We start from the raw sequence: 109,467 nt of genomic DNA, 5'->3' as shown, positions 1-109,467 counted from the left end.
TCTCCCCTAGTCCTTCTTTTCATTAAACTAGACATACCCAGTTCCTGCAACTGTTCTTCATATGTTTTAGTCTCCAGTCCCCTAGTCATGTTTATTGCTCTTCTCTGCACTCTTTCTAGAGTCTCCACATCTTTTTTGCATTGTGGCGACCAAAACTGAATGCAGTATTCCAAGTGTGGCCTTACCAAAGCATTATAAAGTGGTATTAACACTTCATGTGATCTTGATTCTATCCCTCTGTTTAGGTAGCCTAGAACTGTGTTGGCTTTTTTGGCAGCTGCTGCACATTGCTGGCTCATATTTAAATGGTTGTCCACTTGAACTCCAAGATGCCTCTCACAGTTACTACTATTGAGCAAGGTACCACCTATACTGTATCTGTGCATTTCGTTTTTCTTGCCTAAATGTAGAACCTTACTCTTTTCACCATTGAATTTCATTTTGTTAGATAGAGCCCAATGTTCAAGTTTGTCAAGATCCTTCTGTATCTTAAGCCTGTCTTCTGGAGTGTTGGCTATTCCTGCCAGCTTGGTGTCATCTGCAAATTTGATGAGTTCCCCATTTATTCCCTCATCCAAATCATTGATGAAGATGTTGAAGAGTACTGGGCCTAAAACAGAGCCTTGGGGTACTTCACTGCATACTTCCCTCCATGTAGATACAGTTCCATTGAGGACTACACCTTGAGTGCAGTTGGTCAGCCAGTTACGAATCCATCTGGTGATGATGCTGTCTAACCAAATTCAACATGCGGTCTCGATACTCCGAGACCGCCATTGATACTTTTGCCGCTGGATGGTCCATTGGGACCTAAACCATTCTGCAGAGACAGTGATCAGGAAGACGAAGCCTTGCTGGTCTCAGGAACATTGCAAAGTCCCTGATTGACCCAAGGGAAGCGCTTCAAGCCAGCGGTAAACAGGCAGCCTCCAGGCTGGTGAAGTCAGGATGGCTCCGGAAGGAAGGAAGTGAAAAGAGAAAGTGAGTCCATCTGGTGATGTATTTTTTCTATTTTGGGAAAGACTGCCCAAAGAAATTTTTCTTTAAAGCCAAATTAGATCCTTAAGCAAAAGAATTAAGCAGCGAAATTAACTTATATTGGATTGCTTTGGAAAGCTTTTTTTTCTACTGCCTACTGCCACCGGTAGCCTCCCATCATCCAGTGCGATCCCATAGAGTTGGCCTCCTCAGGGTGCCGTCGGCCAGACAGTGTCGGCTAGTGACCCCCAGGGGAAGAGCCTTCTCTGTGGGAGCGCCTTCCCTCTGGAATGAGCTGCCCCCGGAGCTTCGTATAATCCCTGACCTCCGGTCCTTCCGACATGCCCTAAAAAGTTGGCTTTTCCAGCAAGCCAGCCTGGCCTGAACAAAACAAAATAAATTATTGATCACTGTTAATTTTAATTCAATTTTTTTAAAAAAAATGTATTGTCAATTCTAATTGGGTTTGGGATATTCCATTTTTTTTTTAACTTTTATATTATGTGTTTCTTTTAATTGTTGTACGCTGCCCTGAGTCCTTGGGAGAAGGACTGGTAACTATACTTTGTGGATTGAAGTGCTCGCAACGTTTCTCATTTCTCCTCTTAAAGTGAACTGATTGATTTTTTTCCTTCTGCTTTTTGCTGCTTTATTTTTTGACTTTTGGATTAAAACCTTCCTTTTTATTTTAACAATTCTTCCTATTACTTATTATTAAATTTCATTAAAGAAATTTAAAGAAATTTGTTTCCTATAAGCCAGAAATAAATATTAGACAGTGAAAAGTAGCAACACTGCCCCTCGGAGGTCAGAGGCTGGAGTTTTTGAAACAACATATCTCTTCTCTTTCCTTCTTTGATCTCACTGACTTTGCAGCTGAAGGGTTTGCAACTTGTTTACAGAAACTGATAAAGAGCCAAGGGCATGAATTGTTTTCGCAGGTGCCTTTGAGAACTATTTTGGCAGGGGAGAGAAAGGGGGAAAAAACAGAACCCTTCTCCTTTGAAGAGCATAAAAGAACTTGTGTTCAAGTCAACCTAAAATAAAAAAATAAAAGAGGCCTGGAAGGCTAGCGTGGCAGTGGCTATTAGTTTTTTTTCCTTCTTCTTTTTTGGAAACATGAATCAATATTCAGATGAGGAAACCTTAAAATTCCAAAATATCTTGGCTGGAATTCAAAATCTATTGGAATGATATGGGAGAATTGAGAAGTTGGAGAGACTAGTCTTCCTCAAAGCAAAAGATGAAGGGGTTGAAGCCCAAAAATTAAAGGGGAGAATGAAGACATAGAAAATAAAGACAAGACAATAGACAAATTTATTAATGGAGCAAATGTGGGTGAAAGTGGAAAGAAGGGAATATGGAAAAGGGAATTCGACAAATTGGAGCCCTACCCCAGATTCCAAGATACAGAAGAAAAAAAAATTGGTAATGATGATGGATTGACAACCAAAGATAAGCTAATTTTAGTAATAGCTGGAGGGCAACGAGATTGCCTGAGAGATCCTTCAAGTAACAAAGTGTGGAGAGAAGTCTATAAAAACCTTATAAAGGAAATAAAAAGAAGACTGACACCACAATTGGCAAGAGAGATAAGACTGTTTTGTTACTGGAAAGATACAGGTTGACAATAAAAGTTGATAATAAAAAATTAGTTGATTTTGGTGATTAATAAGTAGGAATTTAGTAATTCTTAGATTGTTTTAGATTGTTATTAAATGTTTATTTGTTATCAAATAATTAACTATAAATAACAATAATGAAATGATAATGGATACAGCTTAATGATTGTACATATACTGGCAAACTAGTAAAAGAAATTTGGATATAAATTGCAAATTGCAATCTGGGAAACAGACCTATAAATTTTATTAACAAATTTTTATTTAGATTTTTTTATAAAGGTGTAAGATTTTTTGTGGGGGGAGGTCTGATGAGAAGAGATGGGACATAAATAGTAAATGATTTTTAGCCAATTATAATGACAGCAAGGAAATGTCAATGGATATGGTTTAATAATATATACATGCTTTGGTATTGGCAAAAGTAACTTGGATACAAATTCTAAACAGCGAGTTGGGGGAAAGGGGGGGAAAGGTTTAGAAACTTTATTAATTGTCTTTTACTTAGAAGATGTCATAAAGATGTAATGTTATTGGAGGATTTTTTGAAATAGCTAATGAATGCCATTATGTGGTTGTGTCTTTAAGTATGAATGATTTGAGGTAAAAGCATGTTCAAATAAATGTAGTCAAATGAGAATTGTGGTACATTAATTGTAAGATATACAAAGATTTTTGATTTAAAGTGTATAATCTAATATGAACTATAAGTAATGACTGTGGAAGAAATGTACGAAAGTTATCTGTAACCCATCGACACGCTTTCTACAAGATGTAATGAAGGATGATTCTTTTTTTGTGTTTTTGTTCAATTAAAATTAAAAAAAAACTTTTCAAAAAAAGTTTAGTCTGGCATGATCTGTTTTTGACAACCCATGTTTGCTTTTGGCTATTACTTTGTTTACTCCTAGGTGTTTGCTAATTCGTTGCTTGATTATCTTTTCCAGAATCTTTCTGAATAATAGAATAGGCTTACCCCTTGTCTCACCAACTGGTAGTTTCGTAGAAGGGATCCAAAACATGCCTACCCCATTGAATCTCATGTAATCAGGGGCTGGGGAGGGAATCAGAAATAGGTTCTTTTGCAAATAAGCCAACTCTGTGCCATGAAGGGCTCTATAGATGGCAGTCAGCACCCTGAATAAAGAAAAAAAAGATCCTTGTGAGAAATCTTTTCAAATATTTGAAAATTGTTGCTCTAGCCCAGGGGTAGTTAACCTTTTTATACCTACCGCCCACTTTTGTATCTCTGTTAGCAGTAAAATTTTCTGACCACCCACCGGTTCCACAGTAATGGTGATTTATAAAGTAGGGAAGTAACTTTACTTTATAAAATTTATAAAGCAGAGTTACAGCAAACACCTACCGCCCACCATGAAAGCTGGAATGCCCACTAGTGGGCGGTAGGGATCAGGTTGACTACCACTGTTCTAGCCAATCTCAGTCTTTTAGGACAGTAATATATACCAGGAGATAAAAAGAAACATGCTAGAAAAAAAAGCAGAAAGCCATTTTAGATCGCTGTCAGTAATTATGTCTGTGTAGTCACTAAGTTGAGTTCTCCTCAAAACTATGCAAGTGAAATGTTTCCTGACTGAGAAAAAATATTTTTATGAAATTTAATATTCAAAACACTATTTTTTAAAAATAACCATTCTTATATTAAGAATGACAGTAAACGGAAAACCAAAGCTCACACACTTTGGGTAGGCAAACTTCACTACTGAACATCCCTCTCTGTTTACTTGAGTCCCCATAGCAACTCTAGCTCACAGATGGGAATGTGTTTCTTAGCAACCATCCTTGGTAATTACACATAGTTCCACTTCTTTGTCTCCCTGGACTTGGCGAGGACCTGCCTGATTCATGAGAACTCCACTGGCACCTCAGTTGAGACCATGGCAGCAGAGGTGAGACACGTGTTTGTGAGGAGGGCTTAACTTTGTGCAGCTTAGAGAAAAAAAAGTAACCCCTCCCTGCCAGGCAGTTACACACAAAGGTGCCGACGCCCTATGACCTACACAAAGCCACTTGGTTTTTAGGCCCAGGTCACAACAGTAAGCCTTGCTGTGCTCTCGCTGCCAGTCCAGGCCACATGTGGCAGGCATGTGGGGCTCTCCTTGGCCACCTCTGGCAACTGATTTGGAGCCACATCTGGATGGCAACTCTGGGACATGCCTGGCATGTGTATAGCTCGTTTGTCATCATCATTGTCCTTTTCCCAGCCAGAGGTTTTGTAAACCTGGCCAGGCATCTGTATGAGCCTAAAAAGACCAGTGGCTTGTTTCAGGGTCAGAAGGGGCTTGAGGAAATTAGTCCCTTACTTGAGTACCAGACACCAGAGATGGCTAGCCCCTTCCTCCATTATGGACATGACCCTGAGGAGATTAGCCCTGTGCTCCGATACCTACAACATCCTGAAGAATTTACTGTCTTGTATCAACAACCACCAAAGTCTGAGGCAGAGATTGATACTGCAATCCAGCAGTCAGAGGAAATCAGTCCTGTGCTCCAGTATCTACAACAGCTGGAGGAAATTGGCAGCCACCTGCTTCAACGGGACAGCTGCCACATATCTTCCTGCCCAAGAATTGTCAACAAAGTGGAGACTGTGACTCAGGTGAAATACATGGGGACTGGCCAAGTCTATCTTTGCAACTTTTTCAGCGTCCTCAGGGGGAAGCAAAGAAAATATTGTACCTATAGTGCTGATTTGGAGGCAGGGAAATAAGGGAAGGTAATAAAGATCTATATTCAGCAAGGAGCTGTGAGTTAAATCATAAAAGGCCTTAGTTTTATCTTGCCAATATATCTAAGGAAGTGCAATTGAAAGTAACCAATTTCAGCACTGAAATAATGAAGGATAATTTTGTTGGTCCTGAAAATCATTCTCAACATTGCTTATGATGCAGTTATTCAGATCATGTTTAATATGTTACATTAGTTCAGTAAGCATTGTCTAAATATATAGTGTCTATGTGTGTATACACACACACACACACACACACATATATATACACACATTAATATGTATATTAAGTGAAGTGCAAGGGTAATATTCCTGTCTATTATAAAATGGACAGGATGTGGAAATGCAAACTTAATTTGCTGATCTAGTTGTCATAATTATGAAGGTAATAACTAGGCTGGGAATTGTGGTAAGTCATTTCCTGTGTAGCCAACTAAAGTGTCTTTTTTAAAATGTTTGGATTTATATGCCACTTCAATCACCAATATTATTATAGAAATCATACATGTTAGAATTGGAATTGTTGTATCATTTGATCTTGCTTGTCTGATCTTTATAATTTCTTGCTCATATCCTTCTGTAAATGGAATTCTAAATATTTGGCTGATCTATTCTTTGTAATGTGGTTAAGGTTTTTTTTAATCTATTCTATTTTTCCACCTTTCTACCTCTGTTTCTATTCCTGAATTAAAATCCTTGCTTTCTGAGTAGATTTTTATGAAACAATTATGCCACTTTATTCTTAGATGCTCCAGATAAAAATATCCTCTATTCTCTTTTCATAGTTTGTTTTAAATCTAAAATCCTTTTGTATCATGCTTAGATTATTTTTGCTATTTAGTGTAAATAGAAACTTGATTAACTTTATGCAGTGCTCCTAAAACATAAAATACAATTTTATGTAATATACAATTCTATCCTTTTTGGGACTGACAAATTGGGTGGATTGGGTATAACTTTGTAGAAATAAAAAATGAATTCTTACTCACATTTTCAAAAAATTTATAAGCAAGCTCAAGTTCTATACACATATCACTTTGAAAAAGAGGTATATGGAAAAGCTTTTTAGTCAATAGCTGAACAACTTCAGATTTCTATCACTCCTATTATGTTATGTTCTGGCTGATACTTTGAAAGATGTTTACTTTTTCATCACTCATTATTCCTCTGACTTCCTAATAATACTCGTAGTCTTTTTCAGGACAATTGGCTTATTTCTACTTCCAAATGCCAACCAACAAAACTAGTTAGCATGTAACACAATCTTGCTTGAATCTTCATGAATGCATGAAGAAATACTTGCTGTCACTAGCCCCTAATAATAACTTGCAGCTCTTACAGAACATTCCTGTAATTATTTGATCCCATCAATCTCTCTTACTCATTGCCTTTTCCTTCCAGTTCCATCAAATTTGTTAAACTTCATTGTTTTTCTAGTCCATTATCTGCTTATAGGATGATTTCTGCTTACCGATAATGACATCAGAGAGAACAATGTTTATTTGGTCCAGGATTGATTGTTTACAAATCCATAATTGGAAGACAACTATTTTCTTTAATTACTGGAGAAGGAACAAATAAATACCGTCGGCTTGATGTATTTGGAAAGAACTGGTTAGGCTGAAGAATAAGGGTGGCTACTTTTGAAACCATAGTCAATGGTTATAGGAATGGAAAGGTCAACCATTGGCCTCTTACCTGTGAAAAATGCAAGATTTGATCCTCTTTCCTCCCTTTTATTTTCACATTTACAATTCAAGATTTGTTAGCATCAATACACCAATTATAACCTATTATACATCTTCATTCTGAAAAGCTGTGGTGATGAAGTTCTGTTCCAGTGTGTAGTGGGGAAGAAGCAGGCTGAAGCTGAACAACCCAAGCAAGATGAAATTACAGTTGGTACTAAATGCAGTGGTCCTTTTGCCAATTGGTGTTAAATGCCACAAACATGTGTTTCAGCTTCAGCTCTGGTTTCAGTATTCTTCTGGCTGCAGTTTGTGTACTCTTTTGTAGTGTACTCTGCATGGGGTTACCTTTAAAGACTATGCAGCTGATAGGGGGAAGCCATTTTAATAATAAAATACCTGTGTTATGGTAGAAGTTGCAAATATGTTTCTGAGTCAAATTCCAAGACCTGGTGTTAACCAACAAAGTCTTAGATGGTTCAGTTTGCATTTATATTTCATGAATAGAATTTGCCCAAGCCACATAATCATCTAGAGGCCAGGGGCATGCTTCAGGTCCCCACTTCATGAGAGATCAAGAAGAATAAGGGCTCAGAGGGCCTCCTAAAAGACGCTTCCCAGTATTACTTACTTTCAGGTTGCTTTTGGCCTCTTGCCTCCTCCCTTTTACTCATATAAGGGTCCTGTCTTGAGGGTTCAGATACAAAGATGGGTTGCTCCTGGTTCAGCCCAGATCAGGAAACCCGGTGATAATGGCAGCGGGAGGCTCTACCCACCTGCCTAGATGCTTCTGCGCATGAGCAAATGCGTCACGCATAAGCATGCATGAGAATGCACTCAAACTGGTAGTAAAAAAATTGGCAACCCACCTCTGTTCAGATAGTAAAGGTGGTATTGGGCTACATTTTTGTCATGGTTGGATTTTTTTATAACCATAGCTTTATAATTTTAAATGAATGGAGTGATAGAGATTTTACTTGGGAGTTGAGGCATGTTTCAATTAAGATGGTTTTTTGCCTTTTGTGTTATTAGTTGTTACTACTATGCTATCAGAATTTTTATGAATGGTAGATAGATATTTATTATACCTCTTTTAACATTCAGTCCTTTTTACCCTCCTCTGAAAAATAATAAGTTTAAAATATTGGCAATGGTCATGCAGAAATATAATTGGAGCAGTTTCCTCCTTTGTCCCCAGACTCTTGACATAATGATTTGCAAAAAGGAGTCAACTTCAGAAAGCTTATCAGACTTACTTTATGACAATGTTTCCTTTAGTTCAGCATCAGTAAGCATAACGGTTATGGGATGTATTTTCAAGACCTGCCCTTCTATTCTGTTTACCTAGGACATTAAAGGAGATTTAATGCTAAAGTGTTTTTTTTTCCTTTTATTTAATCCAAAATAGAATGCATAAGGTAAAGGTTCCCCTTGCATATATGTGCTAGTCATTCCTGACTCTAGGGGGCGTTTCAAAGCCAAAGAGCCAGCTCTGTCTGAAGACATCTCCGTGGTCATGTGGCCGGCATGACTAAATGACAAAGGTGTATGGAACATAGTTACCTTCCTACCAAAGGTGGTTCCAATTTTCTACGTGCATTTTTTATGTGTTTCCGACTGCTATGTTGGCAGAAGCTGGGACAAGTCACCCTGTTACGTGGCACTAGGGATTCAAACTGCTGAACTGCTGACCTTTCTGATCGACAAGCTCAGCATCTTAACCACTGAGCCACCATGTCCCTTGCATTTAGTAATTATGTATTGCATTTAGTAATTATGCAGTATTTTATTATCCTTTCAAAAGTAGTACTATGTATTTAGTACATAGTACTACTTTTAAAAGGATAATAAAATACTGCATAATTTAATACAATACATACAATTATAAAATACAATAGTTGCATCCAAAGCTGATGTTCAAACATCTATTTAAAAAATCAGGTGATATATTCAGAGTGAATTGCAGATTTAATTGATTCTAAACATTAAATGATGATTTTACTATTTGGACTTGAACAAGGCATATAAATTCTCAGATCCTTATTTGTGCTGGAATTTACAAGTATTTCACATGTAAATAATCCATACTTTATTTCTTTTTGGCGGGGGGCGTAACAGGTGCCCATGGACACAGCCTTCGCAATGCCTGCCACTCCATATCATGTAAACAAAGTGACCTATCGTCCAACAACAGGTAGGTCATATATAATGGATGGGAAGTTTCTATTTTCTCTACTGTTTAGTGAAGACTGATATAGATTCCTAGATTCTATGAGCTATTTGCTGATGTCTGATTCATCTTTTGTGAAACTATAAGGAAAAGCAAAATACATGGCCATTATCCCAATCACTACCTCCAGAGGTACTAGATTGTAATTTTCAGAATTTCTTCCCTAGCCAAGTAGGAATTCTGAAAGTTATATTCCCATTAATCTGGAGAATGGCTGAATTCAAATTATTAGTTCAAACCTGGCAATCCATACTTTCACCAAGATTAAATGGTAATGTATGGAGAGACTCAAGACCTGAGTCCAATTTAAATGGTGACATTTTTATAAACTTTAGGCTTGATCTTGCACCTTATAATTTGATATTGCTGTAGAAGTGTGTGTTTGCTGTGCACTGCTGTCTACTGATAATGCCATCCACATGAAGATACCAATCACCATGTTGCAGGCTTGGAGGTTTTTTCTCTCATCTATGGTGCTACAATCTCCATAAATGTTTGTGCAATAGAATCTGGAATGCACCTTTAATGCCTGATAAATCTTCTTTTCATTAAAGAACAGGGGAAATGGCTATGGGAGCTGGGGGTCTGGTCAACTTCACTGCCAAAGAGATCCATAGGGTGCAGAAGGTTTAGGTTTAGGCTTCGTTTTATTTATATGCCACCCTATTCCCAGAGGGACTCGGGGCGGCTCACAAACCCAAGAGGGGAGGGAAACACAAGAACTACAAATACAAGCATTTAAAATAACCAACAGACACACAATCGAGAGGGGAAGGGAACTCATCAACCCCAGGCCTGCCGACACAGCCAAGTTTTAACGGCTTTTCGGAAAGCCTGGAGAGAGGTGAGGGTCCGAATCTCAGCGGGGAGTTCGTTCCAAAGGGCCGGCGCTGCCACAGAGAAGGCCCTCCCCCAGGTAGTAGCCAGATGGCATTGACTGGTAGATGGAACCCGGAGAAGGCCAACCCTGTGTGATCTAATGGGTCTTTGGGAGGTAATTGGCAGCAGGCAGTCTCTCAAGTACCCAGGTCCAATACCATGAAGAGCTTTATAAGAAGAAATAGCCCCACAAGAAACTAGGAGAAGCAATTGAAATTTTAATGTTCATCAATGTGGAACATTTCATTTTAGATGAACTCAAGTGCTAATATGAAAGGGGAAGAAACTCTATTGACTTTTTCAAAATCATGCATGATTTTAGAATTCCTCCATCATTTCTTGCCTTGTCCACATTTTTTTCAAGCTAAGAAATCTAAATGCTTTAGTTTTTCTTCACATAATCATTTCACTCCATCATTTCAGTCAATTAGTTCAGTTTTGTTTTAAGTACCTTTCAAAGTTCTATAATGTATTTAACAATAAATGTTAATATTATTCAAGTCTGATTTTACCAGAAATTTATATAATAACATTATACCATATTGGTGGTTTCATTATCTGTTGTTATCCAAGTAATTCCAGTTAAGGGGTTCCATGAGAGAATTTTTTTTTTCTTTTGCATTGTTTTGAAAAAATATTTTGCATAATTCATAAAAAGTGGACTGTGCAATTCCCCAAAATACATCTCTGGAAGATCCTTAATGGTTGAACATCATACACAAAGATGGAATTGTTTAAATGATTTTCTTGTTTACTACCCTATATGTCACTTAGCAGATATGCTATTGAATGCCTTTTTGGAAGAAAAAAGGACAATAAAGTTTATCCAAGCGTGGTATACTTTTCCTGCGTTATAGACTATAATTTTAATACTCTTCAGTTACTATAACAATCAATGTAACCACTTAGAAAGGAGTCAGATTGGAGAAGGTTAAAATATAAAATGATTTGGGAAAGAATATTGATTGGAGGATAGAAGTAAATATCAGAGAAGAGGTCATGACTAGCAGGCTGTAGTATCATCTGGAATTGGAGGACATGTAATATATAAAGACTTCCAATATTTTATTCTCTGTCTTCCAGAAAAGCCTGGCTATAAAAGCAAGGAGCAGGTCACATATAACAAGGCTGGGGTGCCATCCAGCAAAGGACTTTCCTCAAGGACCTCCAGTGCAAATTCTTGGGACAGCTCCAAGAATCTGGAAGGGGATAAAACAAGAGACGAATTCCTCTGCCCAACACCTCCTTCTACACAGAACTTCCCAGCAAAAAGCCACAATAAACACAACCACAATCCCAAAACTCCTGCTGGCCAATATATTCACCACGAATCACCTAAAATATGTGCTGAAAGAAAGGGGAGCTTTGACAGCAAGATTTCTCTTGAAAATCACCCAAAGGGAAGGGCTGCAAGGTCCCAAGAACATGCCAAGTCTGTCCAAGAAAAAGAAGAATCCATCAGTTTTAATTCAGATGACTCAACTGGCAAGTTACATCAATCTGTACGAACTGAGTTGCTCAGCTCCCCCACAAAAAATATAAAGTGCAGCTATGAAGACACTGAAGAAGTCAAGACTGTTTTGAATGCCAAAGACTCCTTGGCTTCAGGTATACAAAATGTTAAAGTGGAAGGGAAGTGCCTTCAGGAAAAGAAAAACAGTCGGATCCCTGCCAATATCAAAGCCAAATATGGCACCACAGTAGTGGAGAAGCTGATATCAGAGGAACAGGTAAACAAAATAATTCCGATTGAGGCTATGATCATTAATAACACTCAATGTTGGTGGTATTAGATCAGGAGTGTCAAACTCAATTTCATTGAGGGCTGCATCAGGGTTGTGTTTGACCTTGGGAGGGGGCGTGGCCAGGTGGGCATGGCCATCTCAACATCACTCATATTGGAGGCATCTGTGGTGGCCTGAGCACTCTGCCAGTGAAAACGAGCTCCTGAGCACTGTTTTTGGCTGAGGCAGCCTCCTATAACCCCCTGCCAGTGAAAATGGAGCTCGGGAGGGCTGCCTGTGGCCCATGCATGCTCCGTTTTCAGCTGCAATGGCCTTCTGCAACCCTCTGCCAATGAAAAAGAGCTCAGGGTGGAGGGCGCCTGTGGTCCTCCTGAGCTCCATTTTTGCTGGCAGAGGCACTGCAAGCTGATTCTTTGCAGTTTCCAGGGCAGCCCCCCCCCCCGGGCCAGATCTAAGCACCCCGTAGGCAGAGATCCAGCCCCCGGGCCTTGAGTTTGACCCCTGCCTTAGATATTTTGAACTTCAATTTGCATAAGCCTCAGGTGGAGAAAGCCTCAAAGAGACCATATCTTGGGTTGTCTTAAGAATAATAGCTCTACTATCACACAAGTTTATGTGGCCCATTGCTGCCATCAGATGCACAGAATACAGATAATCCTTCACTTCTAACCACAGTTGAGCCCGGAATTTATGTTACTAAATGAGAAATTTGTTAAGTGAGTTTTGTACCATTTTACAACTTTTCTTGCCAGATTTCTTAAGGGAATCACTGCAGTTGTTCAGTTAGTTAAACAGTTGTTAAGTGGATTTGGCTTCCCCATTGACTTTGCTTGTCAGCAGGTCGCAAAATATGATCCCACAACACTGGAACACTGCAACTGTCATAAACACGAACCAGTAGTCAAGAATCCGAATGTAAATCGTGTGATCCCAGGGATGGGACAACAGTTATAAATTGTGAAAAATGGTCATAAATCATTTTTTCAGTGCTGTTGTAACTTTGAACAGTCACTAAATGAACTGTTGTAAGTCGAGGAGTACCGGTATAGTGCAGGTAATGGAGTATTTATATATCTACATACAGCTGTTGGCAAGGGTGAGAAAAGAGGAGAAAATGGTGAAAAGAGAGGTAAAAGTCAGAATTAGCTATTGTCAGTTATATGCAGATATAAAGAAAGCAAGTTAAGAAAGTTAAACATGGTACAGACATTCTTGCAACTAAACAGGGTTAACATATATGTAAAATGTGTTAATCGGACAGACAATTGTGAAACATCCCATTTCCTTCTGGATCCAGACCATGCTATGTGGGAATGGCATGGTTTCTAGTCTTGTGGTTTGTAAAAAATAAATTCTCTGAACTGGAAGGGATTTGGAGCATGATTCGCCCCCTTCCACCACCACCTGACATATTTCATCCAGAAAGCTGTTCAAAACCTTCCAAATAGTTTCCCGTTTGGAAGATTTACTTTTGGAAATTGCCAGACTGGCCCATAGAACTGCATGGTACAGAAAAGTTTTGATTTACTTCTGAGGCTTTACAAGTTCAACAATCACTCATCTGAAATTAGCATAGGGTATTTGTTATGTTAGACCAGAAAGTATTTGCAGAAAAAGCAATATAGAATAGCTATATTTCTGTTCCTGTGTTTTACACATTATATGTCAGGGTTGAGTGAAGCCATTTTGAGACTTCAGTACTGACGTATTTCTTTGCAAAGCTAATTTTGAGATTCAAACGCATTACATTCTATTTATAATAATATCACTGTAGTTTGTATATTAGATAAAAATGTAGATTTTTGTTAATCTAGAGCTTAGAAATCCACTTTTAGAAACACATTCTCTAGTTAGGGCAGCCTTCCAGGTGCTTTCTAAATATGTTCCCATATTGTCCATCACCTCCAACCAACATAGATATAATGGTATCAAGCTGAGAAAAATGGCGCTAGGCTTTTTTATTTTCACCTGGAAAATTATGGTTAACTTTAGTGATGCTTATCTGAACAACATGAACAGCTTTTGATTTTATAGCTCTGTCTTTTGAGGAGACATACATTGCAAGGAATTTATGTAACTATAGTATAATGCTAAATATTAGCTGAATAATTAACCAGGGAGTTGGAAAACATAACCTCACTTTCATCAAGAGCAATATAGTTTAAAAAAATGTATATTTCTATAAGAAATGCTTTAAGAAATGTTCAGTTATATAACTGAAAAGAGAAAGACCAATGTCACATATATTTACAGTATTGATTTATATTTATTAAAACTATACCACCATTTTTTTTACAATTCACAGTCCTTTTCAACAATAAAAGCACAAAAATACACAATAAAATAGAAAGAATAAATAAATATTCAACAATCAACGAGGCAAAATGATTCAATAAAAACATATCAATTTCAAATCACAGCAATCATATTATCCCATACATATGAAGTGGTGTTTGCTCTCAAAAGCTTTCAGAGTCATTCAAATCATTCAAATTGAGCTTTAAGAGTTCGGCTTTAATAGTTTTATGGAACAATGTCTAATTCTGCAGCGGTCTAGTTTCCATGCAGTGACTATTCTATAAGGAAAGGGCCATGACAGAGAAGTACCAGCCCCAGGCATCCAGCAACCTAAATTTTCACACCGGAGATAAGATCCCCAGCTGGCTCTGGAGAAGATGGTCCTATTAGAACCAAGTCATGTAGTGCTTTAAAATAAAAGCAGTTCTGTACCTTGTACTCTAAAATCCATTGATGGTTTTTAAAAAGTGATCACAATATAGTGTAAAAGGACTGAAACATTTTGCACTAATGAGCAGTCTTCCCACATCTGGGGAGTGGAAATGGTCATTATCCTCTAGGTATGCAACTTGGAATGCAAAGTAGAGATTAAATTTCATCATATCACACACACACACACATATATATATATTCCAGGCACGGCGTGCTCTTTGCGAAGCTGGACTAATCCAAGGACAGAAAAGACTCAGTGACTGGCCATTCAAATCTCTTGAGAATCCTATGACATCTTCACCTTATGCTGATTATTATGAACTGGGTTATAATCTGAGATCCAACATTTTCCAAGGTGAGCTAGACAAATCTCAGTGCTTCCTGTTTCGGTCTTACAGGTAGTCCTCAACTTATGATCACAACTGGGACCATAATTTCCATTGTAAATAATTTTGGTCATAAATAGTCAGAACCGACTTTAAGACAATTTTTATGGTAGCTATAAAGAAAACCACATAGCAAATTGGGTGGCTGCTACGCAAATCCAACTTTCCCAATGGGTGTTTTTTGCTGGAATTTGGCAAAAAGGATGCAGGTCATGGTTATGTGACTGCAAGACACATTGCAACCAGATGTAAATGCCAAGAACCCAAATTGCAATCACCTGTGGGGGTGATACAACAGTAATAAGTGTGAGTACAGTTCATAAGTCACTTTTCTGAGGCTGTTGTAACTTTGAACCAGTGGTGGATTACGACCAGTACACCCCAGTACAGGTCTACATGTGCCTGCTGGGAGCACTGGGTACCGTTCCGCTACAGTGCACCGGAGGCCCCACCTGCCCGCTCTCCTTACCGGTATTGGAGGTTTTTGGGGCTTCCGTGCATGCACATGGAGCATATGGCACCTGTGTGACGCTCTGCTGAGCAGCTGGAGCTTCGCTGAGGCATCGCGAAGGCATCGCGGGTGGTAAGTATGCCGCATGTGCGTGTGCGGAAGCCCCAAAAACCTCAAATACCGGCAAGGAACGCGGGCAGGTGGGCGGGCACTCCGAAGCACCATACCGGAACGGTACCCAGTGCTTCCAGCAGGCACCATCAGGCACTTTGTGCGGGCACACTGGGTGCGTTCATGTGGTGGATACCCAGCCCTATTACACCGTACCGGTTGCAACGGGATCCGGAACCCACCACTGCTTTGAACAGTCATTACATGAATGGTTGCAGGTTGAGGACTGCCTGTCATTATAGCATGATTTAGTGCTGGTAATTTAAGAGACCCCTTCTTCCTTCAGAGGAATCATTTTCACAAATAAAGAGTTGTTTTGCTTTTAATTTTTCTGCTTGTGGGATAAAATTGTCATCTTCAATGTAGCCTGGGAGTTATTAACGTGGCCTCCCGCAGGCTTCTGCTTATGCCAGTCACTATCTCAGTGGAAAGGAGCAATGAGCGTTGTTATTCAAAACACTAAAGTTGCTTTTTGAGGTTGTTTGTTTTGCTTAATATGCAAATGATCATATAAAATAGCACGGTATTTCTGCCAGGAATAGATTTGAACCCAACCCCAAATTATAGTCAGTATCAGATATAAAAACCTGTCACTGTTGAAAAGTTAATTCAGTATCACTAACTTTTTCCTGTTTGTCCTCAATCTCTGTCAATTCCAGTGATTCAGGGCAAAAATTATTTTAGCAGAAGTGAACAATGTCCAAATATTCTTTCTTTAGGCGGACCATTAGAAACTAAAAGCTTGATGAAGGATTCTTATACTCCTGATGTAATCAAGAGGGCAGTACGGGATCCCAAACGTTGGCATGGAAGGAAGACTGATGATCTAGGTAAGGAAATCTAGGAACTACAAAGGATAACTAGATGGAGACATGCTTAGCTTCTCTTCCTGTCAAAGTTATGAGTAGATTATGTATACATTTTAAGTATTAGTATAATCTAAATATTTAGGTTTCATCCATTTCCTAGTTTACAAATCTCAAACTATGTGCTCAGGAACAGATTTTAAAAAGTTCATATGAATTTCGATACAGTATTCTCTTTCAGTGATCCTTACATAATTTCACTACAATGTTTACAAAAGCACTTTTGCTGTTGCTTTTTCATTGGTGGCTCTTTTCCAGCTTCTCCAAAAAGTTAAGGATGTAGAGCTCAATAATAATAATAAACACAATCCAGTCCAGCAATGATTCTGAATTAGCATAGGAATTTTGCTTAGCATCCAAAAATTATTGAATAGAAAATTCTTGAATTTGTAGCTTGTCCAATAACTTTTGATGATGATGACGACGATTATGATGATGATGGTTGTTGTTGTTGTTGTTGTTTTGTATCTCATCAGGGAGATGGTTCCAGAAAAATGCCCTCAATCTTAACCTGCAGAAAGCTTTGGAGCAAAAATTTGGGGAAAAGAACAAAGGCAGCAGATCCTAAAAAGGCATAAAAGAGGCACATGAGCCCTTGCTGAAAGTTATTTGCCTCTCCCTCGCAGTGAAATAAATCTCATTGCAGTCTCTGTCCTTCAATGTACTTCTCTATATTGATAACACTACAAATACGTTCAGTTCAGATGACTAGGGAAGCCTATTTGTCTTACTACTGACACTTTATAGATACTTGATCACACAAATCAGCATATAAAGTTTTCAAAGTACAGAATTACATCACTCTTTGCTAATTTCAAGAGGCAACCAAATGTACCGTTCATGGAACCAGTTTAAAAGTCGGTGACTCTTCATTAGTCAAGTAACAGATGAAAGCTTTGCAAAAATGTTATACCGAAGGTATAGACTTCTTTTTAATTGCTCATGAAAAAAATCATTAAAAGGATTGGATAGTTCTGGGGTGGTTGATATCCTAAATAATCAGTCCAACTGCAGACTGATATCTGCATAAGAAAGTCCAACCTTTATTGGTAGAAGGGGATATAGTATGAAAACAATGCAATAGTGCCCAAAATATTGCCTATGCAATGAGGACATTTTCCATAGTGAAGCATGTTTTTGCAGGGTAAAGTTTTTATTAACAAAATTCATTGCACAATAATTATTTATTTCTTCCCAGCAGGCATTTCCCTTCTAATAAGAGTTTGTGTTGTTGAGAATAATATGAAAGAAATCCAGTGACTGTTATATATCAAAAGCAAAGTCATATTGTCATATTTGTATCTATCTTAAAAATTCATATTTGCACTTCTTTCTCCTGAATCTTCTATGCAGTTGATTGGATGGCCTTCCCTTTTGGGCAGAAGGCCTAGTTTCCTTCTCTCTCCAACTTTGGCGGTGTATATATTTTACATCAGTTTGTTTTCTTCTGATTATGTAAAAAAATAATCCTTCCATAGCACAAAAGAGAATGGAGTTTTAGGAAGTTTTTATTGAGGAACATGTTTCAAATGTCTTGGCAGATCTGGGAGATGACCTCTAGCTTACTGTCAGCAAACTTTGTCTTCAAAGGGGATTTGGTGACTTTTTGAAAGATTTCTGGAGACTGATGGCCCACAGGTGCATCTTGACCTTTACAGTCTCCCTTGGTCTTAGAGCCAGGAAAGAAACAGTATTCACCTTCTTGATATAAGAAAACAGGACTTCTGCCTCCAACACTGAATATAAGAATGTCCTGCTTAGATTCCTCCATGGCAAAACCTAATTCATCCTTTGGCACAGAACCTGAGGTAGCAGAAAAGCTCTTAAGATAGTCACTAGATTCTTCCTGGCATTTTGCTGAGGGATCACCAATACCTTGATCCATAACTGGGAGGGTTGGTTTTGATGTATTTTGACATAACTCTGAATTTGAGAGATTTTCATTAGTTTTGGGCATGTGTGTAGAAACTGTTGCTGTATTAGCACAATGAAGCATCCTTTCCTCTGAGGCCAACTCAGATAATGGCAATAAACAACCATTTTCTTTGCTTATTGATAGATCTACTGCAGCAATGTAATCTAGTGGCAAATTTTGACAGTGGCTATTTGAGCTGGGAAGACACCCTGTAGTTTTCTCATTCTTCAACTGTCCACTTGTCTCTTGGATTTGAGTTGGTTCTTGTCTTGTAGGAAGTGACAGCTTCTCCTCCACCTGCTGATGTACATTAGACAATAAAGTATTTTCCTTTCCTTCTCCTGGCTGTTGCTGAAGGGACAAAGGCTGTAATTCCATAGACTGCAAAGATACTGGGGTTTCCTTCAGTTCTGAAGGAGTAACTTTCAAATCCTGATGAATGGTATCTGCAACTGACTTTATAGAAGAATATATGTATGGGCCATTAAAATCAAATATTTGTGTATTAGGATTAGAACAAATCTGGACAGCATGGGCTTTGTTGAGAGGCTCTGTCTTTTCTGTAGTCTGAGACCAAAGCAACAGTGGTGTTTTCTTTAACCCATCTTCAATAGCTGCTGGGCTGTCAATCAGTAATTTCCTGTAACAGGGAAGAAAGTAACCAAAGGACAATTATTATCTATATACTGTATGTACACATAAACTTGGTACACAGATGACTTACTCTCTGGAGAAAAATACTGTGGGTGTAAAACACACCTCAGGGTATATGTTCTGTTAAGATACAGCCTGTTATGCCGTACTGCCATGCTGGCTTCTACTGTACAGCATGGTGGAGTTGCCATGGTAACAACTTACTCCACAAGGGGGCTCCCTCTGGTAAGGGGGAAAATCCAACATTAGAAATTACGTTTGGTCAGGACATTTTTGCCTATAAATAAATACCTGGGTAACGCTGGGTTATCAGCTAGTCATTTATAAAAAGAGTGTCAAATAGAACACATCAAGGCTTAGATGAGAAAGAAATGGCAGGTGAGACAGAAGAAGAGAACTAAATGGTACTTTGTACAAGTAGTCCTCAACTTACAACAGTTTAGTGACTGTTCAAAGTTACAACAGCACTGAAAAAAGTGACTTATGACTATTTTTCACATTTACAACCCTTCTGGCATCCCGATGGTCACCTGATTAAAATTCAGGTGCTTGGCAATGGAATCATATTTATGATGGTTGCAGTGTCCCAGAGTCATGTGATCACTTTTTGCGATCTTCTGACAAGCAAAGTCAAGGGGGAAGCCAGGTTCACTTAACAACAGTATTATTAACTGAACAACTGCCTTGATTCACTTAACAACTGTGGCAAGAAAGGTAGTAAAATGAGGCAAAACTCACTCAACAAACATCTCACTTAGCAACAGAAATTTTGGGCTCAATTGTGGAGTACCTGTGTTTAAAACTAAATCAAAGTCTTCCAGTTTCCTAGTTTGGACTAGAATTTCCTCTCAAAACTTCCTAAGTTTGTGATGTTGCCCAGCCTTTCCAAGATCTCAAAATGATGCACAATTATCAAGAATTTTTGGGACCTCTTCCTAAAGAAATGCAAAGTTGCTTTGCTGGATGGAATCATTGCATTACTTTATAGTGTTTCTTCAGAAATCAGTTTCATGAATTTATGGTCTAATTGCTTTTTTTTTTTTTACAACTTCATAGCCTTTCTCATTGACTGAATTTAAGACCCAATCTACAGGGTTTTTTTTTTTTTTTGCTTTGTTTAAGCTCATCATTGTAATCTCTAGCTCCTCCATAAGCAAACAGCCTAATTCAGTGATGGCTAACCTTTTCGACACTGAGTGGCCAAACCAGAACATGCGTGCCGGAGTGCCAGAAACCCAAAGACCAGGTGCCCAGCTGATCTTCGGGTTTCCAGCACTCCAGTGTCTGTGAATACCGGTTGGCCGGTGCGCATGCACATGCTGGAAACTCAAAGAGCAGCTGGCGACAGCACTCATGCCATGCCCACAGAGACCTCTGGCACGTCACGGGCCTAATTCGTTCTCCTGGTTACATTTTTCTTTTAATATTTTATGCTTCTCTATAAACATTTACAACTTTTTTTTCCAAAAGGACTGCAGCTTCTATGGGTTGCTAAGTAAACTCTGAGTCTTGAAGTATTCCTTGATAGATTGGTTTCAGAGTCCAACCTGCCTGCTTGCAAGGGTAAAGTGCAAACCAGCTACCAGCTGTAGAGGGCCTGAAAAGGCTTAATTGCTAACTCTGAGTCTGCAAAACAGAGCACTCAAAACTCACTTGGTCAGAAATCTCAGCAGGCAAGAAAGTATTGACTTTTTACTGAAAAGTTACTCAATATGTGCAAATACGAAAATATAAGCCTGTCTATACTTTTCAATTTTCATTTTCACTTTTTCACAAATCTGAACACTAAAGAAAATTACTGGATTTTTTAAAAATGGTAGCAATTAGAATCCACAAAATATATGTTCTGATATGATTAAAAAGCATTTGGCCTTTCTTATACATTCCTAATATTTTGGGGTTTGCCTCTGTTGCAGATTTTTATATTCAGTAATAATTAGAACTATATTTATTGTGTGTGTCTTCTAAAAGGTAATTGAATTTTGAGGAAATACTGAGAGTATAATTCCTTCCACATACGAAGCATAGATCCTGCCTAGCATAGATTCTAGCATACATCTTGCTTAAATCCTAGTTGTTAATAGCAATAGCACTTAGACTTATATACTGCTTCATAGTGCTTTATAGCCCTATCTAAGCAGTTTACAGAGTCAGCATATTGCCCCCAACAATTAGGGTCTTCTTTTTACCAACCTCGGAAGGATGGAAGGCTGAATCAACCTTGAGTTCATCAGGATCAAACTGCTGGCATTGGGCAGAGTTAGCCTGCCATACTTGATTCTAGCCACTGCCCCAACTCTGCCCAATCACTCTTTAAATAATTGAATGTAGGCTTTCATAGATTAATCTGAGCTCTAATTTCCTCTCTTTGGACTCATGGTGTGCTGAACATTAATTAGCTCCACACCAAACACAATACTAGGGATTTCTGAGTTAATAGTTCACTTTCTTTATAGTTTTGTGAAAATGCTTTGAACTGGACTTCCAGTAGTGTGTTTCTCAGCTTTGTATACTCACTTGCCCAGTGTACTGGAATGGTGGGTTTCTTCCTTTTCTAAAGCATTGGTGTCTTCTGAATGACTTGCCAATTGCACTTTCTAAAATGAAACAAGAATAGATTGCAGCCCAATCTCGATTAAGATGCTAAAATAAAGAGATGTTCAAAAAGACCTGTACACACAACACATTTGTAATACTGCACCCAGTTTTGATCACCACAATATGAAACAGAGGTTGGGATTTTTTAAAGGTTGCAGAGAAGAGCAACTAAGATGGCTAGAGACTAAAACACATGATGAATTGCAAGAACTGGGTATGATGAAGAAAAGATTTAGTGGGTGATATGATTGCAATCGTCCAATATTTGAGGGGCTGTCACATGGAAAAGCCACCATTCTCTGAAGCACCTGAGTGCAGGAAAAGAAGTAACAGATATAAATTTATCAAAGCAAGACCCAACCTAGACTTAAGGAGAAATTTCCTGACAGAACAATTAATCAGACAGCCATTTGTTTGGAATGGTATAGGGTCTCATGTTTGAGCAGGGGGTTGGACTACAAGATCTCCAAGGTCCCTTCCAATTCTGTTATTTTGTATTCTGTTAAACTAACCATCTCAACGTGTTTTTTCATATCTAGTAGTGTCCTACAGCAGTTCTGTATCTAAAGACTTGATATTCATATGCAACTGACTTCACACACATAGAATTCTTCTCTCCCACACTGCATGGCTTCTTTAAAATTCACATAAATCTAAAACTTACCATTTTGAATAGAAAGTGGCTACAACAGCAGTTTCAAGGTAAGCAGGTTTAGGCATGCTTTTCCCTATTTCCTAGGTTGATTTATCCTTCTTACCCAGATTCCCCTGATCCGTCGTTTTACATTTTTTATAAATGAATGTTGAGGAGGAACACAATATTCAGGGATGTAAAACATGCAATTTGACTCCCCCAATTCCTAAAAAATCCTTAGTAATCCAAAAATCCAAACAGAATAAACAAACTTTTAACTAAACACTAAATTAAGAGATTATCTTTTGGGGATTTATGGGCCACCAGTTCTCCTCCTCAGCTATTTGCTGCTGCATGTTGTCTACAATACTAGAAGTTCTGCAGAAGCCAGCAATCAAAGGGTACAGACCGTAGAAAGCGAGATGATGCAACATAAACTGTGCTGATATATCATCTCCTTATTGACTTAAGTAGTTAACTGTGTTGATATTTAGGGAGGTGATTTTAAAAGATTAAAGATTAAATCTCTGGCCAAATATTACAATGTCTAAAACATAATAAAGGCTATTTGTGAAATTATAATGAAATTATATGGCAACACACAAGATTGGCCCAAATTAGGTTTAGCAATGGTGCAAAGACTCAGCCTATTTCATGGTACAATAGAATAGTGACTCTCTTCTCATCCATGCGCAAACTCCCATTGTGCAGCTTTAGGAGACAACATGTGACTTTTTTCAGTTTAGGTTTGCTTCTTTTTTTACATCAGCATATGGGTCATATGCTTATGCCTCCTAGATTTGGATTCCATAACCTTGTAGACTGAAGGACAGCAAGTGCCCTAAGAACAGTCTTTCCCAAGTTTGGCTCCCAAGGTATCATTCCCTAGCAGGGGGCTAGCCCTTGGCCAGGGTGTGATTTAACATTAAGCCTAGATTCTGTTCACCTGCTAAAGAATCTGTTGTAGATAATTTCATATTTCTTTCATTTCTTTTCTTTTTATGGCCCTATTAGTTTGGCTTAAAAGTGTATTATATTTATTTATTTGTATTTATTTAGTTTGTCGAACATGCACGAGATAGCAGGTATGTATAAACATGGACATGAGCACATGAAATGAGTACAAATAAATGGGGACAGTAGGACAGGGATGGTGGGCACGCTGGTACGCTTATGCACGCTCCCTTACAGACCTCTTAGGAATGGTGTGAGGTCCACGGTAGACAGTTTAAGGTTAAAACTATGGGGGTTAGAGGAAGTAACAACGGAGTCAGGTAGAGCATTCCAGGCATTGACCACTCTATTGCTGAAGTCATATTTTCTGCACTCGAGTTTGGATACGTTAATAAGTCATGTTTTTAGAAAAAAATCTTTCTTACCGGAAAAAAATTGGGATGAAGAAACGTCTTTGGAGGACTTGGAATGTTTGCTTCCCATTTCTTTTTCTTGCTGCAGTAAAAGCATAAATTTAATTCAGAGAATTCACCAAGATTATACCTGCTTCTGTTCAACCAGCACCAAAACCTCGCCTTTACTTTGGCAGCTGCCACACAAAGGCAATAGTGAGTGGGCAGTCAAGTCCCCACTCCATATTCACCTGATAGCCAGTTCAGCTTTTGCTGCTATTCTACTTATCTTAGGTAATTTCCTTTGGTTTAAATCTGGATGCTACAAGATATCTCCTATCATTCTTTCAAATCACCTTATTGGCTGAGCTGCTAAAATATGAATAATAAAATCCGAAGGATTTAGGACCTGCTCCAAATCCTGGAACTGATGTCAGCAGAAAAGAGTGATATGAACCAAAGAAGCAGGAGCCAGTTGCAAAATGGGAAAGGGCAATATTTGGCCTAGGCTCTAAAATTCTTAACCCCTTCAGATAGTTTCACTTCAAAATCTCAACTGAGGAACTGACTCCAGTTGATTGCACCTGTACTTTATCTGTTTCCATTTTATTGTTACCCATGACCTTTGAGGACCTCCCTCCAAAAAATGAGTAAGGATAGGACAAAGAACTGATTGAATTGGTTTGGAGGTAGAAATGGTAGACTGAAGATAATGGCAGTGGTGGGATTCAAAAAAAATTAGTACCAGTTCTGTGGGCGTGGCATGGCTTGGTGGGAATGGCTTGGTGGGAATGGCAGAGGAAGGATACTGTAGAATCTCCATTCCCTCCCCACCCCAGGGGAAGGTTACTGCAAAATCCCCAGTCCCACCCGATCACCTGGGACTCGGGAGGCAGAGAATAGATGGGGTGGGGCCAGTCAGAGGTGGTATTTACCGGTTCTCCAAACTATTCAAAATTTCCACTACCGGTTTTCCAGAACTGGTCAGAACCTGCTGAATACCACCTCTGGATGGCTCCATGAAACATGCAGTTGATGGCTGTAGCAAAGAATGAAGAGAGGTCTAGAATGTCTCCAGATAAGGAATAAAAGGGAGATTGCCCAATGTGTTCTATATATTTGCTTCATCTTGGTTCCAGATGTTTTTTTTTTTAGAACTGGGAGACAATGGGAATAGCCATCTTGCTTGCAACCACAGTTGGGCCTTTTAAAAACTCACAAAGTTCCTTTTCTACCCACTTTCAGAAATTGCTTGTTAACTAATTTGTAAGCTATTAGAGACTTTCAGATCAACATGTCTGAAAACACCATGTAAATTTGCCTTCAGTCCTTAATCATAAACTTAACATTTAAATAAAATAAAATAAACAGCAGCAAGCGACAAAAATAAGACTTTGACCACAAATATTCTCGTAAAGGATTTTAAAATAAATCTTACATGTAGCCTCCCAGCCACAGTTAAATTTTGACTGAGTTTCTCAGAGGTCTGACAACTTTTGACAGACAGGTTGAATGAAGCCAGCATTTGTTGGGAGGAGAAATTATGCAGAGAAATTGTGCAATACTAGTGGATCTGGGTTTTTTTTTAGTTTAGTGGATTGATATTTGTGAGGATGAATGGAATGAAGAAAATGATCCTGGGTGTCATGTAATAGCTTATTGCCCAAGATGTTAAATATCTACATATACAAATCGGTTATCTGGGCCAAGTGACATTGCACAAAACAAAATAGTCTTATATAAAGGTAAAGGTTTCCCTCGCACATATGTGCTAGTCATTTCCAACACTAGGGGGCAGTGCTCATCTCCGTTTCAAAACCGAGATGAAAACGCCTCTATGGTTATGTGGCTGGCATGACTAAATGCCAAAGGCGCACGGAATGCTGTTAACTTCCCACCAAAGGTGGTCGCTATTTTTCTACTTGCATTTTTACATGCTTTCTAACTGCTAGGTTGGCAGAAGCTGGGACAAGTAACGGGAGCTCACTCTGTTACGCGGGCGCTAGGGATTCGAACCATCGAACTTCCGACCATACTGATCGACAAGCTCAGTGTCTAAAATAATTCCCAGCAAAAAAAAAAAAAAGGCAAATCATGTACAAACTGATTAGAATACAGCACATTGAAAAAGGATGTGCTTTGTGTTGCTTGGAATTTTCACTGGAAAACATGTAGATAGCAGTGCACACGTATTTACTCCCATAGAGTACAGCTACTGGAACAAGGCTACAGAGAACTATTCAGACCTGAGGCCGTATAATGGAAGTAAAGTCTGCAAAAACTTCACAGCGGCTTGGGACAATTGTAGATAAAGTCAGTGAGGCAAAGAAAGCTCAGTTTAACCCAATTATGTCATGTTCAAAAAAATAATTCTATAAAAAATAGACATTACGTTGTTGAGCTAGCAGAAATTCTTAGGTTTTCTCTAAAAAAAATTGCTGGGTTCACACAAGGGGAAAGTGATGAGATAATGGCAATAGAGTAATTTTATTTGGAACCTTATACTTAGTTACAAACCAGGATCCCAAAATTCAGTCAATTGTTTACTTAGCAGATTTCTGAAACCAGCAATCCAAGGAGCCCTGAGATCTTTGGCTACATAGCAAAGCAGCTTTCATATAATGCTTGAAATTGCCTTCAAGATTTGAAACAGCTAACTCCAACCTAGTGCTTTCTAGATGCATTGTGACTACAATGCCTGGAATACCCAGCTAGAATTCTGTCACTTGTCGTCTTGGCATATCTGAATGTAACAAATTGGGGAAGGTCACCGTAAGACTTGAGTTAAGAGAGATGAACAGAGCATTCTTAGCATAGCTGCTTGCTATTGTGGGGAGGAATCTCCCATTCAATCTTCCCTTGTTCCTAAAATCCCAACCTCACAGCTATTTTCCAGGGCAAAAGGCAAGAAATTACACTTAAACAAAAGATAAAGAACTTGACAAAGAGGTGGAGATAAACATTCCTTTCACGATAGACAAAAGATCCCTTCTTCTGTGTTTCCCACCTCCAGCTGCAACTGTTAATTAAGCAAGAAGCCAGCTGATATGGCAAATAAGTGGAAAACCCACACAAAATCAGCAGGGTGCTTAACCACCAAACCTCCCTTTTGGTCATCCAGCTAATCATAGTTTCCAATGATTTCTAGTGGGTGGGCTCTGTTTCTGGGAGGAATAAAGGACAAGATAGAAAGATAATCACTCGACAGCTATAACTCTGTTAGAACCTCTTTGATTACTGTACTTCGTGTAAGCTCCGGAATCAACTATGCCTCTGCTCCAACTGACCTATCCTATGTGTTCTTCAGATGATCTGGTCTGATCTGGTCTACTTTCTTTTAACTTTCCCACCTCTGTTATGCTAAGGTGTTAAAATGTACATCAGTCATACCTTATAAGATATTTTTGGCAAACGCAGATTCCTCCCATCATCAGGATGATGCAGACCACTGTTATTAGCAATATACCCCAGAGAGGAAAACCTAAAACAGAATAGAGTATTAAAAATATCAATTAAATGAACTATTAAAGAAAGTTTTAGGAAGTAAAGAACAAAAACAACCAGATCAGACCACAGTACAGTGTGGAATTATATCTGAGTGGGCTGCCTTTGAAGATGCTTAGGAAACTATATGTCATCCAGGATACTGTTCCACTTCTACTACAACTTGACAAAGAGAAGATATCTCAAGAATTAGGCAGGAATTTTCACAGCTCTACCTCAGTGGTGGGATTCAAATAATTTAACCACCGGTTCTCTGCCCCAGTGACCGGCTGGGTAAGTGTGTCTTGGGTGGTCATGTGACTGAGTGGGCGTAGCCAACTCAGCATCACTCACATTGAGGGGCACCTCACCTCGCCCAGCCTCTCTTCGCCATGCCCAGCCATGCTGCACCTCTCCCTTCCCAGCCACTCTTGTCACGCCCAGCTACTGGCCCTGCCGCCCAACCAGATCCGTGGCCAAGTGACTGGGTCAGCAACCAAGCATCAAGGTGAGGAGTAGGTGGGAAGAAAAGGGTGAGGAGGGGCCAGGCATGGGAAGGCATGCTATTCAGCCAGTTTGCCGAACTGCACAAAAAAAGTTAGCTACCAGTTCTACCGAACCTGTGAGAAACAGCTAAATCCCACCACTGCTCCTCCTGGAGATCTCAGGGACCGAACGTGTGGCCTTTTGCATGCAATCACATAATTTGCACAGATTGTATTTATTTTTTAAATAGTTGCATAACTGCAGTTTATTTCACTGTTTTCATTATTTCTGTTCCTTAATTCAGAGCATTTATTTCTAAATTATTTAAGTACTTTTGATGAAAAGTAGTATCTAATTGATGTTTTGAAATAAATAAATAAGATTTGTGTGTGCACATGCACACACCACTCCATCGACAAAAGATCCCACTGTGATATTGTTTTGGAAAAAATAAATTAATTTGCTGCATATGTTGGTTCATCACAATCTGAGTGACTCTGGGTCACAACCTAAGCCAAATGCATGCATTATATATTATATTTTGTCTTATGACGATAACATAAACTATTTGCCAATAAAGACCAAAAGAAGATTAGTGTACATTCTTAACTTACCACTGGTGGTTTGCCAGTGAAATTCCTCACTCCATTCACTCCAATAACCTTTGTAACCAGAATCGTTTACTATTGTTCGCACCTTTGCTATGTAATTTTTGCCCAGTTCCAGGAAATTTGAAGTGAAGGTAAATTCCTTGTTTGTACTGTTCATTACTTGGGCCTGAAAGGAAGCAAAAAAAGATAAGAGGGGGGAAAATCAAATTACATGAGGGCAAACAAAAGCATAATCTGTTTGCTGTATGAAGCAATCTATTCCTTCTTACCTTTAAAGGTTTTCCAGTTTCCCAGTATGAAATCTCATATCTCTTTTTCACACCAAATTCATGACTGATCTTTTTGGAATCCCAGCGGAGGATGTACTTAGGACCATCAGTTACTGACATGGACAGGTTACAAGGTGGGTCTGGCTTGACTGGAAGAAACAAAAGAATATATCAAGAGATTAATTTAACTTTTGTAAGATTTTAACGCTCTTTCAGGCTCTAAAATACTTTACATCCTCTCTAATTCTTCCCCTCGTTAGATTTTTTCTGAATTTCACAATGAAGAGGAATATTCCTAATATTAGTAAGCTCGTCTTAAAAAAACAACAACACCTGATTCAGATGATATGCTTGTACATCTGCCTAGGTCAGATTCAAAGAATTAGTCTTTCATAACATCCCAGTATATAATGTTAACTTATCCGGGGAAGGAAACTTGCTAGGAAAACAAACTGGCAACTTTAATTCAACATTGTAAATATAAGGATAACATATAAGAATTCAAACTCAGAAAAATTAGAGTTTTACTTCCTTTCGTTTGAAAAAAATATATCAATAGCTTTGTGTTTTTTTAGCAGAAATATACAAATACTAGTAAATTCATATCGATATAAAACAAAGCAAAAGCCTTTTTGTTCAGCTGGAACAACAGTCACCAATGAAACATCCTTTGCTGCCCTCTATCATGTGCAAAAGAAACTAATTCTGAGTTTTAGACAACTTTATTAAGCTAAGTTCACCTATCTTCACTTTGCCAAGATTAAGAAATTCTGTTCTGGACAATTCCACATAACAGAGAAAGCAAGTCTCAGTGGTTTACTCTTACATGGTTAAATCTCCCATCCATACAAATGTCATTGACGGACACTTTTCTTTTAGCAATTGTTTCCTTCGTCTTTTCACTCCCAGATGTTTGTATCCATGAATATGTTATCATCCATTTGCCACATTCTCTCTTTTAATACTAACATAGACTCTTTCTTTTGTGCACCCATTGAATTATTATTGTTTTGATGCTAAAACACAAAATCAAAAACAACAGGATGCCTGCATTCCTTTATTCATTATGTTTTTATTAAAAGGTTTTGTTTTGTATTTTGTACTGTACGAAGTTAGCACCCACCCCTGTCCTAGAAGAATGAGATATCCTAGGAAATATTTAAAAAGGCAGAATGTTTCCCACTAAAAAGAGAAGTAGAAACTCAAGAGAAGCAGAAACTCAGGCACACCCATCTTTGTCAATGGGCCACTAGGGGCCTGGGTCAGTCTATTCTACATAACAAAGGTAGAATTAGCCTTCTACCCATCTCACACATGGCACCTGGGAAGAAGCAATGGTCAACCAAACTTGGACTCAAAACACAGCCTACAGAGTTGCCCCTGCATGGCTCCATGGGAGTCTGACAACCAATCAGAGTGCATTTCTTGCACAGGAATGGGAGGCCACGGGGCAGGGCCCAACAGAGGGCATAAAACCTGGGACTTTCGACATCTCAGTCCCTTTTTCTTCTTCACCCAACATCTTGAAGCATGTGATTCCCCCTTTTCTGTTCAGGAACTCAAGCCATGTGATCCTGTTCACCATTAAACCATCTTTCCAAGCAGCCTCCAAGTTTCCAGTGTCTTTTTCCCCACTTGGAACCGAACCCAGAAGGACATTTCTTCCAACAGTACTAATGACGAACATCTGACAGCCAAGGTTTATAAAAGGCTGCTACAGTTGAACCTACAAAGTGAATATGTTAAACACTGCAATGGTGACATGAGAAGCCGCCAGGTAACTTCTGAGGACAAACTTGAACATGGATTGTTCACAATCTTAATCTAGTCTCTATTTCAGACATGCCACAGTGGTTAGTTAGATGATTATTGTTTTGATTATGTCAAATCCCATCTTTATTATGGAATTCAGCGCAAAGTATGTGAGATTTTCTAATTTAGGCACTGATAAAATCCAGGGTTGTTTAATTTCACTGAAATTGTGAGATCATGTGTCTTCAGGCCATACCTAAATCCTCCTTAATCAGCAGGACATATCCTAGAGAAGATCGTAGAGTCAATCCATTTTATCTGCATGTTTGCTTTTTTAATACTCTGTATTGGTTATAATCCAAATAAGAGAATCAAGAATTACAGGAGTCAGCATATGTTTCTGTGAAATAGATAGACATTCTCTAAAGGGACTTACTGTTCAGATGCATCTTGATCTCCTTTGCTTCTTCTTTCGGTACCACACGAACAAAATATTGACTTTGCTTGTTGGGGTTGGTGACATTGATCTCACAGCTTTGCAATACATAATAAGTGGCATTATTGCTTAAAAGGGGTACTTGATGGACTTCAGAGCATTCCATCTCTCTGCGTATAAACAAAAACAACAGAGAGAACTTGTAAAAAATGTATATTAAATTTTTAAAAATCCAAAAGTAGGTCATTTGGGAAAATATTTGATTTAAAGATAGTTTCTTACTCTGATCCAGGTTTGTCTTTGTAGAAGAGTGTGAACAAGATAGAATTGCTGACTTCTTGTCTCACCTCCCAACTGCATTTGAGTCGATCAACTCCATTAAAATAACATTGAAGATTCTGGTGCACAGCATCATCTGACAGAGAAATCGGAAATATATTTATTGAACTTGTGCAAAATGTGACAACAATAAGGAGGAAGAATTTGATAAAGAGCGTTGCTAAAATGAAAATGAAGAAAAAGGTCTAGGTTTCCTCTGTCCAGCTGTGTCTAACTCTAGGGGGCAGTACTCATCTCAGTTTAGCAATAGCAGTTAGACTTATATACCGCTTCATAGGGCTTTCAGCCCTCTCTAAGCAGTTTACAGAGTCAGCATATTGTCCCCACAGTCTGTGTCCTCATTTCACCCACCTCGGAAGGATGGAAGGCTGAGTCAACCTTGAGCCGGTGAGATTTGAACCGCTGAACTGCAGATAACAGTCAGCTGAAGTGGCCTGCAGTACTGCACCCTAACCACTGCGCCACCTTGGCAGTTTCCTATCCAAGGAAGCCAACATTGTCCAAAGAGGCTTCTGTGGTCATGTGGCCATCATGACTATACACTGAAGCACCCGAAAATAACTATCCATCAATGTCAGGATTTTTTAAAGAATGTATTCAGCATAATGTATACAGTGTATATAATATGGTGAAGAAAGTCCTTACTTTTTCATAAAAACAGAATATTTTTGTCCTAGAAGACATCAATACCCTTACTAACATCAAGTCCTCATTAATGTTTTAACACCTATGAACAAATAGATGTTCCAGTCCTAGCAAACATTCAAACTAAGATGGGCTATTATGGTGTAAGTGTTGAAAAATTATCCTGTAGCAGTTGTCCCTTGATTAGGTAAAGGTTAAGGTTACCCTCACACATGTATGTGTCATTTCCAGCTCTAGGGGACGGTGCTCGTCTCCATTTCAAAGCCGAAGAGCCAGAGCTGTCCGAAGACTGATACCTTCCTACCAAAGGTGGTTCCTATTTTTCTGCTAGCATTTTTATATGCTTTCGAACTGCTAGGTTGGCAGAAGCTGGGACAAGTAACGGGAGCTCACTCTGTTACGTGGCACTAGGGTTTCAAACCACCAAACTGCTGATCTTTCTGATCGACAAGCTCAGCGTGTTAGCCACTGAGCCACCGCAAGGATAATTTGCTTTCAGGGATTTCTTTTTTTCAAAGAAGAGAAAAATTTCAATGAAATGTTCACAGGTGGGGGAATCTAGTGTTACTGCATCTAGTTAGTTACAAACTGGATAAAAGATTTGAATGGTGGTTCTTTTTCTGGCAGTCTGTACGGTTTTTGGTTTTGCACAACCAAAACCCAAGGGAAGATACTATGAGGGATCTCTTTTACAGTACAAAGAAATTCAGAGAAGTGTGTAAAAAGATGCACAATGCCAGCAATGAAATGTTTGCCAATTTCAACCATAAATTAAGCTCAAAAACAACCCCCAAACTAAGTAATCAAGTACTCTGAGAATAAGGAGGCAAAATGGAAGCCCTGAGGAAACAGTCCTTTGAGAAACAGGAAGCTTTCAACATAACATTGACACACAAGAACAAATCCACACTAGTAGCTGTTGCTGCCTAATAATTTGTACAAAGCGGAGAATCTTTTTCTTGTGGTTCTTGCATGCTCACCTCAAAGTTCAACAGGGTTGCTCACCTGGGTTACTCTGACCATTTTCTGATCTAACCTGGCCTCAGGGCTTTCTCAACATGGGCCTGTTTCAAGTGGCCAGCAATGAACATTTCCCTCTCATGGGCCCCCTCTCAGTAAGAGAAGCTTCTGTTTTGCCTCCTTATTCTCAGAACGCTTGATTATGGGTGCTGTTTCTGGTTAATAGTTCAACACAAATTTGTCAGCCAATCTATAATTGGTTGCCAAGGAACTTCATTCATATCTGAAAGCCGTCTTTTGCATTGGGCCTTCCAGCCTGCCACATTTAATGCTGTGGGAAAATGGGAAGGGGGATTATATGGAGTATGGGAGATATATAGTCAAAATAATATTCCTTTCTCAGAGAGTCAAGGATATCTTGCCCTGCACCTGGAGGGGTATGATTGGGATGGTGCCTGATTGGCCATGTGATGGACATGTGGGTGCTAGGCAGGGATGTGGACTTTCATTTGGGTGGGGAAAATCTGGAAGCTTTCAGATTCGGGTTTTCCCAGATGTGCCAATGCGACATATCTAATAAAATGGAACTTTGAGGAACTTCATGCCTCAGAGCCTTCTTTCATTGGGGGTGTTACTTGGAACCCTGATAGCTGTCCTATTCCACTATCCTATTGTCCATCTTTTTTTATCCTACAAATATTCATCCTTTCACAAAAAGAAAGAAAATGTTTTTTGTAGTTGTTTCTGTACTTCTCGGGGTTGCAAAACTCCTCTGCCAACTGATCTGATTCTAATGCAATAGCAGTTTTGCTTCAGTGCCCCTTGACAATGGAGCCAATTCCTCTCCCGTGGACAGACAAAACACCCATCAGAGTTATTTGAGAGGCAAACTTGAAGTGGCTGTTCACTATTAGTTAAAAATAACTATATATTGGAGCATTCTTCACTGACAAGCCACCAGTAATGATGTTGCCTGAACACAAAGGACCTCATCTCATTGCTGATGTGGAACTGAAGCTTTTTGGAAAATCTCTCCAATGGCCTATTGCATCTGTAGCTGGCTTTCTGTAGTCATTGTGATTTAAAAGTCACTGCTAAACTTAGCCTTGGTAAATGTCCCTAATCCACTTTTAAAGCCATCTGAACATATATAAAACTAACAACTATCCCTACTACTTGTGAGACAGAGTCCACAGATGCTTTGTGTATCATGCCCTGGAGAAGGACAGAATGAACAGCTGCATGTAATGAATAAGTACCATTTCAAGAAAAAGCTAGCTAGGGAAAGCTTTATTGATTAGAAGGGCCAGTTAGTTAAAAGAGAGGGAAAGAGAATGGGAAAGTACAAAGACAATAGTTTTATAAGTTGGTAAATTCTTCTTCCTATGCTGAAAGGTTTGAAGTTACAAAAGGTATCTTGAAACGGCCTTTCAAGATTCACTACTCACTTGGAAAATCTTAAGAGTTCATTTTGGATTAGCTCTCAGTGTAATAGAATTAATTGTTACAAACCAAAACAATAAGGAAATTATTATCAGCCATTGTCTTTCCTTGTCTAAAATAAACTGACTTGAAACTCTCTTGAAAACCAGAATGTAAAAACTTTTTTTATAAAAAGTTTTATTTTTATTTTTATTCTGTTATATAGTTACAGGTATACATTCATATAGTTATTGTTCTTTTTTTCTTTATCACTTTTACATGTTTGTTTTTCCATATAAGAAGTTAAAATATACATCCTGGGTTGCTTTTTTTACCATATCACTATTTTTTACCACCCTGTTTTTCTTTTCTTTTCCCCCTCCCTCCCTTCTCTACTTTTTTCCTTCCCCTTCTCCTTTTCCTTTTCCTACTTCCCTTACCTCTCCCCTACTCCTCTCTTCCTCTTCCCCTCTTCTCCTCTCTCCTTCTCTTTCTATCCCTTCCCTCCTTCCTCTCCTTTCCTCTTCCTTCCTTCTCTCCCCTTTCCCCTTTGAAGAAAAGGGAATAGGGAAGGATAAGTACAAAATTATAACAGGGTTTGCGGGAATACCATCCTGAAAATACACCAGTTGAAACGAGATAAACAGAACAACAGAAAAGGAAAGTTGAAAAGGATAAGTGGGGGGGAGGGGTTTAGCAACATTTACGGTATTCAACCACTTCCTTTTAGTGACAAAGTATCTGGAGTAACTCACTGCCGGTGTTACAAAAAGTAGTGACATCAGTTTCTTGCCTTAAATGTTTTTTTTTTCACATAAAGTTTTATGTTGCTTAAGTTATTACTTAAGGCTTACTCTCTTGTATGTCCATTTTTCTAGACAACTTTCTTCCCTGAAACTGTGCATTCTATTGCTGACACAGAAGCTGCTTTGAGAAGAGTCACTAAAGATGCTCATGCTGTAAAAAAATTCAAATCATAATCACCATACATTGCAGTGGGTGCCTACATTTTATCCAGCTGGTGGGGATCCTTTCCAGAAATTTAAAGCATCTGCAAACATCAAACTTTCATTTTTTTTTCCCCCCCAGTCAGTAATCACACAAAGTTCTCTTGTTTTTCAACTTACTTCCTGGTGTTTGCCAAGTAACCACTGGACTCCAGTCGCTATAACGGCCAGAAAATTCACTATCTGGACTTGGCTTGCTTCTAACCCTGGCAACATACCTGCTGCCAGGCACAAGGTTACTGTGTCGGAGACAATAATGAGACTTATTTGAGACCAATACAGAGGAAGTTTCCTAGAGAGTATAAGGAGAGAGATTGGTATGAAAATATGGGAAAAAAATAAACACATGTATGTGTTCTAGGAAAATAAACATTCTAAACTTATTTTTTATTTAATGCAATGAGTTCCTTTGCTTAAATATTGGGTATTATATAATTCAGAACAACTAATTTATCTGATGGAAAATTATGGAAAACTGTAATAATATTGGGTAGAAAGATTTATTTCTCCTCTTAACTATTTTTATGAGTGTGCTGCCCAGATTCATGTTTGCAAATGAATGGCTATAAACATTTAATAAATAAATGAACATTATTTCCCATTCTCATTATTTTTGAGAATGTGGACAAATTGGGGGGGGGGGTTTATTTCAAAAATAAAATGCTTGTATTTAAGTATACTGGGGATTTTCTATATTTATTTTATGGTTGGCTTCTTTTAAAATATAAATTGTTATGCGCTGTAGTTCATCATGACATTATTGAATGCTGATAGCTCAGTTTTAGTGGTCTAGGGTCTACAGAACTTGATTCAGGAGCCAAATACTACCTACAAGCATCAGATTGTGGCTTGTCTATATTCAAAATAAACTTTCATAAATATAGTAAGCTTCAGTATCTGATTAATCTACTCATGGAGTGAAAGTTTATTTGAGAATGTTTTAGAGTTCATGCCTGCTCATAGCCTTATCAGCTACATTATTTATTTGGCAAACTTTTAAAAGATCAATGTTCAAAGAGATTAGGGTTTCTGGGCTATCAGGAAGGGAAGGGAAGGGAAGGGAAGGGAAGGGAAGGAAGGGAGGGAGGGAGGGAGGGAGGGAGGGAGAGAGGGAGGCTCAAGGTATCATAAGATTAGGATTTGTTGGTTTATTTTTGAGATACAGTTGGATAATCCATTCTCTAAACTCCATTCAAAACTTAATTTATTTTTGATGTGGAAGACATCCACTGCTTACTTCTAGTTTCCTAATATATTGTCAACATAAACAAAACCACTGTAACTATGTGATTATAAGGATTACTATAGATACCTCCCAAATTTCCCAAGTCCTTTTATAGCTTATTTCAAAATCCAGGGGAAGGATTTCCAACAAGTGATTTCTGTTTGTTTCTCCACCTGCTTTCCACTCTAGCAGGAAATCACATTCTTCGGTGGCAGTGACATTTAATTTCTCAGGTGGCGGAAGCTGAACTAAAGAAAAAATGAGGGAAAGCCATAGGTTAATTCTTGCCCATATGAAAGTCACGTATTTACTAATACTGTCCAGAAATATAGAAGGCCAATATTATTGCCCTTAAATGGTTATATGAAAAAACAAATGTTAGTAGGAAAAACTTCTTCTCTGTAAACATAGGATGCTGTCATCAAATATCAGTTTTCTGTACATTTACAACAGTATATCAAGAATTTTATCTAACCTGATCCCACCCCCCAGGTGGGATCCAGGTGTGTTTGATTTCAGTACTAATTACAATATGACCAATAGTCATGCTTGGTGATATTTATAGGAGAGTCAATTAAATATATCTAGAAGGCATTACTTAGGGAAGGCTGCCCGACAGATTTAATGCGGTTAAAAAATATCACTGTCATAGCCAGAAAAATGAGATAAGCAGCTAGATGGAACAGTCAAAATCTTTGATTGTCAGATCATTGGTAACTTTTCTGCATGTTCCATATATATGGAGAAAGAAAAACGGTATTCTGAGTCTAACAATGCAAGCTCGGAATGCCATCTGATTCCGTGGATCAAGTGATGAAAAGAATGGGGTCAGTCTCCAACGTGATTGTAAGAAAGCATCTAGTTAAATAAAGAGGATAGTAAGATTCTCACATATACTACCAGGCCCTAGCAACCAGATCTGCATGTGAAAGGTTCAAGCTGATCTACCTATAGCAGTGGTCTCCAACCTTGGCAACTTTAAGACCTGTGGACTTCAACTCCCAGAGTTGAAGTCCACAAGTCTTAAAGTTGCCAAGGTTGGAGACCACTGACCTATAGTACAAAAAATTGCCCCAGACTGCTCACCTTCCCTTGGAGCAAACAGAAAGGTTTCATGGGAATTGGGGAGGAGGGGAAAGACAAGGAGGTCAGTTCTAGTTCTCTTGCAGCTGCACAATGACTCAAGGCTAACTACTCTCTTGATCCCCCCCCCACCCACAACAGCCCTCTTCCAAATTAGCTGTGAGTGGCATGAGGAGAGAAACCTCGCAAAGTAAGACCCAGGACCGGGCTCATTACATTGTCCTAGTTCCACTTGCATTTCCTCCAAAAGGAAGCAAGGAAACTACTCCAAATTCCATGGAATTCCTTGTCTAACCAACTCAGTTCAGATGTTGTTGTGTAGTCCCTGCCTGAACTGGTTTATCAAGGCTGCTTCGTTCGAATCTGCATCTGCTGCCAAGAACTTGAAATCTGCTATGTAAAGCCTCACCCTTCTGTTGCCTTGTCTGAGCTGCCAAATGTTGCATTTGGCTCTTACGACTTTTTATCAGGTCTCCAAAATGACCCCTGAATCTGTCCATAAAGTTCTGGTAATTGTCCATGACTGGGTTGTTTCATTCTATGATTGGCAGGGCTCACTTAGCTGCCAATTCCATTAACTAGCTTAACACAAAAGACACTTTTGTGTGCTCTATAGGGAATACTGCAGTTTGGGTTCCCCTTAGCAACTCACACTGAGCAATGAAGGTTTTTATCTTGTCTGCTTCTCCCACAAATCTCTCTGACAATCCTCTGTGGTAGCCCAGCAAAATTGGCTACGCAGCTGGAACTCCTGAGGAGTGGCTGGTGCTGCCAGCAGTGGGGCATTCTGGACTTGGTGCTCATCCAACTGAAGCGCCATGGCCACTAAGTTCCTGACCTCATCTCCATCCTCTTCTGAGGCTGTAGCAAGGAATCCATCACATTAGGAGTCAACCCAGAAACTGCTTGTCAGTCCAAGACCATCCTGGTAAACTTACTCCTTTCCTCGGGAATGAGAGGTGTGAGTCGGGAGTTTAACATCAGGCCCAAACAACCAGATCCACACATGAAAGGTTCAAGGTGACTTTCATTGTGTTCTACCTATACTAGAAGAATCTCTCCAGACTGCTCGCCTCCCCTTAGAAACAGTTAAGGTTCCATGGAGCTTAGGGGGTGGGGCAGTCCTAGGTCTCTTTTGGCTGTCCAATGACTCAAGGCTAACTCCCACCTGATCCCTCCTCCTTGCCTAGCTGGAAATTTCCCAACAATATATTGCACAACACCAAGGTAGATCTGAGAGAAGCGAGTGGAAAAGCTTTGGTCTACAATTCATCTTCTGGATAGAGCACCATTGTGCTTGGCAGTCAGTTTTAAGTATCTACACAGGTAGTCCTCAACTTACAAAAATCCACTTAATGACCATTTGAAGTTCCAACAGCACTGAAAAAAGTCATGACCATTTTTTGCACTTACAACTATTGCAGCAGCCCCATGGTCATGTGATCAAAATTCAGATGCTTGGCAACTGATTCATATTTAGGATAGTTGCAGGGTTACCTGGGGTCATATGATCCCTTTTGTGTCCTTGCTGACAAGCAATGTCAATAGGGAAGTCCGAGTCACTTTTTAACTGTATTACTAACTTCACAACTGTGGCAAGAAAGATCGTCAAATGGGACAAAACTCACTTAACAAATGTCTCACTTAGCAACAGAAATTTTGGGCTCAATGCTGGTCATAAGTTGATGACTATCTGTACCTAATTCTTGGAATATAAGATTTGGGTTCTATTTGTGATTTCTTCACCATGCAGCCTAACAACTAAGCTGGCAAGAAAAAGTCCCTTGAGTGTGATGCTTTGGTTGGTGATCATTCTGGAGTTGCAGCACTTCAAAGTGGTCACCACCCTCCAAGCCTTCCGCAAAGCCCTCAAAACCTGGCTGTTCCGACAGGCCTGAGGCTAAATAGCAATAGCAATAGCAGTAGACTTATATACCGCTTCATAGGGCTTTCAGCCCTCTCTAAGCGGTTTACAGAGAGTCAGCATATTGCCCCCAACAATCTGGGTCCTCATTTTACCCACCTCGGAAGGATGGAAGGCTGAGTCAACCCTGAGCCGGTGGGATTTGAACCGCTGAACTGCTGATCTAGCAGTAGCCTGCAGTGCTGCATTTAACCACTGCGCCACCTTGGCTCTGATGCCCCCGTCTCAAATGGTATGACTGTTGTGAGTTTTAAATTATATATTGTTATGCTTGTTTTTTAAATTTTTGTCTGTATCCCCCTTCCCCGGTTCAAGTTGTGAGCCGCCCTGAGTCCCCTTCGGGGAAAAGGGCGGCATATAAATACAATAAACTGAAACTGAACTGTCACAGAAACTACCTTTTCAGCAGCTGTTCATGATAGTCCCCTTTTTAAATTGTTTCAAATTGCTTGAGGCAGAACACTGGGTCAGATGTTCTCTACTTGATTAGAGAAAGGTGGATGCCGAATATTTTCACACGAATATGCAGATACATACTGTTCTTGAAGAGGTCAACATTCAGTTGGATTTCCAACTTCTCATCAGGTTTGAAAATGAACATATTGGTCTGGGCAGCATGGAAATAGGTATCATTCCTCCTACAGTGCCAATGTATCTCAGAGTCTATTTTTTGGCTATTGCAGATCATCTTTGTGAGGTTTCTGTAAGCAACAGAAAAAAATCAATGGTTTCTTACATTACATCACATTACATTAGCAATATGAATAATTCCAAAATTAAATTAATACCTTTATTATACTAACAAAGTTAATAAAGAAATATGCATGCTTTCAAATTCTCCAAAATTCTTTCATCAAGCCAGACAGTTTCCCTCCCTTTGAGTTGTGAGCCGCCCTGAGTCCCTTTCAGGGAAAAGGGCGGCATACAAATAAAATTAAAATCTAAAAAAAAAAAAAAATCTAAATCTAAAATGGTTGGGGTTCAGACCATGGAATAAGCAATATACCCTGTTTCCCCCAAAGTAAGACCTATCCTGAAAATAATCCATAGCATGTTTTATGCATGAGCCTAATATAAGCCCTACTCCCAAAATAGACCCTACTTAAGTGCCTGTGCAACTGGTTGCCCACCCATTCCATCTGTTTGCTCATGGTGCCATCAACATTAGGTGAGGTGTGTGGGAGGCGGAGGTGCTCAAGATGCCCCGCATCACTCCCTCAGCCAGGCTATCCAAGCCCCGACAACTGCTTCATGATTTCAGCATCGTTGTGTCACTTGGTCTCCTGCTCTGTTGTGGCCACGAGCAAGCAAAAGAAGTGGGCTGCCAGCCATGTGGGATCCTGCTGGATGGGACTGCTGGAGCCACAGCCACAAGGTGAGGCAAGTGTTGGGGTGTGGCCTGGCTGGGGGGGGGGGCTGAGGTAAGCCGGTGCGTAGCACATGAGGCAGCTCTACCCTGCCTCACAGTGGCAGCAATGGCATGCCACGCGGCCTCCTGCCCCACCACAAGGAAACAAAAGAAGTGCGTCTCCCATACATGGGGAGGGGGGGGGAATGACATCACCAAAAATAAGCCCTGGTGCTTATTTCGGAGTCCAAAAGAAAATAAGGCTGAGTCTTATTTTTGGGAAAATATGGGTAAAATAAAGAAAACAATTAAACAAGAAAACAATTATTGATGTAGAACAACCAATCTCTTACAGTTTAATTTTTGCCACTTCTAGGAAAACTGTCACAGATATTCCTGGTTTTCATATGTGAAATATTACATAACCACCCACTCCTCTTTGTCACCCTGCTTTTTTCCCCCTTCCCTGGTAGATTGAAAAACAGTTCCTCTTTTAGAGTATCAGAGGCAGAACATAATAGTTGAAACACCACTTCTTCATTTTCTGAAGGAGAACAAAAGGACAGATGGTGTCCACTTCTCCATTGTTAATGAACTATATTTTCTCATCTCCACAATAGGGAACTTCAACTTGTATTTCCTCAAACTATAAATAATAGGTGGTGAAGGAAGCATGATTACATACTCATGATCACACGTACATATTCATTGGAAAACCCACACATGTATAACTGAATCTGAATAGAATTCTCAAGCTGCTGTTGACAATGATTTCCAATCAAGTAGAGCAGGCCTGTCAAACTGGAGGCCCACGGGCTGGATATGTTACGTGCAGGCCATGGCCACCCCAGCTCCACAAGGGCAAAAAACATCACGATCTGGCCAGTGACACGATTGAGCTTGACACCCATGATGTAGAGAGAGCTAGATGAACAAGATTTCTAATCATGGAGAATGAACTAAACACAACACTTCAGGTTAGCTAAATGCTTTGATTGGACAACAATCTATCTATTCAACACAACTTTCAATACAACCACTGGTTTCACCACCACCACCCAACTTTAAACATTTTTAACTGTTGTACAGCATTCAGACATTATCTCTTCCTTGTGCAACTGGTGTCATAGCCTTTTATTTCTCTTCACCTGGTAGAGTTAGCCTATCGTGTCTTCAAGGGATCAAGGGATCAAGCCAGTGATTGGGAACAGCAAAACCTCTCATCCGAAGACTCGCTCTCTCAAGGAAATATTGGAAAGGGGAAAGTTGTTGAAGGTTTAAAATTCTTAAAATGGATTTACAATGGAAACTAAAACATTTTCTTTTTGGGATTATTAGATAAGGACATGGGGGGAAATGGAACTTTGTTTATACATACATACATACATACATACATACATACATACATACATACATACATACATACATCTGTATCTTTATCCTATCTGTGTCTCTGTCTCTATCTATATCTATCTATCTCTATATCTATCTATCTATCTATCTATCTATCTATCTATCTATCTATCTATCTATCCATCCATCCATCCATCCATCCATCCATCCATCCATCCATCCATCCATCCATCTATTGAAAGCAGCAATAATCCTATATGCTCAAAAATGGAAAGAGGTATAGATTTCTAGATTAGAATAATGGATTGAAAAGATAGTATAACTGGAGATGGCAAAGTTAACTGCATTCGTTAGGGATAAGAATCAGTGGTGGTTTCCTACTGGTTCGGACTGGTTTGGACAAACCGGTAGTGGTTTGACAGACTGGGTCGCTGGAACTGGCCTGCCACACCCCTGAACCGGTTCTCCGGGTGCCACCATAGGTGCTGCCATCTTGTTTTTCTGCATGCGCAGAACAACTTTTATTGCACTCTGCATGCCCGCCCAGAGCGCACACAAGTAAGCGCCTGCCAGAACCCACCCCTGATAAGAATGTAAATAGCTTTGTTTCCACTTGCTTCTGGACTTTCTGATTGAAAGGCAAAAAAAAATTGAAACGTTGATTTTGGGTTTTGATAACTAAGTAGGTCATGGTTATAGAAATGACTAGTGTTTACTATTTTAGATAAGTAAACATGGGATGTTATAACTGTATTATGTATCTTAATGCACCCAAAGAAATTGCTTTTTGTTTCCTTCTTTCCTTTTTCTTTCCTCAGTTTATTCACTCTTCCTCTTTCCTTTCCCCCCTTTCCATTTGTCCCATTGCCTTTATTTCTATTTGCATTTTACATTAAGAAAAAAATAGTAAAAATATGTTTTTTTTAAGAACAAAAAATGGTTCAAACATTTGTGACTCATTAGCTTAGGAGGAAAAATGATTAGGGTGGAGAATTATTGGACTCTATTAAATGATGCATGATTTAGAGAAAGTGAATAGGGATGACTAAGATTAACCAGTGAAGAGATTTAGAATAAATAAGAAAAAAAATTATACAGCACATAAATAAAATTATGGAATTCATTACCACAAAATGAGATGATAGCCAGTAATGGCTTTGAAATGGTATCAGATAAATTTGGGATAGAAAGTTCTATCAAGGGCTCTTAGTCTTAGGGGACAGCTACGTCTCACTCTCCTTCTGGAAAACACCCCAGAGACCTCTGACTAACTATTGAGAGAAAGAAAAAGGTGCATTCATGAACCCTGCCCTAATTCAGCAAGCCTGGACCTCGTGTTCTCACATACTTCTTTTGGGTAGCTACTAGAGAGATAGAAGTACTTCCTACCATCAGTTCCTTCAAAATCAATAGCACTCCTTAGTTCAAAGATGTCTCCCAATATAGATTACCCATTAAGGGGAGAGCAATGAGAAAGAAGCACTTTGCCTGAAATCAGCCTTGGAGCTTTCTTTACTTTCATCTCACTGCAGCCCAAACATTTCCCAACAATCTCTTTTTTCTGCAGCACAAACATTTCCCAACAATCTCTTTTCCTCATGGTGTTCTCTTGAATTGAATTGAATTGAATTTATTGCATTTATATGCCGCCCTTTTCCCCGAAGGGGACTCCGGGCGGCTCACAATCCAAGTCAGGGAAGGGGATACAGATAAGGGATAAAAAGACGAACAGAACAATACACAATTTAAAAGCACACAACAACCATACCATTTGAGGGGGGGGCAAAAGCTCTTTAGCCCCAGGCCTGTCGGAACAGCCAGGTTTTAAGGGCTTTGCGGAAGGCCTGGAGGGTGGTGAGGGTTTGAATCTCCACGGGGGACTCGTTCCAGAGGGTTGGAGCAGCCACAGAGAAGGCTCTCCTCCGGGTAGTCGCCAGTCGGCATTGGCCGGCGGATGGAATTCAGAGGAGGCCTAATCTGTGGGATCTAATCGGTCTATTGGAGGTAATTGGCAGCAGGCGGTCTCTCAAGTACCCAGGTCCAATACCGACTCCCAGCCCTTGCCTTCAGTCATCCTGAATTGTACCGTTTTGCAGTGCAGGTACTCCTTGACTTATGACCACAATTGAGCCCAAAATTTCTGTTGTTAAGGGAGACATTTGTTAAGCGAGTTTTGCCTCATTTTCTGACCTTTCTTGCCATAGCTGTTCAGTGAATCAATGCAGTAGTTAAGTTAGCAACAAGATTGCTGAGGGAATCCGGCTTCCCCGTTGATTTTGCTTTCAGAAGGTCGCAAAGCATGATCCATATGATCCCCGGGACACTGCAACCATCATAAATACGAGTCAATTGCCAAGCATCTGAATTTTGATCACATGACCACGGAGATGCTTCAATGGTTGTAAGGGTGGAAAAGGGTCATAAGTCACATTTCTCAGCACCATTTAGAGGTGGTATTCAGCAGGTTCTGACCAGTTGTGGAGAACCGGTAGTGGAAATTATGAGTAGTTTGGAGAACCAGTAAATACCTCTTCTGACTGGCCCCTCCCCCTTCTATTCTCTGCCTCCCAAATCCCAGTTGATCAGGAGGGAATGGGGATTTTGCAGTATCCTTCCCCTGCCATGCCCACCAAGCCATGTCATGCCCACCAAGCTACGCCCACAGAACTAGTAGTAAAAAAAAATTGAATCCCCCACTGGCGCCATTGTAACTTTGGTCACTAAAAGAACTGTTGTAAATCAAGGATTACCTGTACTGTTTCCCCTCTTACCCCAACACTGAATTTGCGATGGATTCACTGTGACACATTTTCCTCACCAATGCAACAGCCATAGCAATAGCACTTAGACTTATATATTGCTCCACAGGGCTTTACAACACTCTGTGACACTTTACAACACTTTCCAGAGAAAGGAAAAAAAATGGGAGGTGACTCTGAGGGCACAGATAAACCTCCAAGTGCTTCAACGACCCTCTAAAAGGATACAAACAACCAGCTGTCTGCAAGGAATATAAATCCTTCCATTTCCCACTATCCTGTCAGAGCTGAAGTCGCTTCTTGGATGAGAAGCAAAAAGTCTTCAAAGGAAAAACAAGAAAGTCCAGTTGACTTCTGAAAAAGCACCTTTGGGACACTCTCTGGCTCCTCATTTTACCAACCTTGGAAGGAGAGAAGGCTGAATCAACCTCGAGTCCTGTCAGGCTGTGGGCAGAGTTAGCCTGCAATACTGTGTTCTGACCACTGTGCCACCAGAGAGCTCTTTCCTCGCCATGCTGTTGATAGCATTGTGAGGTAAACCCAAGAAATAGGGTTAGATCAATAATAGATCAGCTATTATTAGTAGATATTTTCTACTAATAAGTGGTAGATATTTTCTGAGCAACTGATGACATTTAGAGAGAGAGAAACTAAACTGGGGAAATCCAACAATCCTTCTTTGAAATTTCTTGTATGTATTTTAAAAAATAGCACAGATCATTCGCCAATTTTACAGTTGTGGCAGGACAGAGGTCACCAGTGAGGGCAAAAAAGTACATATTGTCTAATATTGAGGTATGTAGCTCTTTAACTTAGCCATAAGGAAAAAAAACATAAACTGGAATAGATAAATCAATCCACCATATGATATGTCTGCATAATTCTGTATCAAAATTATTAATATTATTATTCTTCCTCCTTTGCTGCCACCTCCTCTTCCTCCTCCTCCTCCTCCTCCCTCCATATTCCTCATTTAGTATATTTAAAAAGGAATTATATTGACGTTTTTTGTTTGGGGAGAAGAAAATTTTGGCAAATTTTCCAGAGATAAACTGGAATGTATGAAATGCTTGTCCTAGTGAGTCCATTTTCCCTTTTTTAATTTCCCATCTTTCCTTTTTTTAATTCTTTCGCTTGCAGTCTGATGTCTTCTAGTCTTCTTATGCATCAATCTTCCTATAGGAAGACTACTAAGAAAAACCCTCCTAGGGGAGTTCTTTCCTCTTTCTTGGGCAAAAAATAACTTTCAGAAAGCCAAGTTGACACAGTGGTAATTTTCTAAGCATTAACCCGCAAATCTATTCCCTTTTGATGCTATCTGAAATGGCACATTTCTTTTAAAAATACATTATTTATGTTTAAATGGTACTTCTCTTAACATTTATTTTCTATTTCTTTTCTCCCAAAGTACAGAATGTTTAATTTTTTATTGTTAATTATTTACTTGAATGAATTCTTTTCTTGAAATAAGAATGACATTGGAACATTAAAAACATGTGAAGCACCAGTGGAAATACAGTTCTAACTTGCTCTTTTGCGAGTTGTATCTGTTCTGTGAGCTCCTGTCTCTTAGCATTATACCCCTCTAGAAATCCTCTTTTTGCCCCTCGTTTTCTTTTTTGTGCCCCCAAATTCTTGCAAATGAATCAGTGCTCAGCCACTCACAAATCACCCAGCTTGTGAAAAAGGTGCATCTTGACAAAGGCATTTCCCTCCCGAGGCTCAGACCAGGTGCAGTCGATTTGTGATTCATAGTCATTGGAACAGCTCAAGGTTTTCTTCAGATGGCTCTCTAAAAAGAAAAAGAGAATATTCCTAAAGACATTAAAGTGCTGTCTTGGGTTTTGCTCAGCAAGAGCAAAAGCAGCAATGACAAGAAATGGATATAAAATTTTTTTTAATGTTATTTACTTGGGCATTTAAGCACTATTAAGGAATACCAATTGCTTGTTTTTTTTTCAAGTGCACCATTTTGAGAAAGATAGTTCAGATATACACACAAACACATATACAGAAATTTTGTTTAATTTTATACCATTGTACAAAGTTTTTCCATTCTAAAATTGCCCTTTAAAATTCAAATGGAACAGAAAGAAAAATTAGAAAGACACAGGATAATATAACCAGAAAGACTGATAAGAAGAGTAAGTTGAATGTATCAAAAGGGGAAAATAAACATGTACACCCCAGAAGGAGATAAACGGCCATCACTGAGAATGCTTGCTTCTAGCTGTCCTTGCCCATATTTAAGCATGAGAAAGCATGTGGAGCAGAACCTTAGAGAATGATCTAAGTGCAGCATTCACTTTTTAGAATCCAATTCATCTCTCATATGATTAATATTTTCCAGTTGTTGGCCAAGGGCTCTGTATGAACCAATCTCTTAACTGATAGAAGATGTTCAGAATGTGAACCTTTTCTCCAGCTCTGAACATACAAATAGATTTTTTAACCAAAAAAAAAAAAGCCACCAGTGAAGTAAAAATAGTTGTTCTTCTCCAGCCTTGTGTAGCCATGAACTTTTGACAAACGTAACAGGGAGGAAGAGTTTGCATCTTTCAAATTATATGAGCTTCTTTCTTCAAAAATTGAAAAGCCAATGCCTATGTTTGGATGCATGCATGTTAACTCTCTTATTTGATTGTGACCCTAAATAATGTGATCTGGACAGGTAACTAGACATGGTTCCACCACAAAACCGCGGTAGACTAAAGCGCGCTCGACGAAAGCGTGTACGTGACGTCATCACAGCGTGACGAAAACAGCACGCTGTGAGTGGTAAACTTAAAATTAACGCATAAATCCAAACCTAACCCCCCCAAACCTAACCCTAAACCTAACCCTAAGCCTAACCCTTAACCTAACCCTAAACCTAACCCTATACCTAACCCTTAACCTAACGCTAAACCTAACGCTAACCCTTAACCTAACCCTAAACCTAACTCTAACGCTTAACGTAACCCTAAATCTAACCCTAACCCTTAACCTAACCCTAACCCTAACCCTAACTCTAAACCTAACCCTTACCTTTATATGAATCGGCTTGCTTTAAAAGCGCTTTTTAAAGCGCCCTTTTTTCTCCGCGGTCGTATTTGTCGCGCTGCTGATGACGTCAGGTATGCGCTTTAATCGGGCGCGCTTTAGTGGACCGCGGTTTTGACGGGTCACGACTGGACATAACAAGGTCACATAGACATCCCAAAAGAAGGGACACAAATTGGACAGATTACCCATTACTGTAGGCATAAATGTTACAGTAAAAGGCTTCTCACAGAGAGTGTAAATGGCAAAACAGCCCTTTGGAGAAGAGGGTGTCCCTGTACCTTGTATGATGTTTTGGGTAGGAGCTCTGCTGGGAGAAAACCAGGAAGATAAGGCTGATCGAAAATATTTTGTCCCCTGAAGCTGAGAACTTGCTTCATTCTTTTATTAGGCATGTGTTTCAATTTACTTATTGTGTTTGAATACCACTATAATCTAGACAGATTCCCAATAATTAACATTGACATACAATAATATAACTAAAACATCCATGTTATAAAGCTAGATTAAAGCTAGACCCAGATTAAATACATTACAAGAATCTTGTAATCTTGTATTTTGTAATCAAAATAACCATGTAATATAATATGGTGGACCAATACAATTTCCAATGACTGAACACAGGCAGAAGCATCTAAATTTCCATACACCCTTTGCAAGAGTTCCGTTTCAATAATTTCCCAAAAATTATAATATCAGAGGCCATTCAAATCTCTATTGGGGGGACTGTTCCAGGTCATAGGTGCTCCTACTGAGAAACTGTTTCTGAGCACCTTACTGCAGTTTTATCCATTACTTCACAGACGTGGGGAATTAGATTATATCAATTTGATTCTGAGCAAAAAAGAAAGCCCTGGAAGTATCCAGCTGTCAAACTTTGTAGGCTTTATTGAATTACATATTGAATTATATCCAGAAACCAATTGACATCCAATACAGAGCTCACAACATTGATGTAATATGCTCATAGTGAGGAGTGCCAGCTAACAAATCGGCCATCAAATTCTTCCCTAATTTAATCCCCTGGATGGTTTTCAAAGGCAGCCCTATGTAGAGGATCTTACAGTGGTCTATATAAGTAATTACAATGGAGTGAGTAGTCATCAAAGGTCTCTCTTGCTCCAAGTAGGGCTGCAACTGATAAGCCATCCAAAGCTAGACAAAAACGTTTGTGAGAGTCCACCTGCCCATCCAATAGCAGCCACAAATTTAGAAGAACCTTCAAGTTACAATCTAGCTTCTTAAAGGGCCGAGCTTCCTTATCAAGAGACAGTACTGGAATTGGCAAAGCACATCACTGCACAAAGCAACCAAGCTATTCTATTTGGATCCAGATTTAGCCTGTTTTGTCCCATTCAATTCTGGCAATTTCCAATGACAAATGTGTACACAAATGTGTAGTATCATCTGTATGCTAATGGTGCTATATCTTGAACTTCCAGATGGCATTCTAAGTACATTCATATTAATGTTGAAGATTGGTGGTTGAGGGGGGAGGGAATCTCTGTCCCATAAAACCACCATTTAAAACTACCCATTAAAGCAGGAACTCAAGCCTTTGCAGTTTGTCCAGAAGAATATTATATCCATGGTATAGTCTGCTCATTAGTCTCATCCAGATCCCAACTATTGTCATCTATTGTGGCAATTATAGTGTCAAGCCTCATGCAAGTTGAAGGGCTTGACACTATCAAGGAAGCAAGAGCTACACAGATTTCAGTAAAGTATCTTTAAGATAGGTAAGAATGTTGCAAATTATAAAAGAATCCTCCCACTTTTGTTTACAGTGTGTTAATTAAGGTGGAATTTCTCTGAATTATTTAAAACGATTTTCCCAAGTTTCTTTCTAACTCTCTAAATAGCCATTTATGAGCTAAACTGTCAACCAACTCATGCTTTTCTCTTGATAATTTACATCTACCCTCTTTCCATTCTTTTCTATATCTCCTCACTAGACAATAGTTGTTAATTCAAGGAGTGCCTCTTAAGAAAAAAGAACATTATAATCTTATTCAAATCTGGCTGGCACCATTCCTTGCTAGAGTGATGTTTTGATAATTTCCCAGCTTCAGCTTGTCACTTTCCCCAGCTCCACATAAGAGCTAAGTAGGACATGGCTCCAGCCCATAAATGGCTGAGGATGTATCAAAGAGCATCATCCATCAGAATCAGAATCCCAGCTGACATGGCAAGACATTACTTCAGTTACCACATTGACTTCCACCCACAAACAGTCGAGATTTTTGTTAATCAGTTTATCAGCAAAAAGCTACAAAAATATTTTCAGTGGATGGGCAGGAAATCCCTCTGTAATTGCCACCTCAGAAGGGAGTTGCCAACATTCTCTGGAATGTTGCTCTGAGGGACTATGATGGTGAGTCTTCTCTATTCATCCACCTTTTTTGAAACAACAATATCTCGGAGATCAGGGTACCTCAACATTGCTAGGATTCCAGAAAGCCTTTTAGATCTAACTTCCAGTGATTTATGAGGGGACACTGGTCACCATCTGTCTGACTTCAAACTGAATGAGAATCTTTCCAAGCATGAATCTCGCATAGTTCTTTATGGCAAGATTTATTAAGAAGAATTCCAGTGACTGAATTATACTGTATTTGGCATCAATTTACCCCATGTACATAATGGCTTTGTTTTTTTCTTAATGGTTTTCCCATTATCAGATAAGGACACAGTCTTTTCATTGATAATGGAGAGGCTTGCAACTGACTATTAATCTTAAGAACCTCCTGATTCTTTATCAAGGAAAAAAGATGAGAAGGAGCAAAGATGGAAGAGTAAAATGTATGAATAGAAAACCTACCTCGAGCTTCAATGATGAGAACAGTGAGGCTTAAAATCAGAACAATGCTGTAGAGCTTCATGTTCATTAAGTACTCTTTGTTGCCTGAAGAACTCACCTGTGGGCAAGATAGAACTTTTTTTTTTAACAAAGTACTATTTTTTTATAAAACGTTTTTTTATTTTAATTTTGTTACATAATAAAAAATGCTTTTGTGAACAGAATGTTGTCCAGGTTCTCCCTTTAACATTTCCACAAACACATAATTCATTCTACATTATTTCCAATTTTAGCCATATTGCTTTTCTTCTCATATTTGCCTATTTCTAGTTTTTAACATTTATAAACAATATCATTTTCCTTCTCTTTAAAAATAAACCATCTTATCATTTCTTTTCCATCTGTTTTCTATTAGTAATACGTCTTCAAATTCAATTTTTATATGGTCAGCATTCTGACATAATCACTTTACTCATTTAGAAGTATTAATATAGCTCACAGAACATCCTAATTAAAACATACTATTACTTTGTTTACAATATTTCATTTCATTCTACTAGATCATATCATTCTACTAAACTCCTATTCCTAAATTTTCTTTTCTCTTTTTCTTCTTTTTATATGTCTTATATCTTTTCTTCTGAATTTTTTCTATCACTTTTTGATAGATTGTTTGGATATTTTTCCCCCAAATTTCTCTTTCCCATTTCCCATTATTTCTCTCTTTATTTTTGGCTAATTTCTTTTTCAGATTTCGTTTTCCTTTTTCTTCTCTACTCTATTTGTGCCTCTATAAATCTCACTAGTATAGCCCCATTGAGTTTTGTTTTCCATTTCTTTTTCTACCTGAACAAGGTACTATTGAATGATTTCCTATTGCTGCTCTTTCCCCTGCTGAATATGAGATTAAAACATTCAGTGCAATTATTAATGCTCCACTTGATTAATTCCCCAAATTATTCTTTTTCATTTCGTTTGCCCACACTCCCTTGCTGCTCCTTAACAAATTACATTTTTTGCCACAAAATCACCAAGACTGGGAGATTGAGCTACCTATTTGCCAAGAAAGTTTGCCATTAGATCCATTCATTAAAAGAAAAAAAGAAAACAAAAATAAAATAAAATTTCTATGGACTCTCAAGTTCCTTTCCACTTTCCAGGGTTTCTTCAAAGATAGTTAGTCTTAAAACCTCCAACCAGATCAGCACAGATGAAAGGCAGAATCACAATTCTAAGGTTAATTATCTACCATCAGAGAGAACTGAACTGGTTTCTCTTTATATCATAGACCAGTGTCATCTTTTATAGAGAGAAACGAGAAAAGATAGAAGAGACAAAAACAGTAGACTTACCACATCTCTCCCCCAGAGAAATTCTCCATATATGTATCTTAGAATTCCAGATCAGGCCAGTTAGACATGACACTAAACCCACTAAACCCACCAGGAGGGTTGTTTATTTGTCCCACAAACCCACAAAGTTTTTAAACCATAAGATGGTTTAGTCCCTGATTCTGTGAGGCTGACCCTCAACCTCCATTAGCTGTCAGATCTCAATAAGGAACGTACTTGTGTTCACTTCCCCACCAGGAGGGTTGTTTATTTGTCCAAAACTTTGTGGGTTTTGTTATTAGAGCAAATAATAGAGTAAACTCTCTTGATTTAATATTTTTAAAATATCTCCTTTACTTTTGAATGATGACCAGAATTCCCTGGAGATGGGCAGCGAATAAATTTAAAATTATTACATTGGTCATACAGTCAGCTAAATGATTAGATTGGATTTGACCTTTTTATTCACCTCTCAGAATAACGGAGTTGGAAGGGGTCTTGGGGTTCTTCTAGTCCAACCCCCTGCTCAAACAGGAAACCCTATACTAATTCAGACAAGTGCAAAGAGACCATTAGTTGTAGTTCCACCTTAAACACAAAGCCAACTGGGTGATCTTGGACCAGTCATTCATTCTCATTCCTAGGAAGCAGGCAATGGCAAGCCACTTGTGTAATTCTGTAAAGGCTTGTCTAGGCGGTTGCCAGGAATCAACACTGACTCAAAGACATTTATGAAAACATACACAAAACATCAATAAAAGCAGTTTGTATGTATGGATATTTTCTCTCAGAGAGAAAAATTTGTTAAGGAAAACCTTTAAAAATATAACAATATTTAGTAGCAAATAATAATAAGCACTCACCTTCTCATTTACTTCTTCTCTTCTTTTTGCTGATAGTTTCAAACAATACAATTAGTAATGAAGGATTAAGGTTTTTACTCCATGTTACCACCACTGCCAATTAAAACTTTTCATAACTACAGGAATCTTCATCTATGTTCCAAAGATGAATGAAACGTGAATCGCTTAACCATACAGTTTGCATGTTGATCAGTTTCTGGTGAAGTTTCATTTGTTTCTTTCTGTTTTCCTTTTCTCAAAGTAGTTTCCTTTTTTTAAAGTAGTCTTTCAACATCTCTTTTGCTTACGGAAGAGAAACTAAATGTTTCATGTTTAAAATAATTGCATAACATTTTTTTAAAAGCATTGTATTTCATTGAACAATTTATAGCAGGGTGTCCAGCCTTTGGTCGATGGGCCACATTGCAGCTAGTCATGTGACCCCAGAAGACTTCAAAAAAAAAGTTTGTTTTTCCTACACATTATATGGCATATTTACACTATAGGGCATATTTTATAGGCAGCCCAAGATAATTCTTCTTCACTCAATGTGGCCCAGGCAAGTCAAAAGATTGGCCATGCCTGATCTAGACTCTCTATTATAATAAAAGTATAATTTTATTGGACAAAATGATTGGACAAAAATGTGATGTGATTTGCGATATTTACATAGATAACACAGATTGTATTGTTTATACCATTTCTTAATGATATCAACATTCAAGTGACAAAAGTTGCAACATTAGAGTCACTAAAATGAAATAGGTTAGAGAGATTTTGGGCAGTCCTTTTTTCACAATTGTCTATTAAAATGAGGTTTCAAAGCATATCGTTTTTTACAAAAAAAACTCCACATAGAATATCCAGTTTTTCTTTGAAGTGAAGATGTATACCCAGCTGCTATGTACATCTTCATTCAGAATCTACCAGTTTTTATCAAGTTATTAATCTAAGGTTACAATTTCAAACAACAATTCTGAGTTAAATGATAAGTTGTTTGAATCAAGATTCTTTTATTACATTTTCATTTTCCTTTATACAATCACTTAAATACTGTGCAGTTAAAAAAAAGAAGCAATAAACAACTCATAACACTTCTATCCTACATACATCCTTCCTTCTACCCCTCCAACTTTCATTTCTCCCTTCCAACAATCCCCTCTTCTACTTCCCCTCCCCCTCAGCCATTCCTTTCTCCCCTTCCCACCATCTCACCCTCCTTACATTCCCTTCTCACTCCCTCTTAATTCCCCCCTCTTCTTTCCCTCTACACCTCGCTTCGGTGTATTTCTAGTATTCATTGGTCTATTTGTTTTGTACTAAAACAAAAGAAAAATAAAAGGAAAAGAAAGAAAAAAAGAAAAAAAAAGCAACAGTATCCAAGTGCATTCATTGTTCTGAAAATTGAGTCTATACTTCCACCCTCCCCCCCACCCACCCCCTGAACCCCCCTCCCTGACCCCCTTCCGACTTCCCAGGTCCCATTCCCGGCATCGTTCTTTATCAAGCAAAGTCTGGAGTATATTGAAACCAAATAGATTAGAAGTTACAAAATAATAAAAAATAATAAAAAATAAAGAACAAAAAAGAAAAGAATAATAAAAAGAAAAAAAAGGGGGGGAACCCCCCCCCCAAGAAAGAGAAGTCAATATACTCTCTAACATTAAACTCAGCTTCTCATTATTTTTAAAATCTTAAACAATGTCTTTACCTGCTTCCGCATATAAATTCTATACCTCCCATCCTGCCTTTACCCGTGTCCGCATATATATTTTATCCTCATCCATTGCTCCTCTCATATTTACTCCACCCTCGTGTAGACTCTCCAGATAATCTTTCTTAACCTTGTATTCAAATAACAATTTATACAAAAATCAGCTTACATTCTGGATCAAGATAATCTAATTGAACTTTCACTACCCTTCCATCTACCCCACGCACCCGACTCCATTCATCCCAAACCACAATCCAAGAAAACCACAATCTCCGCTCTCCTCGCCCCAAAGAATAGATCATGCACAGTTTAAATTAAGATTCAAACAAGTCTTATATAAGTCCCATACAATATATGTCCAAATTCAGCACCGCTTCTTTCAGTCTCAATATCTCTTCATCGGTATACAGCTTTGTCATTTTATACCAGACAGGAGTCCTGAAATTTTATTCAAATTAAAAATTTAAGAAGTATTTTAAAGGCATAGCTGGATCTTTATTCTTTACTCTTCTGCCCTTCCGGAAAGGGAAAGCAACACCCTCCGCCTTGTAGCCACGTGTCCCGCTGCTTATCTTCTCCTTCTCCTTGTCTTTCTCCAAGTCCGGGTGAATCAGGAAGTCCCGCCTTCAGAGTTTTGTAGTAAAAATCTCGGGCTTCGCAAACAGAATTGAGACGATATTTTTGGTTCTCAAATGTGACTGTGATACCAGATGGCACTTCCCATTTATATTGTATCTGAGAATCTCTGAGTTTTTCAGTTAAGAAAGTGTAGTCTCTCCTTGCTCTTAATATTTGAGATGGTATTTCTTTAAAAACAATCAAGTCCTGTCCATCGATTCGCAGCCTGTTATTGTAGAACTTCTGTATTATCGCATTTCTGGATTCTCTTGTGGTGAAATATATAATTATATCCCTCGGAAGCTGTCGTTGTTTTGCTACACACGAGTTCTGGCGATAAATTTTTTGAATCTGCCAATCAAAGTTAAATCCCGGACTTCCCACCGAACGTCTGAAAGCTTCAAAAAAGGTCTGTTTCAAATTCTCCTGTTCCTTTTCACGCAATCCTCTGACTCTTATTGCAAATGCAGTCTTATTGTAATTTATCATAACGAGTTGTTTTTGAGCATTTTCAACTTCCTGTTGTAACGTTTGAATTTTAGATGTCAAATTAGAATTAGTTTTTTCCAAAAGTTCCAATTTGTCCTCCATTTCAGAAACATAGCCTGTCATAACAGTCATAACTCTGATCGTATCTTCCCTTGTTTGAGCAATCTTGGCGTCCAGTTTATCATATAAGTCCGATAAAAGTTGTTTAATTTCCTGTCTGAACTCTTTAAGGGTTTCAAAAAGAAATTCTTGCGTTAAGAGATCTCCAGTAGAGGGCGTGGGAGGCAAGGGCAGCGATTTTGTAACAATTTCTTGAGATGTATTATTAAGGAAACACTTAGACTGCTTCGATTTGGGAGCCATTATAAAAAACGCACAAACAAACAAAGTCTCTGCTCCCCTCGGTTTTAAATGGGATACTATTTATAGACTTTTAACAGTTAATAAGGAGAAGTCTTCAGGAGAATAGAACTGATTGAGTGTGTCATATATCAAACGCAGAAGCTATAAAATCGCCATCTTGTAACGCAGCTAGATAAGAAAGCCTTTTACAAAATTGAAGCTGGTATTTTGAATAGTAATAAGAAAAAATTTTACAACTTCAAGTTAATATTTGGTTTTGAAGCCATTTCAAAATTTATCTGCCTGCAGTTAATAAAACTCTATTGCCTGAATATGCAGCTTTAAGTAAAGAGGCTGAGTTCTCCTTTTATTTTGAAGTTAAGGCTTGGCAAAACTTTCAGTGAGTAAACATTGTAACAAGACCGTTCAGCAGATTCATCACCATTTAACTTCCAGATAAGCAAAGTTAATGAAGGAGTAACATTCTTGTAGAAATAAAGCTAATTAAAAAGCTTCTGCTGGCCTATTGTGAAACCAAAATATATGATAAGCAATCTCTTTTGTTTTGAATTCTTGTGAATTCTTGTGAGGATTAACAAAAAGTGTTCATTATTACCGGAGAAACCAGCCTGCTCGGCGCCATTTTAAAAGCCTCTAAGTAAATAATTTTTCGGAGGAGAAAAAGAAAAGAAGCTAAAATGTTGATAAACAATTATTGTGCACGGAAATGGATTCAGCTCGTGATAAGATTAAATCAAACAAAACTTTGAACTGAGTGGGGGAGACCTACTTTGTCCTGCACAAGGCAGTTTGAAGTTCCCAGCACGGACAGCCGTTCTGCCTTGGGCTAGCCCCCCTTTCCCTGCAAGCACAAAAGCTGCAAAAATCGAAGAGCATTTGCCAGCAAAACAGTTTCTTCTTTCCTTCTTGCCTGAAGGATAAGAAAACCTGATAAGACGTCTGATTTTTTTGCTGCCACCACCAGCAGGCTCCTCCCAGGAAGTCCAATGATAAGTTGTTTAAAGACTGATAAAGTTCATTATCTTGGTTGTGTAAACATGTTATAACTAAATAAATAGTTATTATATAATCATTCATAGGAGGGAGGGAGGGAGGGATGGAGGGAGGGAGGGAGGGAGGGAGGAAGAGAGATGCTTTGTTAGCATCTGTGAGCACTGTGAATCAAACAAGTGTTACCCTGATTTCATTGAGTAGTTTTGTATAAATTCACTTCTGAACATCTCCTTAGAGGCCTACTATATTCTCTTCCCTAGTGAACTTTTAAAACATTTCTTTTAATTTAAAAAACTGAAACATAAATCTGGCCTACTACAAAATAAAACATCTGTTTGGGTTTTATAATGACCTGACTCCATTAAGCAACAATAACTTAATTTATTTACAAGAACAAAATCGTACAATTGCTTGCATATCTGAATTTATTAAAATACTCTCTCTAGCAGCTTATTTTCTTCCAGGTTTCTTCTTTGTCATATATTGTATAGACCTGGCTTCTCCTTCTTTCCCTGTTCACTAACTAGCATCAGAGTTCATTAAGTTGCTTTTCCATTCAATCATGAACTTTATTTAACCTTCAAAAACCCAGTATATAGCATGAATGTTTTCAGTGTCTTAATTCTGAGGTGATGAATAGGCTGGCAATCACATCTAATAAATTTGAAGATCATTCTGCCAGAATAATAATAATAATAATAATAATAATAATAATAACAACAACAACAACAACAATAACAACAACCAATGATTAAGGAAGTAAATAAAGGAGGCCTTTTAAAGACAACTAAGTCAAAAGCTGAATATAAGAAAGAAGTAATTGAGAAACGAGCTGAAAATTGGAAAAACAAAGCTATGCATAGCCAATACTGAAAAGTATTGAAGGCAAAGCTGACCAAAAGCTAACTTGGAACTGGTTAAGATCAGAAGCACTGAAAAAAGAAAGAGGCGGCTTTATTTTGGCAGCTCAAGAACAATCCTTAGCCACAAACTGCATGAAGGCAAAAATTCAATATGTTACCACCAACAGCAAATGTCATCTCTGTAATGAGAAAGACGAGACAGTCGACCACTTGACCAGTGGGTGCAGCAAACTTTCACAAACTGACTACCTACAACTCCATGACCGCGTTGCTAAGATCATTCACTGGAAATTGTGCCAAAAGTTTGGATTTGAGTACAGCAAAAAACCAGTGGGAACATCAGGTTCAGAAGGTTTTAGAGAATGAGAAAGTCAAGATCTTGTGGGATTCAGAATTCAGACTGACAGGCACTTGGCCCACAACACACCTGACATAACAATAGTTGAAAATAAAAAAGCATGGTTCATTGACATTACAATAACTGGAGATGCACGAATTGAAGATAAACAGCAAGAAAAAATCACAAAGCACCGGGACTTGCAAATTGAAGTTGAGCGACTGTGGAAAAAGAAATTGTGTGTTGTCCCAATTGTAATTGGAGCCCTTGGATCAATACCTAAAGGGCTACTTCGCTATTTGGAAATTTTAAATTTATCAGACTTGAACATTCTGATTCTACAAAAAACCATCCTACTTGGAACAGCTTATATCCTCCGACGTTACCTTAACAGTTCCTAGGTCCTTGGTTAGGACTCGAACTGTTGAGCTCCCAACCAACCCCAAAGGCTGTGAATCTCACCAAAGATTAACCAAAGAATAACAACAAACAACAATAATAATAACAACAACAACAGAAAAATTGCTGCAGGCTATGAAAACAGAGAACAGCATAAAAATACAGAAACAAAGGCAGAATATAAGGAAAAACAGTTGGATGACAGATTAAATAGATGGAAAACCAAAGCTTTGCATGGACAGCACTCGAAAAACATTGAAGGAAAATGTGATGACAACTTGACATGGACATGGCTTAAGATGGGAACTATCAAGAAAGAAACAGAAGGTTTAATACTGGCTGCTCAAGAACAAGCACTACAAACTAATGCCATGAAAGCGAAGATACAAAAATCCACTGACAATCCAAACTGCCGACTTTGCAATAACAAAGTCGAAACTGTTTCACATTTAATATGTGATTGCAGCAAAATTGCACAAACTGATTACAAAGCTAGACATGACCAAGTTGCTAAATTAATCCACTGGTCATTATATAAAAAATATGATTTACCTATATCCAGAAAGTAATGGGAACATAAAGTGGAAAAAGTTATCGAAAATGAGAAGGTGAAGATCTTGTGGGACTTTTGAATACAAACGAATCGTCATTTGGAACACACCAGATATCATGGTTGTAGAGGGCCGAAGTGTACAGTTTATTGATATCACTGTTCCTGGAGATGCCAGAGTGGAAGAAAAAGAACTAGAAAAAATAATAAAATATCGCGACCTGGCCATCAAAACTACACGGCTATGGATGAAACATGTAACAGTGATACTCATTGTCATCGGGGCACTTGGCACCATGTCCAAGAATTTTACAAGATACATCTACAAATTGCAGCTTCCTGCAATAACACCAGCGGAACTGCAAAAAGCGGTGCTACTCGGAATATCTTATATTTTAAGAAGATACTTGGTTGATACCTAGGATGCTGGCAGTAAACCATATCAACCATTAGCACCAGTCACTGATATTTGTAATGCATTTTTGAATGTTCAGTTGGCTGAGTTTCATGTCTAATGAATAATAATAGTAGTAGTAGTAGTAGTAGTAGTAGTAGTAGTAGTAGTAGTAGTAGTAGGTGGTGGTGGTATTTTTATCTGCATAAATTAGATAAAGGTTCCCCTCGCACATATGTGCTAATTGTTCCTCACTCTGGGGGCAGTACTCATCTCTGTTTCAAAGCTGAAGAGCCAGCACTGTCCGAAGACGTCTCCATGGTCAAGTGGCCGGCATGACTAAACACCAAAGGCGCACGGAACACTGTTACCTTCCCACCAAAAGTGATTCCTATTTTTCTACTTGCATTTTTATGTGCTTTCGAACTGCTAGGTTGGCAGAAGGTGGGACACATAACGAGAGCTCACTCTGTTAAGTGGTTCTAGGGATTCGAACCGCCAAACTGCCGACCTTTCTGATTGACAAGCTCAGCATCTTAGCCACTGAGGCACCACGTCCCTGCATAAATTAGCTCCATGCAAATTTTCAAACCGGGCTGCATCTGGAAGTTGTAGGCCTTATGCCTAAAGATGAGGTGCTCAAATCTGATAGTGTGGTTAAATTGCTATTGTTATCGCTTAGTACTACATTAACTCAGTATTTCCATCTATTGCCAAGTTTACCTCGCTTAACCTTGTTTCTGTGCTAAACTGCAAATGTCTTCTGCATTTCTTAATGTTGCCTCGCTTCATCTTGAGAAAATAACATTGAAATTTCTACACAGTTGTTTGTTAACACTGTGCCTTTGACAAAGAATACCCTTTGTGATGTCTTCAAAGTGAAATTTGTAGGCTGCTTTTGCATCTGCATAGAGCTTCTTGACATTGATTCAGTTAGGGTGTATGTTTATTTCTAAGATTGAAAATAGGGTGCATAAATTATAACAACAAGGTTTGTAATGCTAGAATTTACTTCATCATTTGAACTACTGTTTCTGTTCCATTATTGGCTTGTGAATGGCTGGGACTGATTGTAATGTGTCTAAAATTGTACTTCTTTATAAATAGCCGAAGCTGTTTCAATGAATTGTGGGACATTGGGATATGTATTTTAAACAATTAGTAACAGCAGATCTTGTAACATCATTCATGTTTGCCATATCAAGGTCTCTGGAAAAATAACTTTAAGGCAACAAAATACTTATGACCTCCAAGCTAATTCTCCTCCAAGATCCATCTGGCATTGGTGTAATTATCTGTGTTATTTTCACTAAAAAAAATTCATCACCTGACACTCTTGTTGATACCCCTAACTCAACAATGGCCATGAGACACAGACTGTAATCTTGTTATTCTGCACTGAGTGTTATCTTTGGGCCAGATGTGTCCAAGAAGAATAGCACAGCCAGATGTTTGGAACACTTTAATTTGGATACCAGTCCTAAGTAGGGGATTTGGCTAGATGGCCTATAAGCCCCCTCTCAAATCTATTCTAGGGGACCAAAAACCAGAAGTAGAATATGGACTCTAAATGCCAAATCCAATTTTCTTTCCCACAAAATATTTCAAAATTCAAGTTTCACAAAAGGTGAAGTGCTAATGGAAAAACATACCCACACGCATAGGGAAAACAAACAAACCAAACCTCCACATGCAGGGGGTGGGAGAGAGCAACATTGAATCTTAGCTTGCCAGCTTTTCTTTCATTTATTTTAAATGAAATAATTTTTGAACAGATCTGAGAAAGAATGTGGTTGGGTAGATGCCAAAGAAGGATTCTTAGGCATAGTAGTGATCATGGGCACCATATTTAAGACTCCCAAATTAAGACACCTTTTTAAACTAAATTGTGGATCATTATCATTTGACTTCTGTAAGGAGCTGTTTGTTTCATATTCAGAAAAGTCCATTCTATCCACTATTATCTTCCAGCCTTTTGTATGGTGGCTAATTAGGTATCTGTGAGCAAAGGGGAGGCAGATAGTCAAAATGTACAAGATGGAAAGGATAGAGTCAAAACCTACACACACACACACACACACACACACACACCACAGACAGATACATGGTATGATGCTACCTGAGACTGTTTTGAACTCAGCACACTATCCCCAAGTTAACAATGGCTTTCTGATGTGATTTTTTTTAACCTCACAAGTAATATGGAATAATAAACTATCAATAAAGCCTGACTTTGCACTACACACCAGCCAACCGCATTCAACAAGTAATATGGACCAGCTTCAACAAAGGCTAAGTGATGCTGAGAAATCAATCACGCAAAAATTACACTAATGCAATTTAATAGCATTAGCCGACATGGACCGGTTGCCTGACTGGCAGACAGCTTCAAATATTCAGGAATAAAGTTTCATATGAAATTGTCTTTCTGACTTATTTTATGCAACAGTGGATTCAACATTTCATTATGATATTCAGCTGTTACATGTTGCTACCAGTTTTCTGTCTTTCTATACTATTGTGTGCATTTGATTGTATAAAAGAACACATCTGCTTTCTCAGACTATAATGGAAAACAGAAAATCTAATCCATCCCCATGCCAGAAAGAAATGCTAATTGGTTGGGGAATTAAATTTGCATGGATTTAATTCCATTAAATTCCAGAGCTTTTGCAATTAAGAGAGAAAAGTTTCAGCCAATACAAAATGTCAGTGTTGCTGGCCAAAGATTATTCATGCAACTAAAAGAAAAACAAATAAAACACCAAAAACTCTTACATCTCCTGGTAATTTTCTAGTTGCTAAAAGGGCCAGCACAAAAAGTAATAACAGGGATATTTTTTGCTCTCTATCCTCCTTTATACTGCAATTTGAGCAGAGCATGATGTGATTCAGAAAATAAATCCTGAATGCTTCATTTAAAAGATGTAGTTATCTGAAATTATATCTTTCCTCCCTGCAATCTCAAGGGTGGGGATGTGCAGGATGTATGGTGTGGAGGAGTTACCCTTTTTTCTTTACTCTTTAAATGGCTCTCTTAACAGATTTAAAAGTAAAGAATTCTAAGTGGAGTTGCTTGGAGGTAGCCCATCAATTTTGAGTATCTGGATAGAGATGGAGTAGGATCTCAGTCTTCCCACTGTAGTGTGATGGATTGCACTTATACACCACTTCACAGTGCTTTACAGCAGGGGTGAAATCCAGCAGGTTCTGACAGGTTCTGGAGAACTAGTAGCAGAAATTTTGAGTAGTTAGGAGAACCGATAGCAGAAATTTTGAGTAGTTTGGAGAACCAGCAAATGCCATCTCTGGCTGGACAGAGTGGGGTGGAAATGAGATTTTGCAGTATCATTCCCCTAGACTGGGGTGGGAATGGAGATTTTGCAGTATGCTTCCCCAGCCATGCCCACCAAGCCACGCCCACCAAGCCACGCCCACCAAGCCATGCCCACCAAGCCACGCCCACCAAGCCATGCCCACAGAACCGGTAGTAATTTTTTTTTGAATTTCACCATTGCTTTACTGCCCTCTCTAAGCAGTTTACAGAATCAGCATATTGCCCCCAACAATCTAGGTCTCATTTTACCGACAGAGGATGGATGGAAGGCTGAGTCAACCTTGAGCTGGTGAGAATCAAACTGCTGAACATCTGGCAGCTAGCAATAAGCAGAAGTAGTCTGCAGTACTGCATTCTAACCACTGTGCCATCACAGCTCTTATAATCCATCTTATTATATTAATGCACACCCTTAAATTCTTTTAGCATTTTTGGGGCAATGCTTGCATTAATGACACTCAATTCTATTGTTCCTTGCACCAGAACTCTCCTCCCCCTTCACCAAACCTTCCTTCCTTTCTTCTCATCCATCCATCCATCTGTCCATCCATTCATCCATGCTTCCCAATAGAAAAATGATCCTTTCAAAACTGGACAGCATTTATCTGTCATCTCAGTTGTGGAGGAGCTGTCTTGCTTCCCTTCATAGAAACCCTAGCACTGCCTCATCTATTCCCTTCCTTAATTATTTATATCATTCTTTCTCCAATATAATGTTGAATGACAACTGATCTAATCCCAGTATCAAAGCCGCCCTACATTTAAGAAGTTCAAGAAGTTCGTGCCTGTGCTTCTGACAATCAGACAGCTTAATATGTCTTCCTTTGCCCAGTGGTTTGAGAGAAATACATTCTTCAAGAGTAGCTGAAATCACAATTCTTCTTTCATCCCATACTCTTGGTTTGGAGCAAGTTCTCAACATGCCCCAGGAGCAATGATAGGTTAAGAATTTCTTTTCTAAGGAAATATAATTTATACCATTAGGTTCCCCCCTCCCTTAAATAGCAGAGAATAGGGATTAGCTGCAAAATTTGTAAGGCAACAGACAGAACAATAAAGCTCATTTCCTATTCATTCAAGGGGAAAAAAAGAACTAGAGTTATTTCTAAGAGATTGAAAGAAGTATGGCAGAAGAAATGAGACAGGAAGTAGAGACTGAAACCCATCTAAGAAAGGCAGGTTAAAACCTTAAAGTAATTATGGGCTCAGAAGAAAGTCAATGCAAAAAAAAAGCACATAATTAGAATTATCAGCTATTTCATACATACCCTATTTTTGGCCAGTTTCCTTTGCTTTTAGCAGCAATGTGGCATTCAGACATGCCAGCCAGTAAAATTTCCCCAAAGGCTCCTGAGGGGCTCTAATTTATGAGACAAACACCCAAAGTAGCTAACTTGTTATTCATTAAAAAAAGATGGAATAGTTAGATTTATACCTTGCATGTGATATCTGATAGGGAATAGAGAGTTCCAGACTTGAAAGTTACAAAATGAAATACTTCCAAAGCATTTTGTGTGGTTTCCCCATTCCTTAAAGCCAATAGGAGGTTGGGAGACTTTGTTTCCCATATGGGAAGGTTTTGTACCATCCACAGTTATGTGCTAATTATGACTTCTCTTTTCCTTGTATGCTGCTTCTCCTGCCATCTCACCCTGATTACTCCAAAGAGAGCAAAGAATGAAAGTTGAAATCCACATTTTGGGTTTATCTTTATTTACAAGATGGCCAAGAGACAGGTTTAAAGGTTTGGTCCGCCCTTATACCATTACAGCAGTCTGCAACTTCCCTAGCTCACCACGCTTTCATTGAATCCCTAAAGATCAAGAGGACATTCTTATCATTGGGGATTTTTAGAAGAGGAAATGCTGTAACCAAGGAGGACTTTTATGTATTTGTTTGTTTACATACGTGTGTATGTATTATTAGACTCCTAGGCCTCCCATCTCCCCAACTATGGAGAAGAAACCTACTACATTTGCACAGAAGCTAACCACCGCCACCCAAGTGTAAAGAAATTCTAAATCAGCTTGAGGAAGAACTAGAAAGCAGAAGCTTCTTTTCTTCGGAATACATTTTTGAGGAATTTGGAAAAGGGATCTTTATAGAAGCATTGGGGTATTTCCAATTAGTTTCTACCTCCCTCTCCTCTAGTCCAAAGTGGGGAATTCTCAGAGAGGTTCAGGGCTTCCAATAGGTCTAGCCCCTTAATAGTGAAAGTGAAAAAGTGAACCTATGGAACATGTGCCACAGGTGGCATGCAGAATCCTCTCTGCAGGCAAGCCAACCATTGCTCCAGCTCAGCTCCGCTGCACATCTGGGCTCCTCCTACCAGCCAGCTGGTTTTTGGGTCTCTGCTGCACATGCACCTGGAGGTGGAGCGCATGTGTGAGACCTGTGCACATGCGCCGGGGGAAGGGTGCACATGGGGGGTTACGTACACATGCGCAGGTTGCATGAGGGTTGAGCACACCTGCACGGGGTGTGTGTGTCACATACACATTGCATTATGGGTGTGTCTGCACTTTCGGCCCTCGGTGCAGAAAAAGGTTAGCCATCACTGGTCTAGGCAGTATGGTTAAGGATCGGGGATGGTAAGAGTTACAAACGCGGCCCCGGTTAACTATGCACTACAGCAGGGATTAAACCATTCCTTCTAGTCCCAGAATGAAATTCTAGAAGAACTTCAAGATCTACCAACTGGAGCTAGGAGGAAAACAGAGTGTTTAAGAACCAGAATTAAAAATGCTTTCCTTATGCTCATCTCAGAAATATATTTATTGTCTAAAAAGGGGGTGATTTGGGCAATTCTGTTTGCCCCTGATTTTTCAACATGCCAACCATAAGTTCTCTTTGCAATTGAATGGAAAAACTACATACATATTCGCACAGAAAAAATACATTTTTGTAAAGGTAGTCCTCAACTTATGACTACAATCGAGCCCCAAATTTATGCTGCTGAGTGAGAAATTTATTTGTGAGTTTTGCCTCGTTTTACAACTTTGCTTACTAATTTGTAAAGTGAATCACTGTAGGTATTAAGTTAGTAACACGGTTGTTAAGTGAATCTGGCTTCCCCACTGACTTTACTTGTCAGAAGTTTGCAAAAGGTGATCACATGATCCCAGGACATTGCAATGGACACAAATATGAATCAACTGTCAAGCATCTGAATGTATGGTAAATCACAGGACCATGGAGAGGCTGCAATGGTCATAAGTGTGGAAAATGGTCATAAGTCACTTTTTTCAGTGCTGTTGTAATCTTAAAAGGTCACTAAATGAACTGTTGTAAGTCGAGGACTACTGTATATGGTTCAATACCATGACTTTACATATATTTTCTGTAAGATATCTACTTTTTTAAAAAAAAATCTTCCACAAAAAGTGCAAATTTCTGCAGATGTTTGCTATCAAGTAGGCTCTCCTCAAATACATGAGCTGATGTCATGAAATTTGGTCTCATATATGCAATCAAAGCACAAGTTGTTCTTAAGAGATATTACAGTACGCTGAAAGTACGCTAAAATGCATAGTTCGTTGGAAAAATGTGTAGAAATGTCTACTTGTGTATTTCTAAAAAAAGAAATCTTGACATAGACTAATACATGCCTGGACTCTGCATACATGAAGATGAGCTGAAAATGGAATGGAAAGGAAAGTGATTCACCTCACAATTTCTTTCTCCAAGTCTAAATGTCAAGATCACGTATTCTCTGGATCCTCTCTCTTTCAAACGGAGATAACTCAGCAAAATATGGCACAGCCTTCAGTATAGTTGCTTTTTCTAAAACATACTTGTGTAAGGAAATGTATTTATGGGGTCTGAATCAGGGACGGGTTCTGGCCGGCCTTACTGCCAGTTTGCTCGTGCACTATGTGCGCATGCACAGTTCAATGAAAATTGTTCTGAGCATGCTCAGAACTCCAAAACAAGATGGTGGCGACGACGGTAGCGACTGGGGAACCAGTTCAGAGGTGTGTCCAACCTGGGTTGCTGCTGGTTCTGTGACCCAGGCCAGCATACCACTACCAGCTCGGCTGAACCAGGCTGAACCAATAGGAACCCATCTGTGGTCTGAATATTAATAACAACAACAAAACCAACCTCAATTACAATGAAACATTACAAAATTATTAATAGCTTGTCAAAACAGGAGTGAAAAGCATCGGGGCTAGGAATGTCTCTTAATATTTTATTACGGTATTTCTAATAATATACGTTAGTTCTATAATAGCACAATATTAAATAAAAATAAGCATTTTTTTTCTAAATCAAGCTTTTAATATGCAAACTACTAAAACTGGTAATTTGGTACAATGAAATATAGTAATGCCTACTGTATAAATCGTAAGGACTCCTAGCCATGCTTCATAATTTTAAGGGGGGAAAAGCATTGTATGAAGTAGTACAGAATATTTTTTTAATGGATCGACTCCACACTGGTCTAATCAGTTAATTATTACTGCTTTCTGTCAAAACATCAAGTTCCCTTATGAATGTTTTTTGTGGTTTTTATTTGGAAACGGCAGGTTTTGTTGAGTGGTAAATGCTGTAATCAGCTTCTCTGGTAACATGCAATTTCCATGGAAAGATATGTTTCTCATAAGGCCAACTTCTGCCCTGCATCACCATAAGCGCAACATCCTCATCAGAAAGCAGACGGATCAGATCCCCCTCAGCGTCACGGTAATTCAGAGCAATATCATTCCCAAATTCACGCCTGAGGGGGGAAAACCAAGATATTTCATTACAGGATCAGAATCACACCAAAAAGAATGCGCCAAAACACATTTCCACTTTCTGGCCTGGAAGTGTGTCCCATCCCATGCTGTCTCTCACCTGTTTTTTTTGTTGTCAGTGCCAAAGATAGACTCTGTTAGTTATTAGCAACAGATAAACAATTATCAGCTTAGCCACTGCAATATCATTCAAGAAACCTGATCTTGTCTGTGGATGCTTTCTTGGTTAATGTTAAAATGCCAAGTTAGACAGGCAAGAAAATGACATTATCTGATACGCTCTTCAAACAATTAGCTGCTGAGTTGATTTGGATCTGTCACAGAACTTCACAATCTCAAAAGGCAAATTAGGGAATGACTTGCAGACAAATACACTATGAGGAAAGTGTGGATGTGTCAGTGGTGGGTTGCAGGCAGTAGGCCCCAGTACGGACATACCGGAGCCTGCCCAGAGCACCGGATACCGTTCCAGTATGGTGCTCCGGAGGACCCACCTGCCCGCCCAAGCTCGTTAACGGTCTTTTAAGTCTTCGGGGCTGCCGCACAGGCACATGGCACATACAGCAATTGTGCGATGCTCTGCTAAGCAGCTGGAGTGTTGCGGAGGCTCACGGAAGTGGTAAGATGCATGCGTGCATTGTGCGCATCCATGTGGATGACACCGGGCCCGTTCCAACTGTACCGGTTGGAACGGGATCCAGAACCCACAACTGGTGTGTGTGTGTGTGTGTGTGTGTGTGTGTGTGTGTGTGTGTGTGTGTGTAAAAAGACTATATTCAACCAAGTGGGTTTTTAGGGAAAGTTGTTAGAAGGTGGCATCCTACAGCTCCAGAAGATTCTAGAGGGAGCGGATTATCTAGACCTCTTTCAGTCAGTACTAGATTTGATCATACAGGTGGATGACCTTTGAAGGACTTGGAATAAGGTAGTGCATCCATCTTGGCCTTCCTTGGTCTCTGAGCTCCCTTCAGCACCGTTATGATATTTTTCTGGCTTAGGACATTGGAAATGGGAAACACTATTTTGCAATGATTCTTCTCCTTCCTCCATGACTAATTCCAGTCGGTGTTAGTGGGTGAAATAGTGTAGCTGGAGATCTCTACTTTGGAGGGTGTTTTAGTGTTCCACCTTGTCTTCCCTTTTTTTCAACATCTCGAAGCTATCAGGAGACATCATGTATTGTCATGGGGTGCAATATAATCACTATGCTAATGATACTCTATTGTACATCTCTGTTCCACCCATCCTGGTGAAACTATCAGGAGAGTGGAGATTGTGGAGGCCTGAGTGAGGAAGAATAATTTTTCAGGTCAGCCATACCAAGTCTGAATGTTCGACTTTTGGGGTCTCAGAATTAGTGTTTCATCCTTGATTCTTAGCAAGATAGTATTGCCCTGGTCAGCCTAAATGCACAACTTGGGAGTTCTCCTGGACTCAAAGACACTGCCTGAATAGCTTGCGGCACCTGTGTCCAGAGGGACTTTAGCCTCTGTGCCAATTGTGCCTCTTCCTAGATCTATGCCTTACTCAGCTCCCAATTGGATTATTGCAGTGAACTCTATGTGAAGTTGCTCTTGAAAACCATCTGGAAGCTGGCAAGTAGATGGGGAAGAAGAAATGGAGGTAGTGACAGATTTTATTTTCTTGGGCTCCAAGATCACCGCAGATGAGGACTGCAGCCAAGAAATTAAATGACATTTGCTCTTGGAGAGGAAGCTATGGCAAATCTAGACATCATAGTAAAAAGCAGAGACATCACCCTTCCAACAAAAGTGCATATAGTCAAGGCTATGGTTTTCCCAGTTGCAATGTATGGCTGTGAAGGTTGGACCATAAAAAAGGCTGAGCACCAAAGAGCCTTTGAACTATGCTGGAGAAGACTCCTGCGAGTCCCTTGGACTGCAAAGCAATTAAACCAGTCAGTCCTAGAGGAGATCAACCCTGACTGTTCTTTAGAAGCCAAGTCCTGAAGATGAAACTCAAATACTTTGGCCACCTAATGAGAAGGAAGGACTCACTGGAGAAGAGCCTAATGCTGGGAAAGATTGAGATCAAAAGAAGAAGGGCACGACAGAGAATGTGATGGTTGGATGGAGTCACCAAAGCAGTAGGCGTGAGCTTAAATGGACGCTAGAGGATGATAGAGGACAAGAAGGCCTGGAGGAACATTGTCCATGGGGTTGTGATAGGTCAGACATGACTTCACAACTTACAATCAGTTTACATATTGCGGCTTTGTATCACTTTTGGTTTTGTTGACTTTTCTGGAGGCTACACAAAGTCACTTTGGTTCAGTTATGTGGCCATATAAATGTTCTAAATAAAAAATAGGGGAGGGAGCCTTTTGTTTTTTTTAAAGCCAGGGCAAATATTTGTTTCATAAAGTCCTAATTCTTGAACATGTTTGTGTACAAGGGAAGAGAAGAGAATGAAAGTTGAGAGGAAAGGCAAGAAATAACTGGTCTGGTCACTTCTGTCGCTCCCCCCAATTCTTTTAGCAAGCTTTTAAAAGATCCTGCCGAGAAATTGATTAGACAAGGGAGTTAAATCTAATCACACTCTGGAAATTGGAAACAAATCTGAGTGAAGGATGTCTCTGACTGAGATCTTACTGCAGATTCTCTTACGCCCCCTTCCTGCACACATCTGTTGTTTCACCTTCTCCAACCACCCTAAGTAGATTGAGTAAGCATAGATGGAGAGATGTCTTCTCCAGTATGGAACAATCTAAAAAAAATTTTTAGCACTGTTTCCGTTAGTATTATTCCAAATTAGCACTATTCCAGACTAGTACCCTGTTTTCCCCAAAATAAGACCTCCCCGGATAATAAGCCCAATTGGGCTTTTGAGTCCATGTGCTAAAATAAACCCTCCCCCCAAAATAAGCCCTCTCTGGAAATATTGCAACATAGCAGCAGCCATGAGGTGACCATGCTCGCTGCTTCCTGCACCTCAAAAATAATAAGACCTCCCTGAAAATAAGGCCAAGCACTTATTTGGGGGAGATCAAAAGAAAATAAGACCCTGCCTTATTTTCAGGGAAACACAGTATTATTTTGGAATGGTACTACTCTGGAATAATATTAAACTCATATCCAAAAGGAGCCTGACTCTCAGCTGAACACATCAACACAAACAATCTGCACAAAACCAAAGCTATGTTTGATAAAAAGCATTTATTTCCACAATTAGGAGAGCAGTTGGCAGATATTTCCCATCAGCTGATGACATTTGGTGGGAGAACAAATGAATGCTGTGTGCTTTACCAATACTTTTATTATTTGTTCAACATTAAGACTAGGAGGATTGCTATAGTTTTGAGGCAAAATAGAGATTGGCAATTGCCAATATATTTTTCTGCTTTAAGGTAGATGTGAGGAATAAGGTCAGATCCAGGAACCTGAGCTGAGAAATAAATTAGAGCTAAAAGTCTGCTGCTCAGTCAAAGAATCGGCCCAAAGAAGAAATCATTCTAGCCCTTCCTTTTGAACCAAACTAGGTGAAGACAGGCCTGCCACTTGTGCAAATAGAGTTGTGAGTCCTTGTGAGCATACCAACTACTCACACGGAACCATCCCCTCTCCTCCCCACCCCTGGGCTGCCAAGCCAAAAGGTTGAGGACCACTGGACTATAAGGCACAGGGATGTTCATGTAAAAACCTGAGTTCTTGGCTAATTTTGGAGTTGTTTTGGATAGTGAGATGGGCAACATATAAATTTAATATATATGAATGCAAATATTTGGAGATATCCAGACTGAAAGTTGATTGGCTTATATCTTTACCTGATTAACTCCATTAGGTCCTTGAACATTGGGATGCTACTCAAGTCCTCTTCCACTGATATATCCCTAAAGGGGAAAGGAGAGGAATTTATTTCTTTTTTTGCAAAAATTTCATACAGGAAATTTAGGAGTTAAAAAAAATACTACATTTAGAATATAAGTACAAAAAGGGAAAAAGGTAAATATAAACACACAGTTCTCTTGCCCACTAAGGAAAAATTATCACGCACATTTAAACAGCTGCATTTGGAGACAACTAAGAGAGGAGTAATCAGTCCAACAAAGCAAGGAATAAGGCAATGAGTCCACAAAGCAAAGGAGCAAAGCAATGAGTTTACAAAGCAAAGGAACAAGACAAGAAGCCCAGCAAACTTCTTGTCCAGATGTTGGCAACGGCACACAAAACTTCACAAATTCAGCATTTGTTCCTGACAAAAGCCCCTCCCCAGAGTGTCTCTTTAAGTCTCAGTCCCTAGATGTGTCTGTGAAGAGGGGAGGGGCGCTCTCCTCCCAAGTTGTATGATCAGCCTGCGCAGTTTCCGCCTCCTCTCCACTCTCCGTGCTTGGGGATCAGGAGGTGGGGTCCTTGCTCATTGCCTGAGCACCGTGGCTCCTCATCTTCACTGCCTGCCCTCCCTCGGTCTTCCTGCCCCTGTTCCTCCCTGCTGGCAAGCCATCCCAAGCCCAAGGGGCCTGGGGCTGGCTTGTCCTCTCCTCCCTGCATTCCTCCAAAACCAACGAGGCTGCCCCATCGACCTTCAGCAGCCTCAGTTCCAGCTCGTCCTCTGAAGGAGGCATGACATTTCCCTTCCTAATTATTTTTCAGAAGTTTCTTGTTAACTGCTTTTTCAGCTATTAGAAACCTTTTGGATGAACAAGTTTTACAGCATCAGATTTGGTGTCTTCAATCCTTAGTGAAAGAAGTTTTAAATACAAGTTTAAGGACTTAAAAAGAAAGTCATGTTGGAATAAATAGCATCAGGGTGGTTAGAACTTTGATTTTGACAAGTTACAATTGGATTGCATTTGAATCAAATTCAAATACAATTGAATTTGAAATAAGATTTTGGAATTAATTATAAGAATCCTTCTTGTGGGAAAATGGTTTTGTTTTGAATTCTCTTTTTTTTTAAAAAAGTAATCTAACTGAAAGTTAGACTTTTAATGGAACCAGAAGCAACTAAAGAATACAATTAAATAATTAAGAATACAACTTAAATTTGACTTACTAATATAGAATTAAACAAAATACTTTAATATCAGACATACTGTAGGATATTTTTGAACAATGGACTCAGAAATTACATTTAAGAATGTCCACCTCTACAAATACATATTTAAATACATTTTAAAGATGTATTTAAGAGCCATGGTGGCACAGTGATTAGAATGCAGTACTGCAAGTCCCAAAGATGCTTTTTCAAGAGGCAACTGGACTGTCTGGGTTTTCTTTGAAACTGTTCTGCTTCTCATCCAAGAAGCTCCTTCAGTTCTGACTGGATGGTGGGGAATGGAAGGATTTATACTCCTTGCAGACAGCTGGTCATTTGCATTCTTTTAGAGAGTCATTAAGGTCATCTGGAAGTTTATCTGTGTCATCAGGATCACCTGAGAGGTACAAATGGGTGTGGAGCCTTCTTGGAACTGTTGAAGGGACTGTGTTGTAGATTGGAGATAGATGATATCCTAGCCCTTCCCCTCTGTTAAGAGAAGGCTGTTCAATTTTGACATACTGTAGATGGCCTGTTTGACCCCTCTTTCAACCCAGTGGTCCTCTCTGTCAAAAATGTAGACTTAGTTATCTTCAAAAGAGTGACCTCTGTCTTTTAAATGCAGGTGGGCTGTTGAATCTAGTCCTGATGTATTTGCTCTCCTAAACAACTGCAGGCTAACTCACTGCTCACTCCAGGAGTTCGATTCTGAACGGCTCAGCCTTCCATCCTTCTGAGGTTACTAAAATGAGGACCCTGATTGTTTGGGGCAATATGCTGACTCTGTAAACCCCTTAGAGAGGGCTATGAAGCACTATTAAGTGGTATATAGGTGTAAGTATAAATTGCTATGTTATTTAAGCGGAACAAATTTTACCAGACAAGACTGAGATTGATTTGAAAGTTGATTTAAAAATGACCCTGCTATGTTGGACATAGAATTGAAAACATCTGATGTCCTAAGGCAGGGGTATCAAACTTGCGGCCTATGGACCAGATGCATCATGCGCAGGACATACCCACCTCAGCTCCACAAAGGGAAAAAACATTATGAAACATCATGTGACGTTGCAAATTTGACACCCATGTCATAAGGGATATACAAACAACAAATCAGAAGAATCACCTGGATAACTTTACTATATTAGACTTACAAAACTGCTTTTTTAAAGCTTTGAAGAATTTTGTGAAAAGGGATAAAGAAAAAAGGAAAATAAATCAAATTCTAGGATATTATTTGAAGGAATAAAGACCAAGATTGTTAAAAGTAAAAAAGAAATAATATAAAGTTGATTTATTTGATCAAGTTTAAATAGAATATTGCTATTTCTGGTAACCCTTAATAGAGTTTAGTGATCAGCACTGAAAAGTGAGCCTTTAAGATTTGTTTATACATAAGACATTGAACATAGGAAGAAATCATTTGTTTTTAAGACGAAGTGATTAGTTACTGATATTGCAGGATTCAATCTGCGCTGGTCACTGGAAACAGAGGTTTAGTTTTCCAAACTTTCAGCCTCATGCTAGAGGCCATCCTCATGGCTGAGGATGGGCTCCAGCACAAGTCCTGAATCTTTGGGCACATATATTTGCCTTCATTCATGAGTTGCCAACATTTATATTTGATGTGATGAAGTTATTCCTTTATATATTTCTTTTCTTTTTCTTTACTATATTAATTTTTTCTTTCCTTTCAATTTTAATTCTATTTTTCTACTTTTTCTACTTTTATTTATATTCTTCTACTTTTGTAGTTTACATTAGTTTTTAGCTGTTTAACTTTAATCTTTAATAAATTGGCTATAAAAAAAGAAGGAGCATTAAAAACGGGGATGTGGAATCAGTAACACAGAGGCATAAGAAGGCATTGCTGCCATATTTTTCTTGACTTCAAAGAGATTTCCCACATTGGAATCTGAGATTTATTCAAATGAATGGTTAGGCTACTGGTTAAGACTATTTGGAATGCAAAAATGATAAGGTGGAAATGTGTGTGTGTTTCCCCCTCACAAAAACAATATTTCCTTTATTTTTAGGCATACCTATTAGCTTGTAACATGCAGTATGTCCTTTATCAATAGGGAGAGTTGAAATGTATCTCTGTACCAAACAGCTTCCAAGGCCTATGAAGTATAACCAATCTAACATATATAGAGAGGTTTCTGTGATAATATTAATTAACTATCATTAATAATTTCAAATGTTCAAATTATATCACATACATTGCTTAAGAACTATTCTACAAGACAGGGTAGTATCATCAGTCTAGATACAGCAAGGGGCAAATTTAGGAGATGACCCTAAAGAAATAACTGATTTTAGTGGAGGGAAGATTTGGATTTGGTTCATGATACAGCCACTATAAATCAGAGACCTCTCATCTTGCAGTCTGTAAGATATAATGCTGGCCCCTAGTCAGTGGTGGGATTCAGCCAGTCCGCACCACTTCAGGAGAACTGGTTGTTAACTTTCTGAGCAGTTTGGTGAACTGGTTGCTGGAAGAAATCATTAGGGCAGAGAACTGGTTGTTAAATTGTTTGAATCCCACCACTGCCCCGAGTGCTACATAAATACAGTAAATGTAAAATAAAAAAATATTATTCCGCAATCTCCTGCTTAGTGGGAATAGGAGAACAATTCTCGGAGTGGACTGATGTTGAACCTCAAAGCTAAGTAAAGTACAAGGCCCAGAAAGTTGCTTTGTCACACTACCTGATAGAGCTAACATTGTCATCATGGTAATAGCAGCGCAGCCAGTTGATTGGATCCTCTTCCTGAGGGAGATCTTTAATGACTGATACAAAGTCACACGGAAAAATTCCAGTAGCATCTCGAAGAGTTCCCTGGAATAAAACAGGGCAGTTTTTTAAAAAGATGATTCCCTCTTATTGACTGTATGAGACCTGAAGAGGAGAGTGTTATTGCCCATGGATATGGCCCAGGATAGTCTTCCCAATGAGTCCTTAGGAGAAGGGCGGCATATAAATCCAATAAACCTAAACCTAAACCAATTAAACTCAAAAGACATTCATGTGGATCAAGAAGCCACTAAAAGAATGAACAGTAATAGAAGAACCCAAAGTTAGCAAGTATACATGCCTTACATATATGATGCCAATTGGCAGAAGTTCTAGCTCTAAGCATGACAATGTAGCTATGTTAATCCACCAGCCACCCCTCAGAGAGATTTGGGGAGGGAGGCTGTTCCAGTGAAGAAACGGTGTCAGGATGTGTGTTCTTAATGCTTTCATTGTCCTCCACATAAGCTTCTATACTCCTACTCCCCCAAAATGCAATCTTTGGAAGATAATCCATGATGCCTTGTGTTCCGTTTATGATGCAATGATGAGAAGGATTAAAGCGGGGGTGTCAAACTCGATTCCATTGAGGGCCATATCAGGGTTGTGTTTAATCTTGGGTGGGTGGGTGGGGTGGCCAGGGTAGGCATGGCCAGCATGATGCCACTTGTGTCGGAAGCGACTGTGGTGGCCTGAGCACTCTGCCAGTGAAAATGGGCTTCCGAGCTCCATTTTTGGCTGTGATGGCCTCCTGCAACCCTCTGCCAGCAAAAACGGAGCTCCGGGGGAGGAACAGACACACATCCCTTGCAAGCTCTGTTTTTGGCTAGGACAGCCTCCTGCAACCCTCTGCCTGCGAAAACTGAGCATGGGAAGGCCATGCGTGGCCCTCGTGAGCTCTGTTTTTGTGGGCAGAGTCACCATGGGTTGGTTCTTCACTATTTCCAGGGCAGCTCCACAGGCTAGATCTAAGCACCCTGAGATCCAGATCCAGCCACGGGCCTTGAGTTTGACACTCCTGGATTAAAGAATCCCTGACTGAACCTGAGTTGTTGCAGGTTTCTATCATACTTGAATTCCATAGTGTCATACTAGGAGATACTGCAGTTATGATCAATAAGTTATGCCACATGAGGATCCAACAATATTTACCTCAAACCAATCTTTATTTATCCTGCTGAGTAAATAGATCAAGTCTCCTTTCTTGAAGCTCAATTCTGGTTTATTGGAGGCAGTAAAATCAAACAGTGCCTATGGGAAAGATTCAGATTGTAGGAGATCGGATTACAAAATTATAAAAATTAGATATAATCTATATTCTCAGAAACTAAGCATTGCATCACAATAGTTTAAAGACCTTGAAGATATTTGTGCATCTTGTATTAGAAAATCTATATCTGGATTGTACCAGTTATATACCACTATGTGTAGCAACTTTGCCCTCTTACAAGTTTCTGCCAATATTTCCCTACTGCAGAATTATACCATACCATGATAACACTGATACATAGATTTCATGGCTCTAAAAGAAAATTACAGTTTTAGCAAAAGTAATTTTAAGAACGCTAACCTTCTATGTAATACATTCCAGTTGTCATAAGAAAGGCAGAAATATGCACTCAACTGTTTCAGAAAGAAGAAATAGAGGGAGGGAGGGAGGGAGGGAGGGAGGGAGGGAGGGAGGGAGGGAGGGAGGAAGGAAGGAAGGAAGGAAGGAAGGAAGGAAGGAAGGAAGGAAGGAAGGAAGGAAGGAAGGAAAAAAGAATCTGCCTGTACTTATCTATCACTGCTCTATCCACATATTTTTGCATAACACCAATTTGGCATTTTTCAGATATTGTGGAACTGCAACTGTTGTTTGAGGACTTTGGGAACTGAAATCCCAATGGTATTTCAAAAGAGTAAATTGGGGAATGCTCATCAGTCATTTTTATATTTTATCTTTCCTCCTTGAAATTCATGGAAGTTTCAATTTTGACATAAATTATCTTTTAAAATCCATATCTTATGATGAAATATGTTCAGTAATGTCTTTACATAACTATTTATATGTGGATTTTGTTACAAATATTTTGGGAATGTTAATCCAATGCCATTTAATACAATAATATTAAATTTCTTCCTTTCTCTCTCCCTCCTTCACCATTCTTTCTAAGTTAAGTGGAAAGGAAGAAGTGTGTGTTCTTCCTACTGCCTCTATTATTGAAAAAGGATCCTCTGCAGGGTATGGAAAGAGGATCCTCTGGCTGGGTGAATAGTGACACATTCAGAGAAATGTCTTCATAGCTGTTAGAAATTCTGTTTATATAGCTCTACCAAAGAAACAAAGTGCACAATCACCATGTGCTTTACTGCCTATGTGTGACAGGAAACAAGAAACTTTTATACAAATAAAATGCATAGAGTGTATACCATAGATGCAAACATATAAGCACTGCCATCTACTGCTTGTCTATAGTTGTTGCACAAAATGCACAAAAACCATATATTCTCACAATAATGTTAGACAACATAGCAAATGAGGCACTCACCTCCACTCGTGGAGCTGCCAATCTGTCAAACCCTGGTTCTTGAGGACTCACACTCTTGCTATCATAAAGAAGAGAGAAAGAGTATTTCACCAGCTCCACAGAATTAGCATTTCAACCAGCTGAATATTTATTAACTAGACTAGGAAGTTAGTAAGACCTGTCTCCTATGTTTGTTGCATACTCACACACGGCGAGTGCGAGGACGTAGCCTTCTCAGTCCTTGAGGTATCTGTTCACTGTCAAACTCTGACTGACAGAAAAATAAGCGGATATCTTCATCTAGCAACACGCAGGGTGGCAAGCTAAGCAGCTTCTGTGTCAATGAATTTAAAAAAATCAAATTGAGAAATGGACAGTTTCTGCATTGGCATTTTACAAATGGAAAAAATATTTCTGGGGAAGGGGTTGAAACACTCCTCTCCTATTCCACCTACACCCTATGCAAGAGGGAAATGCCCAGTATCCCTATTCCTTAAGCCCTCACATATGCTCATCATTGATGAGGGCTCTTTATTATCAACACTGTAAGAAGCTTGGAGAATCTGCTGGAACGAATTAAAAAAAATGAAATGACAACCATAATTGTGCAATGGAAGTTCTGTTTCTTCAAATCAAACCCCCATCCCTTTTTTAATTTTTTTTATTTTACAAATCCCCACTTCGTCTTCTTTTTACAACAATCCAGCAGGATTGTTGGGGGAGTTTGGAATGGTCTATAGCTGTGATGGCAAAGCTATGACATGTGTGCCAGAGGTGGCACGCAGTACCCTCTCTGATGGCGCTCGAGCTGTAACCCCAGTTCAGCTCCACTGTGCATGCATGCATGCTTCCTGCCGGCCAGCTGTTCTTCGGGTCTCTGCTGAACATGCGCAGGGGGTGGGGTGCGTGTGGGGAGCATGCTTGCATGTGTGGGGGTGGGGTATATGTGGGGCCTGCATTCGCATACATGGGACACGTCCAGGGGCGGTGCATGCATGCACAGGAGGCAGGGTAAATGCAGGGGAGCTGGGCACATATGCATGCGCTTTCAGCACTTGATTCAGAAGAGATTCGCCATCACTGGTCTATAGTTATGTTGACATTGTAGGTGGGATTAACAGCTTTGGTTATAATGTCCTGTCTCAGCTCACTAGACATCTGGGGGGGGGGGGGGAGACTTTGAAGTATCTCTACTCTCTTGCGATTAAATTAAATTTGCACTATGAAAGTCTGCATAGGATGCTAGAAGTGTGTAACCATTTCTGGAGAATTGTGCAATCTTGCATAATGTCCCAAGCATCCAAAACTCTTCAACCACACCAATACATTTCAAAAAAAGTTTTCAAAATGGCTACTTTCAATTTGTTGGGGATGCTTGGAGTGCTAATGGATACTCTAACAGCCTCAATCTTTATGATGCCAACTCCTGCACAAATATTGGGCGACTGTTTCTGATTTAAAGTGCAGATCTGCCAATATTCTAGCTATGGTTTCTGCTCTTAGCAGTTGCAGAATTCAGTCAACTGGTTTCTAACTGGATTAGTAGCCTGCAAGAAATTGTGAAATGGCTCAGGGAAACAAACAACCACAAAGAGGAATGGAGGGCTCAAAAAATAAATGTTTCCTATATGTTTTTCTCTTCTCCTGCCATGCTGTAGGTTGCAAGTAGACTAAAGTCATCAAGATAACCCAGCAGAAATGATTTAATGTTATATACAAGAGAAAATAATGCAAAAATCCATGAAGACTCAAATGTTTTTGAGTTTAGTGGAATGATGCAAATGAAAGAAGGAAATATAAAACTGAGTCTATTAATTTGGAAAGTTTCCCAATTTCTATAGAACAGGTGACAGTATCTCACGTGCTATCCTAAAGCTTCTAATCCAAAAGCTAGTCTTGTGTATTAGTGTTTCTGCTGAACATGGCTAATTAATACTGCAACAAAAGTTAATCACACAACCAGCTCCACTACCCTGGTTTACAAGCTCAATAATAACATATACAATTGTGTAAAAGAAGGCAGTAATCTCTGACCCAATGTTTAAGGATTCATGCCAAATAAAGCCCACAAATCTCTGAAGGCAACGTAATAATTAAAAGCTAATATAAAACAGAAACAGTTCAGTAATTTAGATATACTTTTGAGTTGACATGAATAAGAAAATGAATGGAAAATCAAATCTTACTACCCAGATACACATTTCACATTCATAATCCAGACAAATATAAGCACAAATGAGTTTGAATTGCATGCCTGAATAACGTAGCTCACCATGGTGCAACAATTGTTCTTCCTATAATAATATTTTACACTAAGTAACTCCATGATCAAAGCAGCAAGTCTTTCTTAAAATCAATACTTACATTCATGTATATGTTGAGTATTGGGATTCGGCTGTCTGCAATCTCCTTCTTTGCACGAACATAAACTTTTCCTGAAAAGCATTGATGTAAATAAAGAAAATGAAAAATCTCATGAAAGGGATGTGTAGAGAAAAAAAAAACATTAGAAAGTTTGATTGCACAGGTAGTCCTTACAACAGTCCATTTAGTTACCATTCAAAGTTAAAATGGGCAATTTGTGGTCCCAGCACCATAGAAATCATTCGTTCCTTTCACAGAATCATTGACTGCAGGATTCTCAGAAGGAAGAGATTTTGCATTCTCAGGAACTGCAGGTTGCATGAGACAGAGCATAAGTCGTAAGTCGAGGACTATCTGTAAACATTTCCTGAAAAGCATTGATGTAAATAAAGAGAATGAAAGATGAATGGGATGTTTAGAGGAAAAAAAACATTAGAAGGTTTGATTGTACAGGTAGTCCTTACAACAGTTCATTTAGTGGCCTGTTGTGGCCCAGCAGGAGCCGTTGGAGCTGCCGATGGACTCCGATAGTCTGCTATGGAAGATGTGGAGGACCCTGGGCAGGGTTCAGAGCAGGGACCAGAGAGGCTGGTTGGCCACCAGGAGGTGCCTAAGGCATGGAGCAGTGGGGAAAATCAAAGGGAGTTTGTCCCTGACGCCAGGCAACATAGGGCGGAGAAACAGAGGCAGCAGTTACAGAGACAGACTCATAAGAGATAATCAAGCCCAGATGGTTGTGGCTTGGCCCCTCCCAAGAGAATATATAAGAAGAGACTTGGGGAGGAGTCCTTTTGCAGGACACAACCGTTTCTACCAATCTGGAGAAGCTCTTATCTGCATTGTCTGGTGGAGTCTGGGTTGCTGCCAACTTCTTGCCTGTGAGTTGTGTTTGGGCTTTCAGCCAACAGGATTGTAATTGTTGTAAATAAAGAGTGGCAAACTACTAAGCCTGTGTCGGTGTTAATCACCGGATGGAGGGGGGTCAGAACAGTGACCATTCAAAGTTACAACCATTGCAGCATCAGCATGGTCATGTGATAAAAATTCAGACGAATGGCAACTGCTTCATATTTATGAGGGTTGCCATGTCCCGGGGTCATGGGCTCCCCTCTTGCGACCTTCTGACAAGCAAAGTCAATGGGTCAGCCAGACTCACTTAACAACTGCATTACTAAATTAACAACTGCAAGGATTCATTTAACAAAGGTGGTAAGAAAGATTGTAAAATGCGGCAAAACTCACTTAACAAATGTCTCACTTAGCAACATCAATTTTGGGCTTAATTGTAGCCATAAGTCGAGGACTATCTGTAAATGGTTCCCCCCCCTTTGGGAGGTGTTTGCCAGTTGTAAATCCCATTATAAACTCTAATTGTTTCTGTACTAATGCAACACTTATGCTCTGTCTCATGCAACCTGCAGTCCAGTGAGAACGCAAAATCTCTTCCTTCTGAGAATCCTGCAGTCAATGATTCTGTGAAAGGAACTAATGATTTCGACGGTACTGGGATCACAAACTGCCCATTTTAAATTCACAGTATTGACAACGGTTTTAATAGGATGACAAAGACCAGCATATTTTCAAATAGAACACATGGTGAAGGAAAACCAATTCTCTATAAACAAAAAAAGCTAAGGTCGAAGAGCAGAAAAGGATCTTTACCTTTGACAGCGATAACTGAAATAATTGGGGACTTTATTTGGCGTAAGAATGCCTTCTTTGTACGTGTGTTATAAAACAAGGGAGGGACTGTTTTAAAGAACAGGAACTGATGATGTGAAATATAGTACAGGCTCTGTCATGCAGCAGAAAGAATTTTTCTTAGTAACAGGAGAGAAAAAGGCAGAAGTTGAAGAATAAATGATGCAAAGAGATATTTTAAACTATGGGGTATATAGGAAAGGTGAAGAATTAGATTCTTCCTTGAGTTTTTTAGCTAACATAATATTCATATTTTGGAGAGATAGGCAGGCAGGCAGGCAAACAGAGTTGTTAAACCCACCCAACTCCAGGACAGTGTACACTACAGAGATGATATTCAGCAGGTTCTGACCACTTCTGGAGAACCGGCAGTAGAAATTTTGAGTAGTTCAGAGAACCAGTAAATATCACCTCTGACTGGCCCCACCCCCATCTATTCTCTGCCTCCCGAATCCCAGATGATCAAGAGGGAATGGGGATTTTGCAGTATACATCCCCTGCCATGCCCACCAAGCCATGCCCACAGAACCAGTAGTTCTGTAGTTCAATATTCTGAATCTCACCACTGGTACACTAGGATCAATACGTAGAATAAAAGCATATTAAAAGCTACCTGAACACACTCCCTAACGTGCAAAATCCCAACAGGCCCTTCATTTTTAGGAGAGGGGGATGCTTTTCCAGAAGGCAAGGGCTGCAACCCAAGGAGGCTTGCTTCCTTAATCCCATAAAATTACAATATTTAGTTGATGGGTCCTGGAGTGCTCCCATATGCGAAAATGACTTAACAGGCTAAGACAGCTTGGAAACTATGTTTCTAAAAACATATGAGGTTTACATACTTCAGACTGGGATAATTTGGGGCTAGTATGTGGGGGCTGGAGATGTGCTACTTAGAGGAGGACCTCCTGTGGAAATGTAGAAATTGGGCTGCTGCTAAAAGTGTAGATTGAGTCTGGTTTTTTTAACATGGCTTTTCATTTAGCATTGAAGGGAGGGGGCAATGGCCACCAAAATTAATTAGACACATCTGTTGGAAAAGCCACTTAATAACATATAACAAACCTAAGCATTCCCAGATTAGCCTAAATTTTATATATTTATTCATTCATTTATTCATTTAATTTTTTTATTCCAGGCTCCAACTGACTGTAGGCAGCTCACAAAGTATAAAAGAACATAAACACAATGAATAAAAATACAATAAATATTACTCCCAAAAGAATTACAAAATACAGCAATTACGCCATCATGATGATTTCAAAAGTGATATTCAAATTAGGGGAGCATTTCAGATGGCAAGGGGTATTTGGGAGTTCAGAAGAAACTGCAAAAGCAAAGGAATCCATCATTTGAATCACTGTATTATCATAATCTTAAAATCTTCTGCATTGATAAATCTTTTACTATAGGACCATCAAGTGAACGATCCATTACCAGATAATCAAGGAAGAAAATCTAGCTGCAGGACTGGAAAGGTTTTGCGGTTTACCTGGAAGGGTAGGAAGTATGCAGGTGAAGCTGCTGTTTTTACTTTCTGCACCATATCTTTCTTCCAGTTTGGCATGCAAGCTATAGAACTGGCGGTAACGCCGAAATATCATGTATCTGTTCTTGCCTTTTGTTTTCACCTCAATCACAAATACCTAGAAAAGAAGAGTTGAAAATTCCTGACATCTCCAGTTAAAAGGAATTTTAGACAACACAAATAAATTTCTACCTAAACTGCTGAAGAATTGGTCGAGCCTTTATATAAACCTCGTAACTCCTTAATGGAAGCAAAGGAATTCAGGGAAATAGAGATATGTAAATATCTTTTCTATGTGTGTCCTCCATCGTGCAAGATGGTTTTCATTCAATACTAATTATATACTTTGACCATTAATGCTTGGTTTAGTTTAGAATAATGTTCAATTGAATGAATAAACGTTAGATGCCCATACATCTTCTCTTCTATCTTTTCTTGATAGAATAAAAACAAGCATGATTGTAACTGGAATCACATATCATACTAAGGTTATTTCTTTTAACCATAATGGGCTGATTTCTAGCCTTCCAGATATTTTGGGCTAGAAATTATCATTGCATTCCAACTCTCAAATACCAATCCCTGACTAGAAGTCTGGGTCTTGTATACCTAACATATCTGCTGGATGTCAAGACTGGAATTGACTATTCTAAGCCATAGACTGGTTTACAAATCACAATAGTTGAGTTCCTTATGCTATCTCACAAAAAAGCAAATGTTATGTAGTGAATATCTATGTCTGCTCCTAAAAACACTCATGTCACCTTAACATAATTGCTTGGAATTTGCTTGGAACCTTGTTACAAGCAGACAAATATTCCAGAAATTTAATTTTCTATTAATTTCTTCCTTAGATTTATATTCCATCTGCCATTCAAAGTGTCAGCTTTCATGAGGATTTCCCTTTATTTTCTTTATCCCCACAGCAACAATCTTAGATGTTTATGCTGAGCTGAGACTTCTCCAAAGATATCAGTGAGTTTTCAAACTGAGGATGGACCCAGATGTAGCCCAAAACATTATATTGCATGTTGGCTTGCATGCTTGTTTATTAAGATCGTATGCCACCCATCTCACTGTCAAGCAAATCTGGGCAGCTTATAAACATCATTAAAAACAAACGTACAAAACATTAAAACATTAAATACAAAGCAAAGAAAGATTAAATAAATTAAAATATGAGAATACTAAGGAATGGAGGTGAGATATTCTTCCTAGTCCACTTGTTGTTGTTGTTAGTTGTGAAGTCGTGTCCAACACACTGTGACCCCATGGACAATGTTCCTCCAGGCCTTCCTGTCCTCTGGAGTCTATGGCTTCAGTGATTCCCTTCAGCCACCTCATTCTCTGTCGTCCCCTTCTTCTTTTGCCCTCAATCTTTCCCAGCATTAGGCTCTTCTACAGTGAGTCCTTCCTTCTCATTAGGTGGCCAAAGTAATTGACTTTCATCTTCAGGATCTGGCCTTCTAAAGAGCAGTCAGGGTTGATCTCCTCTAGGACTGACTGGTTTGATCGCCTTGCTATCCAAGGGATTCGCAGGAGTCTTCTCCAGGACCATAGTTCAAAGGCCTCAATTCTTTGGTGCTCAGCCTTTCTTATTCTTATTCATAGCCATACATTGCAACTGATCTACTAGCCACCTCCAATATGGAACATCCTCATTGGGGGCTAGGCCAATCAACCAAGTCAGGTGTTGTAGGCTCTTACATAAAGCTAAGAGGATGGAAGCGGATCTCACCTCAAAGGAGCATGATATTCCAGAGGGCAAGGGCCAGGGCAGAAAAAGTTCTTCTCTTAGAGGGTGCCTTTCCCCCGCCTGATTGGAAATTCCTGACTAATGCAGCCTGCAGCATGCCCCTTCCAACACAATGCATGGAGTGGGTCAATTCCATTGGGGTGAGATGGTTCCTCAAGTAGCCTAGACCCATACCATAAAAGTCTTTAAAACAGTGGTGAAATTCATTTTTTTTTACTACCAGTTCTGGGCGTGGCTTGGTGGCCGTGGCAGGGTAAGGATACTGCAAAATCCTCATTCCCTCCCCAATCTGGGGCCAGCCAGAGGTGGTATTTGCTGGTTCTCCGAACTACTCAAAATTTCTGTTATCGGTTCCCCAGAACTGATCAGAACCTGCTGAATTTCACCCCTGCTTTAAAGGTCAAACAAACACCTTGAACTGAACCTGGAAGTAACTAGCAAAACAGTAAAGCTCACACATTAGCGGTGTTTCAGGGACACCCTAAGGAACTGTCCATGCAGCTGCATTTTGAAGCAGCTATAGCTTATGAATATTCTTCAAAGGTAGCCCCATGTAAAGCCCGTTGCAATAGTCCAAACATGAGATGACCAAGGCACGAATGACTGAACACAGGGGCTCACAGTCCAGGAAAGGGCACAACAGGTGCACAAGGTGAAGGCTCTCCTAGCAACAACTGGCACCTGTTCCTTGAACAGGAGTCATAAGTCTCAGAAAAATTGTGCACAGGATCTGTCTGGGGAAGTGCAACTCCAGACAGAACTAAAGGCATTAAAGTCCTGAGTCCCAAATCCCATACATCCATAACCATAATCAGTCTTACCAGTGTTCAGTCAAAGCTATATGCCTTCACTTTATATATTTTTAAAGGTATTTATCTGCATATGTTGTCAGTCATTTGACCTATGGCTGGATAATCTGGACCTTCACCATGTCTCCTGCTTCCCAGTAAATAATTTGAAGACCAGGGTAGAGGAAGCAAAACAAGATTGTCAGGGGATGTTTTTCCTTTTATTCCCAAAGGGTTGTCTTGCTAGTAAGGGTCAACTTTATTGAGTGTGATGTATAGATCCACCTAGTGCTTTTGCTTCCATTTTTAATAAACTATTATTAATGTTAACTCTGACTAAGGAAAATCTTCCCCAACTTAGCACCCTTCAGTTGTGTTCTCTGGACATGTTGACTGAAAGTTAATGAAGTGAAATCCAACATATCTGGAACATAGCTGTTCTGACCCCGAGCTCGGACCTGCAAATCACCCAGACACGGGCTTGGCTGTTTGCCACTCTTTAATCACGGCTTTATCAACTCCTTTGGCTGAAGGCCCAGACATGACTCATGTGCAAGACTAGTTGAAAATCCAACAGGCACAGATACACGACAGACAGAGTATTCCCATACACTTTCAAATGGTTATGTCTTGCAAATGACTCCTCCCCACTTCTTTACTTATATACTCTCTTGGGAGGGGCCAAGCCACAACCACCTGGGCTTAATTATCATCTCTGAGTCTGCCTCCGCAGCTGCTGCTTCTGTTTCTCCGCCCTTCTTTGCCTGGCGTCAGGAACAAACTGCCTTGAGTCCTCCCCACTGCTCCATGCCTCAGGCACCTCCTGGTGGCCAACCAGCCTCTCTGGTCCCTGCTCTGAGTCTGAACCCTGCCCAGGGTCCTCCACATCTTCACTGGCAGACTCATATGGTTCCTTGCTATCCGAGTCTATCAGCAGCTCAACCGGATCCTGCTGGGCCACAACAATAGCACTGAAGAAGGCTGATTTAAGTGAACAATTTTAACCATAGTTTAAATGGGCCATTTTTTCTGTATCATTTTTAACAAACATTGATCACAGAATGTTCAGGTTAAAATGCTGATAATGAAGGGAAATGTTTCTAAACATTTCAATGGGGAGGAAGAGACCTATGAGCTTGCTTAAGCAATACTGAATCTTGGTTTGATATTACTTGCAATTGCAGATTTAAGAGAGTTTTCTACATCTCTGAAGTTTCTATGGAAATTCTCAGTCATCCAAGCCATGGTAATCCCAAAGGTGCTTTTTCAAAACTTTTGAAGAAGTTCTGAAAACGCCTCTTGAATGAGAAGCGAAACAACTTCAAGCAAAAACATAGAAAGTCCAGCTGGCTTTTGAAAAAGTACCTTTGGGATCTCCAAAGTTTCTAATATTTATGGTGTGATAAATATCAGTAATTGATGTTGAAACCAGTGAAACAAATCCAATGAAATTAGTCATTTCACCTTAAGAGCCCTTTTAAGAAATAGTAGGCTTTCTCTACTTTCACTCACCCCATGCCTGGTGTAGCATAGATCAACATACACAAGAAAAATATTTTCTTACATAATAACTGGAGAAACCTCTCTTCTCTTCAATATCTGCAATATTTGCAGAAACAGGTACATCATCTGGAAGCTGGTCAAAGTCACTAAAATATACATGAAAACGATTATTGCAGCAGGTGAGAATCTATGTGGATGATCATACATTTCTAAATGCGTATTTTTCATTAAAACCTAGGTAATTCACCACTCTTGAAATATAGGGGCCCTTCAGTTATATTGCCCTTCCAACCACTCGGGTTGGGAATTATGGGAAAAGGAGCCTAGCACATCAGGAAGACACTAGGTCGGAATGACTGCTTACAAAGTCCTGCAAATATTTTTCTTGGGTGGGATGTGTGTGTGTGTGTGTGTGTGTGTGTGTGTGTGTGTGTGTGTATTTCTGCATGATAGAGGGTATCATTTAAGGAGGTCTGAAAGCAGCCAAAAGTAGCAACGATGAATTATTAATTGCAAACCACAGGTGTGTCGCTCCTGGTTTAGCCCAGTTCAGCCAAACCAGTAGTGGAATTCAGGCCTGGGCCGCAGAACCGACAGCGACCCAGGCCTGCTATGTCCCTGAACTGGTTCCCTTGCTGACACTGGGTTGAAGCCATTTTGGATTTTAGTGACTGCATGTGCGCAGTTCACTGTAAATTGTTCTGCGCATGCGCAAAGAATAATTTACATTGAACAGCATGTGCATGCACAGTCTAGCGTGCATTGCAAAACGGTAGTGAAACCAGCAGCAACCAACTCCTGTGCCAAAGGTACATTACAGGAGATTTTCTATTTGCAACTCTACTTCAGACAGGAAAATATCTTGGGCTTGGCATATGTGCATTTGAAAAAGAAGAAGGAGAAGGAGAAGAAGAGGAGGAGGAGGAAGAAGAAGAGGAGGAGGAGGAGGAGGAAGAAGAAGAAGAATAGGAGGAGGAGGAGGAAGAAGAAGAAGAGGAGGAGGAGGAGGAGGAGGAGGAGGAGGAGGAGGAGAAGAAGAAGAAGAAGAAGAAGAAGAAGAAGAAGAAGAAGAAGAAGAAGAAGAAGAAGAAGAAGAAGAAGAAGAAGAAGAAGAAAAGCAGCAGCAGCAGCATAGGATACAATCAGAACAAAGAGAACACCAATACACAGACGTTCTTCTCTTATCGCAACTGAAGCTCCATCACATATTTTTAAAAAGATCTGAACAGTTTATGCCAACTTTGAAAAGGTATTGAGCCTGAGGCAAAGGCACATTAAGAAGCCCTTTGGAGAAAGAATGAAAACAACTCACCTTTCATCTCGTAGCTGCTTTGGATGAGACATTCCTCCAGGCCTTTGCCTTGCAAGACCCCAAAAGATCCAATAAATTAAAGCTATTTCCTCTGTACTTCAAGCAGCTCAGCAGCAACCAGTGGGGTGGAGGTGGGCAAGAGAAGGGCGTGTGTTCCATCCAAGCTCTCTACCTTGATTAAGGCACTGTAACTACACTGCAAGGCTTCAGCAATCTCTGCCTAGTAGCTTATTTCTAACTTTCCGGAAATATGCTTTTTCTTCGTTCTCTCCCCACCCTTGGCCATTTGAGGAAGTGCAACTGAAAGCAACCTTTTGAAACAGAATATAAGGCATGACAAATGTGCCTGTGTCAAAAATACCTTTCCCTTAAGAGAAACCCCATGAGGACAAATTACAGCTGAAATGAGTTTTCCACCAAGTCTCAGTTTTATGTGCCACATTCTGAATCCTCACATCACCCTTGAAGTGTTTAGTTTTCAGACAGTCTTTGTTTACTTATTTGCTTATTGATCTTTTGCTTTTCAGAACCGCAGTCTCCCAAGGCAGCTGACAAGCAATGTAAGCAGTACTGAATAAAAACGGACAATACTGTCTTAAAGTAAACTATTGTGGTTATTTCTACAAAACAGATTGGGTGGTAAGAGGGTAGGTGGGGGGGGGGGGTAGGTAGCCTGAGCCAGGTTTTCACCTCATCTGTCTTCCTCCTCCTCTCTGCAAGTTATTCAATGGTATGATTTATAGAGCACTATTGCAGATCATGGGGAACCTTAATTTTCTACAACTGCAGACTAGGAAATGCCCAGATTTCCTGGGCACAGCATGACTACTGTGTTTGAAAATTAGATCAGGGCATGCATTTCATAAGAGAATCAGAGAAGAAACACAATCCAGTGATCTATATGAATAATAATTCAGTGGTTTATTCATGCATTTATTAGAAACGGAATCACGTAAAGGAATGTGATCATAGAGGGTGAACTAGTAATGATGCATCTTGAATCTACTGCTCTCATTGCTAAGGCAAAAGCAATCTTGCTCTGGAGCATGAATATTCAAGAGAAAAGAGAAGGAAGTGATATGACTTTGGTAATAGTGTAAGGATATTACAGCACAGCATAAAATCTACTTCTACTAATTTAATGACTATTTTAAGCATCTACTTATGCTATATGTATGCATTAGGAGAGACCATGAAGCTGGAATTCATTTTTCTTGGAATTGTCAATGTAATGAAGCCACACACCATCCTTGTGGTGTGTTGCATGTCTTCTACGCTATAGTTTAATTCTAAATTATAGTTCACCTTTGAACTATGGTGCTGGAGAAGACTTCTGCGAGTCCCTTGGACTGCAAGGCGATCAAACCAGTCAGTCCTAGAGGAGATCAACCCTGACTGCTCTTTAGAAGGCCAGATCCTGAAGATGAAACTCAAATACTTTGGCCACCTAATGAGAATGAAGGACTCACTGGAGAAGAACCTAATGCTGGATGGAGACACTGAAGCAGTAGACGTGAGCTTAAATGGACTCCAGAGGATAGTAGAGGACAGGAAGGCCTGGAGGGATGTTGTCCATGGGGTTGTGATGGGTCGGACATGACTTCACAACTAACAACAAATAGTTCAATATTGTCCCCAGCATAATATTGCCATGAGAACATCACTGTTCTGTTTTGTTCATCTTATCCCAAGCTGTGGGTGAAACACTCTGAAGTTGTCATTAGTTGTACCCTTTGAAGGGTGCCATACTCTTTAATACATTACTGTCCCCACCTGTTACAAGGTTGATTAAATGTAGAATATTTTGTCACCTGCCCCATTGTCAGAAGCAATCAGAAGTGTATTTGGGGGATACATGGAGGTACAGACCAATCCCCTGCTACTAAAGATGTTAGTAGCATTTGTTGCTTATTTCCAGTTGTCTTGTGTTTGTCAGTTTCCACCATCCCTGCTCCTGTCCCCCAGACCCATGTACCTGGTACTGCAAGAGATGTGGTTACTCGACCGCTGTCAAACTCAGATTCTTGCAGTACAATAGCAAATTTATTTTATTATCATGGCAGGATCTATCTCCGTGATGCCGAACCTATGGCACATAGCGCCTTCTGTGGGCATGCGAGCCATCACCCAGTTCAGCTCCACCACGCATGCATGCATGTCTCCCACCAGCCAGCTGGTTGTTGGGTCTCTGCCGTGCATAAGCAGAGGACGGGGCACATCCAAAGGGCTTCGTGTGCATGCATGGTGGTGAGGCACATGCAGGAGGCCACATGTGCATATGCAGGGGCCGGTGTGTGTGTGTGTGTGTGTGTGTGTGTGCATGTGGGGGGGAGGTGCATGCGGGGGATACTTGTGCATGTGCAGGGATGCGGGGTGCATGCAGGGGGCAGGGCTAGAGGTGGGTTCCTACCGGTAACTTGGCGGCCTAGGTCACTGGAACCAGCAGCGACCCATGTCTGCCATGCCCCCAAACCAGTTCTCCTATGGGCCCGCCATCTTGTTTTTCAGTTCTGTGCATGTGCAGAACAATTTCCAGTGGAAAAAAATTTTTTTTTTCATTTTTTAAGGTTTTGCACATGCACAGACCTTTTCATTTGCAAATGCGTTTGGCACACATGCGAGCAAAGAGAGAGCAAAAATATTGAGGCACCAAACCGGCAGCATTGCTGGCAGCAACCCACCTCTGGGCCGGGCGCATGTACGTGGGCGCATGCGGGGTGCACATGAATACGGGGTGGGGCGCATGCAAGAGGCCATTCATGCATTGCATTTTGGAGTTTCAGGGGTGTGCGCATTCACACACACATGTGCACACTTTGGGCACTCGGTCCAGAAAAGGTTAGCCATCACTGGTCTATCTCCTTCCTCTCTTTAGCTATTTCTCCTCTGTTTTCACATCTTCCTTTGTTTCGTATCAGTTTTACTTGAGAGATGCCCAAATGGAATCTTGCAGGAGGATAAAAAACCGAAACGTCAAGCACAATGCTGAACTTGGGGGATACCCATTTGCTGTTACAATACCTGGAATAGCAGATGTTTAACACCTGGCTGGTGACTTGCTCACAGGGGACAGCAGAGGAAAGAGATAAGAAAACCAGTCACCTTGCCTCTAATCTTCCTGCAATCAGGACAACTCCATTTAGCAGCAACTCAGAACAGATGCAACAGATTTAGCATAGGGATTTGCAGTGGTGTCACACTGATTCAAATATGAGTCAATTTTATTTTAATTCACTGGTGGTAGGAAAATGTCCTAACTTGGTACAGCTGCTCTGATAAGAGAGTTGCCTCTTGATGGCAGGAGGATTTTGACTAAGAAATTTAACTCAATTTAAGAAATTCCCATATGTCAACACATCCTGTAGCAGGCAAATACAAATGCAATCACTTGCAGTCTGGTTTTAAGAGGGATGAAAGATCTGTATTGCAGATCAGCATATATAAAAAAGAGGGGGAATTAAAAAAAACACCAATAGTTCTTCTTATAATTTCCTTCCCCTTTTTATCTTTCTCTCTCTTTTTTTGTAATTAATTCTTGTTAAATTTGCTCTGTTTAGACTATTTTTTCCTTTTTTTAATAGGAAACACAGAAACACACACACACTAAGTAACAATACAAAGGAAACTTTAATAAGTAATCAGCTTAAGATCAGAATCTCTAATATATAAATTAATTGGATCCTTAATGGTTATTTTTCAATGGATGGAAAAGCTAAATAATTTTACACTTGTAATATTGCCATCCTAAATATTAATTAACGTTGATGGAATATTTTTTTCTCTTTTCTCTCCTCAATGAAGTTATTTAAATAATAGAATGCTAATAATTTTAAATAGATTATACAAACATCAATGTATAGAAATAATACATACGGTATTTCATATAGAACCTAGTGTTCTAAGACTTATACAAACATAAAAAGAAAAGAGAGAGTTGCCTCATTACTTATTACTCTCATTTACCAATAAATTAACTTTGCCAATAAATGCCCAGTGACAGCTCTCATTCTCCTCCCATCCCTATGAACACTGAAAATATTCCCATTTTATGGTTTATAAACTAAGGCTAAAAAGAGAATCAGACCAAACAACTCATCGATTTTTACTGTTTCTACTCCCGTCCCAAAGTGGGGAGGGTTCCATATTTCATTAGCCTTCCATCAATTTGATCAAGGACCAATAGCAATAGCAGTAGCACTTAGACTTATATACCGCTTCATAGTTCTCTCTGAGCCATTTACAAAGTCCCCAACAATCTGGCTCCTCATTTTACCAACCTTGGAATGATGGAAGGCTGAGTCAAACTTGAGCCTGGTGAGAATCGAATTGCTGGCAGCCAGCAGAATTAGCCTGCAATATTGCATTCTAACCACTGCACTACCACAGCTCTTACCTTAATCTTACGGTTCTATCGTATCTCAAGACTTAAAATGGACACCTAACATCAAAAATGTAATTAAAAAAGCACAACAAAGAATGTTCTTTCGGCGCCAACTCAGAAAGCTCAAACTGCCAAAAGAGCTGCTGATTCAGTTTTATAGAGGAATTATTGAGTCTGTCATCTGCACTTCCATAACTGTCTGGTTTGGCTCTACAACCAAACAAGACAAACATAGATTTCAACAGATAATTAGAACTGAAGAAAAAACAATTGCTACCAATCTGCCTTCCATTGATAATCTATATACTGCATGAGTCAAAAAGAGGGCTGTAAAAATATCTACAGACCCCTCACGTCCTGGACATAAATTGTTTCTTAATATTAGAACAACTAGACACAAAGACAGGTTTTTTTCTTGAATGCCTTCACTCTGTTTAACAACTAATTCCCACAACACTGTCAATAATTTACCAAGAATGTATTACTATTATTCTTCTCTTCCTTCCTAGTATCTATCTCTCCCCATTTATGACTATAACCATGTTGCTTGTCTCTTTCAATTTATATTGTTTTCATTGTTTCCTAGTACGATTTGATAGCTTATTAGTAACCTTGACTATCACTAAGTGTTCTATCATTTTATTCTTGATGAATGTATTTTTATTCTCCTTATGTACACTGAGAGCATATGCACAAAAGACAAATTCCTTGTGTGTCCAATCACACTTAGCCAATAAAGAACTCTATTCTATTCTCACCTTACGTCTAACCTTAATTTACATAAAACCAACATAAACTGCCAAATTAGAATCATGTGCAAGGAAGGCTTTCATTGTGATTTTGGAATAATGCATTGGGTAAATCGTATAGCATATACAAATTAATGTGTGCTATTTTAAATTTTTAATAATCTCTATTACTTTTATCTCAGAAATCCTAATGTACCTGCTCCCATTGGGGATATGCCACTTATACAATGCCATATTGCACACTCAAGTAGGAATCCACAAAGCTGTTAATTTAGATAGGTCACCTAATAAGGTCACCCAATAAGACTATAACTGTCCCAGTTAATCAACTATGTAGGAAATTATTACATAATTGGGGCTATCATATCCAGGCCACAGACATCTGGACAGTCACTAGATGGCAGAAAAGAGATACAGAAAATGCAGAGTAACATGTATTGGTATGGTTTACACAATGCAACACCTTCAGAAGGGTGTTGCTAGAAAAAATTTGAAGTTGCTTTTGGTAGCAAGACAATATTTAAAAAAGGAGTTTCAGGAAGATGTGGAGTTTTCTGCAGCAGTTTTCAGGGGAGAAACTAAATGAAAAAGAAAATAAGATTTAGAAAAGATGTGTTCCCTCTTCCAGTCCCTTAAAGGAAGATATAAAAGAAGTGTACTAATCAGAAAGGAAAATTATTGGCATGGAAATTCAGTTTTGGAGTTCAAAGCTAGCAAGCAACCATAAACAACAAGGAGACAGTAATTAAGTAGGGTTGCCACTTCACATTGCCAAGTGCCAGTTTCTTTTATTTCAGTGTTTTAATTCTAAAAAATCAGACTGGGAGGTAAATGCTGCCTACCCCTGAAATAGGTGATTCACTAAACTAAGCATGCAAATTCTGGAAGCAGCTACTGCTGAATGAAAAGGGAGGAGAGAGAACCAAAATATACACTTAAATCAATTTTAAGGGGGCTTTCAAGGCCACAGCAACTAATTATCTATCTTCAAACACTTTGTGTCAAGAATCTAATACATTCTGGGCTCCCACAGGACAGTATGGGAATCTAGGGAAGGAAAAGTTGGAGGAGCCCACAAGATGGCTGGCCAGAAATAACTCTTCAAGATCCCTCCCCATCACACTCTCTCTGCAATCCAGTATTGGTAACACTGTGCTGTTTTCTTCTGCCATTGTATATGGATTTTTTCCTCTGTATCCAACTCCAAAAATGGGGCTGCTTTGGTTCTAATGGGAAATCATTTGAGATTCTTTCAGACAGCTGCAATTCAACTGCAAAAAGATACCCGGACGGTGAACTAATACATATTTTTGCACATCTACACGGTATCTATCGTCTTGCATCTTGACAAGCAAAATACATAAAACAGGGAGACATGAAAGAAATGGTTAGGGCTGCATCGGGATCTTTGGATTATTTCTATCCTGGCCCAACAAAATTTACCCAGAAAGGATGCCCCTTCCCTTTCACTCTCTTTTCTTTGTGGCCCAGATTGTCTCAACAGCAAATTGGTCAGACAATTGAGGGGATTGCTGGAGAACAACATTTCAGTAACACTTCAGCCTGCAGATTATTTAACATTCCCTTGTCTCTGCATCCGTTGGTAGGGATGTTTTTCAGTACTTTGGCAGATTTGCTTCTCTGACTCCCAGGAGGATGAGATGGAAATGTGTTGCATTGTTTGTGTTAGATATGATTTTTCACATTCTGACATGTTTTTTTTTATAAAAAAAACCACCAAGTTTCCTTTTAGGACAAACATTCCAGAGATAAAGATGGAATCATGAAGAAAGCTTCTGAGCATATTACAAATTATATAGAAGGGAGAGAAGCAAAAAAAAGGGGGGGGGACCAGAAGGGAACACAGGAGAGAACAGATGGAGGCTAACTTTTCGCCAGCAGCATAAAATATGGCTTCAGAACCTGACCCATATCTCGTGCTTTTTAATTTATGAGAAGCAACAAGGTGAACTAGTCAACATAAATCATTCATCTTGGCTAAGAGGGAAGGATATAAGATGAGTGAAATAAGAATTCAGACCATTATTCCGTACACAGAGTTATATCTACAGAGGTATAATAAAGTATAGCTCTACTTTGTAGGCACAACATTTATGGTGTGTTTGGCCTCTTATACAGAAGGGGCCAGCAACCTTATCAGTTAATAGGCACCATTGCTCAATTTATCTGATGTGAGAGAACCAAAAATTAATTTTGTCCTCCAGCAGAAATCTTGTGACAACTCATTTGGATTGGCAATATCATGCAGTGATAACGTTTTGGTTTTAAATGGGATTTAATTTTGGGATGGTCATTCAAGAATGTTTGGGCATTTGTGGATTTCTTGTTGTTGAACTAAATCAGGAGGAATCTGATAGGATCTTTTCAGGGTACAACACATATTATTAAAAGTGATAAGCTCATGAAAGCTTATGCCTTTTAATGAAAAGGAAACGTGCTACCAGGCTCCTGATTTTTTGCCACCGTAGATTAACACAGCTCTCCTCTACAATATTGCTGTATTCTGGACTTAAAACTATCTTGACAGTCAATTCTTGTTCTCATGATGTAGGTGGACTGATTAGGACAAGCTGTGTTAGAGGCTGAAATGGCATGTCTACTAATTTGGAAATACGTCCTCTGAAAACTGTCAGATTAACTTTATCAAGTAAATCTTAAATTCAGGCAAGCTATAAAATTTAAAGTGTAAATTAAGAGGTTTGCATGCATCAAGCTCCGTATAAAGCTGCAACTATTAAACGGGAGTGTGTGAATCTGTTTTGTACTATTTCTGTCACACATGAATGTTAATGAAAGTGGAAGATAAATTGATTTTACATTCTTGCCATGACCATTTTTGTCCTGCAGAAAGGAACAGCATTAAAATGAGGTAACTTTTGAAATGAAGGCTCCTCTAAGAAACCCAGTCAGCAAAGGAAATAGGAAGGAGACCTAGAGACAAAGAAAGACAGGTATATACAGTTGTGGTATGGATGGATTCTGACTCAGAGAGAATGAGCTGGTGCTTAGGTTTAAGTCTGCCGGGGTCCTGATATCAGTTGCAATGAATTCAGAGAATCATTCTGTTCCATTACATTCTCAGGTACAGATAATAAGGTCACTGCAGCCATGCTCATCTATTTTACACAGACACATAGGCACACGGGCGCACAAACACACACACACACACACATTTAGGTTTTTTTCATGTCATATTTTGGAGTGGGCAATCAGATTCAGGATCTCAAATCTACCATTGCCCCAGCCCAAAGAGTAAAGGCAAAAGGTGAAGTGATAACAACTGTGAGTAGTAACTGTGAGAGGGATCTTGGACTCCTAGTGGACAACCATTTAAATATGAGCCAGCAGTGTATAGCAGCTGCCAAAAATACCCAATATAGTTCTAGGCTACATAAACAGAGGGATAGAATCAAGATCACGTGAAGGGTTAATATCACTTTATAATGCCTTGGTAAGGCCACACTTGGAATACTGCATCCAGTTTTGGTTGCCACGATGTAAAAACATGTTGTGACTCTAGAAAGAGTGCAGAGAAGAGCAATAAAGATGATTAGCAGACTGGAGGCCAAAACATATGAAGAATGGTTGCAGGAACTGGGTATGTCTAGTTTAATGAAAAGAAGGACTAGGGAAGACATGAAAGCAGTGTTCCAATATCTCAAGGGCTGCCACAAAGAAGAGTGAATCAAGCTATTCTCCAAAGTATCTGAGGGTAGAACAAGAAGCAATGGGTAGAAACCTATCAAGGAGAGAAGCAACTTAGAATTAAGGAGAAATTTCCTGATAGTTAGAACAATTAATCAGTGGAATAACTTGCCTCCAGAAGTTGTGAATGCTCCAACATTGGAAGTTTTTAAGAAAATGTTGGATAACCATTTGTCTGAAGTGGTATAGGGTTTCCTGCCTAAGCAGGGGGTTGGACTAGAAGACCTCCAAGGTCCCTTCCAACTCTGTTATTCTATTCTACTCTACTCTACTCTTTTCTCTTCTAACAAAGCCTGAGGGAGCTATGGCTTCCCATGCAGCTTTTTTTGCTGAATAAACCACAATGGCCAGGTTCAGACAACAAATTAAACCATGATTTAGACTACAATTACTAGACTTAGACTAGTGTAGCTTAGTGCAATGTGTGACCTTCCTTGAGACTTTACTCTTTGGTCAACCTCCATCCCCTAGGACTGAGCCTGTGTGCATTAATATTTGATAAGGTATATGATCAGCCTTACCCAATCTGCCTCTTCTGACCTGAGTGAAACCAAGGACAGTAATCTGGCACACACAAAATCTCATTTTATTTTTCATGCTTTTATCAGCCAGTGGATGATCGTTTATGAAGACATCCACTAAGCTTTACTTAACTGCTTGTTCAAGGTCTCCAGTAGAAATTGGCCCACAAAGAGGTATTCCATTTTCCGCTTAGATTTTTTCATTATCTGGATACCCCAGAGCAATTACATTCTCCATCAAAGTAGCTGAAATGTCCCAGTGTTAATATACAGAGTCCTTTTCTTCTAAGATCAGCTAATTACAGGCCCAGGGTTTCTGAACATCTCCAGTGTAATTCACCCAGCATGAGGGAAGACTTCTGAAAATGAAGGTTATTCTGTAGTTTTGAAAAGCTTGCCTAAGGTGCACAGCCTAATTGAGATTAGCAGGAACAAAAGAAGGGTCAATTCCAAGCAGTGAGGACTGGTTCCTGTCTTGTTCCTCAAATGCTCCAAGACTAAGCTATTTCAGAGGCGCTGTATGAAAGTTACTCCCAAAGTCTTGGTTGCTGCTTCAAATTCCAGACTAGAGGGGGGAAATTAAGGGAAGGCAATTGCTAGAATATCTAATAATTTTGCAGTGATACTGGATAGCTTCTTATGCTCACCTACCACTCTGGACTACCACCATCATGCCCTGCTCTTGACAAATCAATTCTGGTATCAAAAAGAAAACTAAGAGATGAAGCAGTATGTTATAGCTTTCCATAACTGCTGTTCTCTAGTGATACCGGACAAAATTTCTGCAATTTCCTCTGTAGTCCTGCCACTGACCATTCTGGCTGGAAGTATTGGGGAAACACAGTTTACTACATCATGCTTGTTCCATTCCAATGTTCTCTGTGTTTCGATGTGGAAACCCTTGGCCTCGTTTCCCCATTTCTCCCATTACCTTTCCTGTCATTCATCGGTGATGTGTTTTCTCTCTCTCTCTCTGCAAAACAGGAGTGGACTTTTCATCCATTTTACAAGGTAGGATTTGAGTAAACTCGGATTATTTTATTGTTTTTCTCAATTGTCAGATTCTTTTTAAGAGGCTATTACAGAGGTTGGCAACCTTAAACACTCAAAGAGCCACAAAGGTCCTAAACGGAAGCCCCCTCCCTTCAATTCTGGAGCCGACCGGAAGTCCGGTTCCCTTACCATAGACTCTCCTCCTAGCGCATCCTACCTTTTTTCCTCTATCTGTCCTAACCGAAAGCCCTATCAATTGTGGAACCAACCAGCAACAGGGAGCCACAGCAGAAGGATGAAAGAGCCACATGCGGATCCAGAGCTGTGGGTTGCTGACTCCTGTGTTATTAGTCTGGGCTGTAAAAATCTAAATTATCAATAGATGGCAGTAAAGAATAGCTTTTAGCTTTTGCTTTGTTTTACTCTTTTGATTGATTATGTGTCATCAAATCATTATCGACTCTTAGTGATCACATGGATAGATTTTTCTCCATGACAATCTGGTTCTAACTTGCTCCTTCAAATCTGCGCTCAGCGCCACAGCAACTGAGCCCATCCAACTTGCTAGTGGTCATCTTTTTCTTCTTAGGTTCATTACATTCTTCTAAGTAAATTTGTCCTACTAACCATTATTTGCAGGCTGCAACCAACAGTTAAACCAAAATTTTGGATCCCATATTGTATGTATATCAGATGCAGTTAATTTAATAGGAGGTGGAACTGAAAACCAGTAAGTATAAACAGACTTGCCTTTTTATCAAGATTGTTTTCTCGTCTTTTAACTGGTCTAACTTAGTGATCTCAGCATGACAGAGAGCCAGTCCAGGAATGCAGCCTGTCACTTAAGCCCAGCTTCCCAATAAGCTCACATGAACAGTATGTATGGGTGGATACATGCCAGCCTTCAGCGCAAGTTCTGTTTTCTTTCTATCTATGTCTAGATATATAATTTGCTAGTGAGTGAAGTAGCTAAAACTCTTTTAAAAAACACTTATGTTGGTCAAGTTGCAGTTGGGGTGGGGACGTCAAGGCAGTAATACAGTTAGGCAAGGCTAAGTTGCTCAACAGCCATACCACAGCTCAATATGATGTACTTTCCTCATAACCTAATGTCACTGAACTAGACCTTAACCAGACAATCTTTGTTGATGATGCCTACCACTAGCCACCAAAAAGCTGATTGATGAGCCAGCTGTAGTGACTCTGGTCTCAACTGATTCACAAAATCCCATAAAATGTAATAATTTGCTCTCATGAGCCAGTACGAGCTTACTAAATCAAGAATGGATGGATGAAGCATGCCAGTCACATAAGTAGCAAAGGCAATTATAATAAAGATGGCTAAGCAGGCAACGAAAGCTAATTTACAATTATGAGTTTGGATGAACTAATGTCTATTTTGCTGCTATTTCTCTGAGACCTCCTAGTGTGGAGGTCACAGAATAACTTTTTCATCATCCCGTTTATTGTCTATAGTGGAATTTTATTATAGTGAAGCTATTTTAAAACAGGAGATAACTCGAGGCCCTTCTATATATTCTAAGATCTAAAGCCTCATAGTCACTCTTCTAACTGGTTTGTAAGAAAGGCTTATTCTTGGTTTTTAATGATTTAATCAGTGAACATTTAGTATTTAAAGTGATTGAGAAGGCAGTTAAGATTTTTTTTTCCTTCCCCCATTTTTAAAAAAGTCTTCCTTAATGTAACTGACTGCCATATTTTAGAAATGAGAGCTGGCTTTGGGGGGTAAGGAAAGGGAAATGGAGCAAGTAGTACTTTAACTTCAGGTCTTCATTTAAACAACATATTTTTTTCAGTTTGTTATGTAGCCAAAATTCATTGCTGTTGTAAACATTCAAAAAGACACGTTATGGCTGTGATAAACCTGTTCTCATAACAGTTCTGAGGGGCAGCTAGTACACAAGGTGAGGAGGAAGCTCTTTAGTAGACTGCTAGGTGTTGCTGGAAATAGGACTGAGAGTATTGGAGAGACTCAAAGTTACTAGAGCAGTGTTCACAACCTCCGCCATTTTAAGATGTGTGGACTTCAACTCCCAGAATTCCTCAACCAGCATGTCTACTTGAAGTCCACACATCTTAAAATGGCTAAGGTTGAGAAACACTGTATAGAGTAACACTCATGTTCTCGTATTTCTACACCAATACATAGGGTAAGGGGAAAAAACTGAAATATCAACACAAGATGAAAAAATATGATGTCCTAATAATCCCTCAAACTTGGTGGGATGACATACACCAGTGGTAGTCAACCTGGTCCCTACCACCCACTAGTGGGCATTCCAGCTTTCATGGTGGGCGGTAGGGGTTTTGTCCGATACTGAAGCACTTTCCTTTTTTAAATTTAATTGACTTTTTTTAAAAAATGTCATAACATTATTTTAAAACATTTTCATTAGGTTTTCATAAAATCACCATTACTGTGGAACTGGTGGGCGGTTAGAAAATTTTACTACTAACAGAGATACAAAAGTGGGCGGTAGGTATAAAAAGGTTGACAACCCCTGACATACACAATTGGAAAATAGTTATGGAAGGCTAGAAGTTATTCAAAAGCATAAACTCTACAGAAAGGCAATGAATGTGGAACTTTACCATAAAAGAACATATGCCTGCCCAGAAGTTAATGGATCATAGCATGGAAAGCCTATTGAGGGTAGCTAAGAATAAAAGGAGAGACAGTCAGATGTGCTATTGTTATGGGAATTTATATACTGTATCTGGACAAAAAATAGAAATGGATGAGTTTTTGTTGGATGATGAACTTTCATAAAGTCGCAATACAGTGACTTTCCATTATGGATGAGTTTTTGTTGGATGATGAACTTTCATAAAGTCGCAATACAGTGAAATTTCCATTACCGTGACACCTGCTAAAATATCTGCTAAAAATCAGAAGTCCTAGAAAGAAATCCTATCTTCCATCCCATTTCACCAGCTATCAAGGTCTCTTGGTGCTTTTAATGAGATAAAACCATGTAAAAACATAGAATATTTTTTTTAAAAATTAAAATATTTAAAATTAAAACCTTATTCAAAGAGTTGTGCTGTCAATTTTAGTAGCATAACCCTTCATCAGAGGCATTGCTGGTTGCAGAAATGAAGTTGAGAGTTTCATGACAGCTCTTAGCTGTCTTAGTAAGAGTGATAATTTAATTAGGACATGGAAGTATATTTGCCTGAAATGTCAAAAAGCAAAGTTATATGCTCCCATTTGGGATTTTAGTTAAGATAGACTTTACCCCATCTTAGTACGTGGTACTCAAGGGAGGGAACCTTACTCATCCTAATTACCACATTTTGGTTATTCCAACTTCTCATAATACTCATGTCTAACATAATTTCCCAATAGTTGTTCTAAAAAAAATGTATTCCTCTCCCCCTCCTCCAGTCTGAAATCTTAAATTTCACTCGAGAGGGTTTAGCAAAGTGGTAACTTCTACAGAACTAGTCTTCCATGTACCTTTAATTGTATGAGCATTTTTATCCTGAGGTAAATAAAACCACAGTAGCAATTACACTAATTCCCTGATAGAACACAACTCTCAGTTTATAAAACTAATCCACCTCATTATCCCCAATCCACATTACAGCTTCTCTTCTCATTTTAACAGCACTTTTTTCTTCTTCTCTGACATCTGTGAGAAGGTTACTACCAGTAACAGTTTCTACCAACAGACATTTACATATTTCTAGTTTCTGTTTTGGTTTGTTCGCAATAGTGAACAACACTTTTGTTTTCCCATAGCTTTAACAAGGCAAGTCTTGGAATTGTTGCTTTTCACAACTGTTGCATCACAGCTAAGTCTCAAAATAACTTGGGTCATAAACATTCCCTAACATGTTACTTTATCTTTTTCTTGTTTTCCCTCTGTCTTGGGGCTCATCAATGCAGCCATATTAATGTGTTTTTCTCCTGTCCCCACTCGCCTGAAATCTACCTTTTACTGTGTCTCAAAAACTAAGGCTAGTAAAATTGCTATCCTGAAATGACAGAGTGAATAGCTGCTGATTGTGCTGTTGAAAGTGACAGTGATGCTGGCCAGCAAGCCATGTAAGTGAGGAATCAAAATAAAGTAAAGCAGTGGTGATCTTTTAATTAGAGGTATCCAACCTTGGCACCTTTACGATTTGTGGACTTCAACTCCCAGAATTCCCCAACTGATCATACTGGCTAAGGAATTCTGGGAATTAAAGTCCACAAGTCTAAAAGTCGCCAAGGTTAGACAACCATTTTAAGCAATTTTTTCACCTTTGTGTACCTTTCCTTCCTGAATAGGAGGTACTGTGCCTTTTTTTTGCCCACAACTTCCTCCTTGCCTCGTGACTAAACTGAGCCCCAGACTTGACAGGTGGGCACACTACTCTTCATCTTCTGGTCTTATAACCTCCCCTTTCTCTTCAATCCTTCTGGAAGTTCCTCTTGGTCAATTCTCTGCCTTCATCAACAGAGCAACCCTTTCTGAGAGAGGCAAGATTGGTTAAAGCTGTCTCTGTAGCATATGTGTGATGGATGTAGATCTTTTCTCTTCCTCTGCAAAATAACCCAGCAAGATTGCTAGCAGGTTTAATGGCAGATCCAAAAATGTGTTTACCCCCTTTCTGAGATAGTGGAGCACCACAGAACAACCACTGAAAAAGGACACCATGTAAATTCATTGGTCATTTTTCCTGTGATCATGGGAATAATTAATCTTATTAAAGACCCATATGTGGTCTTTCCTCATCAGTACTGTATCTTCTGTTTACTTTGCCTAGATTGAAAGGTTTGCCTAGATAAGTGTTTCTCAACCTTGGCAACTTGAAGATGTCCGGACTTCAACTCCCAGAATTCCCCAGCCAGCGAATTGATGACTTGGAATTTCCCTTTCTTGATAGAAAATATGATAAAGGGTAAAGTTGGACACTCCTTATTATTGTAATATTTCCCTTGTATTGTTGCTGTTGTTTGATGTATTACCTCCCCAAAATGTCTGGTGAAAAAGTTTTTGCAACAGAATGAACAGAAAATTATTTTTTAGCTGCTACAGCATATTTATAACCACCTCTTATCCCTTCCCTGAGAAGAGACTAAACGGTTTATCAAATGTTCTTCCATTAGGATATTTTCTAAAATATTAGTCAAGGCCTGTTCATTTCATTTGCATTCAGAGTCTAATATTAAAATTATGGCCTTGACTGGCATAACTAGATGATAAAAAGGAAGCGTAGGGGTCTTCCATTATTAAAGCACTCACTTTAGCATGCAAATTTGGCATGCAAATATTATGCATCTTATAGAAATGTTCACTTACGCATATAAACTACTAAAATTGCATTCAAGAGCGTGTAGAGGCCATAGGAAATGGCCTTGAATGATAGGAGTTTTTAAAAAAAGACTACCAAGGTAATGATCAGATAACTTCTGGAGTTGGGAATATGATCCTATCTTATTTGCATATGCTACAAACCTCCTTCTGTCCTAATTTAAGCTGCATCCTGTCTATCTGAACCCCAGCCTGTCACTCATCACTAGAGGATGCCCATCCTGCTGTTCAAAGCCACCAATTAAATTGGACACAGATGTCAGTGACAGTTTTCAATAACTCCTAACTAGATTTGGATTTGTAAGGGTGACCCTCAGATATCAAGCTCCACATTTCTTGTCAGGTGGAAAAAGTGCTTGCTGGCTCATAAAATATCGCCAGGTAAATTACCATTTGACAGAGTCCTTGTGTTCTCTCACACTGGCCGATGGAAGTTATAGATTTCCTTTCCTTTGCATATGATTGCTCTGCCAATAAGCCTCAGAGGCCGGCTAGCTGCTATGTCATATATTAGTAAAATAAGATATCTCTCCAAGCTGTCAATTGCAAAAATCGCATAATTACTGCGTTCCCTGAAAATAAGACAGGGTCTTATTTTTTCTGACCCCCCCCCCCCGGAATAAGCACTTGACCTTATTTTTGGGGAGGTGTCATTATTTTTGAGGTGCAGGAGGCGGCGAGTGTGGTCACCTCATGGCTGCTGTTATGTTGCAATATTTTTGGGGAGAGCTTATTTTTGGGGGAGGGCTTATTTTAGCGAGTGCACTCAAAAGCCTGATTGGACTTATTATATGGGAGGTCTTATTTTCAGGGAAACAGGGTAGCATGATGCTTGGCAATTGATGAAGCCTAGGACTGTTAATACAGGGAGTCCTCAACTTACAACAATTCATCTGATGACTGTTGTGACCCAGCAGGAGCCGTTGGAGCTGCTGATGGACTCCAATAGCGAGGAACCCTAAGAGTCTGCTATGGAAGATGTGGAGGACCCTGGGCAGGGTTCAGACTCAGAGCAGGGACCAGAGAGGCTGGTTGGCATGGAGCAGTGGGGAAGATCAAAGGGAGTTTGTCCCTGATGCCAGGCAACGGAGGGCAGAGAAACAGAGGCAGCAGTTACGGCGACTGACTCATAAGAGATAATCAAGCCCAGGTGGTTGTGGCTTGGCCCCTCCCAAGAGAGTATATAAGAGGAGACTTTGGGAGGAGTCCTTTTGCAGGACACAACTGTTCGTAATAATCTGGAGAACTCTTTGTCTGGTCTGCCTTGTGTTCCTGTGTCTGTTGGAGTCTGGGTTGCTGCCAACGTCTTGCCAGTGAGTTGTCTCTGGGCTTTCAGCCAACAGGATTATAATTGCTGTGAATTACGAGTGGCAAACAGCTAAGCCTGTGTCTGCATTAGAAGAGCCGAGGTGGCGCAGTCGTTAGGGTGCAGTACTGCAGGCCACTTCAGCTGACTGTTATCTGCAGTTCAGCGGTTCTAATCTCACCGGCTCAAGGTTGACTCAGACTTCCATCCTTCCGAGGTGGGTGAAATGAGGACCCAGACTGTGGGGGCGATATGCTGACTCTGTAAACCACTTAGAGAGGGCTGAAAACCCTATGAAGCGGTATATAAGTCTAACTGTTATTGCTATTGCGTTCATTACCGGATGGAGTTCAATCCGACATTCAATCCTGCGTTGACTTCTACAAAGAGGGCTATGTGCTTTTATAGTCTGGAGAGGAGCCTAATGACCACCAGCTGAGTACAATCACCTCCTGTAATTGAGTAATTGTTCCTGACGCCTAGTAGCTCTTCGATAGCGTGCATCCAGGAACAACTCACTGCTGGCTTCTGGATCACTCTCCCTTGTCTCCTCCCCACTGGTCCAAGACTCAGGCGCCACCTGGTGGCCAACCAGTCTCTCTGTGCCCTGCTCGGAGTCGGAACCCTGTCCAGGGTCCTCCACATCCTCCAGAGTCAACTCATAGGACCCTTCGCTGTTGGAGTCTGGTGGCAACGGCTCCTGCTGGACCACAACACTTAACAAATGCCTCACTTAGCAACAAAAATTTGGGGCTCAACTGTGATTGTAAATCAAGAAGTACCTGTAATGAAGAAATGGGTTAAGAAATCAAAGAAATATAAAATATGAACAAAAAGATTAAAAGGAAAATAGACATTTAAAATCATTGAAAGAAGTAAAAAAAATCTATACACAGGAACAAGCAATGAGATATTACATGAAGAAAAAATCAAATTGAATATTTACTTAATTTTTAAAAAAGATTTACTGTATTTTTCGGAGTATAAGACACTCCGAAGTATAAGACCCACCTAGCTTTTGGGGAGGAAAACAAGGGAAAAATATCTGCTCTGCCTCCCAGCAATTTGCCTCCTTGTAACAAACAGCAAACAGTGCAGACAATATACACTGTTTGTAGTGTTACATTTAAGACTATACTTGTACAGATGCTGTTAAAATAGATGTGCTTTCTGGAAGTATTATTATTTTCTGCTATTTAAAAGAAGTTACAATAGCACTGGGCCTCTTCAGACCAAGCATTTATTTTAAAAAGCTTCTTCATTTTATTAAGCTGTCTAGAACAATAAAGTAGTATTTTAAAATTGTCTAATAATTTGAACATTCTGTAGGCATTTATAGTTATTGACTTACCTCCTTGCAGCAAATAGCCTGATTAGCACAAGAAAAGAAAAATCTGCCTCTGCCTCCCAGCAATTTTCCTGTGGAGCAAACACTTTCAGTTTCTCCCGATCATTAGCGGTTTCAGGTTGCAGGGATTGCTATAACCCAGTGATGGCAAACCTTTTTTTGGCTTGCGTGCCATTAGAGGGGGAGCGCAGGGGGGTCGTGCGTGGGATGCCGCACTCATAATGCAACACATGACACACACCCCGTGCGCATGCACACATGAGAGGCATGAACCCCCCCCCCCATTTTTGCATACTTTTTTCGCCCTCCCCAGGCTCTAGAGGCTTTATAGGAGCCTGGGGAGGGTGAAAACAGCCTCCCTGCCCCCCGGAGCCCTCTGGAGGCTTCAGGGACCTTCAGGAGGCTTCCCTGAAGCCTCCGGAGGGCAAAAAATGACCCTACAAGCAAACCGGAAGCACGTTCCCAAACTTCCGGTTTTCCCTTAGGGCTGGTTTCTCGTCTTCCAGAGGCTTCAGGGAAGCTCCCGAAGCCTCTGGAGGGCCTCCGGGGCCGGGGGAGGCTCTTTTCACCCTCCCCAGGTTCCTATAAAGCCTCTGGAGCCTGAGGAGGGCAAAAAATGGCTTTAAAAAAGGCTGAACTCAGCTGGCCAGCACACACATGTGCGCTGTCCAGCTAACAGGGCAACGCCTCGCATGCCCTGACAAATGGCTCAGTGTGCCACCTGCGGCACGTGTGCCTTAGCTTCACCATCCTGGCTATAACCTATTGCAGGCTCCGCAAGCCCCCCTTTTCTGCAAGGAGGTAAATTGCGGGAGGCAGAAGCCAAAGGTTGGGGCCAGTGGGTGGGTGGGGCTACATTCAGTGTATAAGACGCACCCAAAATTTCACCCTCTTTTAGAGGGGGGAAAGGTGCGTCTTATACTCTGAAAAAAATATAGTAACAATCTTTTTGATCACATAAGTCAGGAACGAAGGCAAATATGCATGTCCCAGGATAATGTTGCTGGATCCAAACTGTCTCGGTAACCAGGACAAGAAATTTAGGTTTCCAAGCTTTTGGACTCATGCTGATGCTCATCCTCAGGGAACTTCTTTCTCAATGGTTTTAGAAATGGTGGCATCTTCTCCACTCCATACACTGGTCGGGTCCTTCAATAGCAAAGGATTGTACAATATGATGTTTAATGTCCAGTTAAATTCTATGATTCATGCTACAGCTGAAATTGAAGCCATAAGAAATATAGAGTGAAGTGCCTGACCATAGTGCGCGTCCATGTAGGTGATGCCAGGGCCGGTTCCAACTGTACCGGTTGGAATGGAATCCGAAACCCACCACTGGATAGCATCTAATTTTGTTAATATGTTTATGTATTTGCAATTCTGAACAATGCTTTTAAATGAGATCTAAAGGTACAAACTAGAAGTGCAGATTTTTTCTCTTAATAAAGTCCAACAGAGTTAAGTTACTGTGGTAAGTATTGTAGTTATTGTACCTAGTTATTATATATAAGTTACTATGTGGTACATATTGCAAGTAATATCTCAATAAATACAAATAAATATAAATAAAGTCAGAACTTATGCACCAAAGGTAAATTCTTTGTGTGTCCAATCACAGTTGGCCAATAAAGCTATTCTGTTCTATTCTATTCTATTGCAGTTATTGTACCTAGTTATTATATCTCAGTCTGATGAGGATACAGGAGATGTTTTGATAAATAGCCACTGAAAAATTCTTCATTATCAGTGCAAACATCAGCAAGTTTACTCAGTCATAGAAAGGAGACTTTTAAAAGACAATGAGGAAGATTCATTTTGAATAAATTGGAGTTGGATTAGTCAAATAAATCAAATCTATTAAACAGCTATTACTATTAACAGGACAGACAATTGATGGATTTTGCAAAACAAAAAATAACGGTAATGTAAGCCAGATTGTAGTGCTCACTGTAACTATAGTGCCATCAGAGAATCATGGTTGATATTTACCTAAAAGATTGTTAAAACACAATCTTAGAAATGTGTTGAACATATTTGGAATATTTGGAGCAACATAATGAAAAACAAGCCCCACTGATTTTCGTAGATCTAGAGAAGACTTTTGACAGTTTGAACTTACCTTTCTTGTTCCAGGTTTTGAAAGATACAAATCTGGAGAGAACATTATAAAAAGAAACAAACTTGTGTACAGATTATGAACATGTAATTTCTAAAATGTATAAGCTTCTGCCTAAATTTGAAACAGAAGAACAAGTAAGAGAATGTATAATAGACTAAAAGTTTAGATTGTAACTTGTAATATACACATG

General features: G+C 39.4%; 3 protein-coding genes across 3 annotated transcripts; 1 reads left to right on the top strand and 2 right to left on the bottom strand.

The window, feature by feature from the left end:
• The first annotated feature begins 4,447 nt into the window (after positions 1-4,447).
• Positions 4,448-17,149, top strand: TEX33 (testis expressed 33). Its single transcript, XM_032220701.1, has 6 exons — positions 4,448-4,510; positions 9,156-9,231; positions 11,230-11,876; positions 14,826-14,976; positions 16,349-16,459; positions 16,972-17,149. The coding sequence occupies exons 1-6, from the start codon at positions 4,499-4,501 to the stop codon at positions 17,061-17,063; spliced, it is 1,089 nt and encodes a 362-aa protein (XP_032076592.1). The 5' UTR covers positions 4,448-4,498; the 3' UTR covers positions 17,064-17,149.
• An 861-nt stretch (positions 17,150-18,010) lies between these two features.
• On the bottom strand, positions 18,011-50,674 carry CSF2RB (colony stimulating factor 2 receptor subunit beta). The gene is made up of 13 exons (XM_032221128.1): positions 50,608-50,674; positions 46,410-46,536; positions 39,822-39,985; positions 36,365-36,525; positions 35,173-35,344; positions 30,962-31,094; positions 30,680-30,849; positions 28,492-28,640; positions 28,226-28,388; positions 27,033-27,123; positions 23,676-23,745; positions 21,582-21,661; positions 18,011-19,050 (listed from the first exon to the last, which is right to left on the bottom strand). Exons 1-13 carry the CDS (start codon positions 50,672-50,674, stop codon positions 18,021-18,023), a joined length of 2,577 nt encoding a protein of 858 aa, XP_032077019.1. The 3' UTR covers positions 18,011-18,020.
• Positions 50,675-67,047: 16,373 nt separating this feature from the next.
• Positions 67,048-89,024, bottom strand: NCF4 (neutrophil cytosolic factor 4). Its single transcript, XM_032221707.1, has 10 exons — positions 88,811-89,024; positions 87,560-87,644; positions 83,416-83,569; positions 80,223-80,293; positions 78,065-78,192; positions 77,880-77,937; positions 76,501-76,599; positions 75,263-75,393; positions 71,340-71,405; positions 67,048-67,536 (listed from the first exon to the last, which is right to left on the bottom strand). Exons 1-10 carry the CDS (start codon positions 88,840-88,842, stop codon positions 67,329-67,331), a joined length of 1,032 nt encoding a protein of 343 aa, XP_032077598.1. The 5' UTR covers positions 88,843-89,024; the 3' UTR covers positions 67,048-67,328.
• Positions 89,025-109,467: the final 20,443 nt, after the last annotated feature.

Source organism: Thamnophis elegans, chromosome 7 (genome assembly GCF_009769535.1).
Source record: "Thamnophis elegans isolate rThaEle1 chromosome 7, rThaEle1.pri, whole genome shotgun sequence".
Lineage (NCBI taxonomy): Eukaryota > Metazoa > Chordata > Lepidosauria > Squamata > Colubridae > Thamnophis > Thamnophis elegans.
This window is presented reverse-complemented; position numbering and strand designations above follow the sequence as displayed.

What these genes read in the sequence shown, in the direction of transcription:
- TEX33 (XM_032220701.1), top strand. An exon ending in GACCTATCGTCCAACAACAG is followed by an intron (nt 9,232 to 11,229) that starts GTAGGTCATATA and finishes TCTGTCTTCCAG; the next exon opens with AAAAGCCTGGCTATAAAAGC. An exon ending in GAGATCCAACATTTTCCAAG is followed by an intron (nt 14,977 to 16,348) that starts GTGAGCTAGACA and finishes TTCTTTCTTTAG; the next exon opens with GCGGACCATTAGAAACTAAA.
- CSF2RB (XM_032221128.1), bottom strand. Translation starts at nt 50,674, where the DNA reads ATGAACATGAAGCTCTACAGCATTGTTCTGATTTTAAGCCTCACTGTT. An exon ending in TCTCATCATTGAAGCTCGAG is followed by an intron (nt 46,537 to 50,607) that starts GTAGGTTTTCTA and finishes TTTTCTTTTTAG; the next exon opens with AGAGCCATCTGAAGAAAACC. An exon ending in GATCAAGATGCATCTGAACA is followed by an intron (nt 28,641 to 30,679) that starts GTAAGTCCCTTT and finishes TGTTTCTTCCAG; the next exon opens with TCAAGCCAGACCCACCTTGT.
- NCF4 (XM_032221707.1), bottom strand. Translation starts at nt 88,842, where the DNA reads ATGTCTCATCCAAAGCAGCTACGAGATGAAAG. An exon ending in CATACTTCCTACCCTTCCAG is followed by an intron (nt 80,294 to 83,415) that starts GTAAACCGCAAA and finishes AATGCTTTTCAG; the next exon opens with GAAAAGTTTATGTTCGTGCA. An exon ending in TAAATAAAGATTGGTTTGAG is followed by an intron (nt 75,394 to 76,500) that starts GTAAATATTGTT and finishes GTTTTATTCCAG; the next exon opens with GGAACTCTTCGAGATGCTAC.